Raw genomic sequence first — 124,109 nt, forward strand, 5'->3', positions numbered from 1 at the left:
AAAGACAACAAACAAATAAATAAACAACAGTAACAACAACAAACTCTATAATAACCTTATGACAGAGACAAACTCTCACATCTCAATAATTATCCTGAATGTGAATGGACTAAATGCACCCCTGGAAAGACACAAAATGGTAAATTGGATAAAATATCATGACGCAACAACATGTTGTCTCCAAGAGATTCATCTCACCAGAAAGGACACTCACAGATTCAAAGTAAGAGTATGGAAAACAAATTTTCAAGTGAACAGAACACAGAAGAAAGTAGGAGTTATAATCTTAATATCAGACAAAATACCCTTTAAGCTATCAAAAATTTAAAAAGACACAGAAGGTCACTACATAATGATAAAAGGTTCAATTTATTAACAAGAAATACTCATCATAAACATATGTGTAACCAACATAGAAGCACCAACTTTCATAAAGCAGTTTCTAGGCAAACTAAAAAAAGATATTGACTCGAACACTATCAAAGCTGAGGACTTACATACCTGACTAACAACAGATCATCAAGACAAAACAAGGAGATCCAGAACCTCAATGTGACACTTGACCAAATGGAATTAATTGACACCTACATAACCTTCCACTTAACAACCACGGAATATGCATTCTACTCATCACCACAAGAAATATTCTCTAAGATTGACCACATTCTTGGCTATAAATCAAACATAAACAAATTTCATAAGATTGAAATACTGCCATGCACCCTCTAAGACCATAGTGGAATAAAAACAAATAACAACACCAACAAAATTTCCCCCAAACCCACAAAGACATGAACACTAAGCAGTATGATTCTGAATAACTCCTGGGTCAACACAGAAATCAAAACAGAAATTAAAACATTCCTGGAACCAAATGAAAATAAAGAAATATCTTACCAAAATCTCTGGGATGCCATGAAATTTGTATTAAGAGGGGAATTCATATCTCTACAAACACACACATGAAGAAAATGGAAAGTTCACAAGTTAACAACCTAACAAATCACCTAAGGAAACTGGAAATACAAGACCACCAAAACTCTAACTTCAGCAGAAGAATCCAGATCACCAAAACAAAATACCAAATACGGGACATAAAAGACAAAAATATAATATAAAAAAAAAAATCAACAAAACAAAAAACTAGTTCTTTGAAAGGATAAACAAGATTAATGAACTAGCCCTAGCTAGACTGACCAAGAACACAATCAGAAATGCAAAAGACCAAGTCACAACAGACCCTGAAGCAATACAAAAGATTACAAGAGGTTACTATGTACACTTGTATGGAAACAAACCAGGAAACCTAAAGGAAATAGAGAATTTTCTGACATCACACAGTCTCCCCAGGTTGAAACAAAAAGAAACTGAGACTCTAAATATGATAACAACCCAAGAAATTGACTATGTCATAAGAAAACTAACCCCCCCCCCAAAAAAAACCTTACACCAGATGTCTTTCCTGTAGAATTCTACAAAACATTCAAGGAGACGCTGACACCAATCCTAAATGACCTAAATATAAATAACTATGAGTAACCAAAACAATCCTCAGCAAAAAAACTAAAGTGAGTGGTATCACATATCCAGACTTTAAACTTTATTCTAAAACTACAATAATCAAAACAGCCTGGTATTGAAAGTATTCCAGGCAATCAAGAAAGATGTAACTCTCCCCAAATCATTTTATAAAGCTAATATCACATTGATACCCAAACCAAGTAAAGACTCAATAACAACAACAAAGAACTACAGTCGAATATCCTTGATGAATATAGATACTAAAATTCTCAACAAGATTCTAGCAAACCAGACCCAACAACACATCTCAAAAATCATCCACCATGACAAAGTTGGCTTCATTCCCGGAATGCAGGACTGGGTCAACATCCACAAGACCATAGATGTAATTAAATACATTAACAGATGTAAAATAAAAACCACATGATTATATCATTAGACACAGAAAAAGTTTTCAATAAAATCCAGTACCCCTTCTTGATAAAAACCCTTGAACATCTAGGCATAGATGGAACACACCTCAAAATAGTAAGATCCATCTATGAGAAACCCACAGCCAACATACTGTGAAACTTCTGCATAGCAAAGGAAATAAAGAGACAATCTACAGAATGGAAGAAAACACCTGCAAACCTTAAAGTCTGATAAGAAGGAGATATCAAAATATATAATCAACTCAAAAAGCTCAGTTGTGAGCCGGGCTCGGTGGCTCAGCCTATAATCCCGTACCTTTAGAAGGCTGAGGTGAGTGGATTACCTGAGACCATGGGTTCAAGACCTGCCTGGGCAACTTGGTGAGATCTCAAATCAAAAATTAGCCGGGCATGGTAGTGCATGCCTGTAGTTCCAGCTACTTGGAAGGCTGAGGCGGAAGGATCACCAGAGCCCAGCAGGTTGAGGCTGCGGTGGCCGGGAGCAGCCACTGCACTCCAGTCTGGGCGACAGAGTGAGACTCCAACTCAAAAAAAAAAAAAAAAAAAGCTCAGTTGTAAGGGAACAAATAACTCTTTAAACCTATGTATAATTTTTTTTTTATCCAGTCCTCTTTTGATGGGCTGCACAGTTGGTTCCATGTTCTTGCTATTGTGAATAATGCTACAATAAACAGGCATATGCAGGTATCTTTTTCATAGAGTGATTTGAGTTCCTCTGGGTATATTCACAGTAGAGGGATTGTGGATCGTGTGAAAGGTCGATTTTTAGATCTTTTAGGAATTGCCACACTGTTTTCCACAGAGGTAGTACTAGTTTACACTCCCACCAATAGTGTAGAAGTGTTTCCTTTCCACCACATCCTCTTTAGCATTTGTTGTTTTTTGAATGATTGATGATGGCCATCCTGACTGGGCTAAGTGGTATCTCAGTGTAGTTTTAATTTGCATTTCTTTGATGACTAGTGAGCCTGAACATTTTTTCATGTATCTATTGGCTGGCTGAGCACTTTTTCATGTGTCTGTTGGCTGCCTACATGTCTTCTTTTGAGAAGTGTCGACTCATGTCTGTTGCCCACTTTTTAATGGAGCTGTTTGTTTTTTTCCATGTGGCACATTTGAGATCCTTGTAAATCCTGGATGTCAGACCTTTGTCAGATATACAGTTGGCAAATATTCCCATTCTGTGGGCTGTCTCCTTTCTCTCTTGATGGTTTCTTTTGTTTTGCAGAAGCTTTTCAGCTTAATGAGGTCCCACTTGTCTATCGTATCTTTTATGGCATGGACACCTGGGGTTTTGACCAGGAATTGGTTGCCTATTCCAATTCTCATAAGGGTGTCTCTTGTGTTTTCTAAGATTCTTATAGTTTGGGGTTCTACATTTGGGTTGTTGATCCATTTGGAGTTGATTTTTGTGTATGGTGATAGATATGGGTCCTGTTTCATTCTTCTGCATGTGGTCAGCCAGTTTTCCCAGCACCATTTACTGAATAGGTTCTCCTCTCCCCAGTGGTTGATGGCAGAGGCTTTGTTGAAGATGAGTTGGTGGAGAAATTGAGGTTTTGCTCCTGGAGTCTCTATCCTGTTCCCTTGATCTATATGTCTGTTCTTATACCAATGCCAGGCGGTTTTGATTATTGTAGTCTTATGGTAAAGTTTAAAGTCTGGGAGTGTGATATCTCCTGCTTTGTTTCTTTTCCTGAGGATTATTTTGGCTATTTGTGATCATTTATATTTCCATCTGAATTTCTGTATGGTCATTTCCAGGACTAAAAAGAATGATGTTGGTAATTTAATGGGTATTGTGTTGAATCTGAATGAGTATTGATTGCCTTTGGTAAGATGGGCATCTTAACAATGTGGATTCTTCCTGTCCATGAGCATAGAATATTTTTCCATTTGTGTGTCTTCTTTGATTTATTTGAGCAGTGTTTTGTAGTTTTTGTTGTAAAGGTCTTTAACTTCTCTGGTTAGGAAGATACCGTGGTATTTCATTTTTTTGTGTGGATATTGTGAATTGGATTGTTTTTATTTCTCTAAGCTCTCCACCCCTTTACCTATCTCTTTTGTCTTTTGAACTCCTAAAACTTTGATATTAGTTCTTTTAAAAAAAATTTTTTTTCTTTTAAAGATGTGGAGTACAATTCAGGGATGTGCATACAAATGTTCATTATGCAGATACTCTTATTGATGAGGTGTGCCTCCCTTCCCCTGGCAGTTTCCCACTCCTGCCAATCCCTTTCTTATAATATTATGATATTTGTTCAAGGTCCGATTATGAGTGAGAATGTGCATTAAAGACTCCAAGTCCATCCAGGTGCTGTGAAGTTCATGATTTCTTCTTTATGGCTACGTAATATTCCATTTCTACACTGTTGGTGGGAGTGTTTATTGCAGCACTATTCACAATAGCAAAAATGCGGAACCAACCGTGCTGCCCATTGAAACTGGATTTTTTAAAATGTGGTACATATACATGATGGAATATTATGCAGCCATAAAGATGAACAAAATTATGAACTTCGCAGCAACTTGGATGGTTTTAGAGTCTGTCACAGAAACAAAGAACTGAGTACCATACATTCTCACTCATAAGGGGACCCTGAACATAATACTATAAGAAAGGGATTGGTGAGTAGCCAGAAACTCTGGGAAGGGGGGAGGTTAGTACATAACATCAATAAGGGTACCTGATCTCAAACTAGGTGAAGTGGGAACCAGGGGAGGCCCATGCTTTACCTGTACGATGACCACTTATATACCTAATCCTGAATTGCACCCCACATCTTTAAAATTAAAAAAAAGAAAGAAAGAAAAGCAGAAAATGTCAAATTTGGAGAAAGGCATACACATCCAACCACATAAAAATCAAATTTCTCCAAATAAGATTCAATCCGAACAAGATTTCAGTAAGACAAATTATAACCAAGTGTCGAAAATCAAAGACAAAGAGAAGATCCTGAAAGCAGCAAGAGAAAAGAAGCAAATCATACATAAGGGAGGTTCTGTAAGACTAGCCGTAGATGTCTCATAGAAATCTCACAGGCCAGGAGAGGGTGGGATGATACATTCGAAGTGCTGAGGGGAAAAACTCACAGCCAAAAATATGGCAAAACCAGAAATGAAGGAGAGACAAGAACTTTCCCAAATGAACAAAAGCTGAGGGAATTCCTCCCCACCAAACATGTCTTACAAGAAATTCTAAAAGGAATTCTTCAAGCTCAATGAAAAAGACACTAGTAATAGGAAAACATATGAAAGTATAAAACTCAGCGGAAAACCAAGCATATTGTCAAATTCAGAATACTCTAATACTGTGATAATAATGTATAAATCAGTTATATCTTTAGTTTGAAGATGAAAAGAGAAAACTATTAAAAATATAGCTATGATAATTTGTTAGAGGATACACAAAATAAAAAGATGCAAATTATGACATCAAAATCATAACATTTGGAGGGAGAACTAAAAGTAGAGTTTTGTATACAAAAAACTCTACTTAATAAAAAAAAAAAGGTGTTAGCAGCTTAAGATAGCCTGCTATACCTATACAATGTTCTATGTAAACCTTGTGGTAACTAAAAAGCAAAACTCTATAGTAGATATACAAAACCTAAAAAGTAAGGAGTTAAAGCATACTACTAGAGAAAACCACCTAATCACAAAGGAAGACAGCAAGAAAGAGATAAAGGAACTACAAAGCTACCAGAAATCAATTAACAAAATAGCAGTCGTGTTTCCTTACCTATTAATAATTACCTTGGATATAAACAAGTTAAATTATCCAATCAAAAGACATAGAATGGCTGAATGAATTTAAAAAACAAAACTCAGTTCGATGCCACAACATTCCAACAACATTCCATCCAACAGCAGCAGAATACAAATTCTTTTCAAGTGCACATGGAACATTCTCCAGGATAATTCACAAAGGAAGTCTTAACAAATGCAAGAAAATTGAAATTATATCAAGTATCTTTTCTGACTACAATGGTACAAAACTCTTAGGTAACTAATGGGAGAAACTTTGGAAAACTCACAAGTATGTGGAAATTAAATAATATACTCCAAGCAACCAATGGGCCAATGGAGAAGATGAATGAAAATTAAAACATATCCTGAGACAAACAAAAATGAAAACTCAACATACCAAATTTTATGGGATGCAGCAAAAGCAATTCCAAGAGGGACATTTATAGCAATAAATACCTACATTAAAAAAGAAGACATATCAAATAAACAACCAATGTTACACCTCAAGAAACTAGAAAAAGAACAAACTAACCCCAATGTTAGTATAAGGAAGGAAATAAAGATAAGTGAAGAAAGGCTGAGGCGGAAGGATCTTCGGAGCCCAGCAGGCCGAGGCTGCGGTGGCCGGGAGCGGCCACTGCACTCCAGTCTGGGCAACAGAGTGAGACTCCGACTCAAAAAAAAAAAAAAAAAAAAAGATAAGTGAAGAAATAAATAAAACAAAGACAAGAAAAACAATAGAAAAGACCAATGAAACTAAGAGTTTTTTTCACGTATAAGCAAAATTAATAAACCTTTAGCAAGACTAATAAAAGGGAGAAGACTCAAATAAAATTAAAAATGAAAGAGGAGCCATTACCACAGAAATAGGATCATAAGAGACTACTAAGAACAATTATATAACAATTTGATAGCCAGGCTAGGTGGCTCGGCCTGTAATCCCATGCTTTGGGAGGCCGAGGTGAGTGGATTGTCTGAGCCCGCAGGTTCGAGACCCGCCTCAGCAATTGGTGAGACCTCACTCTACAATGAATAAAAAAATTAGCTGGACATGGTAGCGCATGTCTGTAGTTCCAGCTACTCAGAAGGTTGGGGCAGAAGGATCGCCGGAGCCCAGCAGGTCAAGGCTGCGGTGGGAGCGGCCACTGCACTCCAGTCTGGGCGACAGAGTAAGACTCCAACTCAAACAAACAAACAAATAAACAATTGGATAACTCAGAAGAAATGGATAAATTCCTAGAAACATAAAATTTCCCAAGACTGAATTATGAAGAAATGACATATCTAAACAGACCAATGATGTGTAAGGTGATTGAATCTGTAAGAAAAATCTCCCAAAGAAAAGCCCACAATGTGATGGCTTCACTTTAGAGTTCCATTATAAATGCTAAAATTTGTATGGAACTGCAAAAAAACCCAAATAGCCAAAGCAAATCCTGAGCAAAAAGAAAAAAGTTAGGCATCACACTATATGACTTTAAAATATTCTATAAGTATACAGTAATCAAAACAGCATAACGTTGGCATAAAAACAAGCACATAGACCAATGGAAGGAGATAGAGAGTCAAGAAATTATTCCACACATTTAGTCAATTGATTTTCAACACAGGTGCCAAGAACACATAATAGGTAAAGGACAGTGTCTTCAGTAAATGATGTTGGGAAAACTGGCTATCCACTTGTAGAAGAATAAAATTAGACTTTCATCTCACAACCTATACAAGAAAATCAACTCACAATGAATTAAAGACTTAAACATAAGACCTGAAACTTTTTTTGTAAAGTACTATAGGAAAGCATACAGGAAAAGTTTCACCACATTTGTCTAGGCATTGATTTGTTTGGATATGACTCCCAAATTACAGGCAACAAAAGCAAAAAATAGACAAATAGGATTACATCAAGCTAAAAAACTTCTGCACAGCCAAGGAAATAAAGTAAAGAGACAATCTACAGAATGGAAGAAAATATCTGCAAACCATACGTCTGATAAGGAGGAGATACCAAAATATATAATCAACTCAAAAAGCTCAGTTGTAAGGAACAAATAATTCTTTAAAAAATGGACAAAGAGTCTATGTATAAATTTCTTAATAAAAGATATACAAATGACCAGTGAGTATATGAAAAATCACTCAACATCACCATCAGAAAAATTCATATTAAAACAACAATGGAGATAGCACCTCACACCTGTTAGAATGGTTATTACTAAAAAGACAGACACATGTTGGAGAGAATATAGAGAAAAGGGAACCCTTGTACACTATTGGTGGGATTGTAAGTTAGTTCTACCATTATGTTAAACATTATGGCGGCTTCTCAAAAAATAAAAAATAGAAATACCATATGAACCAGCAATCCCATTATTGGGTATGTATCCAAAAGAAATGAAATCAGTATGCTAATGAGATATCTGCACTACCATGTTAATTGCAGACTATTCACAATAGCCAAGATATGGAAATTCACAATGCCAAGATATGGAATCAACCCAAATGTTTATTGATTAATGAAAGAATAAAGAACAGTTTGTATATATACATAATTGAATACTATTCTTCCTTTAGAATAAGAAAATCCTGTCATTTGCAACGTGGATACTCCTGAATGACATAATGTTAAGTGAAATAAGCCAGGTACACAAATACTACATGATCTCACTTATATGTGGATTCCAAAAAAGTGGAACTCAACTATGTAGTTACCAGGGGCTGGAAGAGGAGGGAAGAGTTAGGGAGATTTTGGTCAAAGGACACAAAATTTCAGTTTGATAGGAAAAATAAGTTCAAGAGCTCTAGTGTGCAACATGACTATAGTTAATAACAATGTATTGTGTACTTGGAAAAAGTAGTGAGAGTAGATTTGAAGTGTTTTTACCACAAAAAATGATAAACGTGAGGTAATGCATATAAATTAGTTCAATCGAACCATTCCATAATGTATACATATCTCCAAACCTCATGCACACGATAAATATATACAACTTTTATTTGTAAGTTTTTTTAAAAAAGAAAAAAAAATACTAATCTGGGTGCTGCTGTGAAAGTATTTTGTAGGATGTAATTAAAGTTCATAAACAGTTGAACTTAAGTAATGGAGACCATCCCAGATTATCTAGAGGGACTTAAAGGGCAGAACTAAGGCTTCAGAGGCAGGAAAACGAAAGGAGGCAGGGGAGAGGAGAACTCCAAATGAAGATAGCAGCTATGGATTTTGGACTTGTTTGGCCAGCTACCACAATTGCGTAAGCCCATTCCAGTTAATAAATCTTTTACTATCTGTATCTCCTACTGGTTCTACTTTTCTAGTTGAATGCTTACAGGTACAGTGCTATTGTTATTTGCCCATTCTACAGATGGGAACACTGAGGATGTGGAGAAATTACTATGTCCAAGGTTACACAGCTACATGATGAAGTCAGGATTCTAAGATAAGCATCCTGATTTCAAATATTGGGTCTTATCCACTTCTGCCTCTCCAGGCCACAAAGTGGCATTAATCATTTTCTTGCTCTCAGCCCAGTGATTCTTCCATTAAAAAGTGCTGTATTAGTTATATATTAGCAACTTAAGCATGGGTGCCATGATGAATCGAGCTTAGCTGCTGAGGCCAGAAGAGCAGAACAGTTCTTTGAGGGAAGAGGGAACTAAGGCCTCTGAAGCCTTAGTTCTACCCTTTAAGTCCCTCTAGATAATCTGGAATGGTCTCCATTATTTAAGTTCAACTGTTTATGAACTTTTAATACTTTCACAGCAGCACCCCTTCTGCTTTCTTTTCTTTTTTTTTTTTTTTGAGTTGGAGTCTCACTCTGTCGCCCAGACTGGAGTGCAGTGGCCGCTCCCGGCCACCGCAGCCTCGACCCGCTGGGCTCCGGCGATCCTTCTGCCTCAGCCTTCCAAGTAGCCGGAATTACAGGCATGCGCTTCCATGCCCGGCTGATTTTTTGATTTATTGTAGAAATGAGGTCTTGCTGCCCACGCGGGTCTCAAACCCGCGGACTCAGGCAATCCACTCACCTCAGCCTCCCAAAGGCGCGGGATTACAGGCTGAGCCACCGAGCTCAGCCCCCTTCTGCTTTCTACTTGGAGCTGGCCCAAGCTTGGCACTAGGAGATGCCTCAGTTTTAAATCAAGTTTATAGTTTTGATTGTTACAGGAAACTGAGCTTGTAATTTATAAGTGAACGCTGTACTGAAATTTAGAATAACTAAAAGATTTTTATTACATAACTGTGACCAGGAAATTCATTGAATGCCCAACTTCCTCACCAGGGAAATTATTAACCTTATCAAATAAATATACATGGCAAGTGGAAACAAAGTAAAATAAATTGTTTGTAAAAAAATTCAACACAATTGTATGAGAGAAGCCTATTCTGTATGTCATTTAAATTAGTTGTAACATCTCCATAAGATTTAGCACCCACAATGCCCTTGAAGTTGGAAGCTTTCTACAGAGAACAAAGCTCTGTTTTATCTTCTTTGAGGAGTCTTTGAGGTTTCAGGTGCTTGGAGTTGTAAACTCAGAGATAACTGTTTCTTTTTTTTTGAAGTTACTTACCATCATGTGAGTCACTGTATTGATTGTCAATATGAAAAGAACAAAATGGAAGCAAAGAATTTATTTTTATTTATTTCCTCCACTTCTAGAAAATCATTATTCTTCACAATTCTTAAGCTGTCATACTTTTCAGCCATTGCCACATCTTAAGTTCCTTAATTTCAGATAGTATTTTGTGATCTCCAACTCTGAAGTCAGTAATTTCTCTACCCAGGGGAACGAGCACCTCAGTGAGTCTTAGCATATATTGTTTTTACTCTGTTTCATGAAGAGGTCAGAGAATGGGAATTTAAAAACAATCAGCACATACATGTGTACCCACACATATAAAAGGTTTTCATGGATTTGTAGTTAAACATAGAAAGACTATAGTATAAGAAAGCATACAGTATATAGTATAAGAAAGAATTCTAATCCCAAAATGTACTTGTGGGTATGCATCATACGTTTGAGTTTTAGCTCTCTCAAAATTTGCTCTTTCCTTTTCTTCTTTTTTCCCTGCCTCTTTTCTTTGCTACCTCTCTCTCTTTCCCTTTCTAAAAAAAAAATTTTTAATGGTGGTTAAAAATACACATAACACAAAATTTACTATCTTAACCATTTTAAGTACACAACTCAGTAGTGTTATGTATATTCACATTGGTGCAAAACATCTCCAGAACATTTTTATCTTGCAGACGGATTTCCTCCCTGCCTCAGCACCTGGCAACCACCATTCCACTTTCTGTCTCTATGAATTTGACTACTTTAGAGATTTCATATAAATGAAATCACACATTATTTGCCTTTTGCTGAATGACCTATTTCACTTAGCATAATGCTCTAAGGATTCATTAATGTCATAGCATGTATCATAGCTTTATTCATTTGTAAGGCCAAATAATGTTCCATTGTATGTATGTATGTATGTATCATATCTTCTTTATCTATTAATCTGTCAATGGACATTGGATTGCTTCCATATCTTGGCTATTGTGAATAATGCTGCAATGAACATGGGGGAGCACATATCTCTTCCAGGCACTGGTTTCAATTCTTTTGGATATATACCCAGAAGTAGAATTGCTGGATCATACGGTAGTTAATTTTTTATATTTTAAGGAACCGTCATACTTTTCCACAGTGGTTGCACCATTTTATATTCCTACTAACAGTGCACTAGGGTTTCAGTTCCTCCACATCCTCTTCCCTCATACCTATTTAAAGCAAACCTCTGTTGTAATATGAGTTCCATGACTTTTCCTTTCCACTGTAGCAGGAACACTTCTGCCTATCTCCTGCAACAATGCACCTCTTTCACTAATGGACGTTTAGCTGAATCACTTGCTGAGAATGTGCTTTCTCTTTCTAATCTGTAGAGAGAGATAATTGTCAAATGTGTAAACACAGACAACTTGGAAAATGTGCTGCTAGACTGGTGATCTTGGGTCTTCAATGTGCATTATTTTAAATTTCTTGGCTCCCTCCTGTAATGAAAGACAGAAAGAAAAAGAGAAAGTCGAACAAACCCTAAGTCCCAAAGAAAGCAAAATAGGTTTCCATTAATTTGAGCAAAGAAAGGAACTGTATAGGGTTATATATTTGGAAAAGCCTCTTTGCATTTCAACGGTGTGCCACACACAAACATAAGCACCAAAATTGAATTTAGGTTAAATGGATAAGATGCAGCATCTAACTGAAGGATTACAATACAGGAAAAGCATGTATTTATTAGGAGATTACTGTTACACACCCTGCTTGTTTCTGGGAGATAGCACAAAGGTGTGAATGAGAAATGCAATGCCCAGGGCTGTATATGCATTTACACCCAATCATCCTTTTGGAATTCCACTAAATTCTCTCAAAATGCCGTCTTTCTGAGAAAATTGTGCTGAGAAAAGGGATTCTTTTCTCTTTTTGACATTTCCCTGTTGACAGTCTCTGCCACAGAATTTTACGTTTTCCTCCCTTGATTCACTTTCAGGTCAGAGACAGGATGGAAATGAGTGACATCCACTCAAGACCACATTTCTGGCTGTTTTCTGGCTGACAGCAACCTGAGAATCCCAGTGACCCTCTATTATTGCCCAGAGACCCCTCCTTTCTATTCATTTTCGGTTTTTCCAGGTTTTTTAAGTCTGTGACATGAACCACCAAGAGCAGGCAGAAGTCACTACAAAGAAACCAATACAAGCTCATCCTCACTGTGTGAGTGGTCAACCTGGAATCACCTTGAAAGAGTACAAGAGATAAGCACATTCCCATGAGGTCACAGAGGTGCTGGGGCTGAAGATACCGGCAATTTGGTGGGCAGAGCTGGGACTGGAACCCCGGTGGGCAGGGCTGCCTCCCCAGCGGGCTCAGCTTCACCATCAGAGCTTCAAGAACACACCTCGGCCTTAGGAGTCCCATGAGTAGTGGCCACCATCACACATCTCAGGTAAGGTGGAAAATTAGCAGGAAACGTGAAAGGGAATTGTCCTTGAGGGTCCTGGTCAGTGCTTCCCAACCACCCTGAGTAGAAGACAGGACTTTGATCTTCTCTCTCTTGGATCCCCAGGAGAAAAGAGCCCCTCTGGCATCTTTCCTCACACAGCCCCAGGCCTGTCACTGGCCGGCTCATCTTCCTCACAACTTTTATTAAAGTTTATTGAAGTGTAATTTGCATACAGAAAAAGATGCACAGATGGATAAATTCTGAAAAATGTATAAGCTGAGTAACCACAATAATTAAGACATAGAACATTTTCATCACCCCATAAAGTTCTGACCTTCCCCCATTTGCAGCTAACCTGACCCCTACACCAAGCCCCTGACAAACACCAATGTTTTCTATTTGCATCATTTGCCTTTTCAGAGAGTCACACAAATAGAGTCACACAGTATGTAGCATTTTGCGTCTGGCTTCTTTCACTTAACATAATGATTTTAAGATTCATCCCTGCTGTTGCCTCTATCTGTATTTTACTCTTATTGTTGAATGGTATTCCATGGCATAGATGTTCCACAATTTGGTTATCCACTTACAATTGGTGAACATTCTAGTGCTTCCTAGTTTGGGAAGACTATAACTAAGGTTGCACTATGGGTCTTTTTGTGACCTCTTTTTAGTAATTTCTATTGGGTATTACCTAGAAGTACAATGGTTGGACTGGATGACAGTTGGAAAGTTTATAAGAATTTGCTAATTGGTTTCACAAAATGGTGGTGCCATTTTGCATTCCCACCAGCAATGTGAATTTTGGTTGCTTCACATTCTTGCCTACATGTGATGTTGTCCATTTAACAAATGTTAGCCATATTAATGGGTAGACAGTGGTATCTTATTATTGGTTACATTTGCATTTCCTTCTTGGTAATGAAGTTGAACACATTTTCATGTGCTTATTTACCACACATATATCTTCTTTTGTGAGGTGTCTGTTGAAATCCTTTGTGCCTTTTTTTTTTAAGCTGGGTAACTAACTTTGTTATTTAGTTGCCAGTTTTCTTTTGCATCTCTTTGGAGCTCAGCCCTCAAACAGGGACTCCAGGTCTGCAGGAGGCAAGAGGCATTGTATGAAACTATTGTCTTCTTAAAGTAGCAAGTGTTACAGTTTAGCACAGAGTTCACGTTGCTTCTGTTGCTTTCTGGTCTATGAGACCCTGGGGCTGAGATCTGTCCCTTGAACTCATGTCCTCAGAGCTGTCAGAGCTCTGCCTTCAGTCTTCCTGATGGTGGTCTCCCGGGTCTCTATTCTTGGATCTAGACTTAGCCAGGCTTTGTACCCTGGGCAGATTTTTAAAGGGCCCTTACCCTCCTACCAAATACAGGCCAGGGAGTTTACTCTGGGGTTTTGACTTTTAACTCTGAATGTGTAAACTAGCTGCCCATTCTGTGTTGCATCCTGCCCCATCCAGCCTATGCTCTGACACAGTCACACCTCAGCAAGACCAAAAGATGTCAGTAGGACACTGAACATTGCCTGGAGAAGGGATTTCACTATTTCATTTGTTTTACGGTATGTCTTTTTCAGTCCTTAATCCACCACAAAAGTCAACATATTTTTTATATCTGTCTGAAACACTCACACTCCCCCCACCCCAAATGATGCTTCACTCCCTCATCTAAATCCCACTTTTCATTACCTGCCCAATATAGCTCTCCTCTCTGTGAAGTTCACGCTTACCTCCCTCCATCCCCCTACCCATTCCAAAAGGCTCTCATTTTCTAGCACTTGTGCTTACTTGCATGCTTTCTATCACTCATGTGTCCTCCGTGTCTGTCTGTCTCTCTCTTTCTCTCTCTTTGTCTCTCTCTCTCTCTCTCTCTCTCTCTCTCTCTCACACACACTCTCTCACACACACACACACACACACACACACACACACACACACACACGTGTGCATGTGTGCTCCTCTATAATCTTTACAAAGCACTGATTATTTCTTAACATCTACCACTCCACCACTACCTCCAATAGTTAGATGACTTGGGCACCTTGATAAGTTTTTGTTTGTTTGTTTTTTGCTTTTACTGTTTTTTTCCTCATCTGTTAAATGTCAAACTCCTTAAGAGAGGGATCACAATGATTTTTTACTATAGCAGTCCCGTAGGTAGTGCCTTGAGTATAGTAAGTGCTCAATAATTGTTTACATTTCTTCTGTTTAATTACATTCTCTCTGTGTGTTTAAAGGTTTTTCCCCTTCTTTGTGTTGGGGCCATGAAGAACTCACTAGCAGCTGTGTATGAAAGAGGGAGAAAGGAGGAAGAGGAGGAAGAAGAGAAAGGGCAGAGGAGGAGGAGGAAAAGGAGGAGGGAGACACCCATCCTCTTAGCCTTTTCCCATTGAGGCAGTTCTCTCGGGAATTTTTCTTCCACTCAGGACGTTGTTCCCACCCACCTGATGGCCTGTGCTGCAGACATAGTCTATTTCTGCCCACACTCTCTGACTGAGCATTTTCCTTTCCCTGCTTCAGGAGCTCATGTACCAGGTACGTGGGAAGTGCCAGTGAGTTAAGCTCATGGAAGCATCCCTCCCCCAGCCATAGACAGGACATGGAAGCATCCCTCTACCAGCCATAGACAGGAGCTGATGAATCAATATCCCTGCTTCCTTGCCAACTCCCTCCCAAGGTGGGCTAACTCTGAGGTGTGTTCTGAACTGTCTTCCAGAGATCCTTGGTAGGACTGAGCCCCAGTTCCCCACAGCAGTAACAGGCCTCTATTGGTTTCCCCCTCTCACTTCCCTACTTCCTGGCTTCCTGGAGTCAGTCTCCAAATAGACTGCACTTAAATTCTTGCCTCAGGGTCGGCTTGTGGAAGAACCCAAAACAACACAAAGTGCTCTGTATTCTTTTGGAAGTCTTTCCCCATGTGTCTAAAACACAAACCAAATCCTGAACACTTTTCTGAGAAACTCTGGTCAGCGACAACAGAGACAGAAGGGGTGGTTCTGGTGCTGGGTGTCAAGCTCTCCTGGAAGCACATTAGTGGTCCACTCAGGGCACTCTGGGCTACTCTCCCCCATTAAGCTTCCAGATCTGGTTATTTCTAAAATTCAGAACTGAATACAATAGCATCTAAGAGAATTCACTGGTTGTGGCCTGATGTGCTTCACACAAAGCCAGGCAGCTTCTGATTCTCTGACATAAGTGACTATGGTAGATTACATTCAGACAAAATTCTCAGAGACCTTCACCGTAGTGCAAATCACAGCCATCATTCACACATGCAAGATTCACTCAAGTAATTTCCTAAGCGAAATAGACAAGAATATTTCATCTAATAGACTTGTTGAATGCCTTAAGAAAATTAGATAAGATTCTTGTAGTAAGGACCAGTCTAGTATTAGATCAAACACATTCTAAAGTATCAACGTTATGAGCCCCAGCTCATTTTTAATGCAGTAAAATGTCTTCTTTACTGGCCTGTATCATGTTGAATCCGTAAAGCAACATGACCCAGCTTTGACATTGTTTGTGGATATACAAACATGGTGCACTGGAAAGAATTATAAATGCTTCGCTGAGCTTAGTGGAGAGTCTTCTCTTGAAAAATGAAAATCAATGTCCACTGTAACAATTTCTAGGGCAGCATGCTTAGAAAGAAGGCAAATTCTATACAAAGGACATTGTCTTGCCTGAAACAGCAAGCTTGAGAGCCTTTAATTTCGCCATTGTTATTACTAACAATAGCTGGAGCAGGTTCTTACCCAAAGGAGGAACCAGGAATTCTGGATCCACAGTGCAACTGAATCATATGTGACATGCCATGTAGTAGCTGTCAATAACTGTTCTCACCATTCAGCAGGAGCAAATATTAATGTCTCATACATTATCACTAAGGCATTATTGGGAACATTTGGCCCACTATGACTAGGGACTCACACCCCTTCTGGGCTGGTCCAGGAGTCTTTCGCTGTTGTTGTCAAGGTCTGCTGGTGCGCAACCACGTGTGTCAAAAGTAGTCTTGTTAACTTCTTCATTCTGAGACTTATTCACTTGCAGAAAATTCTCAACCGCTGCTTATGCGGTTGTTCAATGTTCCCTTTATTACAGAATCTTTACTTGATTGCTAAGAGTATCCTGTTTTCCCTCACTGTGCCCAGCAACTTGCCAGCCACTGGCTACTCATACCCAAAACAGCATCTCTGTTCTGTACGGTGAGGTAGATTGGCTCCATGCCTCCACAAAGCTACCCATGCTGTCATCAAGAAACTTTTTAAAACAACGATCATACTTGCATTTATAATTATAATTTTTTATTAGCATGCTTGCTTTTAGTTGTGAGGTAAGTAGCAACGCTCACAAGATTTAAAAAATATATTGGAATATGAATTCCAGAACTAATTATTGTCCCAATTTTGAATGGTTCAGAATGATTCTTTCCCATCTGCATTGTCTGTGGGATTGTCTTTAGAAATTAAGTCATTAATTTTGAGATAACTAGATAACAGTGCTGACCAGTATATATATCTCTTTGGCTTAGGTCTTTGTCAGAGCTGAGCTTTCTTGAAATCACATACAGTTCTAAGTTTGGGCCAAACTAATTTATACCTCTGCAAATGTCTTGCTTTGAGATGATGCTTGTTTTTAAAACAATTAGAAGCAGAGCTAATGTAATAAGTCTTTAGGGGAAAAAAAATTCCCAGGATAGTGAAAATCAATTGGATAATGTTAATGTGGAAATGGCTTTCAGAAATGGTTAGAGTAGTTTATCATAATAAAAGTCACAAACCTCAAAGGGCGTTATTAATGCATACATATTAGATTGTAGGGAGTCTTTTTTATAACTGTATAACTTGAGATGGAATTGCCCTGTCATTTCTCTTAGATTTGTTAAATGGCTCCAGTGTTCAGGATCTACTTAATGGTGGTGCTTAAGCTTCTTGAATGTAATGGGACAGCCAGGAACATTTCCCTGGACTTGTTTGCTGGATCTCAATATCAGGTCAAAAGGCCAGGCCAAAATCATTTATCATCTTGTATTAAAATGCTATTCCAGGGTCAGGACCTCATAGTATTGATTGTTCCATCTCTCTCCTGCACCAACCTGTTCTTTGCAAATGTTAACAATGAACATTTAAACATACTCAAGACTCTTCTATCTTAACATTTAAAAGGTCTTCCACTACTCTCCTTCTTTTCATGACTGGATTTCTTACACCTGCTGGCTTTAATTCCTTACCTCTTGTTCATTCCTCAACCCAGATGCAACCTGACATGCCACTCCATGAAAACTGCTCTTGCCCAGATCACAAATGGTCCCTTTGTCTCTGAATTCATTGCACACCCTTCAGCCAAAATTTCCCTTCACCTCATGGCAACTTTTGGTAGTGATGATCCCCCTAGGCTCCCACTAGGATGGGCCAGAAGATGGCAGGCCAAGGAGGCAGCTGCCTGTGATTTTTTTAATTTTTTTTTTTTTTTGAGTTGGAGTCTCACTCTGTCACCTCAGCCTTACAAGTAGTTGGAACTCCAGGTGTGTGCCACCATGCCTGGCTATGCCTGTGACTTTGAATAAGATTATAAGAGGTGGGAACCAGGAGGATATAAGGATTTAGAGTCATAAACACACATCATCCCTCACAATTCTGCACACACCGATGCTGGAAATTCCATCAGGGCACCCTGTGCTATTCGTTGCAGGGTGGAAGAACCATGACTAGTTTTTCAGCACCTATTTTTTTCTTGTTTCTCCTCTTCCTTAAAATTTTCCCATATGAGTAAGATGACAGGTTCCAGGTAATATGCAAAAATAAGGGCATCATCTTTCTGGCTGAATTTCTGGTAAGTTTATTGAGCATAATATGCTAAATTGTAAACAAACTTTTTAAAAAAAATTGATGGAACTAGGCAGGATTCGCCATCATTTGTATTTCCTCCTCCCTTTATCTTTACTCAATGTCCTTCCTCCACATCACACTTCTGCCATCTTCATGAGTTTCTATAAATAGAAATAACTTGTGATGTGCAGACTTTGCCTTTACCCTGCCAATCTATTTGTCTACACCATGAGACTACTGCCATGACTTGTACCAACTCACATTCTTTGGTGCTATAGAATCTCAGTCATGAATTTGCTTTCTATACACTTGGCTTTTTTCCTTCCTAGGTAGCTTCCAAAATGTTGATCTTCTTATTTTCTCCTAAGCACGTAAGTAGCCATTTTGCCTTTCTGTCCTAATGCCTACTGTCTTTCTGGCATCCAGACCACTATTACTGAACAGCGCTCTCTACTAGAAAGCCCTTCCTGTACACAGTGGGGCTTGATAAAGGTTTTGGTTGAATCCCACACCTGCCCTGCTCTAACAACTTCCATTCTCCTTTCTAAGTTTGCCTTCTAAGGTTACCAAAAAACTCATGCACTCTGTGAGAGCATGTGTATTTCAATAAATTTCATCTTTATTTAGGGCAACCACCTCAAAGTCCCTCTCCTTCCTCCTTTCTATTACAGTAAAAAGAAGATGTTTTTATTCTTATCAGAGAGAGAGAGAGTCTTACAAGGCTCTGTTTCTAAGACTCTCTTCCTGTTCATCTCTCTGTGCAAACCTCCCAGCCCTCTCCAGCCTCCAGGCTGGGGAGTCACCTGGGCCTGCCCACTGTCCTCAGACCTAGTGGACTTCTTCCCCTCTACCTGCACTGGTCTTCCTCTCCAGGTCCCTCTGGGCTTGCTCTTCACCCTCCATCAAGTCTGCTCAAACATCCCCCAGCCCCACAACCTGCACATTCTGCCCCAGAATTCCCCATACCCTCAATTCTAACTCTAGACCTTGCCCTTAGCAAATGATATGGTTTACTTATTGACTAAGTTCACTGCTCACTGTCTGTCTCCCCAATGCCTCGCTGTGAGGGTAGGGATCTGCGTCTCTCCACTGTGTACCCCAAGTGCAAAGCAAATGTCAAGTATGTGGCAGGGGCTCCATTTATCCATTACTGTCTCAATAAATGAAGGAAAGGGAATCCAAAAAGGAAAAAATTCATTAATTGTAAGTAAATTTCAACTCATTGTCTTTTTCTGATAAAATATCTCCAGCTTGATTTATTCTCTTCATGCATTTTTTTTACATTATGTAGTGAAAAACAGGCCTTTGTGAGAAGGGATCAAAAAGATTTGATGGCCATAAACCATGATTTTGGCAGAAGATCATGTGGTGGGATGGGGTGGATTTGGAAAGGAGGAATTAGTGGAAGCTCAGATGGAAAAATCAGCTGGAGGGGTGCAGATTCAGGAGAGATTGGTGGAGAGGAACACAGCAGAATTGCACACAGACCCACTGAACAGGGTGTGATCAACTCAAAATACTTGGAAGGATCACAAGCAGGGAAAGCGATTATTGCTGCTACTGCATCGAGTTTGAGTTGTGATGGGCTTTAGTTGTTCTGGTAGAGCCACGGCAAGAAGACCAGGAGACCTTGTAAATTGTCAAGGGCCACGGACCAGCTGACCTCAAGGAAGATGAGACTTTAAGGAAAATAACAGTTGTGACTGTGTTAAGGTTTTGTGGCTGATGATGCAGTGGTTCTCCTGGAGATAAGCATGTGCTGTAATATTGACAATGAACACATCCAAGAGTTGGCTGTTATCCCTAGTGTTCTCCTCACTCTCAGCTTCTCAAAATGGGATCAGGAGCAGAGAATGGAGCCAAGCTTTTCGGAGCAACTTCTGTGCCAGACCTGTGTTAGAGGATGTGAGAGAACAGTAGACATGGTGAATGTCCACAAGGAGTTTCTGATCTTGGGAGGAGACAGGTGTGTACACAGATAGCCCCATAAACTGCCAGGAAAGAGAAGAATGCAACACGTTTCAAATGGTGAGATGGATTCTATATGGAAGAATTGGGGACACTCTTATAGAGGACGTGAAGGTTAAGACAACTTAGGAGACTAGGCAGAATTTTAGAAATTCATTCCTGGCACAGGGGTGGCATAGGCAAAGACTTGAAGACATTGGGAAGGAGAAATATGGAAGATTTTCTACTTGGTAAAATACATGGCACACTTCAGGAACAGTAAAGGGACATAAGGACAGAAAGGAAAGTCACATTCAGACTGAGAGAAGCCCAAAGGTCAGTCTCAGGGATAAGCTTTATTCTGGCAGCTCTGACAAGCTATTGGATGTGTATGAGTAAGTATATAAATGGCTCAGAGTATAGTTTCCCCTTAGATGTTGAGAAGTGAGGATTAAGAAGGGCCCCTTTAGAAGGATGCTACACAGTCCAGAATGATTCTCAGATCTAGCTTCCATGACAGATATTGGACAATGGAAGGTGAAATTGAATATTATAAAAGCCTGCAGGCTGTTTCTTCTGCTCCAAGTTCTGGGTCACGTTCAGGTCTCTCTCTGAACTTCTCTAGGGCAGGTGGCCACAGACCATAGAGATAAAGACAGTATGTCCTGACCCAGGAGAAATAACAGTCTGAAATGTATGTTCCCTGAATAGATTTCCCACCTCAAACTTTTCCTGCTGGCTTCCCAATTTCTTTTTCTGACTTTATATTAGGTGAAATGGTTTTTAAAAATAATAAAAACCTTTAAAAAGAAACAGACATACAGACTGAAATATAAGCAAAAGGGGAGCCAGAAATCATAAATCTAAAAGTATTCAGGTGAAATAATTGAGAATTGTGGTCATAAATGCATTATCTAATGTCTGTTTAGATAGTCTTCTTCAAAAAATAAATATAGATGATGACAGCTTTGGTGCTCCCTGTGTATGTCCTCATAAGCTTAACTTCTTCAGAGGTTACAAGGCATGAGTAGATAAATTGCTTTAGAAATAATCCTCTATCATTTTTCAATTTCCAAATAAAATTGGTTATTTGGTTCAGAAATTACCACATGAGAAAGAAATCATTTTTAAGAAACATTGAACTGCTATTAAGTTTTTTCCTTATGTGGTAGACATTCTCACTTTAAAAATAAATATATAGTTTACAAATTCAAGTATAGCAAGAGCACTTGTTCTATCAAAGTTGACAAGAAAACATGTTTAAACGAACATGCCATCTGTTTCCCTGGCCTTAATGCTGACATCTCCCTGTTCTTTCCTATGCACCTACACGCCTCGATGTATATCATGTATTAATAACAGACAGGGTGGCAGATGCTCCCATTCCTGCTGTCTTTGGAAATATGTAGCAGATTGTACTTAGCTATTCCATTATATTGTCTCATATTGAAGAGCTACTGTTGACTAATGCTGCTCTCTAAGCAGCCAAAGCTGAGCACCAGCCCATGGCCTTTCTGTGTTCCCTGAGCAGACTGACTTGGGACTGTTTTTTTTTTTTTTTTGAGTCAGAATCTCTGTCACCCAGGCTGGAGTGCAATTGCATGATCACAGCTTACCACAGTCTCAACCTCCTGGGCTCAGGCAATCCTTCCAACTCAGCCTCCTGAGTAGCTGGGACCACAGGCACACACCACCAAACCTGGCTACTTTCTAGATTTTTTTGTAGGGATGAGGTCTCACCATGTTGCCCAGGCTGGCTTTGAACTCTTGGGCTCAAGCAGTTCTTCCACCTTGGCCACCCAAAGTGTTGAGATTACAGGCGTGAGCCACCATGCCTAGCCAGGGCTGTATTTTAAAATGATGAAGGTACAGCAACTCTGTCAGGCCTCCTCAAACTTCTTTGTCCTTTCATCTATAACAGGAACGTTTGGCCTTAACAGGCATTTGCTTTTTAAAATGTCTGTATATTTTAATTAACTGTCATGTATCTAAAAATACTTCACTATTAATTCAAAATAAAATATCGTGTGTAGACGCGCATGTATGGAAACACACCCACACACGTTGAGATTGCACTTCTTTCTTAAAGATCATTAGCTAGACTACACAGAACCATCCCAGTACTTGAGGTAAAATTCAGTTTGAATTGGACAGCAATCAATCTCAATGTTTCAGTAACTCCATTCAATTCCACTCACATATATCTTTGTCTCGTCATAGTGTCTTTTGAGTGTTTATACCTGGTTAAGATGAAATGCTAATAAACTTTATTGTTTCTATACAGTTAGCAAATAGAAGCACTGTATCCACTGGTGAGAATTTATAGACCTGTTTTGACAACTCTGCTCCTTCACAATGTATAGGATATATTTTATGTTGCGTTATTAGGTTCAGATTTGTAATACAGCATTGATGCATTGATTGGCTTACATTGAGGGTTCTCTGTTTACATGCACTCATAGTTTTAGTTTGCCTTTTAGTATAAGCACTTCTGGTGAACATAATACATCCTGCCTTTATGTGTGACATCTCTTCCACTTCTCCTTCACCTCATCCCACCTTTTACACCGATACTGAATACCTTTCTGCAGTAGGGCATCCATGACCATTCCTGTGCCATGATAAATCTAATCACATGTGTGCCTGAAGAAGGTGAAAACATTGATGTTGATATCCAAGGAGAGACAGAGTGGTTCAGGAAACTGGAGATGAGCAGGAATTAAGGGGCATGAGACATTCTCTGAGTTGTGGGTGTTACTAGAAATATTATCCAAATAGATTCTCTTATAAGTTACTCAGCAGACACAGCCCACGGCCTCCATAGAAGACCATATTTCAAATGCTCTTTACAATTTAGTCAATGTCCAGAGTGCCCAGAAATTCTGCCATACAAAGAATGAGAAAAGAGAAGCTTTCCCTCTTTCCAGGCTCCAAAAAAAAAAAAAAAAAAAAAAAAATATATATATATAGAGAGAGAGAGAGAGAGAGAGAGACAGAGACAGAGAGAGAGAGAGAGAGAGAGAGAGAGAGACAGAGAGACAGAGAGAGAGAGTGAGAGAGAGAACCAATCTGTGTTGTTCTTGGGGACAGAGTTAGGATCAAAACCAGGTAGTACCAAGGGACCAATTTTAGCATTATAATAATCAGATGCAATTTGTACCTAGAGTTGCCCACTAGTGGAATGAATGGCCTTGGGAACTCCGTGGCGCTTATGTGTCCACAGGGAATCACAGATGTTCTTCCTTGTTGAAGGATGAAATGGACCCAGAGTAGTGGTTCTTGAAGCTGGCTATACTTTAGAAGCACTTGAAGAATTTATTTGAACTAAAGATTTCTGATCCCCACATCAGACTGACTAATCAGAATATCCAAGGGGAGCTCAAATATATGTCCTTTCTAAAACTTCCCAGGTGATTCAGATGGGAAACCATTTGTTAACAGAATTCTAAGATGCCATTCCAAGTAGAACTTCTACTTCATACACCCACAGCAGTTACAGTCACAGTAACAGTAATAATACCTTCATCATCGGGTGTCTTTTTCCCTTTCTGTGCCTAAGCTTTGCTTTCCTTGGTCTTGGCTGTACCCTTAGCCCAAATCTCTCCAATGGTGGTGATCTGACAGCTAGAAGCTGCAGGCACAGGCACTTCCAAGAAATACTTGCCAAAATCTTATGTTTTCCATAATATAAATAGAGGCATGAAACTAAACAGGAAGAAATGTTTAAGGGATTGTGTACTGTTAACCTACAATTATACGAAAGTTTGTTTCCTTACAGAAGGTGAACAGCTGCTCTCAATTCCTCTTGAGAACAGCACAAAACAACATGAGTTTGGTTTAGACACAAAGTCAAGTACCTTGTCACTGAAGGTTGTTACACTTCAACTATGCTACCAAGGACAGATGCAAACATTCCTTTCCAGGAATTTCTGAAAACTATGAGGGGTTTCTACGTGCTCAAGACCACTGAATCCTGACTATAGGTCAGACTCTCTGATAGTGCTAAATTTTGTATTTACTCTCAGCCCCCAAATGTATCTGCAATTTAGGCTGCTTTCTCAGATCTGGCATCTCTAGGATAAGGTGTGGCTGTGTCTGACAGCAGGGGCTGTAGTGGTTGTGGTGGCCTAGGGCTTGGCTTTAATTTTCACAAAGCAACTTTGCTTTCACTGTTTTTCTTCGAAGCCAGGGAGTGATAAGGTGATTGGGCTTTATAGCTGTTTTGTTTTGGTCATATGTTTTTTTAAAAAATCCATCTATCTCCCCTCTCCAGAATGAGAGAGAACTAATTTGATTGGTTCAAGGATGTGTCTCCGATGCCTAACACTTTCATTGAATGATTCAGGAACAAAACGGGTTTTAAAGCTGAGAAGAAAAGGGAGCTCTGTGACCAGTCTGTGGATGCTCCCCTTCTCTGCAGAGACTCAGATTGCACAGTGAATGAATATAGCCCCTGGTCCACCTGACTGGGCATAGGGTCCCCTCCCCACCAGAGTGATAAACACTGAAAAGAGTAGGTGGTCCGCCAGCTATGCTTGCCTTGGGGAGAGGTCACTTGACTCAGGCTCGGTAAGCTAAATCTTGGGCCACAGCACATCATCCCACCAGGAAGCTGGAAAGGTGGTAGGGAAGAGTGGAGGTGAGCTAGTGTAGAGTGGGGATGGCTCTTCACTACACAGAGTAACTAGGTGCTCCGTGCGGCATCTGGGGGATCCACGCCGCCAAATCAGGGAACCGAAAATAAATGTTGACTAATCTCATGTCAGTGCAATGTGACTTCCCAGGCGAATTAATCAAAAGCTTGTTCATCCCCTTCTCCCCCTTTTTCTTTCTCATTGATCTATATTAATAATATTTTCTTCCTAGGACAGATCAATGTTGCAAATGAAAAACATGATATAGATTTCCCTATAGAAATCCAAATTCATTGACCCTTCCTTGGCCCTTTCTAAGACTGTACTTAAATACCCTGTCTTCATAGCAATCAGTTGCAAGGGTGATCAAGGTGGATACACGAGTGCCAGGAGGGGAAATGGTTTGGGGACCCATTCCACAGGTAACCTGTCCTCCCTTAGGGGCTGCCATTTGGCCCGACCATGCCTGGCAAAAAATTATTTTGATACAACCTTCTATGATTCACACACTAAAACAAGAGACAATGCAGTGATTGTCATGAATTTTTTTTAACCTAGAATTTCTTTTGCCACCCACTGTCTAAACATGACAGACCAAATCTTCTGAAGTGTTTTCAACACCCACAGCCTGGCAACCCAGAGTAGGGAAAAAAAATCTCTCATGCACAATATATATTTTTAAAAGTATTTTTAGTTTCTTCCATGAAGTGACTTTTTTTTACTCTTGTTAAAAACCTTTAACTGTCATCTGCTACATTCTGCAAGTCCTATGAACCATCTCCTTAGTTCTTCAAGACAACAAACAGCTTCATCTGAATTTGTTTGTCCCGGTCGCAGTGGGCTTACAGACATTTGGTGGGTTGTAAAAGAATGGTTCACCAAGGGAAGTGGTGGAATCTCTCCTAGAACAAATAGAAAGTCCAAGTCCTAATCTAGAATAGGATACACTTAGATCTATCTGATGTGGTATATTTGCTTAGCACGGTATATGTGAAATGTATCAGTGTTCTTGAGGGGGTGGGAAACTGCAGATCTAAACTGAGTAACTTAAGCAAGAGTTTTAAAAATGGACCCATAATGGTGTGGGCAGGGTATTAGAAACAGGTAAGAAAATTCCCAAGGGTAACACCAGCAGGGGGTCACCATCCCTAGGCCTTGGATGGGATGGAGTAGTTATACCAATTCAGGAAGAATGATTGTATAAACAGCATGTCCAAGTCTGGAAATCACTCTCTGTCCACCCTCCAATCTTCTGCCAGTGCCTCCCATTAACCAAGCCCTGTTAGAAGCCAGGAGGCAAGGGAGCCCACTGAGGTGACCTCCTGGGGTATGGAGCAGGGTAAACACAAGATTCCAGGGCACGTGGTAGATAGGCAACAAACGAAAAGGACGGAGGGAGGCAGGGATGATCCACTGAATGTTCTTAGTCATCGCTTTGAGCATCCCTTCATTCCAACACATATTTGTTAAAACCTATAAGTGAAAGTACCTTGGAAAACACAGCTGGAGCATGATAAGTGGCCTTTCTTCTCTCGAGGAGCTCTTAAGGGAATGAGGAAAATGAAGCATCACACATAGGATGTCAAAATAAAAGCTAAGCTGTGAGTCAGAGCACCACAAAGAGCATCAGTGGGACAGGAGTTCTCAGGTGGGAGCTGTGTGGGCTCTGGGGAGAGTTGAGTGTGGGTGAGACTACAAAAGAATTTTAATGAGCCCTTGGGTGAGATGGACGGGAGAAACCTGAACCCTTCAGTCCCTGCCTCAGTGCCTCTGTGGAGTGATGGACTGGCCTCATGATTTTTTAATAAATTCCAAGACTGTACAAAACTGTTAAATATGTACAGCACTTTTTCTTGAGTAAATGTGCCAGTCATCTTTTATATAATCTCTTGTTGAGGGTTCCCAGTGGCATTACTAAGATGGATGCTATTTTCCACATTTTATGGATGAAGACAAGGTCAACTGCCAGAGGCAGAGACTTATCCAAGGTCATGAACATATCTAGTGATGGGGCAGATGGGATTCAAAGTCAGTTGTTTCTGACATCAAATTCCATGCCATTAACCTTAAATAATAAGGACAATAAGGAACTTAGCAAGGGTGTCTGCCCTGGATTGAAACATTTTCCTTAGTAATATCCTCTTATGTTCTCAGATGACTGGCAACTAGAGCTGTTCCATATTTTATTTTATTTTTTGTGTCGGAGTCTCACTCTATCACCCAGGCTGAAATGCAGAGGCACACGCACAGCACCACAGCCTCTACCTGCTGGATTCAGGCAATGCTTCTGCCTCAGCCTTCCAAGTAGCAGAACTACAGGAATGCGCCACCACCCCTGGCTAACTTTTCTTGATTTATCGTAGAGACGAGGTCTCATCAAGTTGCCCAGGCTGATCTCAAACCCCTGGGCTCAAGCAATCCTCTTGCCTTGGCCTCTCAATGTGCTGGGATTACAGGCATGAGCCACTGTGCCCAGCTATTCACCATTTTTAAAAGCTGCCTGATTTGTAAAATAGATTATGTTTTCCACACAAGCAGCCTGCACTTGCAATTGCATCTGAAGGAGTCTGTATTGGGTGCTTTGTATTATTCCTGTTTAAAGTCCCCTGAAGACTCTATGTCATGCTTGGAATTTCTCCACGAACTCTATGAACAGCCCATTCGGGCCCTTCCTACCTCTCATTTGATGTTCTACTATGCATCATGTTCACACTCAGTTCCAGCTTTTTTTCTGTTCTTTGACAAGTTACACTCTTTCCACTATAAATTCCGTGCCCTGGGTGTTCCCTTTGTCTAGAATCCTCTCCCCACAGATCTTCACAGATTAGCTCCTCTTGTTAGTTATTCTCAACATAAATGTCCGAGTCCTCTCTGACCATCCCCATCACGCCCCCCCTACTCAATCTCTAAAACGTCACCTTGTCTTCTAGCCACTGTAACACTCATCATTACCTGATATTTCTCATTGGTTTACTTATTCTTTCGACATGAGGGTTGGAAACTTTCGGTATCGTATGCCGTGCTAAATAACTCTGTGCCTTAAACTGTGGCTGGCTCCTTAAGTGCTTTACAAACATATAAACAAATTCATGGAGATGGAACGTGATTCAGAAAAGTAACAGCAGTATGGTGTATTTATGATTACACAGTCACCTACCTTTCAGATATTAAATCTGCTTATATTTCAAGATGAGGAAAGTGAAGTGTAGAGATGTCCAAGGACACGCAAGCAACAGAAAAGGACTATAACACGCACTTCTCAAGTTCACTATTGCTGCTTGTATGAGTTATGGCTGTGCTTATGAGGCCCCCAAATACAGTGGCTTAAATAAGATAAACACTAGTTTTTCTCTCTCATGTGTTAGTACAGAACTCAGTGTCTGTCACTTGGAAGGTGTGGCTTCTATCTCTGGGTCCAGGCTGGCTGTTCCAATTGCTGGCATTTTCTAGCTGGTAGAAAGGGGGAAAGAGAGAGAGGAAGAACCCAATGCTTCCTTAAAAGACATAATTGAGAAGTCACACACACCACCTTCACCAGAGCTACAGGAGATGCTGGCAAAGGTAATAGCTAGCCTGTGACCAATTAAAACTTGGCAAATTCTGTTACTAAAAGGAAGAAAGTGAGACTAGATGAGGGGGACAATAAGTAGTCTCCTAGGCTCTGTCACAACCTCGATCAGATAGAGGTTATTACCATCTCCATTTTACAAAGGAGAAACTAGGACTCAAAGAAGCTCACCATTAGTCAGTCTTAATGAAATGTTTTTCAATATTAGTGAAGGAGCAGAACTCAAGATAAGATTCCGGTTTAGTTCCTCTTTTCATGTATTTGACACAGAGATGACTCTTAGTATTCTGTGTTCCGATGGGATTTACCCCATTTTCATCTTTGCAGTGTCATTCAGTCTTGACCTCTTAGAGTAGTTTTAACCAACAAAGACAAGAAAGTAAGTAGAAGTCAGTGTTCAAATGGCTGGGTACCTGTCTGACCCTCCAGCAACATAGGTTGCCTCCTGCCATGTGTACTGGGCTTCTGGGGTAGCGGCCTTCTGGGTCTCGAGTGACTGGGATTGAGCGTACACTGAGGGCTTTGTAAATGATGAGAGTCAGGGTCCCTGGTTGCTGATCAACAGCAGGTAGAGTAGCCACATGCCCTTGTTTGCTGGGATAATTCTTGTTTCTAGCTGCTATCTCAGTGTAATTATTAATATGATGTAAATAAATATGTAATTATTAAAAGTGTCCCTCTCAAAAGTAAAGTCTCAGTGAGACTTTACAATGTTCACGATTCCTTAGTTCAAATTAATGGTAACTCCATTCTGCCAGCTAAACCCAAACAATCTAATTATAAAGGTGAATTTTATAATCGGTTATTAGATGCCCAAACAGCATAAACATGTCTTTATGCTGCAGATTCATTAATGATTAAACTGTCTAGGAACAGAAGCATACATAGTCACAAATTATTCAAACAACATGAGACTTTATAAAATTCAATCTGGAAGAAGCATTCAATAAATAACCTCAAATTCATCTGTTTCATGTCTCTGCCCTTTGGTTTCAATGACACTCTCATTTTTCAAAACACTGCACACACAATTTCAGAAAAGTTATTCCTAGTTAATCAAAATTTACTCAATTTGTAACACAACAATTTTATTCCCCAGGGGTTATCATCACCACTCCATATCTAATGAACCTGGTCAGAAAATATTCTGGAGATTCGTAAAATGACAATCCATGAGGAACTTTGTGACACAGAATAAGAAAAGTGTAATTAAAGATCAACACATAAAAAAAGTATCTGCTTCTCAAAGTTAGAATGAAATATAAGACATATTCATTATCTATGAATAATAGGTAAATGAACAAAAAAACTACTTAAAATGAATCCAGTTAAAATAGGAACCAGAATTTCATAGAAAGTGATGAAAACAAATAAGGTTTGATAGTACTTCATTAAAAACTGCAGATTTTGGCCAGGTGAGGTGGCTCATGTCTGTAATCCAGCACTTTGGGAGGCCGAGGGGGGAGAATTGCTTGAGTCCAGGAGTTCACGACCAGAGTGGAGCAACATAGCAAGACTCCCTCCATCTCTACAGAAATTTTTTTTTTAAGTTGCAGGGTTTGGTGATGTGTGCCTGTAGTCCCAGCTACTCAGGAGGCTGAGGCAGAAGGATTGGTTGAGCCCAGGAGTCTGAGGCTGCAGCGAGGCATGATTGTGCCCCTGCACTCAGACTGGGTGACAGAGTGAGATCCTGACTTAAAAAGCAAACAAAAGAACTGCAGATGTTGGTATAACTTTCCAACAAAATTGAACTTCAGCATATACCATATTTTACTTAATGCTTGATTTTCACATGACAAAAAAGAGGATTATTTAACACAAATATGTGAGGGCACTATTGGTCTCCTCAAAAGATTCTCTTAAACAATTTCATATGTAAATGTTCTTCCAAGGTGCTTAGTTTGTCAGTCTCCATGTCTTTTTGTCCTTTCAGCTGTTAATCAGTCTAATGCTGGCTGTGACTCATCTATCATAGTCTCAGTTTGTGTGATTTGGGGGCAGTTCTCTAACATCACTTCCAGCAACCTCATGGAATCCTGTACTGTTCACAAAGTTCACATTTTCACTCTGCAGTCAATTGGCATTGTACTAACAGTGCATGTCCAAACAACCTATAATCCTGCAGCCTCAACAATAAAGGCATTGCTGGTGGAAATTAACACTCCACGGAGAGTATTTGAAAGGGTTACATGGATAATTTCATGACTGTTTGATCCATTAGATAGTATCTTCCCTTTAAGCCCCTTATGCCAACAAGCAACTACAGCAAGGCAATGGATCCTGAAATATCAAGGACTCCCTAATACTTCAGGCTTGAGTCCTAACTTCATCAACTTGTACCATGGTCTTGAGCAAGTCATTCAAGTCATTGGGCCTAACAAAAAACAGAATTCTTTTTCTGGGATCTAAGGGGTTTTACGTTTATGTTTTACTCTGCATGTCCCTAGAGTATGCTCCTAAGTGTCCTCAAATTCTCAAGGTTCAAACCTCCAATCTCAAGTACCTCACATGGTTTCTAAAGTTGTTCCCAGCACTCACATGCTTCGGTTTCTGATTTTGCCTGGGTCAAATTCTCCACAGGAAATGAAAGGAGAAGATTGGATTAGCCCCAGGGGGCAATGTCTATAAACTGTTACCTATAATCACTGTTGAAATATAAGGAGGTAATCTGTTAACAGACAACTACCTCCCAGAAACCTCTTGAAACTTATTTTGGAAAACTGAATGAAATACTTTTTTTGATGTTATAGTTTCAGGAGAGGAAGAATGCTATATAGAAGACTTAATGAAACCGGGCTCGGTGGCTCAGCCTGTAATCCTGCGCCTTTGGGAGGCTGAGGTGAGTGGATTGCCTGAGCCCGCGGGTTCGAGACCCGCCTGGGCAGCGAGACCTCATCTCTACAATAAATCAAAAAAATCAGCCGGGCGTGATAGCGCATGCCTGTAATTCTGTAATTAATGATACATATGCAATTGCAAATCCTTAGAGAAATACAGGACTCTCAGTTGAAACTATTTTTAAGGATTTGAAACATCTCTAAGTAACTACTATCCTATATTAGTAATTAATTATGACTAAAAATCATTGCAAATATCAGAGAGAAGACTGAAAATGACATGTATTATCTGATATGGGCCAAACAAGGTAGGCTTTCTGAAAACAATAACTTGGCCTCTTATACAGTTATTCCAAACCTTGGTGTTATCACAGCTATAACTTTATTAAATATGAAACACTAAACTCTAAAGAGACTTCAATGTGATATTCTGGTAATTGTAAATACAAGGGGAAAAAAAGGGAAAATTGTTTTGATAGATTGGCTCCACTTTCAAGACTCTTTAGAATCGCTTTTGATGGACTTTAAGGATCTAAGTTTCATTTGTTCATCAATTCAACAGAAATGAGAGGGTCTCAAGACAGGAAAATCCGGTAGGAAAGTATTGCATTAGTGTATGCCACAACCCATGAAATCTTGAGTGACAATATTTAATGGTAGACGGTATAAAGCCCAGGGTTTTAGGAAAATGTTTATACTGTTTGTTTTTTGTTTAGCACTCTTAGCCAAACAGAGTTTGTCAGTGTGGGGTTTGAGAAATTTATGGAAAAACGTGATGCAGGTAATAGACACCGAATTAATTCAAGTAGAATCAGAGGCTAGGACATGGAAACATTAAAGTAATTTAAATATACTGAGAAATAACTTAAATATACTCAGAAAACCACAGAAATTTTTGGAATTTTAAAGGGCTTCAAGAGATCAAATTTGGTGGACTCCTGAACAGCCCATAACTCTTAACAGTTATGAAAAGACATATGAACAAAATTATTGAAGCTGCATGAAAAAATAATGAGCATAGTTTGCCAATTCAAGTACATGCCAATATTTGGATTCAAATTGAATATAAACACTGAGTAACTGACAATGGGAAAGAATTATTATGAGCTTATTGAAATCACAGATTTTCACAAATTATACCACAAAGTTAACAGTCTCAGAAGAGATTTGCAGGTTCTTATGACTATGTAAGGATGGACATTTCTGTATTTGCTTTCTCAGCTTTTAGTTCCCCCTTCTTTTTCATGGTAGCCCCTGTTTTTCATCGGGACTCATCCCTTCCCCACTGTCAGTATATGGGACTCCATCCAAGGGTGGGCCCTGCACTTAAACACATGATTCCATATTTAATCACAATCACAACATGTCTCCTCTTGGTCACAGTGATTGGACGAGTCATGGGCTTGACCAAAGTGGATTGTGAGTCTCTTTTCTTTTGGAAAACTACTGACTGATTCCTTTTTTTCTAGATCCAAGCCCAAGAGGGTGTGAGGATTTATATCCTGAAGTTACTCTGTTACCTTGAAAGGAGAACAGGGGGCTGTTCTCCTCTTAGGTACCATCTCAAGGAACCTGAGAATGAAGACAAAAATTTGAAGAGACACTGAGTCCCAGAGGGGCCATTCAAACCCTGATGCCTGATGCATCATGCCTGATGCCAAATGACCACAGAGTTTTCTGCTCTGTGAGTCTATAAATTTCCTGCTTGTTGTCAACTTGGGTTCAGTTTTCATTCACTTAGAACAAAATAATCCTGGTTACTTGTACTTTTGAGTTTCTGCTGTGAATTTGGAGAATTTTAGGATAAGTATATCGAGTAGCTCTCTCTTAGTCTCTTAGTCTGACAAATTTCAAAAACTGATCTGAGGAAGATTCTTCCACTAGTACTGCTGTGTTGCATGACTCCAGGCGCACTGTTCAGGGACTACCCGACAGATAGATGCACTATCCTTGGGATCTGGTGGGAAAAGGTATGAACCTCAGTTCTCTGGGATCTAATTCTGGACAATGAGGTTCTGAGAAAGTCATCTTCCAAAGAAACTATACCACCTCACAGCTAAACCTGGAATTAGAAATATTGTAACAGTTCAAGAATATTTAAGTGAAATATCACCATTCTCACTTAGTGAAACTGATCAACCACCATGAAAACTATAGCTGTGCTTTCATAAAATTGTGAGACTTGTTTTATTATACATGGTACAAATATGAATTTTTAGATAATTGGCTAATTTAATAATATGGAGAGTTTTGCTTTACAAAATGCTGAAGAATGGAATAGCCATGCCTTACAAAATGTTGTATATAGCTTTATTATTTTGAGGAATGTTCCCTCTATGCCTATTTTGATGAGGGTTTTGATCATGAAGGGATGTTGAATTTTTATCAAATTTTTTTTATGTCTATCGAAATCATCACATGATTTTTGCTTTTAATTCTGTTTATGTAGTGGATCACATGTATCGACAGGTGTATGTTGAACCACCCTTACATCCCTTGGATAAAACTCACTTGATCATGGCGTATTTTTTTTAAATGTGCTGTTAAATTCAGTTTGCTAATATTTTGTTGAAGATTTTTACATCTATGTTCATAAGGGATATTGGCCTGTAGTTTTTGTTGTTGTTGATTATATTTTCAAAGAACCAACTTTTTGTTTAATTGATCCTTTGTATTTTTTAATTTCAATTTCATTTAGTCTTGCTCTGATCTTTATTTCTTTTCTTCTGCTAGCTTTGGATTTGGTTTGTTAGTGTTTTTCTAGTTCCTTGAAGTGTGATGTTAGGTTGTTGATATGTGATCTTTCAGTCTTATTATGGTAGGCTTTAAGTACTATAAATTTTCCTCTGAACACAGCTTTGGCTGTGTCCCAGATATTTTAATAATTTGTTTTATTATTATCATTCATTTCAATGAACTGTTTAATTTCCATCTTCATTTCATTGCTGACTGAAGGATCCTTCAGGAGCAAATTATTTAATTTCCATGTTTTTGCTTGGTTTTGAAAGTTCTTCTTGGAGTTAATTTCTAGCTTTATTCCACTGTGGTCTGAGAAGGGTGCTTGATGTGATTTCAATTTTTTAATTTATTGAGACTTGATTTGTGGTCTGTCATATGGTCTATCATGGAGAATGTTCCATGTGCTGATGAGAAAATGTATATTCTGTAGTTTTGGGATGGAACGTTCTATGATATTTGTTAGTTTTGTTTCCTCTAGAGTCCTATTTAATTCCAATGTTTCTTTGTTGACTTTCTGCCTTGATGATTTGCCTATTGCTGTCACTGGAGTGTTGTAATCTCCCACTATTATTGTATTGCTGTCTGTCCCTTTTTTTAGGTCTAGTAGAATTTGTTCTATAAAGCTGGGACTCTCGTATTAGGTGCACATATATTTAAAATTATAATGTCTTCTCATTGGATTGATTTTTTTTATCATTATATAGTAGCCATCTTTGTCTTTTTTTAAAAAACTGTTGTTAATTTAAAATCTGTCTTATCTGATATTACTGCTTATTTTTGGTTTTCACATGTGTGAAATATTTTTCCCTACCATTTTACTTGAGTCTATAGGAGTTTTTGTGAGTTAAGTTGGTCTCTTGAAGGCAGATGTTTGGATTGTGTGTGTGTGTGTGTGTGCGTGTGTGTGTGTGTGTTTTATTCATTCTTCTAGTCTATATCTTATTAGTGAAACATTGAGCTCATTTATGTTTAGAGTTAATAATGATATGCAAGGTACTATTCTATTAATTATACTGGTTATCTGGTTGTTTTATTTATTTTTTCTACTGTGCTGGTGTCCCATAATGCCTGTGAACTTTATGAGTTCTCATGTTTTGTTTTTTTTTTTTACTGTTGTATTTCTACCCTTTCCTCCCCCCAGTATTTAGAACTCCTTTGAATATTTCTTGTAAAGTCAGTCTAGTGGTGACAAATTCCCTCAGTGTGTGTTTGTCTGCAAAGGACTTAATTTCTCCTTCATATGAAAATTTTTGAAAGTATATGAAAATTTTATGGGTACAACATCTTTGCTGACAGTTATTTTGTTTGAGGAGATTAAAGATGGGGCCCCAATCCCTTCTGACTTGTAGGGTTTCTTCTGAAAAGAGTGCTGTTAGTCTAATAGGTTTACGTGTGTAAGTTATTTGATGCTTTTGTCTCACTTCTCTTAAAATTCTTTCCTTCACATTAACTTTGCATAGTTGGATGATTCTTTCCCCTCGGGATGACCTTTTTGCTATGAATCTTCTAGAGGTTATTTGGGCTTCTTTTATCTGGATATTTAGCTCTCTGGCAAGGCCAGGGATGTTTTCCCCCATTATTCCCTTAAATATGTTTTCCAAACCTGTTACTTTCCATTCTTCCTCAGGTACACCTATGATTCTTAGGTCTGAACATTTTATATAAACCCACATTTTTGGAGACTTTGTTCCATTCTCCTGATTCTTTTTTTCTTAGTTGTCTGGGTTAATTTAAAAGCTGTGTTTCAAGTTCTGAGATCCTTTCTTCAACTTATTCTAGTCTACCATTAAAACTTTCCACTGCATTTTATACTTCCCTAAATGCTTCTTTCATCTCCAGAAATTCAGCTTGGTTTTTTTTTTGTTTGTTTTTGTTTTTTGGTTTTTGGTTTTTGTTTTGTTTTGCTTTTTGGTTTTTTTTTTTTAAGGTGTCTATCTCTTTGGAGACTTTTTCATTCATGTCCTGAATAGATTTTTGAAAATTTCTTCATAATGGTTTTCAATTTCTCCTGAAGCTCATTGATCAATTTTATAATCAACCTTTTATATTCTATGTCTGGAGTTCCAAACATTTCCTTTTGGTTAAGGTTCATTGATGAAGAGTTGGGTTTGGTGTTTTTTTTCATATTGTCTGATATATGTTTCTGGTTCCTTCTCATTTGGGTAGATGATTTATTTCTTATTTGAGGTTGGCAGGAGCTGATGTCGGTATTGCAGGGTTCCCTTGGCTATATATAGTCTTGGTGTGGTGAGTTTCTCAGTTGTCAGTTGTGGCAGCCCTGTGCTGTGTACCTGCACTGGCTCATGGTATCCCAGGTAACCGAAGTTGTTTGGAAAGTGTTGTTAGCTGTCATTTGGCATGAGGCCTTCCCCAAAGTTGAGATATTGTATCCAATGCTGTGAATTGTACTGTTGACCTCCAGCCAGGAGGTGGTGTTATGGAAGAAAGCCAGCTGCAATAGTGGCTGTAGGGCTTCTCCTTGGTGAGTGTTGCTCCAAGAAAATGCTCAACCAGCCTAGGCTGAGGGCAGTGCTTTGGGAATTTCCCAAGTTCTCTGTCTGATCTGAGCCTTTGGAGGAGTGCAGGGAAAGGAACTGAAGCACCCTACAAGTGTACATTCTTAGCTACCCAGAGGGAATTAGGAGGAAGTTCCAAATCACTGTTGTAAAGCTGTTGTGCAGAGTAGGCACAGCAGAGTTTACAAGCGGAGGGAGAAGTTGCTATGGCAACTGTCCCACCCAGCTCTCACTTTGGCCTCAGGCAAGGTGAATGTCAAGGTGCAACTGGCCTCAAGACCTCAGGGATTCTCAGGCAAACCACCCAGCCAGGAACTGTCTACAGCCATGGAGTTTGCCTTTGGGACCCATTCCCTCCCAAGCCAGCTGGAAAACAGTCACTCCAACCTGCAAGGATTGAATTCCTGAGAAATGGTGACTCGTGCTGCTCAAGACTTTTTTCCTGCATCATGCCACAGCAGAGTACAGCTGTGGGAAAGACAGTTTCCTGGGAGGGACTAGGGTCCCACAAGGCTCGGGGTCCCTACAAGTTTGCCACAGGAGCACAGAATTCCTGAATTCCCCTCACTCACCGTCGCTACTGCATCCGGTGGCTGTGGTGGACTCTGGTAGTACAGGCAAGAATCTGGCTAGTTCCAGTTCAGGTCAGTGGATTTTTCTTCTTCTTTGCTTTAAGTGGTTATTATCATTCCTTTGGAAACTTGTGGGGGCATGCTGCTGTATCCATTCCTCTCTGGGTGCTGAGGAAACTCTATCATGGTTTACTCTGCAGGAGAAACTCACTCTAGCTGGCTCACAGTGGCCATCTATGTTATATCATTTGATGTAAGCCTCATCATCCCTTTGAAGTAGACATTATTAACCCTACTCTTTTATAGATACTATATCAGTTACGACTGTGTTTCATAAGAATAAAAATATGACTACATAGGCTTCCACAAGAAAGGTATTTACTTTCTCATGTAACCAGTGCCAAGGCGGGAAGGTTAGAGATAGTACCACCTGAACAAAATTAATGTTCTATTAGTAAGAAAGAATGGCAAATGGATATTGGGGGCAACTAGTAGTATTTACCCATAGCTGAAGATTAAGTTGCATACCAAACGTAGATAATCAACTAAATAAATAAAGCCAGGATTTGAACCTTGGCTTGGCCCAGAGTCAGTGTTTTTCCTACTATTTTATAATGATTCTGGATGAGATCCTGGAGCTGGAAGGTACAGATGATCTCAGGCTAAGTTATCAACATGTAGGAGCAGTAACTGAAATAACTTCGTCATCTCAATCTTCCTCCTACGGATTAGCTAAATACTACCACCATTGTTTTCAGCACCATAACTACCTTTATGTTGTGATTTTCCTCTAACTCGGTTTTGAGGTTTCTCTCTCCAGAGAGTGGCTATAAACTCTACTCTTGCTCTGATGGGGCTCCAGGGGAAGTGGTCATGGATGTTTACAGTGTGACTTGCAAGGAATACTTCTTTAAGTGGCAGACTGCCTATGCCTAAGTGTCAACCTGTGACCAGCTGGCCCTCTCACAGGAAACTTACTTACACTGGCAGAAGCTCTTGTGACTCTTATTTGACCTGGGTCCAGTTTATTCCTATCAAGATGGCCACTCTCTAGGAAAGCCCTGACCAGGAGAATTAGGTTTAAGAATGTCTGTCAGGTGAGACACAGAAGGGTAGTAAAACAAAATACATGAAATGACAGAAGTACTTTATTACTTATAGGTCCGCAAAAGCCAATGCAAAATCCTGAGACGGCAGGGTCCTCATCTAGTTGGTGGAAAGTGAGAGACAGCCTGTGGGACTATGCCTTTATTAAGGTCTATAGCCTTTTCCCTGGAGGTCATGGGTTAGCTAGTTGAAAGAAAACATGTGAAAAGAGGGAACTCACTTATATTACTTTGATGTTAACCGTTAAGTTTTATCATGGTCAGCAGCTGTGGGATGAGTTGGGCTTTGAGCTAGTGGGATGAGAAACAAGCCGGCTCTATTACAGACCACCACGCAGGGAGGGGGAGGATTTGTTTGTTTTGTTTTTGTTTTTGAGTTCAAATCTCACTCTATCACCCAGGCTGGAGTGCAATCATGGCTCACAGCCTCGTCCTTCTAGGCTCAGGTGATCTTTCCACCTCAGCCTCTGAAGTAGTTGGGAGCACAAGTATGCACCACCATGCCCAACTTATTTTTAAAACTAGGTCTTACTATGTTGCCCAGGCTAGTCTTGAACTCCTGGCCTCAAGCGATCCTCTTGGCCTTCCAAAGGACTAGGATTATAGGAATGAGCCACTATGCTTGACTGTGAGGTCTTCATAGACCAGAGGCAGCAGGGTAGGACTGGGTTTCAAATAGCTAATGTCAGGTCTAAAAATGGACACCAAGGCAGCAACTATATTAAACAAATGTATGACACCTTAGCTAATTGAATCTGAAACACAAAGTTTCTAAAGTTTCTTACTTCAAGAGAACACACTTGCTGTTGCCTTGTGCTCAATGCCAGCAGGTGTGGACATCAATTGCTCTTCATACAAAAACAGTCTTTTTATTTGCCAATACCAGGGTTTGGGAAGAACTAGAAAGAAGATCAATGGCCAGGCCCAGTATATCAAGCCTGAAATCCCAGCACTTTGGGAGGCTGAGGCAAGAGAATTGCCTAAGCTCAGGGGTTCGAGACCAGCCTGGGCAACTTGGCAAGACCTTGTCTCTATAATAAATCAAAAAATTAGCCAGGCATGGTAGCGTGCACCTGTAATTCCAGCTACCTGGAAGGCTGAGGCTGAAGGATTGCCTGAGCCCAGCAGGTTAAGGCTACTGTGGCTGTGAGCATGCTGCTGCACTCTAGCCCGGGCGATAGAGTGAGACTCTAATTCCAAAAAAAAAGAAAAAGAAAAAAAAAGAAAAGAAAAGAAAAGAAAGAAGATCAGGAAGATAGTTTGGAGAGGTATGTACACTATGGAAGAGAAGCTTACACTGAGCATTGTGATAAAAATTTATCCCTCAAATCTGTTTGAAGGGCCTTTTCTTTTTTTAATTCTTTTATTATCTGGTAGCTTTCCCCCCTTGTTTTATTTTAATCTTTTTTCTTTATTTCAATAGCTTTAGGGGGTACCAATAGTTTTTGGTCACATGGTTGCATTGTATAGTGGTGAAGAAGTCTGGTCTGTAAGTGTACCCATCATGTGCACCTGTATGTGCACACATTATATCTAATAGGTGAGTTTTCTCAGTGGCATAAATTTCATTGTATTTTAGTCAACATTCTTGGGAAAGCATGGTTACAAGAAAGGGTGGCTAAAATGTCTTTTTTCAGGATAAGTTGCCAACCTTAATTTACATTGTCAGTAATAAGAATACTCGGGCAGATCACTTCTATGAGCATGCAACATTTTCCTTCCAGTTATCAATATGGCCCAGGTTTAAATGGCTAAATGTAGGATGAGAATTAATACGATAATGTACTTTTATGCTACTTGTTTTTTCTTGAAATAATTTGTTTTTTTCCTGAAACAATCACAAGCTTACAGAAGAGCTACAAGTACATTACAAAGAATTCATTTTTTCTGGATCCATTTATAACTCACCAAGCTGATTCTCATCATTCCTAAATACTTTAGTATGTATTTCCTACAAACAAGGACATTCTCCTATGGAACCACAATACAACTATCAAACCAGGAAATTAACGGTGATATAGTGCTACCATCTAAACCTCAGCCCTCACTCCATTTTAGTCAGTTTTTCCCCACCATGTCTTTTATGGTGAAATGTCCCAGTTTTGAATGATGCATGGCTTTTGTTATGTATCTTAGGTCCCCATTAGTCTAGAATAGTTTCTGTTTTTCTTTGATGCTCCTGACCTTGAATCTTTGCAGATTACAGGCCAGTTACCTTGCAGAATGTTCCTCAATCGGGGTTTTCACATCAGAAAGGTGCGTAATCTTTAAAGGTTACGCACCTTTAGCTGGAATATCATGAATCCTGTCAGGTGACACAAGACTTCAATTTGTTTCATTATTGATGATGTTTGTTCACTTTGACCACTTGAGTCAGGTAATTTCTCCCAGACATTCCCATCGTAAAATTACTTTTTTCCCTCTGCAATTAATAAGTGTTAATGGAGAAAGACTTTGAAATTAGGTAACTATTCCATTTATTAAACTTTTTAAAATTAATTAATTATTTATATCTGAATAAATTCATAGTTTCCTATTTTGTTTGTAATAATTTTTTGTTATCATTATTTAGTTTGTTGCATAAATGGCCCCCTGTTTGGCCAGTGGAAGCCCCTTCCAGCTGGCTTCTGAGTCTTTGTGATATGTCTCCATCATTCTTTGATCACTTTCTTTTCTGGCTCAAGATCTTTTAGGCTCATTTTTACTTTTCTTGTCCCAACCCAGGAATCAGACATTTCTCTAATAAGCTCTGGTTCCTTTTAGTGGAAGATGGTTTTTAGAGATTGAAATCTGGGTATTAGGCTTATCACTACTCTAGGCATCTCAGTGGACAGTAGCAGGCACTGTATGTCTGTATGTGCACGCACTCACCGATACACACACACACACACACACACACTCACTCACAACTATATCTTTACATCTTTGTATACTGAAAACCATGAATTTCCTCAGACACATTTGATTCCAACACCACAGGGTTCAGTTGAGTTTTCTCCTCCACATTTGTAACTCCCATCACAGATTGTGAAAAAATCTTGATTCCGTGCCCTTATTATATTTTTGCAGGTGCTGCCTACAGCAGCAGCCCCACTCCGACTTCTCCCTACTACTGCGTGGGCATCCTCCGTGTGAGATCCAGTTCCCCGTGTTGGGCTCTTCTCTGCAGGAACCCTGCCCATACTTGCTCAGATTCCAACAACCCACTCCGTAGGGCTTGCACATGTCATGCTGAGCGGCCCGCTGCAGACATACCTCCTCCTCCTGCCCAAGGGTGGGCACCCCACTCTGGCCACTGTGGCTCACCTGACCCTGCTACCCCTCTTTCTTCATCCTGCCCCACCTGATGGCTTTAGTGCTCAATTCTTCAGGAGGAGAAGAGGGAAGAAAGTCTTAAAGACTTTCTAAGTAAATTTTAAAAAATATTTCTAGTACTGAAAATGAGCAATACTCTTTGAAAGAAAAAGAGAGAAGGAATTGTGAGGGTTTCCAGGTCAGAGGTCTTGACCTCTCTGACATGTCTCTGCTGAGAGCAGTGGATTAAGGGGTTCTGTATGTCTTTACAGAAGCAGATCCTTGCATAGTAGAAGTACTTTGTTCCCTTAATGGGTAAAGGAGACAATAGGTCTGGGAATGCCCACTGTTGGTATAGCCTTGGCACAAGAGGGGGTACATCTCTTGGGTGTTCAACATCAACTGCACCCTATAGTGGATAATCACACACACCCTTTGGAGAGGCCCTGTACCTCCTGGCCCACAGAGCTGGCCTCCATGGTTTCCCCCAGCAATTTAACCCTCAAAGATACTTTTCTTCTGCTGCATAGAATATAATCTCCTGGGAGGCTTCACCATTTATCTTCAAAACCTTAAAAATAAATTTGGGCAATGTGCTTAGTGCACTACTTATATGGAACCCCGCCTGTTTAAAAGAGTAAATCACTAGTGGATTTAAAGATTATTCATAAATTTTGTGAGAATCTAGATGGTTGTTTTTATTCTGGGTAAAAATTTCAAGTGATTATAAAGAAAACATGAGTTTTAAAATAACTCAGCATGTTTGTTTACATACATAGGAGGTGATGGTGGTTTGCATTAGTGTGTTAGGAGTTGTATCAAAATCTTGAGCACTGGACCTCCTGACAACACGTGACAGATTGGATTCCCAGGCTGTGTATTAAGCTCCTCCTTGAATAGCACACTGTGGCCTAAGGAGCCCTCCCAAGAAATAGCAATGAGGAGGGAATTTGTGCTATACTATAAATTCCCAGGGAAAAAAGCCTTGATTTGTTTTAGAAAACACACTCACTTGCTTTTATGTTTCTAGAAAAGATTAGGAAAATCCTTGCCCCTTAAAGTAAAAGACAACTGTGATTGGGAGAAACCTTGAATCTCTTAGTTTCTGCCTTGAGTGAAATCATAAAGGGCCAGAACACTTTCCCACCCCTAGTCCCACTGCCTCCTGTGCCCCAAGACCCATGACTGTTTGGACAACTAGAGGATCCACCCTTAGTTTGAGGGCTGGAAGCAGTGGGATCATAATTATATTTTTCTAGGTGCTGTAATAATAAGAGGATTAAGGAAAACTGAACCCCTTCAGCTAGCTTTGGGTCCCCAGGGTCCTGTGGTTTCTAATCCATTGTGATCAAAGAACCAAAGTAAAGCACATCCTGAAAGGTCAATCAGCCCTAATTATGGCAGGACTCAAAATGGAGGAAAATAAAACACAAATCCTATAACAGGACAGCTTGCTTATAAGATGGCTTTCTAAACAAAAATTATTAACAACTTAGAAGCAAAAGTTTCTAAACAAAACTCTTTGAGAATAGATAAAACTGTGTTTACTGAGTTCTTAATTTAAAACACAACATGCACATAAGGCATTATTCAGCAGATTAATTTTTCTCCAAAAAATCATATAAAACATGGAAATCCCTGTGTGGCTTTCTTAAGGACTTTGGCAGAAAATTTAAACGATCTTTCTTCAAACTTTAGTGTGCACAGTATCTCCTGGGAACCTATTTATATAATGTCCCCTTTGTCCCATCCCCAGAGATTGTTTCAAATGTCCAAGGAATACACTTTGAGAGACAACAAATTAGAGAGAAAACAGTCACGGGAGGCCAAGCCTGTTCAGTGTGATGCAGGTGCAGGGAGCCCTAGACCCTGCCTTGGGTGGAGATGGCTGGGAGAAAGGCATAGCTGTTCCTCCTTTGGAAAGAATGTACTTAGTAAATTATGGAGTAATGTAACTGTTATATTGTTTGAAAAAGGAAACAAATATTATAATCCAGTTATTCTAACATATTGACTTACCTATTATGCTTTTATTACCATCTTTTTTTTTTTTACTTTTACATGGTTATAATCACAGGACACGCATTTCCAACTTGTGTGTCTTCCTTTCCTCTCCGCTTCAGGTCCATGTAAGTCATGTTCCATGTCTCTTCCTGGTCTCTCTAAATATAATCGTAATGAGCTCTATATCGTTCTATTGCTTGGTTTCATAGACATTTGCTTGATTATTGCCTTACTGCTGAACATTTAATTTGCTTCTAATGTTGCTCTGTTGAATACCTTCATTCCTACAATGCTTTGATCTTTTGGATCACATCCTTGAGGTAGAGTTCCTTTATTGTGGCTATCTGGGCTTTCAACTGATTGGATGCTCTTCTCTTGTGATCATCCTCTCAAGACAGAGCCCAGGTGATCTACTGGCTCTGGAGCTGTGCTGCTCAGGGTTGGGAGGTGGGGGAATTTTTATTCAGTTCAACTTCTAAAGGAAGCGAAAGTTAAAAAGGAAAGAAATTTTTTAAAAAATGTTCTGTAGTAGAGATTGTCCAGGTCTCTGGAGTGATTGTAAAAAACAAACAAAAATAAACAAGAATCTCTCAGGGATCAAAAAACTTATGGAGTTAAAGGAAGGAAGCTTTTGGGAATGGAAGGAAAGGAGAAAAATGGAAAGTAAAATACAACCTGAAAGCTTGAAAAATGGTAGTAGTTAACGTGTATTGAGTGCTTACTAGGGACTTTGAGGGAATCTGAAAAAATAACATCCCTCTTTGCTGATCAGATTCTAACAAACTGAGGAATAAGACAAAAGAGAAGCAGATAGTGACCAAAATAGCATCTCTGTTACCAATGAAGGCTGAGAGGAGGGAAGCTGTTTATTTCTGAGGGCAGATGCTTTTCATCAAGGCTTCCTCTAGGATGTGCAAGGTCCTGGGTAAATATTCTTGTTGGGTTCCAATTTGACTTAAAATACATTACAAAATTCATGGGCCCATGTGAGGTACTATGATTTATCAATGCTGATTTAGAACAGATAATGAGTAAGGAAGAAATTTGTTTATGGTCCAATCAGTCATGTGAAGGTTTTTCGTACTATCCAGGCATCTTTTCTTCCTGTACAGGTCCAGGTACCATTTACTCATGTTCTTTATTGTCATATGCACTGTTCTGGGCCAGTTTGCTATTTCCCCACAGTGAGGAGCAGGTAGCAACACCGGTATTACTCATGATGCGATGGCTTTTCAGAACCTGTTTGTAATGAAATAGCATAGGCCCTCTTGCCTCTGCAGTTCCCTAATTCTATTTATTTATGCTGGTTACATTATTACTCCTGATGCGACATCACCCAAAGTGTCACCAGCTCCCAACAACTCTGTTGAAGGTGGTTATTGTGATGATGACCACATATACAAGTCTTATCCCGAGTATGCAGGAAAATGTGAAAAATAATTCCATTTCTAGACAGTTTCAGAACATGCATGGTTCTGAATTCTGTTGCATAAATAGAATACCCTGTCTTCCAACCACATCCTCTCTTGAACTCCTTAGACTATATTTACTGCATTCCTAGACGTGATCTCTTTCCACATGGGCTGTACCCCTTGCGTTCCACACACTATCCTAGCAGGGAGGAGAGTGGAAGACAGAGAAGAGTCATTCCTTTTGCATGAGAAAAGCCAATCCTTCACCAGCTTAGCTTTAAGGCCAACCTGTAAGAGTATGACACCTCCATGACTGGAAGCAAGAGGACATAGATGTAAAGGGCTGGCTGGTGTTGCAGAGCAGTGGTCCCTGTCTCACACCTGTCTAGGAGACAGACACCGCCACACTGCAGACTGCCTGCTGGGGGTGGGGTGACTGTGTAACAGTAATATAACTGTTATATTGTTTGAAAAAAGAAACAAATATTATAATCCAGTTATTCTAACATGTTGACTTATCTATTATGATTTTATTACCATCTTTTTACTTTTACATGGTTATACTCACAGGACACGCATAGGGTAAAGGAAACCTGCTGCCCCCAACTTGAGTGCCACACACCCGAGGTGGCACTTTGGTGACATGGGCCCATATGCAGCTCAAGCTGAGCTCTGAACTTGCTGTCCGATGTGAGTGAGAGTCACACCAAATCAGCATGAGTCTAGCGGCCTAGTCTTGACCAGTCTTGCAAAAGACTTGCTCACCAGGCCACCCTCTTGGAACCAAGCCTGGCCAAGGGGCCCCGGAATGACCCCACAGATAGGAGTTCTGGAATTCCTCAGGGCATCTTGTTGAGTGCATTTGCAGGCTACGGAGTGAGAGAGTGCCTGAAAGGGAGACAGGGACTGGGGTGTATACTGATCCATACAAGATGTCACTGCCTGTCCAGCCAGTCCTGGGCCCTGCAGCAGGACTCGGCATTTTGAGGAAGGGACCACAAGGCGCAGGAACCCTGTGGCAGGGCTGTGGCAGCTCAAGGGCAGTGCGGCTCTTAACTGTCAGTTGTGGAATGAGATGGCCTGACCTTATACCCTGGGGACTGCGCAGGGTAAAGAACACTTGCTACACCCAGGAAAGCAGAGGTAACTGCCCACACCTTAGAGAGAAAAAGAAGGGGTTGACACAAGCCTGCCACATTATTCCCTGCATTGCTAACCAGATTAAGAGGCCAGAAGGGTCTCAGCAGAGGTGTTCCCTCCAGGTGGAAGGAAACATCAGAAATGAGGAAGAAGTGTTCCTACCCAACACTGACTACATGCCAGATTCTAAGTACTTTACGTGTATTAACTTACTCATGCTCATAATACTCCTACAAGATAAATAAATCTGTCCCTGCTTTATAGATGATGCAGCGACTTCACAGCTAGTACATGGTAGGACTAGAATTTAAACTCAATCTGGCTGGTAAAAGAAAGGAGAGAAGGAAGGAAGGAGGGAGGGAGGGAGGGAAGGAGAGAGAAGAGGCAGGCAGGAAGGAATGACAGGCAGGAAAGTGAGAAGAAAGGGAAAAGAAAAGTGAGAAGAGTTGAGTGAAGAGAAGAGTGGAGTAACTGGTAGGGCTGAATTTAGTTCCTCCCCTTATAACTTGGAGCCTGTCAATCTTGCCTCAGCTTCCCTCTTTTTAAACTCAGAGTCTGCACAGAACAAACCCCTAAATTTGTATTTCCTTTTGAAAAAAAAAAAAAAAATTCTCCTTTGGTGCAATCAAGCTCATCTTCACTTTTGTAGAGATCATCTCTGACATTAACAGGTCACAAGAGAATGCAGTTACTCAATTTACAAGACAAAACATTCCCTTCAGTGTCTTTTTTTTTTTTAACCCAGCAGGTTTCCCACTTCAGGACCTTGAAGCAATCACCGGCTCCTAGGGACCATCAATCAGTGTTGTCTTTCTTAAAGAGCTCAAATTTCATCTTGTACTCTGTTGCCCAGGCTGGAGTGCAGTGGCACGCTCATGACCAAGGCACCCTGACCTGCTGGGCTCAGGCCATCCTTCTGCCTCAGTCTTCCCAGTAGCTTGAACTACAGGCATGCATCACCATGCCCGGCTAATTTTTTGATTTATTGTAGAGACGAAGACTCGCCATGTTGCTCAGGCTGGTCTCAAACCTGAGCTCAGGCAATCCTCTCGCCTCTACCACCCAAAGTGCTGGGATTACAGGCATGAGCCATCATGCCTGGCTGTACTTCTAGTTTCGTAAAGGGCCAGGCTGCAGAGCTAGCTGTCAGAAATGTTCCTGAGTCCCTACCCTAAGCCTCCTAACTTAAAATGGACCAAAAGCAGAAGCAGAAAAACAGGAACTCACAAACAGAAGTCTTGTTCTGCTTATTTAAAGTCATTATTCTTCCATGTCTCCTGGCAGATGAGTATCTACAGGCAAAGCAGAGTTGCAGGTACACACGACCTCTTAGATGAAGGCCTTTGCTTCTGATGCAAGCTTTGCTGCTGCCCTGACTCGCTGGAGGTTTACAACCAGTACAGGCAAAAGGGAAGCAGAAGCACAGCTTTTGGCATGGTGGAAAAACTGTATTTGTTATCAGAAGACCTGAATCAAGTCCTAGTTCCAACACTTTCTGGCTGTGAGTTCTTGGGCAAGCCGCTGTTTCTTCCTTGAGTGAGTGAATATAGTGGTAGTTTGTGTTAATTCTTCATTGAGTCTAAGTACAAAGCAGTCAATGAATGAATAGACAAGCACCATCAAGTGGCTTTGGCAATGCTCTCAGCCTCCTGTGGCAGATGCCTGTTCCTAGAGATGAAGAGGCCCTGGGTATTCTTTAACCAGAAGGATTTGCTGTCTGGGACAAAGACTGACCGGGACTGCACAAGACTATGCAGAGTGGATATAGTGTGGGACAAAGCATGGACCTGACACTTACACCTATTCAATCAACTTGCTTCCTACCCAGGCCTTAGCAGTCAGTAGAAATACAACAGGCTTCATTTGATCACACCCCTGTTCTTTCCTTATGCAGATGTGGTCACTGGCACTTTTACCACAGGAGCCGACAAAAGAAAAATGGTGGAAGCAGAGTTCTATCTGCAGTGAATTTGAAAGTAACACAAACTTCTGCATCTGTTGATATCCTTTTTTCCAGGTAGGAGAAAAAAAATCAACTTAATGTTTAGGCTCCTCTCCTTAGCCTTTTTGGGTTTATTCTGTGATTATTAACATAAATAATTACCAACATCTGAGTAACTTTTGGTCTAAATGTTTAGTGTTTTCATCAATGTTTAAAGGGTTATTGAGTTTTCAGGTTAATCTGTGAGAACTATTGGTAATGTTGCTGAAATTTATTTCACTTATACTTGATACTTGTTTTGAGTGTTAACTCACTTACCTATTCAGGAGGTATACCATAAAGCAGTTAAGAGCACTGGATTGAAGGGATTGTGACTCTCTTCCCTACTATGTGACCCTTGGCAGCTGCTAAATCTTTCGGTGTCTTTGGGAGATTTTAAGTGTTGATTTCAAGTTTTTTTAGGATTAACTAGGATTTTGCATGTAAAACTACCCCAAAAGGTTCCTGGCAGATAGTATATACTTGATAAATGTTAACGAATTTACTGTCACTGTTCCACAACATTATTTGCACCTCTTTTGTTCTTTATATCCAAGGAGCTTAACTAAAACAGAGGCTCACTCAAATTTTCTCCAATACTGGCTTGTGTGTATGAGATTATAAGGAAGCCCACGTCTGGGGTGGTGGCAGATGGAAGTGAAAAGTAAGAAGATGCTTGAGAGTAAGGAGCTATGATTACCTCATTCCAGTGTTCCACCAATACTGAGGCTCAGCTTCGGTCTCTCCCACTACGATGACTGACTTCCTCTTCAATCTGTTCTTGCATATTTTCTCCCTCTCATAGTTTCTGATTACTCTCGGTTTTTACTTCCTCATCACTTCATGTCATGACTACTTACCACTTTAATATCCCTCCTCCTGAGGCAGCTCTCTATGTCCTCTTGGGAATTCCCTATTTCCCAGCATAAATTAGTGAGAGAATTCACCTGGCTGCCTTGTCCTCAGTACAGGTCACTGATCAAACTAAATGGATGGGCCTTGAGTCAATGCCTCCCAGTCCAATCAGCTGTGGCTGGGAGCAGTGGGGTCTGGCTTATGTTGTCCCCATCCCTTTAGCAGGGGGTATGGGTGTTGGGAGAGATTTCTTCATGGGTCACTTGTGTTTCTGCACATCTTCTGAGCAAGAGGCATGGAGACTTTCGTTCTGTCCTGTCTTGTCAACAGTATCTGTAAACAAAGTCTTAGAAGACAGGTATCTTGTCCCCTTCCCTACCCCTGCCCAGGTCAGGGGACAGATGTGTTTCCTGACCGAGATAATGGTGATAATGTTTTGTTCTGGGGCAGGATATTAGCCGCCTCCTGATAAAACTGGGGCTTCCTTAGCTCAAATTTCCTCAGTTGTAACATAAACTCACTGTGTGGGCAGAATCCCTGAAGGGATACTGGGAAAAAGGGGAATTGATTGAACTATGAAACTCATGTGCCCGCTGTGCCAAGAGAAATTAAGTCTTTTGTTTCTGATCTAGGGGTCTCGTTGTATTCTGCCAGAATCTAGGAAACCTGTTAACTTGCAAGCAGAGTAAAATCTCAGACCCTTCACAGGTCTTGACTATAAGAAGGGATGTTCTCATTCAAGTACAATGGTCATGGCAGGCACTGATGAATCCATCTAATGCAGCATTCTGTTTTGCTTTCTCTCTATAGAGTTTCACTAATATATAAACTAAATAAGCTATAGGGGGTTCTCCTGGGCCTTATTTTTGAGAGAAAATGTATTACAAAGCAATGGGGGTGGGTGAAAAAGAACTCAAAGGACTGTGAAACGTTTCCACCCTCTTGAGTGATCCTCGGCATGCCCAGGTTCGGCAACTCTGTATACCATGATGCTGCTGCTGAGTCAGGCAGGGGCTGTCCAAACACAGCTGTGCATCTGCATAGCATTTAGTCCCTGTGACACCCAGTGTGCGTTCACTTGGCCCATTCAGTTGCCAGGAGAGTCACAATAGAGCAAGTTTAACAATTTGGCAGTGGTGCTTATTCCTAAGGGTTTGATACCCTTAGGTAAGACAGTTTGCAGGGTCCATTGTGCTAGCAGTGATCCATGAGCATGGTTACCAAAAATTACACAATATATAGTACCAGAGGCTACATGGCCAGCACTAAAGCAATGGTTTATAATTGCCTGCTTTATGTTCAATTTCCTGGGTAAAAACACACTGGATGCATATGTGCAAATGCCTTAGAGCACAGGGAATAAAGGGGAAAGGTAATACAAATAAAGCACAGGACATAAGGTCAAACACTGTGGAGTTTTGCTTCTATTCTACTCAGTCTCATTTCTAGAAAATAAACTGTTAAGAAACTTTCCTGGCTGTAAGACATCATGGTCTGCTGGGGGCCATAGGCCATATAACTTCCTAGACGACCCTCAACCTACAAATATATCAACATAGTTATAGACCCTTTGGGCTTGAGGGTAGCTGCCGGTAGTCACCTTGGGGGGCTCAGCACTTGTTATCCTTTCTCCTTGCTTTTGTCATTTTTAGCTTGGGCAACCACACAAAAACCTCTAAGGCCCTGTGTGTCATGCATTCCCCGGGCCAAGATGACATCCTTCCTACTGAGTGAATCCAGTTAGTGTCAGGAAATGGGGATATGTAAGTCTCCTCACTACAATGGCCTTCAGGTCAGGGATTTTATTTACCTCGTTCACAGGTTTATTGGAGTAGGCACTTGGCAAACATTATATGGACAGTAGCTTGGGTTATACAAATATTTAATTTGTTGGGTTTGGGGAAGGTGTTTTTCAGCAAATTAAGAAAGGATGCCAGTTTGACATGTCCTAATGTACCAACTCATGAGCTCACTACTTTCTTTTTAAAATTTTAAGCTTTTGCTTTCAGGGGCTATTCACTCATTTAGATGCGGATTGTAACCAAGGTGTTCACTTGTGACTAGTTTCATCATCATCCGATCGAGGCTAGAGCTTGCCTTCCAGACAAGTTGCTATTGTAAGTTCCCCATCTTCACCTCCTTTAAGTGTTAATTTAAACTCAAATAAAAAGTGTGACATTCTAGAATGGCACCAAATCTAGAATACTACAATATCAGTGTTGGGGAATCCTTGATTCTGGTCAAGATTAAAAATTAGTTGTTGAGGCTAAAGGTTGGTCAATTTAATGGTACAAAGATAAGCCCCTTAAAACAACTGTCTGTAACACTTCGGTTCTTTTAAAACAAAATGGGACTCAACAAGAAGAACTAGGGAATAGTTTAAATGACTGGAAAAAATTTAAAATGGCATTTAAGGATTGAAATAAAAAGAAAAGTTTCTGTCAAGTATCGATTTCTACTGATGTAACTTGGGGTTATGTTCTGTACTATTTGGAATATTTGCAATTGCAGGGGCGAATGTCCATGGCTTCTTCAGGAAGAAATCCAGACTTTAGAAAAGAGTAGTACAAATCGTTTGTAGACAGGTGTCTGTGGTAGTTAGCTCTTGAAGGTTGAAGAGACAACAGGATGCCACACACCTCTCAGGCCAGAGACAGTCTCTGTAGAATAGTTTGAGGATCCAAATTACCAGAAAAAGGCAGGAAGTTCTCATCAGATCTTACTAGTAACTAAGAAACTCCACTAACTGGGACATTGAAATTTTGGTCAGTAGTGCAAAAATGTCTCTTTGTAACATTTAGTAAAATAGTATGACAAGGAAAAAAAGTGTTTTTCAGAATTCTGAATAGACTCCAATTTTTCCCATTAAAAAAAAATTAGGCCAGGTTCGGTGGCTCAGCCTGTAATCCCAGCACTTTGGGAGGCTGAGTTGAGTGGACTGCCTGAGCCCGCGGGTTCAAGAGCAGCCTGGGCAACTTGGCGAGACCTCGTCTCTACAATAAAATAAAAAATAGCCAGGCGTGGTAGCACACGTCTGTAGTTCCAGCTACTCGGAAGGCTGAAGCGGAAGGATTGCTGGAGCGCAGCAGGTTGATGCTGGGGTGGCCGTGAGCATGCATGTCACTGTACTCCAGCCTGGGCGAAGAAGACTCCAATTCAAAAAAAAAAAATTAGACTGTATCTCAAAGAATGTACTTAAATAATAACACTGATTAAATAGGCTGTTCCTACCAGGAAGGCATCGTGAAGTGGAAAGAACCTTCAGCATCTTGCTTAAAAAATAAGGCTCTTTGCTCCGAGTCTTTTTAATGTGTCAAGTTGGAACAATACAACAAGCCCTAAAGATTCATTAGGAAGATCAGCTAAGACAGAGAGCCTAACACTATGCCTAATACTTAGCAAGCACTTCACAAAACAGGAATTATTATTAGAATATAAAAATACATTTTAAAAATGTAATTTTATTAATTAGAAATACTGTTATAGTCAAAGGAAAAGAAATCATAGTGACTGGCAGAATTTCTGACATTAAGAAGAAGCATCTTTCTAAAAAAGGTAAGACCTCCTCCCTGCCAAATTTCACTATAAAAACTGTATATTGATTATATTACACATAATAAGAATGTAAGGTGCAATAAATCGCCACCCATCTTTACTAGTATGTTAGCCAGGCCTGTAGCCTCTTAGTAAAATTAGTATAATAAAATTAAATTTTATTTATTTTGATTTAATAAAATTCTGTCAAATTCTCAACTTCTGAAAGATAATTAAGATATTTTAAAGATTTTTAACTAAAATGCTCATCAATCTCCAAAAAGTAGTACTAAACACAATGATGAAAAATAAACATATTTTCCCATGACTGAACACATGAATGAAAAACATTTTTTCAAACTTTTATCCATGCACAAAACAGTAGTACTGAACCTGTAATTTAGATTACTTTATAAAGAAAACAAAAATCTGTGATTAAGTAACTTGTCAAGGCCATGTTATTTCAAACACCACAATTTTGGGGAGGGTAAAAAGGAGATTCTAAAAATTATTAAAATGAGCATGACACTGATCATTTATAAAATTCAACAGATTGAACAGATGGCATGTAAGCAGTTAGAAAAGGAGATAGTATGGTTTTACTAAGAATGAGGTGTTCCCGTAATTGATTTAATATACTAGCAGATTAGGCTACTTTCAAAGACAGTACAAGTTGGATGACAAATATGACAAAATTCTTAGTGTCCTTTATAGAAACAGGGCACAAGAAGTGATTGGTCATTATTTCAACAACTGTCCCCAGAGTACTAACTAATAGATAGTCACCTGGAGGGTAGTCAATAGTGGCATCCTGAAGAGAGTCTGTGTTCCATTCTGTTCAATTCAGTATGTATCAGTAACTTAGACAAAGCTACCAAAGCATACTTTATCAAAATTGGAACTGACACAAGGCTAAGAGAAAGAACCCAAATTCAAAATAACTTTTACAAGTTAAATCTAGTAAGGATAAATGTTGTACTCAATTAAGTTACTAAAAAATTGTGTAAGATTAGGAGTGGACTTGGCTTCCCAGCAATACCTGTGAAGCTCAGTAAGAGACAACAATGTGATATGCCTGCCTTATAATGATGGCGATAATAATAATGTATAGCAGCCACAACAGCCATAGGAGAACCACTCTGAAGTTGGCAATAATGCCCCTCAATCTGTTGTAGTTAGATCACCAAGAAACTGTGGTTAGTTCTGAGTAACACATTTTAAGAGGGGACTGAAAGAGACAATCCTAGGTTGGTCTGGAATAGAGATCATGTAAGAATTCAGAAAAATGTGAAGTCTGAGAAAGGATATGAAGAGATGGCCACACAGAAGAAACAGGACTTTTTCTCATTTCACTGTGCTGTTTATAGAGAAATCTGATAATTCTTCTAACCCTTGTAAGGGTACTGAATGATTCCACCCAGCAGTGGCTGAATGAAAATTATGTTGAAATTATAAAAGCATCTATAGTAGAGGTGTGTACCATCACTGTTTCTACTTTTGAGACTGTTTCTCTAACACATGTTTATTCTACTAAAGGAGAACCAGAATTCTAAACTTTCTACAGCATCTAGACAAAATAATTAGTTTTTGTGTAATTTTTTAAAAATTATTTTTATTTTTTGGGGATGAGATCTCATTATGTTACCTAGGCTGGTCCTGAACTCCTGGGTTCAAGTGATGTTCCTGCCTCAAGCTGGCTGAGTAGTTGTGATTAAAGGTGTGCACCATAGCACCTGGCTAGTTTCTGTCTAATTTAAATAGGCATGATATATCAGCACCAACTGACCCTTCTGAAATGAGTGAAATCTTTGAACTCTTTGGAAACCATGAGGAATCTTGCTAAACAGGTGAACTTAAATAATAATCCCACGCCTGATTTGGAGAAAGCCACCGAAGTGAAGCAGCCTCCCTTCCTCCCTTCCGTTAAGTGTTTTCTGCTGTCCTGAGTCAGTGTGGAAACCAGGCTCTCCTGAAACAAACAAGATTGCTAAGAATGTTCAGCAAGAGAGGGCAAGGACTCAGAGACCCTCTAGCAGCAGGAAGTCTACCAACTACTTCTGTATGGCTCCCTGAAGCGCCTTCTTAGATCATAGTTAAGGACTTTACATAAAATCGTGCTTGGGAGTCTATTCTAGACGTCCCTAATACCTTTGTTTTCTGCCATGAACTCTAGATCCTTCAGGGGTTACACTATAAAGTGATATGATTACACAATTAAATATTAGAAATGACCACCGAGTATATTCTGTTTATTGTTTATGATTTACACGGAAAATGATGGGCTGGGGTTATAGAACAATAAACCAATCATTACATTTAGACCTGGACTTTGGAAAGACTTGCATTCCATTTTTAACAGTTCACATATATCTAACAGCTTATATATAAAATCAGATCACAAATAATCTTAAGAGTTAGTTAGTTTAGAGATATACAAGAAACAAAAGAAAACCACATAGATCTACCTTTAAATATCAGCATTCATATTAAAAGAAATAAGAAAATATTTAAAAAAATAAAACTATTAGGTAGTCACAACATAAAATAGAGAAATAAGATAAAGGATATTTTATCAATATTCATACTTATTTCTAATTTACTTTTATTTATTCTTGACTTTTTCAAAAGGACCCAAGATATGTTCAAATAGTATTTTGGTGTCAAACTTGTCGGCTTCAGTTTATACCAGCTTGTTATGACAAAAATCCAAACTTTAATATTCTTTTTTTCATTGAAGCCAACTCTTATTCAACTTTTCTCCTTCATAGCAGCTGTTTATAGATAGTAGGGAGCCAAGAATGAAGGACAGTAACAGATGGAAAGCAAAAAGTACAACAGCTATCTTAAGTTCAGCTCTCAACATTGCTGGTTGAGTTTGGAACCAAAACCTCTTAACAACTGGCAGATAATAGCTCAATCTAAATAGGCAAAGAAGAAATATTTTCTTTGGAACAGCTGCTATCTAGAAGAAAACCAAGGTCCCTTAATACCGCCTAAATATAATGTGTGGCTTATTATAGAAACATCTTTAGCAATGTAAGTTTAATCAGTAAGTGTCACAAGTGATCAACATACTTGAAAGAAAACGAACAAACAAAAAATCATACTAGCCACAGATTTCCACCATATACACATGAAAATTCATTTTAATCTGATTTGACTCCTTGACACTAACTGATTATCAATGAAATATGATATAGAAAGATCACAGAGTAGAAAACAAGCAAAGATTAGTTTATACAACAGTGACTATATACATCAGAAGGAAAACATGCTAGCTAATGCAACATTAACATTAAGGCCTGAATGTAAGCATTTCCCAAGCCACAGAAGCCCCAAAGAATCCCTAAATTACAAATTCACCACATTACGTGCATGCAATGTTCACTTTTGTTTTACCCATAAAAGGATACACAGTATTTTGCTGTAAATACCAGACACATTTACAATATATGCAAAAATTAGAATGCAAGTGTTATGTTCCTTATATTTAAGCTTCAAATGTGCCAACAGTGAAAATTCATTTATTTTTTAAGAATGGAAAAAAGAGACAAAATATAAATACTCAGAGAAATTACACAAATAAGATGTAATTCTGCATTTGGGAAGCCATATAAATATTCCTTTTATGTGTCCAAACTATATTTCAATGGACCAGTTGGATGGATGTACACTATGTGCTCTACTATTTTACTCGCTCAAATGTGACATTCTAACAGCCCTCATTCTCTAGTGTTGACATCAAGTCACATTTGTAAGTGAACCATTACGCCCATGTCTGCACATATTTGTCTACTGTATGTGATTACCTAAAGAAGAAGCTGTGCATCTTAGTTTGGGTTACATAATTACAAAGATGACCCTGTGCAAGTTTTCAGATCTTCCAAAATACTGCAGAACCAAAATAACCTTAAACTTACTATATCTACTACTTATCAAACAGATGCACCAAGAGTGTTTTGGACCTTCCAGTATAATTTTAAACAAGGAGAAACAGACTGGGTAAGAGGTTAGAAAGGGTTTCATAAGGCCATCTAATTTATCTCATTGTATCAAACACTGAGCACACTGGATTCTTCATATACTGCATTAACCTTATGTTAAGCACATCCACTGTTTTATTAACTAATTTATTTTACTCCCTAACCACTTCAGGGGAGGGGGGGTTACATCTAAGATTTTAAAATTTTGTGATGTTCTAGCCAAAATTTTAGCCCCCAACTGGCATTCTGGAAAGCCCTAATTTTAAAGAGATGGAAAAGTAGACACCTTTCTGGAAAACATCTCAGTATTATAAGCCAGGAGGTTATGAAGGAGCAAAGGCAAAGGGACCAGTGAAAAAGTATGCTTTAGAATTTGTTTTATTTCCAATTAAACCAAATTTTACTACTGTTCACATTTGTCTTCACATCTGATGCAAATAGGAGAACCTAATTATAATCACTTAGTGGTAGTATTTTAGACGCAGCCAATAATGTGTGCCACATAGATGATTATTTGTTCTGGAGAGAGTTAGCTGGATAAGCTTGACTTTACAATTAATACAAACAAATTCAACTAAAGAAAATGGATGCACTGCTTCAACATTCAGCTTGAAAATGTTTAGTACTTTCTGCAAACCTAAATTTAGTTTAGAAAGGTCAATATTCTCTTTCTAAACTATGGCATATACTATATATAGCACTTTTAAATATATTTATATATAATTATTTGCACATCAGATTTAGAAGGAATTTGCAGATTTACTCTGATAGACTGATCTCTTTTCAGTTGTTAAGGTTTAGGATGCTTCTGCAGTACTGTCATTTGAAGGTGGGGCATCAGGATCAGGCTCGGAGGAAGTGGCTGCAGAGGTTTCAATAACTGCAGGTGGGAAATGACGGCGGCACACAGGGCATGTTCCCGACTGGAAGGAAAAAACAAGTAAGACCCACCAGAAACTGCCACACAAGTAACTTAATAAAGAAAAAACAGTATCATTATCTTAACAGTAAATCAAGTAGCTGAGAACCAAAAACCAAATTAACTTCAAACCCACACAATACAGAAAGATACTATTTTAATGCTATTTCTTCTGCACTGCAATCAGACTCTAATTTTTTTGAGGGTAAACAATGTCTCTAAATCATGTTTGTACCCTTAAGGTCATTCATCTTTTATTTAGTGAGTTTTAATTAGGAGCCTCCATGCTCAACACTGATGCTATGGCAGAGTATGAGCAAAGAATTATGGTGGATGTCCTCACAGAAGTCAGAGTTTAGCTTAACAATAACCTGAATTGCATTATTATTACCTAATCTACTATGCACATATTAGAGAAACCACAGACCCTACTTAATTCACACCAAATCATTTCCTCCAGAATCCTTCTCACATACACTACAGCCTCAACTGTCAAAGCAGATGGACCTCAGATATTCTTTATAAACCATGCAATTTGTTTCTAAAAAAAGAGATGGAGCACTGGGGGCCTTATAAATGACAAATCAACCAACCACAGATCTGAGAGGGAAAGTAGGAACGGAAATAGCTATACTAGGAGTACAACATTTTAGGACCAATGGAAGATTACTGAGATATGTCATTTGATGACACATTGTACTCTTGTAAATCTTGTATTTTTTCCAAGGAGATATCCCTAATAGAAGGGATCATGCTGTTGAAGGTGACAAAGAATTGTATGTTGGGAACTTTCTCACCAGACAAAAAAAAAACCAAAAAAGGCTTTACATGAAGTTGTTTTATGTCAGGAAAGAGACTGAAGAGCTCGTTACCTTAGGCTATAGCAATGTCAAGTATCATTCAAGGCTATACAACATATATAATGTTTAGAATTTAAGGATTCAATTCAGCAAACATTGACTGTGTACCTGCCATACTGACTAGGCCCTAAACAGCAACACTTGAGAGTCAAATATATGAGTGTGGTCTTGGTCAACTACACATACTAGCTGTGTAATTTGGACAAGTAACAGTCACTGGAAAACAGGAATAAAGATACCAATATATCCTAGACTTATTTTGAGAATGAAATGAGACATCATTAAATAGGAAAGATCCAGTAGCACCTCACCCATATCACACACACAAAACACTGCTTCTTAAAAAATACAAACAGGCAAGTAACGTTTTAGAAAAGTAGAAAACAAAACTGTAAAACAAACTGAATATACACACAGACATAAACTAGAAGCTAACATCAACAACTAAAAGATGAATTGATTTGATAAAGGAACAGTGAACATTTCTACACTTGACCTTAGAAATTTTAAATAGAGTTCTGATAAGGATGAAGTGACAGTAGAAGGAGAAGAATAGCAAAGAAAGGAAAAGGGAAGAGAAGTGAGGAAGAAAGTGGGTGGGGGAGGAAAAAAGAAAGGAAGTGGTTATAGGAAAGAGAAGAAGCTGGATCCATGAGTAGATAAGCTGGGAAAGTGATTTGGGAATTCCTACTGAGCCGGCTGGTAAATAAGTAAAGCTCTTTCTTTTATTTAAGTAATTCACATATACTTTAATTTTATTGGGCAAATATTTAAAGGCAATATATAAAAACTGGAATAGAAGCTTCTTGGTAAGGTTAAGTATCTCATACACATTTTCAGAAATACCAACTTGTATCAGCATAATACCTGTATACTGTATACAGTACTTTGAGCAGTGCCAAAGGCTTCTTTCCTTGAGATACTTTTGAGATGAACAAATTTCAGGGTTATAATTACAGTTCTAAATGGTTTCATTCTAAAATGATTTTCAGATATTTATCACTTCCTAAATAATCAAAAACGTTAGTTATTGTTGTCTACTTTTTTAGACAATGTTAATAAAGTAAAATAGTTCCCTATTATTCCTCACCTATTATCATTTAAGGCAATCATTTTTTTGTTTTTTGGTTTTTTTTTGAGTTGGAGTCTCACTCTGTCACCCAGACTGGAGTGCAGTGGCCGCTCCTGGCCACCGCAGCCTAGACCTGCTGGGCTCCGGCAATCCTTCCGCCTCAGCCTTCCAAGTAGCTGGAACTACAGGCGCGCGCTACAACGCCCGGCTAATGTTTTGATTTTTATTGTAGAGATAAGGTCTCGCCAAGTTGCCCAGGCGGGTCTCGAACCCGTGGGCTCAGGCAATCCACTCACCTCGACCTCCCAAAGCATGGGATTATAGGCTGAGCCACCCAGCCTGGCCTTGCAATCAGTTTTTAACAATGAATTAAAAAGTACTACAAATAAGTAGCTAAATAAAATAGGCTTAAAAGACATTACCATTATTAACTTGTGGGAGAAACTATTAAAGTATTAATTTTTTTTTAAAGTGACTATTTTTTTCCCCCACTGCATCAGAGAGCTAGAGTAAAAAGTAATTCTAAAACTTACCTTCTGTAGCCAAATTGAGACACAAGGTTTGTGAAAGAAATGGTGACAGGGCAACTCTGTGGCTATATCATCCTTAATATATTCACTGCAACAGATTGGACAGCACTGTTCCTGACCAATAGCTGAAAACAACAAATAATTTCGATCTATCAATCACATATGGTTCAATTTTAATAAAACTGAGAATCAACATATTATACTCACAAATACCTATGAAAGACAAAAGAACCAGACTTTGATCATAGCATGCTCTGCCTAATACATGACAATTCAGAATTTAATAAATGTTGCTTTTTTAGGAAAGTTGACATGGAGACATCTGTCTCAGCCTATTGCTTGATAAATTAAAAATATTCCTATACTAGATGAATGTTTGCCAGCATCTGGTTACCACAGAAAATCAAAAGAAAGTTTCTAATAGTTAAGTATTTCATCTTCTACGTACATTTATAATATACTTAAATAAGCAATGTGTCCTCCAACATCTGAGGTCAATGTTGCTCTTACCAGTGTGATCCTCAAGAACAAGGGTCTCTGGAAGACCATCAATGCTTTCCTTACTGGCTGGTGGATTGGCCACCTCAACATCTACTGCAAGAGACTCTAAATGTGCCAGGGCAGTCTGAAAAACAAAAGTTAGGGTTCTTTGTAAGGGAGAACTTTTAAGACAGTAATAGAAAACTATTTTTTATGGTATCTTCCAAAGTTATATTACCATTATTCATTATTCTCTTCTCTTTAGTTTCTTTTGCTTTAGTCCCTTGCTTCTTTGCCCTTTCCAAAAGGAACCACCCCCACCACACCAAACCAAAACATCAAACACACAGACACACACACCCCAACTTTCCACAATTAAAACACAAATCTATCTTGTCTCAGTAATTACCTACTTTCCAGTCATAGTTATAATTTTAGAGAAGTGGCTATCTCTTCCAACTATGAGTACCTGTGTGGGATCAATAACATGAAGTAAAGTAAACACTTCAGAAAGGTTCACTTTCTGAAAGATAAAACGTGGCCGAGGTTACTAGATGCTCAAAGTATAGAAGTAAACAATGCACTCCTGAATGACTGTATCTACTACCGGCACAACCAACACACCCACATTGCCAGCTGTAAGTACTGCCAGGTTACCTGGGTTGTGAACTTCATTTAGGGGCTTAAATGTCTGTGTAAAGTTACTGTTCTACCAAGAATCAAAAGAACAGCAGATCAAATGATCATCTAGTATGAGTCACTCTCATCTTTTCTGCCTCCAATCAGACTAGAATGGTAGGAAGAACTTTTGTCTTTTTGCCTGCAAACCATACAAATACATGCTCTTAGTTCAGCACAGAGGCTGTTTCCTCTGCCTAGTGCTTTCTGTCCATCCTTTAAATTCTATAAATCCCTCAAGGATGGGGGTAATCCTGTCTCTGTCTCTTCCATGAAGCCTATGTCAGTGATCCCAGACTGTACTAGTATCTTCCTTCTGAACTGCTATTGTACCTAAGTAATTCGTATTATATAATTTAATAGTTATTTGTTAGTTGTTATATCCCAACTATAGTATCATAAGATCACAAAGCTACAAAAGACCTTAGCATTAATCTAGCTGAATATTTCTTTGTGGGGATGAAAAAGTTGAAACAAATCTGACAACCATTAAAACTGGGCCTCCCCTCCTAGAAGGAATGAAAAATAGTATAACTGCTCTGGAAAACAATATGACAATTGCTCAGAATTAAAAACTGCAGTATCACGTAATCCAGCAATTCCACTTCTGGGTATGCACCCAAAAGAACTGAAAACAGGGGCTCACACAGATTTGTATACCCATGTTCATTGCAGCATTCTTCATAAGAGCCAAAAAGTGGGAGCAAACCAAGTGTTTATGGATGGATGAATGAATAAACAAAATGTGGTATACAGATACAATGGAATATTGTTCAGTCTTGAAAAGGAAGGAAATTTTAACACATGCTACACCATGAATGAACTGAAATAAGCCAGTCGCAGAAGGATAAATACTGTATGATTCTTATAAGAGGTACTAAAGTAGTCAGATTAAAAGAGACAGAAAGTAGAATAGTGGTTGCCAGGGGCTGAGGAGAATATAAAATGGAGAGTTACAGTTTGTAACAACATGAATGTACGTAATGACACTGAACTGTACATTTAAAAAATGGATACAATAATAAATTTTATGTTATTTTACATATGCCTAAGGTTCTACCATAGATATTTCCAACAAGCATTTAAGGTGACTAACAATAGAGAATTACTATTTGGCTTTAGGCCAAGCCCAAAGCAAAATCAGAACTAAAAAAGGAATCAGCAAAAAGGGTCACCAAGAGTTAAGAAACACAGTTAATAATATTGAACACTAATTCTGACTCTGAATTTGCAGAAATGGAAACTGTGTGCCAGTAGTTGAATTACTGCCTCTTAGCTCCAAATCCACCTTTCATTTCTGCTCTGTGAAAACAGAGCAGAATGCACCCAAATTTAGGCCTTTTAAATATTCTTCCTTTGTCAGCTGACATGGTTTTAAGCTTTGTCAGCAGAGGGCGCTGGAGAGACATTGCAGAAGGAAAGGACTCTGGTTCAAGGTTCCTTGGGTCCCCTCACTGTGTTGGGGCTTCTCTGTGCATAACTGGCTTCTCCAGCGCCAGGCTCCTCCAGTATGGGTGGCTCTTCCAGTTTTTCCAGTGACTGGCAGCTGTAGGACAAGTGGCCAGCAGCTTCTGTTGGGTGGCAGAGTGCTTTCAGTTAGTCATCTCCATTAAGTTTCTCTGTCTCAGAGGGCAGATTTTTGCCAAGTTGTAGAGGGCAGATTTCCACAAGTTCTGCCAGCATAGTGTCTTAATCTTCTGCCAGCATAGTGTCTTAAACTTCTCTATGAGCCACTGCTGTCCCCTCCAATAAGGTCTGGATCTCAGCCCTAGGGGTGGGAAAATACAGTGCCCTACTGCAGCCTGCTAATCCTGCATTTTTACAGTTCACTTTACTTCCTAATAGCCAATTCCTTAATGTTGTAATGTTGTAGTTTATAATTACATTAACTTTCCCTGTTCAAATTATTGTATTTGTCTCTTTTGTGACTGAGCCCAGACTGATTAAAAAAAAAAAAATTGGTATTAGGAGTGGTCCCAGGACCCAGCACTGTGCAAGAATAGGATTTTGATATCGGTTCAGTTGGCCTCTGGGCTTGAGCTCACTGCTGAGCTCCCTGCCAATGAGAACAGGACAACCAGCCTATAGTGGCATCCCAATTAATCATGCTATCACTGAGGTTGACTGTGATGAAGGACCAACTGAAGCATGTGTCTTGGGAGCCCAGAGAGCTGTCATACTTGACCTTAGCGTAGTGATGATCTGACTATAAAAACTGTGATGTGAGATGGAGTATTCCAAGTGTCCTTGTATACTTATAAAGAAAATTACAAATTCAGGTCTATTAACTGTTACAACAGAGTGAAAGTCAGAAAGCATCCATAAAAGGCCTAAAAGAAGCTCTTCTTAAAAAAAAAAAAAAAAATCAAGCATAAACTTGTGTGGATTGCTAAAATTAAAATGAGAGTTAAAGCCGGGCTCAGTGGCTCAGCCTGTAATACCACACCTTGGGAGGCTGAGGTGAGTGGACTGCCTGGGCCAGCGGGTTCGAGACCCACCCGGGCAACTTGGTGAGACCTCATCTCTACATCAAATCAAAAAATTAGCCGGGCGTGGTAGCACGCGCCTGTAGTTCCAGCTACTTGGAAGGCTGAGGCGGAAGGATTGCTGGAGCCCAGCAGGTCGAGGCTGCGGTGACCAGGAGCGGCCACTGCACTCCAGTCTGGGCGACAGAGTGAGACTCCAACTCAGAAAAAAAGTAAAAAATAAAAAACAAAACAAAAAAAAAAATAAAATGAGAGTTAAATTCTCAGTTTCATCAAGTTTCCCAAACATTTTATCATTGATTAGTTAAAGAACAGGATTCTGAAACTTGGAATGGGGTATCTGGTTGAACTCAGATTCAACTCAACAAGTTATTCTAATCCTGCTTTTACCAGTAGAAGCAGTCTGCCCTCCACAGACTAGGCTTCCTCTGCTTGAAAACTGTGTGATGATCTCACCAGGAGTGTGTATCTCTTATACTTCCACACCCAACAGTAAAGTTACTAGAAAATGACAGTAACCAAAAAAAGAAATTGAGGATAGAAACAGTAATGTAGGTTTGAGTCACGCTACCCAGTAAAGAATCCTAACCAGCTGAGGTCCTGGCTGAGGGCAAGGAAAATACGGAATGGGTCATGGTGTTCAATTACAGTCTCATGACCAAATACAGAAACAAGGACTAGCATTGCATACTTTCTATTTGCTTGTTTTATGTATGTGCTGACTTGTACATGTTAACCATTCTCCTTCCCATAATATGACAGGTGTTGGAAGTTAAATTTGCAATTAAGTCTTTATGTAAAAGAACATTCAGTGTGACTGTGACTAACTTCGTGGAGTAATTAGTATAGCTGGTGGTAGATACAATGACTTTTGGTACTATGTAACTGCTTACTCTGGGGAGAGGGTGAAAACCTCTTTTGTAACATCAGCTGTTATCTCGTCAGGTAGAAATATAGTTGTATTCTTGGATGGAAATTTTAAAAGGTGTATAAGGAAGTCAAGTTGTCAATGAGATGGACTATTTCAGTAATGTAATTATTGCTCCTCAAATTAAAATGCACTTTTTTGTCTGTAAAAATCTGGACTATTTAAATATTTTCCCTTTTAACAGCTGGCATGATGCTAAGTTTTGGTCACAGGGCATACTGAAGAGACACTGCTGGAGGAAAAGAGCTTTGCTTCTGATCCCAGTGTGTTTGCTTGACAGGCTTCTGTGACCTCAGTGGCTTGCTCTAGTGCAAGGCTCTTGCCATATACAAGGCTTCTTCCAGCAGCCAGCGCCTGCAATGTACCCAGAAGCCAGCAGCTTCCCCCAGTTCCACAGCAAAGTGCTTCCAGTTAGCCACCTTCCTATGAATAGCTTTCCCCAGCACCCTAGAGGGTGATTTCCAGCAAGTTCTGCCAGCAAACACCAGTGACTTTTCTGCCATGCAACGAGCCACAGCTGTGCTATTTCCATCAAGGTCTGGATCTCAGTCCTGTGGTGGACTGGGGATTCTTCCTTAGGTGTTCTAGTTTTGCCCGACAGGTGGTGGCTCCTCCTTATATATACTTTTCCTATATTTCCTACTGGCCAACACCTTGTTACTCAACTTCTTTGTTATAGTTAAAAATGCTTTATATTAAACATTCCCATTTGGAGAGAGGAAATAGAAGATAGGATCCTGTTATCTCTCGCTTTCTTTTTCACATAACTATAATTATGACGTTCCTTAAATTCCCTATGTACTACTCAAGGCAGAACCTGCTTATGAGAACTCATCTGTGCTATGCATAAACAGAAAAAAGGGATATTGTTTATAGTAACTTCTATTTGGGGAGGTTTTTCTGGGTTAACTATGCTTTGATATGTGTTTGTCTCTATGGGTTCATTATATTTTCTGATAATTATCTGTGCACTGCTAGTGCTAACACCTGGAATTTCATATATAAAAAAAAATGTATTGGTACTCTCACATATTTAAGATGATCTGGGATTACTTATAAGCAACAAGACCAAGAGACCATTTTATCTGCTTATTCTAGGGTGAATAAGCCACTACTATGAAAACCTATAAAAATACAAAAATCTATCTACATCTTTAGACAATACAATATATTTTCAAAAGTTGGCCCAAGTGGTAGACAGACAACTAAATAGTCTGAATAGCCCAAACTGTAATATATCTAGGTTTAAAGGAGTATAATCCTTCATCAGCATAAAATTTCATTTCTAAAAAATAAAATATAATTTAGTTTTTAAAGAATGAAGATACCAACAATGATTTTGACTGATCATCATTGAATCCAGATGCACCATTTACTGAGAAGCTTTTACCACTACACCAGATATTTTGCTAAAGGTTCTATCACAATCTCATAATAGCCCATGATGTACATTTTATTATTTATCTTTTGTAAATGAGGAACCTTAAGTTTAGATTAAGTGAATTGTCCAAGGTCACACAGCCCATCTAACACAAAAGCCTATGCTCTTAACCTCCACATTGTTATTGCTTCTCTAGTACCTACACCTGAGTGTATAGGAGATGCTGTTGTGACCATGTAAAGACTTTCCAAGATATGCAGGGGTGTAGACAGTCTTAGAGACTCAATTTAAATTACCTTTCTTAAGTAACCTTTCCTCAAGCTTATCTGCATAAAAATGTACCTGCAGTTAAAAGTGTCATGCTGCTTCTCTGTTTTCATATACCCCCCCCCACTTTATAAGTAAAAGCATATTTCTTACCCATTCAGAGGGGCTATCTGAAGTACTAGGGTGCAACTGAACTCCAATAACTGAATAACAAATCTTTTTAGGTCACTTCCAATTCTTTGCTTTCAAAAACTGAAGGAGAATCTAAATAACTAATTAATTTATGTGATTTTTGGCAATTATCTCTAAAGAATTGATTGACAATGAATGCTATGATAAACTCCTTACATCTCCATTAATTTATGTGAACCAAGTTTCTTAACCTTACATTCATAAGATGAAAAACAGAAATAAAATTTATGCTGAAATGAGTTTCATTCTAGTAACAAATAACATTCACTCACAAAGTAACTAAGAAGGGAAAAAGCCTCCATCATCTCATTAAGATATGCATTTCCAGTAAAATTTTATGTTTACTTACCAAATTTGTAACAATTTATTTTAATCAACTAGTATACTATTAATTTTAATGCATTTAACCAATTTTTTACATTAAAAATTTTAAACATATTTGTCTTCAAAAAAAGTATGGTAAAGAATAATTATTACTTGGATTTACGCTAAAAAAAATTTTGAATGTCAACATTAACATATGCAATTACCTGTTTTTTACAAAATTTATTTTGAAAAGTAGAAATCGTCAATATCACTGTTTCAAAAAGTTAAAGATGTTTGCCACTTTACCCCATCCTCATTCAAATTTGAGGCACAAGTATATTTATGAGACAAATGTATATTGTCAATATTTTCACCAAAAGCCACTACCTAAAAAGAAAGATCAATCTAGTATTGGAAAAATAACAGAAACAAAAGTAACAACTTCAACAAAGAAATAGTGCTACTTGAGAAGCAAAATAAAAGCATGCAATGTGTTTTGGTTTTGTTTCATTTCAATAATGTTAGTGTTAAATATAAGAGAAACAATAAAATTTTGAATTATTTCAGTTTCATTATAAAAATGATTAAATAAATGCATACTACACATGAAAAACATTTTTCTGCAGAGTGCTAGGAAGACTTAACTATATCGATTCTCTAGGGGTAAAATGTTTCAATCAAATTCAAATAAAATAAAACAGAGCACTAAAATGTGAGGAAGCTGGTAAGCTGTGGAGAAAGGAGATGCTTACAGCCATTAAGCAGAGGCAGAAGAATGCATGAGTAAGAGTAACTTAAAAAGTGGTAGTGCCACTGGGTTCCCTATTGGCAGAAGCCAACAAAGTATGGAACTGGTTTTGTTTGCCTTTTGTCTTTGTTTACTGTACTACTGCCTTTACTGACCTCTCAAGACCGATCCCTATGGCTCTACAAAATGCAAATCAAATGTCACATTTCCCACTAGTAATAAGTAATAAAACATTTTATTCTCAACATTTCTTTTCTTTTTTAGATTAGAATAGATAGTTTATTCAGAAAGTAGATCGGAGAGAAAGGGTGGATCCACCTCACCCACATTGGAGAGGGAACCATTCATTTCAGCATTTCTTTTTTAAAGTATTTGTATTGTAGGAAATCATAAACCACTAGCATAAAAAAGTTAGTGACTCTTATTCTTTCTATATTATGTTTCTGTTGCAAGTAATAATGCTGCATCATTATTTCATATGTTTCAGAATTTGGCAAGGCAGTTAAATAATCTGACAAAAATCCTAAGTGCATCCTGTCTCATGATGTTCTTTCTGACTTTTTTTCCTAGTATATAATATTTCTGCCATGGTCACTTTGAGAAAAACATACACCATAAAGCATAATGGAGAGCAATGATCTCCATCGAAGATTATATGTATAAAAAAAGTGTTGTCAAAGCAGAGCTAGCGTGTGTGTGTGTGTGTGTGTGTGTGTGTGTGTGTGTGTGTGTGTGTGTGTGTGTGTAGATAAACAGGTGTTTATCTTCTATTTTATCAATCTAAACTGGACATTCAGGCCAGGCATGGTGGCTCACATTGGTAATCCCAGCGCTCTGGGAGGCCAAGGCAAAGGGGATCACTTGAGGTCAGGAGTTTAAGACCAGCCTGGGCAACATAGTGAAATCCCATCTCTATGAAAAGTTTAAAAAAAAAATTTAGCCAGACATGGTGGCACTCCCCTGCAGTCCTAACTACTCAGGATGTTGAGGCAGTGAAATCACTTGAGCCCAGGAGTCTGAAACTACAGTGAGCTATGACTGTGCCACTACTTCCCAGGAGATGGAATGAAATCCTGTCTCAGTTAATCGACATTCTAATCTCAAAAAATTTCAAGATAAAATGTATTACAATGCTCTTCAAAGTTCTCTCTTGCTAATTTTTGTTCTCTCACCTTTGGCTCATTCACCAGTTATTACTGTTTGTATATCTTAAAAATCACTTTGAAAATAATGACTTAAAAAAGACTTCTTATAATGAAACCCATTAGTGTAGTGGTAGTTTCTAAACATAAAAATACTTGGGTTCTGACCTTAGGCAAATAAATTATGAGCAAGTTTTTCTGTTTTAGTCAAATAATAAAAAGAAGGCAAGAGATACTTGAGCAGCAAATGTGCCAAACTGAAGTATGTATATGTGTGTGGGGTTGAAGGGAAGCAACTTTCCTAACTGCATTAGGCAACCAGATAGTATCTGAGGCCATGAGAACAAAAGAAGAAAAATGAGTTGTAAAGATCATTTGAGAGCTTCAATTTCATGTCACAAATATACTTGTGAGTATACACATGTATAAAATATTCACTCCATACCTGTGTAATTCAATAGAGAAAAAAAGTGTATTTCTATTCTGTAGTAAAAATTGAGAAATATTGCAATTTGAGGCAAATTGGCAGTTATCAAGTGTAATTTATATACATATACAATCATTCTTCAATAACTTACTAAACTGATGAGAAAATAATTCACCTTTTCTTAAGAGTAGTTAAAAAAAACCTTAATTTTATCATTTGTATCCCAATCAACTTATATATGAACATCAGAGTTACTAACATACCTCCATAGCTTGGGCTAAGCGTTCTTCTAGTGCCATGTAGGTGAGGAACTGAGGATCCACATAAGAAATAGCTTCGGCAACTCCTAGTCCATCTGCAAAGCCATCAAATAGGCTAAAAAACAAAACAAAACTCACAATCATGATTTGGGAAATCTTATGCTGAGGACATAATTATATTAGCATGTTAGCAAACTAATAAACATACTGTGAACAGAAAACCTTAAAACATAGTAATATCAACCTTGTGGGGTTAGAGGCAGGAAGAACCTAACAAAAGTTAAGCGCTAGACATAAGTAAAGAAACCACTACTTCACCCATTAGTCAGTCACACACATTACAGAAAGTTTATAGAAAAATTCTCTTTTGTGTTTCTAGTTCTAACTCTAGAGACTGCTTAAGGGTATGGGTTGAGCATCCCAAATTCAAAAATCTGACATCTGAAATGCTCTAATAAACATTTCCTTTAAGTGTCATGTTGATGTTCAAAAAGTTCTGGATTGTAGAGCATTGTAGATTTTGAATTTTTGAATCTGAGATGCACAACTAGAAGTATAATTTAAATATTTCAAAATCCCAAATAATTCCAAGTCCCAAATTCTCCAGTTCCTAGCACTTTAGATCAGGGATACTCAACCTGTACCCCTTGTCCAATTCTTTTCCCCACCTAATTCTTTCTTATACAGTTCTCTTCTGATTATTTTAGTTTCCAATCTTAGTGTAGGTGAAAAATACAATAAAGAAAATAACTACATTTTAATTCCATTATTATTTAAAGCCCCTTTTTCTTCTCTAATACCTTGTATTGCTTAATTACTTTGAGTTTTGTTTCCTCAAGATTTTCTCATTAATCTCTCTCTTCCTCTTCTATTTAATAGGTCACCACCATTACTATACAGCTTAAAAATACCTAGCTTCCAACTGCTCATTTTTATTCTTATTTTTTCTAAAGAACTGTAAGCTCCTTGAAGAAAAATGTCTCAGTCTAGTCCTACTCTCCTTCCTTGACCCCTAAACATACAGATTCCTCATTTTCCTCTAGTCTTAGAAATACTAAGTATTTCAAAACTTGAAAACTATAATTATGTCTTCAGTCCTCTTCTCTCGAATGTTGCTCCACTAAAAATTACAATCAAGCTCATTTCTTCAATCATCCTCTCTGCAGGTAATTCCTAATCTCTACCTAACTCCCAAATGTTCCCTGCACCTTTTCACCTACATTTCTAGTTGTTTGTGGGGCACTCTGAGTAATGTACTCCTACCACCTCATAAATCCAAGAGCTCCAAACCTGAGTTTATTTTGTCTAAAGACAAACTTCTGTTGACTTCCAAATCCTATCAGAATTTGACTATCATAGTCAGAAACATTCATAGTTACACAAGTTAGCTCAAAAATAGTTCTGATGTCAACCCATGTGCTATCATTCACATTACAAATTTATCACCAAGAAACACAGAAGTAGCTCTTACAAAGAATATATTATAGCTCAATAGTATTTGGAAATCAGCAAACATCACATGGTACAAGAAACAGACATGCTCACACAATCACAGATTTTAGAATTAGGATTAATACTAAGAATTACTGAATCCACCCAATCTTGCAATACTGGAACTCCATCTACAAGTGAGATGTAGTGCACAGAGGAAGAGCCCTGGTGTTGTCAGATAGGGACTTAACTGAATCAGAGTTAAATAATTGGAAAATACTTAACTAAGACTCTTTCTTCATCTATAAAACAATTAAATCAGTAGATGTACAATGGTGCCCAGCATAGAGATGTCACCATAGCAGACATTCCAGAGACAGAAGAAATCTGCCCTCCATGCTTTCTTAGCTGGTATGTACCAGTGTGGGATAGCTCTACTAAAAGTTTAAAACTTATATGAAATAAGTATTCTTACTTATAACTTTAACCCTGTTGCTAGAGTTCTGCCTGTTGAAGCAACATAAACGGTGTCTTCTTTCTCTTTGCAAAAAACCCGTTCAAATTATCTCCCAGTAATTATTTTCTTCTCAGGCTAAGCAAACTCAGACACCTAAAGCATACTATCTGGCTATAACTTGGTCACTGTAGAATAATCAGTTAACATTAAAAACTCTAATATCATGCACTGGCAATCACCATGATAGTAATTTTTTCAGGCAAGAATCACTTGGATGTTAAAACTAGTGGATGAAAATGTGACAGAAGAAACAGGTTATTTAGTCTCAAAGTTATCTTCTCACTAGATGCCTATTGATTACAGTTGACACCTGAACAACAGGGTCTTTAACTGGATTTTCTTCTGTCTTTGCCATCCCTGAGGACAGCAAGACCAACCTCTCCTTTTTCTCCTCCTTCTCCTCGCCCTCTCACTGTGAAGATGATGAGGATGAAGAATTTTATGATGATCTGCTTCAAACTTAATGTTGCTGAATAGTAAATATATATTTTCTTCCTCATAATTTTCTTAATAACATTTTCTCTAGCTTGCTTTATTGTAAGAAAACAGTACATAATACATGCAGCTCACACGTGTTAATCAACTGTTTATGTTACTGGTAGGCTTCTGGTCAACAGTAGGTTTATTAGTTAAGTTTTTTGATAGTTAAAAGTTATATGCAGTTTTTTTACTGCACGGGTCAGTGTCCCAATCCCTATGCTGTTTAAAGGTCAGCAATATAAAGGGAAAAATCACAACCGTAAGGAAATGTGAAAGATAACATTATAACCAAATAATCAGAATTTACATCACCAGTAACAGGATAATTTGACACAGTGTATTTTCTGATGTATATGGAGAAGAACAAAACATTACTTCTAGGGTTTTTCTGCTGAAAGTTTGTAACTCAAATCTCATGACATCAGACAAATATAACCTAAGGAACATTCTACCAAATAAATGGTTTGTATTTTTCAAAAACATCAGAGTTATGAAAAACAAAGACTGAGGAAATGCCTAGATTAAAAGACATTAAAGAAACATGCTAGCTAAATGCAATGAAAGGTCCTAGTTAGACCAGAAAAAAGTTTCTCTGAAGGCACTGGTGGAACAATGAATAAGGTATATAGATTAGATAAAATTGTATCTGTGTTAATTTTCTGACTATGACCATTTTACTTTGTTAAATAAGAAAATATTCTAGGTTTTAGAAAACACATTTTAGAACATTTACAGGTAAAGGAACATCATGCCTGCAACTTTTATTCATAAATAGGCCAGGAAAAAAACCCCAAAACTTTACCATAAATATAGAGAAAAAGGAAAGAGAAAATGATAACACAGATGTGATTTTTAAATGTTAACATTTGGGGAATCTTAGTTAAGGATATACGGGAATACTTTGTACTATTTTTGCTGCTTTTCTATAAATCTGGAATTATTACAAAAGTTTAAAAGATTCTCTTATTAAGCATAGTTATATCTGCACAGAATTAATTTCTCACAGTTTTATCAGACTAAAAAGGTTAAGGAATTATCAAAGCATAAATAATTGGTAGAGTTGGGATATGTCTAAATCTGAAAACCATCATTTCTCTGTGTTAGTTCTACCACACCAAACTATGAGTTACTCTTGAATATTGTGCTACACTTCTGCAACTCCAATTGAAACAAGTAAGCAAAACAAACTTGACAGAGAACTTTTTCCATTTTCCTTTAAGCTAAATTAAGGAACCAAAAGGCTTTACTTTTTTTCTAAGCAATGTCAAAACAAAAGACATGTCCCAAAGGTTGACTTTAGAGACAAGAATTGTCACTGTTTGCCATGGTTTTTCTTTTAGTTGTCAACATAACATGCTATCTTAACATGAAATGAAACCACATTTTTCACATTATCAACCTTTAGACACTGCTATATAAATTAATATAGTACCACACAAGCAAACAATGAGGTTCTGACATAGAGCAACTTTCAAAATTTCTGTGTTAAAAATCAATGCTAAAATGCTTTCCATATTTTAAAAAATTACTTTGAAGCTCTACAAATTTGGGGACCATCAGTAAGGTTTCTAAAACCTTAATACATCAGCCCCAGTCAGAAAGATCATCACTGAATTAGAACCTACAAGCTTTCAAATTTAAGTTAAAATTATACTCAATAAAGACTTCCACCATTCCTTCAAATATTTATGTGGAACAAGCTTTTCTGAAAGTTATTTAGAAATACATATCAAGATCCTGAAAAACACCACATATCTCAGGAATGTCACCTCCATTAATGTGTACTAAGGGAATAGTCAAAAACACAGAACAAGTTTTATGGGGGAGTGGCAGAAACAGCTCACCACACTAAAGGTAAACAATTCATTAAATCTTAGTGCACCCATAAGATGGAGCTTTTTCATAAGAGTTATGAAAAATTTTTACAGAATCTTGAAAATGTGCAACAGAAAAAAATCTCTCACACGAAACCATAACTGCCTCCCAACATGCACAGATGATGCTAAACAGATGATTCTTTCTGATTATTTTGCATAATGGACACAGAAGACTTCAGAAATTAACAAGCAGTACAGTAAGAAGGTAATGGGGAGGCATAAGAGAGGGAGGAAACAAAGAAGTATCAAAATCAGCAAGACTGGAACTAGGTGAAGATAGTGATTTTCCATAATGTGTGGGAAGCTAAAAAATGGGTTTTAGAAAACAAAATGTTTAAGGTGGAATTACAAAATACATAGCTGTGATAAAATTACAATTATAAAATGCATGGCTGATATGAAATCCCACTTCTACTTCTACAAAATGGTGATAAAAGTCTGCTCTGCATATATTTTACTCCCCCCTGGGAAGTAAGAATAGGAAAAGGTAAGGAGGATTTGAGGATGCTCAGTTCCTCATCTGGAACAATCTGGAGAAGTATGAAGAAGTAGTTAGCACAAACAGAAAAGAGTAACCAAAGACACAAAGAAGGCCTTAAAAACGTATGTTCTAGAAAACAGCACAGTTAACTAGGGGATATGAATGAGTTTTTATCTTTATTTTTCTAAATTTTCTGTAATGGAATTTTTAACTAGAAAAACAAGACAAATTTCTAAAAATATATTTGTGCAGAGAAAAAAACAAGGGTTATAACCAAACTGCCCCCCCCCCCAGAAAAAGTAACAAAAAGGAAACAGAACATTCTTTCTACAGCTCAATCATTAGCTGCTTCAATGAGCTACTACACACTTGAAAGATTTTATAAACCAAAACAAAACATTAAACTATGAATACTGCATCATAAAAAGTAACAATTCTACAATCCACTTCACTTACATGCAACTTTTATTTGAAGCTCACTATTGTCAGCATAAATTTAATGTTTTCAACATGATTGGAAAAGTACAATCATATCTTCCATATTTTACATTCAGAGAAGGAAAAGGAAAGATAGTGAAGGAAAAATTATTCTTCTGATTCTGATTTTTCAAGTACTTTTATGTACTTCAAGAACTATTCATTAAAAACTTATTTATGTTTAATGCTAAGTGCTACTGATCATACAAAGCAATATTTTAAGTCAGAAATCCAAAACTCAAAAAAAGCATATAAATACTTGGAAATCAGGTGAGCTTCAAGAGACCTAAAGGTCAAAGAAGGAAGGAGGTCACTAACTGTAGGAAACAGGAAAGAGTCCATGTAGGAAGTAACATCTGAAATGAGCTTTGAAGCAGAGGAAGACTAGCAGATGGGAAAATCAGAACACTTCTTGGCTAGGAGACGTTTAATTTTCATAATTTACAATTATATTCAAACTCTACTTAATGAGCAATTAAGCAAGCTAATAATGTCTAACCACATACCTCCAGTCCACATCTAAGTCTTCACTCACACTGGAGTCATCCTCCAAGTTATTGTTCCCATCCAACATGAAAGCTTCAGGCTGTGCAAATTCATTGGCAGGTTCATTTCCCTCATCACTGCTACTTTCATTGACTTCATTGTACTGTAACCAAGGAATTTCTCCCTCTTCCAGGGATGTCTGCTCCCTAATACAAACATTTTAAAGGAAGTAAAAACATTTTAAAACATACCACAACACTGTCTTTAAAGACTTCTATTCAGTGCAAGTGGATTCTTTGTTTTTGAATTCTAAGCTCTTGGTACTTTTATGATTTTAAAAAACTGCTTTCCTTAACTGCACAATTATTTAAAAAGGAAAGAAATTTGTTAGAGTCGCATGTACATAGAAATGGTTCCTAATTACACAGGAACATATTTACTTGACTTACATATTATCTATGCTCTTCTATTTCTTCTTTTTGCATGAGAAAAATAAGAACAATTCATTCCAGACAATTTGAATTTTTTTTTAAAAAACTCTTCTTGAGTGGTTTTCCTTCACAGTTAAAATAAAATGCAAGTTCCTCAACCTGTTCTACAAATCCCTATGAAAAACAGGATTTCTGCGTGGCCCACTTATCCAATATCATCTCTCACCACTCTATGTTCCCACTCTTCTATCTACTTTTGCAACATACGGAGATCACTTCCACCTTGAGGCCATCTTCTCTCCTTAACATGTTTTTACACTGCTACTTCCTTCTTGATATTCCCCATCAGGCTACAAGTCACCTACTCAAGGAGGCCTTTCTTGACTACTCAGTTTAAGCAGCTCTCCAGTTACTGCCTGCCATATCACTCTGCTTTATTTAAATTACAAAACTTACTTTCATTTAACATCTTCTTATTTGATTATTGTCAGTCTAATCCCACTAGAATCTAAGCTCACAGGAACAAGGACATACAAATTGATGATATATTGGCAACCCCCTCAGGTTCCCTCCTACTCTGGGAGCTTTTCTATACTCTCAATAAATCCTACTTTCTCCAAAAAAAAAAAAAATTGATGATATACATCAAGCAAATAAGGAGAAGGTATAGGAAGCATTTCAAAACAGAAGGAAAAGGACTTGTCAAATGGCATTGGGACAACGGAGTATCCACCTGGAGGGAGGGAGGTTAAATCCTTATCGTATTACTTACCCTTAAATAAATTTCTGCTTTATATTATTTGAAATGCACGTATACATGTTCCCCAGCCACCACCACTAAAAATACAAATACTACAAGAATCATAGGAGAAAAACTTACAAAAATCCGTGTCAATCTAAGCATGATATAAAATCTTAAAGCCACGGACAAAAAGACTAAGAAATTTTCAACATTTACATTAAAGAAAACACTTAAGGAAAAGTCAAAACACCAAAAATTTGGACACAATGCTCAAATTGAGAAAACTCAGAACACAAGAGAGACAAAAGGTATTTGCTTAATAAACAGAAGTTTAAAACGTAAAAGCAAACCAGTAAAAAAAGACTAACATATATTAAAATAATGGAAAGAGGCTAAGGATATAATTAGTTGGCAGAAAAGGAAATTCAAATAGCTCTTAAATTTTTTAAAACATTTTACTTCATTTGTAAAAAGCAAAATGTCAATTAAAATAACATTAAAATGTTTCAACTACATTTAAAAAATTCTACATGTAAAAAATTCTTAATACACTGCTGGTAAAGCTTCGAAGAAAGGTATTCATACAGTATTGGTACGAAAGTAATTAATATAAGTTCTTGGAGACTGGGCACGGTGGCTCATGCCTGTAATCCCAGCACTTTGGGAGGCCGAGGTGAGAGGATTGCCTGAGCTCAGGGGTTCGAGACCAGCCTGAGCAACTTGGTGAGACTGTGTCTCTACAATAAATAAAAAAATCAGCCAGGCGTGGTAGTGCACACATGTAGTTCCAGTCACTTGGAAGGCTGAGGTGGAAGGATTGTCTGAGCCCAGCAGGTTAAGGCTATAGTGGCCATGAGCAGCATGCCACTGCACTCCAGCCTGGGTGACAGTAAGACTCCTACTCAAAATAGATAGATAGATAGACAAGTTCTTGATGAAGAAACTTGGCAATAGCTATAGATTAAAGTATGTACATACTCATAGATTCAGCCCAAAAACCCCACAAAAGGCTGCTAGAGTAAGTCTAATGAAGAAAAATATGAGAATAAAACTATAATTTGGCATTACAGTAATGTAAAAGACAAATTTTGAAAAACTTAAATTATCAAGTTTCAGTACCTCTGCTCTTGCCTTTCCTTTTGTCTGTAAAGCTCTTCCTCAACCACTAATTCTCATCTTTTGTATCTTAGTTCAATAGTCAATTCCAAAGAGGTGTGCGACCATTCTAACGAATGTAGGTTCCTATCAGTTACCTTCTACCACATTACTACTTTATTTCCCTCCCAGCAATTGTTGCAGTCTATAATTTATCAGGTTTGTATCTTGGTTATTATCTGTTTTTCATACTCCAGTGCAAGCTTTATAAAGGAATGTTATTTGCCTTGTTCACTGGTATAATCCCAAGATCTGGCACAATGCCTTACACACAGTAAATGCTCAATAAATATTTGCTGAATAATTACTATCACAAATGATATATGAATCATTTAGTACTAATTAGTAAATAAAATAACAGTGATTAAAGGCAATCAAATATAAAATATTATAGAGGGAAAAAATGCCAACTCAACCTACCATTGTCAGAAACAACAACACTTGTCAATTTCTTTCTTTACAGATTTTCTATATATTTTATTCCTAGATTTTCTTATAAAATTAATCTCAGGCTGGAAATGTATACACTTTGAGAAGTACATGTTTTAATATTAGTCTAGGCTGAAACAGTTTTTTCCTAAAAATCCCTAACTTACCAAAATAGATCCCATGAAAAACTAAAAATTAGAACCACCAGTTATCATATAGAAAAGGTAAAATTATCAAAAACTTAATGCCATACAATGAAACAACAAGCCTAGATGGTTTCACAAGTGAATACTAACAGACTTTAAAGGAATAAATAGCAAGAAATATAGAGGACAGGGGAAAAAAAGAGAAGTATATACCTTATTTTAGCAAGACAAGTATCAAACTGATATTGAAATAAAAAGCTAAAGACAATTCATATTTAGCGCTCTCAATATAAAAATCCTATAAAATACTAGCAAACAGAATCCAGTAGCTCGTTAAAACAATAAACCATGACTATGTGATCATATGTGGTTTATTGCAAGGAGCAAACGAAGTTAAATATTGACAAATCTAACAACAGATCACCAGGGCAAAAGTGAAAAAACAAAATCATTTCCATTGACGTTGAAAAGACTAACAAAATTCATCAAACATTTTTCTAGAAATTAACAAAATAAACCCATCTATTATGCCCATAAAACAAACTCGTCTATTGTCTATGGCTACTTTTACACTACAAGAGGAGACTGAGCAGCAATCACAGACTGGACACAAAGTTGAAAATAATAATTATCTGATCTTTCACAGTATAAATTTGATAACCCTTGTATTAGAGCATTCCTATGAAAGTGAGGAAAAGACAAAAATGTTTACCATCAATTACCGATGTTCTGGAAATATTATTCAATGCAAGTAGACAAGAATATGAAAACTTCAACTTTTGCAACTGTCTCCATTTCTGTGAATAAATCACTAACTTCCCTCTTGAGGTTGCCTTTCCCCCTTGCCATTACCTCCACTGTATAGCAATGGCAGCTCCAATTCACTCAATCCTAACTTAACCAAGCCTTTTATGCGTCTAAGTTTTCTTCATAAAGTGGAAGCATTTATTACCAGTATTTTCCATTTAATTTTTCTTTTTAAAATACTAAAAACAAAACGAAAAAAAATCAGTAGGTTCTATTGGTCCTACATAAGGTTTATAAACGCAATTAGCAGCATATCCAACATTTGAATGTAATGTATACCATTGTTGTACAATATACATAAAAATAAAATAAATCTCCCTGCTAAACATACCCTTCTTGAAGAGATAATTCTTGGTTTTCCTCTTCAGGGCCACTGCTATCACTCCGTAGCTCTGGTTCATTCTCATCTTTTCCTGGCAGGGTCTCCCAGCTTTCATCACTTGAGGACTGATCTTTTTCTGTACCAGAAAATCGGTGCGGCAAAGAAGCAGACCATTCCCCATCACTGCATTCTGAACTACAAATCAGAACAGAAATAAAATAAACCATTATTATTTGTTTGGTTATTTTTATCATTTGGTGTGTTAACCAGGCATCACAGCAGACTGCTGGAGTCATGCCACACATGTTTCGTTAGGTGCTAATTCAACCTTTTAACTATTTAAAAAAATACATACAGAAATAAACAGATGCAGCAGAATGTAACACTTTCAAAAGACTATGATATATGGCAAATTATGGAATATATCACTTTATTTTTTCTTTCACTAAAGAATATAACTACGTATAAGCTTGTCATATTTTAGACTACATCTAAATACAATTTAGTAATCTTAAATGCTATCTGGAATAAATAATGACAGATTTATCACTCACCTAACCCAACTAAAACAACTTTCTATTTACAGATTGACAACAAATAACATATTCTCTATGAATAAGTTTCCTCTATTACCATGTAGTAAAAGTTTAACGGTCTTTTCCTTCCTTTCCCACACACAAAAGAAACTTTTAAAATTAGGGATATTCACATTCATAAAAACACTACAAAACTTTATGGAAATTCTTAGGTAGGACGGTGAACACAAAATAAACTTCAGTTCAAGAGAATAGTTAGATAATGAAACAAAAAAGTACAATAAACAGAATAAAGAACCACAGAAAGTTAATTTTTATTATACTGAACTAGTCTTAGTTTTTAAAGAGTTAATCATCTTACACTATCAAAGGCTAAAATGTTAACCTTGTTAATGTTGAAAATATTACTTATCAGTGTTGATAAGTAAAATATTACTTATCAATATTACTTATAAATGTTAAATGCCTTTTCCAACCATATCAACTACTCTTGTTAAGAATCTCCGTAAAGATTTCCATTTGTTCATCTGACTTTAGGGAAATCAAAAAATAACAAATTTTAATTTACGGTTTTTGAAAAGAAGTGATAATTGGTAGGAAATTACATTTTCTTAATGAAGATTATTATGTCATAATATCTAGTTAGTGAGTTTCTCCTGTTAGGTGAACTCAGGAAATCAATATGCTATAAACAAACAGCAGCACTAATCTGAGCTCTGAGAGATTTAATAGAAGCAAACACATAAAATCATCTGCCAATTTTCAGTAAATACTGGGCAGCAGGGCACAAACCCTTAAGAAAGAATGCAATACAGTCCAGGAACAGTAACTAAATGGTATTCTTTCAGCTAGGTATGATCCAAAGTTGCTTGTATTTTGAAGAATTATTTGTGACCCTAAGAATAATCTAAAATAAGCTGTATCTAGACCTCTATAAGTATCAAAATCTAACACAGGAGGAAATCATTTAAAAAGAGCTTATTGGGCTAAGTTTCCCCAACTAAGAAACTTCTCAAGTCTAAAACTTAATTACCAACTCCTATTTTGATATGTCTTTAACAATTAGGGAAACTTTTCATATAAATTTGTGGTCATTTTTTTAACATACTTAGATAAAAGACCTAATTTTTTTAACATTTCAGTCACAGTATGATCCTGTCCAGAGAGATAACACATGAAACTTTACTATTCCAGATTAATGAAATAACTGATGAAATATCTAAATTTTAACACAGAAGAGTGTTTGTGTTCAGTAGTCAATCTATTTTATTTTATTTTATTTTTTTGAGTTGGAGTCTCACTTGGTCGTCCAGACTGGAGTGCAGTGGCCGCTCCCGGCCACCGCAGCCTCCCCTGCTGGGCTCCGGCGATCCTTCCGCCTCAGCCTTCTGAGTAGCCGGAATTACAGGCATGCGCTACCACGCCCGGCTGATTTTTTGATTTACTGTAGAGATGAGGTCTTGCTGCCCAGGTGGGTCTCGAACCGCGGGCTCAGGCAATCCACTCACCTCAGCCTCCCAAAGGCGCAGGATTATAGGCTGAGCCACCGAGTCCGGCTCAATCTATTTTAAAAAGCCTATGTCAGGGATTGGCAAACTATAGGCTTTTGACCAAACCTGGCCCTGCTGCCTATTTTTTTAATGATCTGTAAGCTAAAAATGGTCTTTTTACATTTAATTTTGCATAGGTCAGCAAAGCCTAAAATACTTACCACCTGCCCCGTTATAAAAAAGTTTGCAGACTCCAGGCTCATATCATTATTGCTTATTATACATAAGCCTCAATGCTCAGGAGACAAATTTTAAACATATATTCCACCCTTAACCACCATATTAAGATTTCATAATCACCAACTGCCTACAGAGCATTTTTAGATTTTTCACCCTCCTTTTCAAGAGTTATGTTTTATTATAAAATTCATCAGCTAGATGAGTTCCTTTCTCAATTTTTTATCTTCTAATGGTATTACTATGCTCTCATTCTGGAAATCATTTATTTTTTGACTCTATAAATTTCCTACATTTAAGTCCTTTCTTACTTTCCATTCTTTCTCTGCACAATGGCTGCTATATCCTAGCTCCTTTTTCTCTGTTTCTCCTAAAAAACAAAACAAAACCCTGGTTTAAATGCTTTTCTTCAAACTAGACATAATTGTTAATTATATAATTAATATAAATTTAATCCGACTCCCTCAACTCACCTAAAAAAAATGCATTCTGAATATCACCATGACTTCAATTTCTATTAAGTAGTACATTACTGTATTACACCAAAAACCTTCAACAGTTCTTTTTTTGTAATGCAGCATTTCAGAAATTTAAGCCATTTGCCTATCACTCACAAAACTGTTACTATGGTTGTATATTAACTCTGTGTAGATGGTACAAAAGTTGAGAAAACAGGTCCTGAAGTCAGCATGCCTGAAGTTGAACCCACAACTTATTAGCTATGAAAACCTCTCTGCACCATGAGAGCCTCACATTTCAGGAGAATACAATAGTATTCATTGAGTCCATGTCAGGAGTAAATGAATTTGTATATATACAATATTGTAACAGTGTCTGATAAATAATAAGCCATCAACAACTGTTAGCAAATCTTTTTTAAATAACTTTTAAAAAACTAATAAATTTAGTTAGAATAAGCAGCAGCCATTAAGTCACATTTGATGTGTTAGTTATATTTTCTTAAATTCCATTAAAATACATAATGATTAAAATTAAAAACACTTGTCTATATACCACTTAATATATTTCACCCGCTTTGGAAATAAGGGCCTACAGAATAAATTAAAAGTTAAATGCATTTGAATAGCGTTTATGATTTACCACAACCTGATCCCAGCACATTCTTGCATCCAAATGTCCTTGAATGAGCGTTCTATTCCAAACACTCTTTCCAAAGTGTAAACTGCACCACAACCATTCCTCTCGCCAACAAGAATGTCTTCATAATTTAAATACTTCACCTTTTTTCCCCTTTTCAGGACCAGATAGGACTCTATTTTTTTTAAGAAATGCATAAAATTGCTTCTTTGTTTTTCAATTATTTCATGAACTAGACTTCTTGTTTACTCAGTGCAACTCACTATAGTACAGCTACTTCTTTAACCTTGCAGTTATTTTTCCTAAGTACAAAAACACAGCTTCTTTAATAACTTATCAGCAGTTTCCAAGGAGCCTAAATAGTGAGGTACTCATAAGGTCTTAGAAAGTTATACTAAAGGCTGCAATTTAAATAAAAAATGCTTAGTGATATTAGTTTATCTGGAAGGGGCCAACAGTGAATATTTTCAAGTATGTTCCACAAATTAATACACATTTGTGATATGAGTGATTAAAAGTAATATATGAACATTTTCTATTAATATTTCATTATGAATACAATCTATTGACAATCTTCACACTTAATGTCTATTACTAATTTATAGCTCTACAAGTCTACACTGGTTCAGAATACTAGTCTGAGGAGACTGTGCAACTATGACTAAGATTTTCTACTCCCAAGGAAACAGAACAAAAAAATCTACCGCCGGGCTTGGTGGCTCAGCCTGTAATCCCGTGCCTTTGGGAGGCTGAGGTGAGTGGATTGCTTGAGCCCGCGGGTTTGAGTCCCACCTGGGCAGCGAGACTTCATCTCTACAATAAATCAAAAAATCAGCCGGACGTGGTAGCGCATGCCTGTAATTCCGGCTACTCAGAAGGCTGAGGCGGAAGGATCACCAGAGCCCAGCAGGTTGAGGCTGCAGTGGCTGGGAGCGGCCACTGTACTCCAGTCTGGGCGACAGAGTGAGACTCCAACTCCAAAAAAACAAAAAACAAAAAATCTACCATGGGTGATTTATTAAAGAACCAAAGTACTTTATTTAATATCAGATGAAAGTTCCATCCACAACTGTCTTTTTCTTACCTCTGGAGGTAGAACACCATGTAAAGGCAAACTTTGAAGTAAGAAATTTGGGTTAGGATCCTGGCTCAGATATTTACTAGTAATGAAAGCTTAGGCAATGAACTTCTCTAACCACACTTTTCCTCATCCGCAAAATGAGGATATTAATATTTACTTATCAGGTCTACACTGAAGTTTAAATGAATACTGCAAATAAGATGTTTAGCACAACTTTTGGGAAACGGTGAACATTTAATGAAGGCGGTAGCCCATCAGCTTAGACATTTCAATTGGATTTCCTACGAGCACACCACTATTTTCCTCTGTATCCTCTGTTTTGTCTACATTTAGTGACAATATCAGTCTTCTGGTCAATCAATGAACTTCAGTCGTCCTTACACCAGACCAGAGGCCAGAAAATTACACGCTAGCCCATCAGCCAAATCAGACCTCCTGATCATTTTTTAATCATCTAGAAAATAAAAATGTTTTTTGCATTTTCAAATGGCTAGGTAAGTTCCAATATAATATACTCCATTTTGCTTTTGGCCCACAAACCCTAAAGTATTTACTGTGTAGCCACTTTTTAAGAAAAAGATTGCAGACCCCATGGAACCAAAGAAGAAGCAGAAAAGAAGAAACCAACATAGGTCAATACAAGAGAAACTGTGGAGAAGTAGAAGTAAACAGCCTGAATAGTAACAGAAAAGTCAAGGATAATGGGTACTGAGAAAAGACAAATGAATATGGAAATTAGGAGGCCAATGTTGACATTCAGGAATATAGAAATAATACTAGCAACTGGATTTCAAGGCAGTTAAGAAGAGCAGAAAGTGACAGAATAGAGGCAGTGGGTATGGAACATTTTTTCTTAAAATTCAGTAGTGGAAAAGAAAATAAACAGGCAAGTAAATGACAGACAAAGGGAGCAAGATCAAGTGAAGGTTTTCCTCAAGATTTAGAAAAATTCAGGGTTGAACAGAGAGGGATGCAACCTAAGAATAAGAATAATTAAAGTATCAGAAATGAATATAGACACAGAATGAGAAGAGATATCTCTCTTTGTTGAAGAATTAGAAATAGATATTAAAGTGTTCTAATATGAAGAAAAAAACAAAATTCACATTTAATTATTTCAATATCTACAGGTAAACAAGAAACAAAGTTATTCACCAAGAGTGACAAGAGTACATTGAACTAAAAAAGAGAAAAGACTTAAAAATAACTTTTTAAGGAGAAGTGAGCAACAGAATAAACAGGTCACAAATAAGACAAATCATTGAATAGTGAAGATCCATTTGTTCTTGATTTTAAAAAACAGATGAGTTAAGCATTTTTAAATGTTCAAAGTAAAAACTAAATTAAGTACCACTTTGATCTTCATATGATACTTCACTGGTATTGTCCCCTGTCAGCATTTAGAGTTATTTTCAAAAAGCAGACAACTATGTTATACTCTTTACACATTCAATTGTGAACCAAAAAAAAAAAAAAACTTCCCTCATATACAAAATGAAATTATATGTGATTTATAGACAAAATAATTTATGTACAAATCCTAGGTAGAAATAAGATATAGAAGCATAAAACCAACCAAAAGCAATCTCTCATTCCCTAACTCCTCAAGGAACTGGTTGTATGTATGTGGTTTATTTTTGTTTTTGTTTTTTTGGCATTTATCACATCCATAAGAACTTCAACTACAGAAGCCTAGAAATAGTAAAATTTTAGATAATTTTGTTATCTGACATAATCTAAGAATTTTGGGACATTTCACCACTATTAACATTGAACTGTGGTGTAATACAGTGATACAAATGGAGTATGTTCAAAATATAAGCCTATTTAATTTCATTAAGGCCCAGATTGCTGTGATTTTTGAACTATGCCTGCTTTTTACCACGTTCTGGTCCCTTTCTTTAACATTAGGATATTTTAATCACATGAACTTCATAGTAGATCTAAGGAACCAACCCATGTATCCTTCTTGAAAACAAGAAAAAAAAGGTTGTTTAAAATGTAAGAGCATGTGCTTTAAGATCTTTGCTTTGGCTGCATGTAGATGTTTTATTGTTGGGGTTGCACCAGAATGTTGAGTGTACTCTTTCTTCATGGCTCTCAGATAATCTATATAGAATAGGAAAGGAGATAATTCAGCCTCTATGTATATTTTGTATTCTTCATAAGGTTGGTGAATACTGCAAGAAAAGGGGCCATTGTTTTATTTGCCTTCACAGAGAACCTGAAACAAAGCCTGGCACTTAAGAGGCTTGCAATAAATTCTTTTTTAATATAACAAATCGAAATAAACTAAATGGCTTATAGTCACTTTATTCTCCCAACAATATATTTTTTAAAAAAAAGTCCTGAAGTAAGGCTTTTTTACCTTTTAAACAAAATTAAATATTAGGGACACAAAAACTCTGAGAGAAACCTCAAGTGCTATAATAAATGGTCAGTAGATGGCATGCCTCTCCTCAGAACAGTTAGGCCCAAGGTTAAGATGTGCTACTACTGCTGAAGGACTTCTTTAAACTCAAGATCTTGTCCTCCAACAAGTTCTCAGGGTGTATTTCAAAAGAGCAGGGTATTAACCTTAGCTCTTTGGTCTAATTCCAAGCTTGGTAATTATATGCTGCCTATTAAAATTTTCCTTGCAGTTCTAATTTAATAAGGTGGTGCTCAGTTCCCGTAAAACAGCTCAGAGCAATGCTACCAGCTGCAATGCTTATTCCATAGAATGTAATGTTTCACACGTGATTAATGATCATTTAGAAATTCCAGGGAAGAAGGTGATGATGCATTCATTAAAATATTTTTTCTACTCATAAATAATATACAATCCCTATTTTTAATAAGTAGCCAAAGATCCTTCATCTAAAAATGTCACAATAAATTTTAGGTATGTTCTTGATAAGAGTCCCATTTGTAGCTAATGTAAAAATGACAAAATATTTTTCACATCTATCACCTTTAAGTTTTTACAAAGCAAACTCAAAAATACCTCACAAACTCAAATTAAGCAGAAACTCTTTATACTCTCCATCAAAAAACTCAGACGAGTCAAGTCACCATTTCCTCATTTCTCTAATCTGCTAATATCAGAACAGAATAGGACGACAGTAAAACATGAGGTAGATGAACAAGGGCAAAAAGAAACCAAGTAGGAGTGTACAGCTACTAGATTTCAACCTTGCACTGGCACCATATTAAAACAGCACACTGACAGCTATAATACTTTGCAGGAAGTTAGGGTAGAGGAACAGGAAACAGTAGCACAGAAACAGAATTTCTCATCAAAATTGTGCAAACTACTGAAATAAGGTCTCATAATGTAGCTTCATGCTCATAGATGCTAATATAAGTATAGTCCTAGGTAGAAGCATTATCCTTTGGAACATATTCTGTGATTCTTAAAATCAAAAACAAAACCCTAATTGTTTTTAGCATTTCAATGTGTCTTAAAGAATGATCCTAAGGTAGTTTCTCATTTTGGCATACCTCAACTACAAGCTCAGTAAGTCAATATATTACTAACAAATTGAAAGGAAAAGGTTTGTATTAACTATAAGTTTTCCCAAAAACTTAAAAGAAAAACAACTATCATTGTTCAGAATATTGACATCTCACTTAAGAAAAAAATTACAAATAAAAATAACAAAAATTACCGACAACTAACACCTTATAACCATTACAAGTCCGGAGTTCTTTTAGGCAAAGAAAACTTATACCACTGGCAAAAAAAAAAAAAAATCAATTTGAAAACCAGGAGCCAAGAAAACTACCCTTTCTCTTGGATTTGGCAAATACTATAAAGAGTTCATCAACCTTATTACATGACATTAGACCCAAATATAAAAAGCAAGCAAAAAGTAAGAGGTTTGTATTTTTACTAACATGTCACCAGCAGCAAAAACATCGGCAAGTTAAATAATTTTCTTAAAAGAAGCAAAAATATAACTGGGAAAGAAATACACTACTTTATACTTTTAAAAAGATAAATTATCAAAGACTGTAAGCTTTTCTCTTCTTTTCATTTGTAGAGAAGGCATTTTGCTATGTTGCCCAGGCTGGTCTCAAACTCCTGGGCTCAAGTGATCTTCCTGCCTTAGCCTCTCCAAAGCGCTGTGATTATAGGAGTGGGCCACTGCATCTGGCCTGTTTTTTTCTTTTAATAGTAACTTAGAGGTACAATACTAGGGGTTCACAATCTAATCCAAAAATCTTAGCACTAACTATGGTTTGGAATTTAGTTATTTTCCCCCCAGATTTAATGCTGCTTAATCACCCCCAATGAGGTCCAGGCCGTACACAGTAATCAAAAATATTTATATTCCCATTTCTGCAGCAAACTGTATAAATACTTGACAAAACAGTCTCATTTTAGTTCAGATCCAGATCTGCTATCAAAGAAGTTAGCAACATGTCAGGCTTTTGTGGCTAATTTCTGTCTTTAGAACTTGGTGGATTTTGGATAAAAGATTATAAATTTACACTGAAAAAAAAAAACTTCACCCTTAGCTTGAAACAGCAGATCATACAAAAAATTATCTGCTAACCTTAAAGTTTATACATTTTAAGACAGCAGTACAAATTATATTTCAGTTGTTTTCGAAAATAAGTTATACATACTATAATAGGTTAACTCATATGCTCAGAGAAAATCAAATGTTTACTATTTTATGACATAATAAAAACAAACTGCATTCACATTCAAAATGGAAAACTTTTTCCTTTATAGTACTTTCTAGTTTTTAAAAAATTTCTATTTAGTTAATAAAATCTTACAATTGCACTGTAATCAAGCACTGTCAAAGCTGCAACTAGCTTCAAAAGACCCATGTAAGTTTAGTCTCTAGGGTAATGGAAATTCAGTAGTTGTACAAATAGGTTCTTCATTTCTTGCTTCTTTCTGTTGTCTTATGATTTGGAAAAAAAGAATCTATGTTTGTAAGAGAAATTAAAATGCTCATTACAAGAAAAGATATATGTTCTGTCGAAAACAACACAGTGAAGAACGCAGGCTCTGGAGTTAGTAGTTAAATATGTACTCAAATTCCGGTTGCTTTGTTATCTTAGGAAGTTAGTCAGCTCTCTGTGCCTCAGTTTCCTCATTTACAAATGATGGGGAAAATAGTATCTACTACACAAAGTTGTTAACTAGAACTAAATACTAAGTAAAAATAAGTAAAAAATAAACTTAGTGATGGGAAGAGCAATAGGAAGAACAGATAATGAGAAAAACAAGCGACATAAATAACCATTAGCAAAGTTAATGTGATATATTACTAATCTGTAATTTCTGTGATTTCAATCACTTTTTAAACCCAAACTGGCTTATAAAGTTTTTTTTTGCTTTTGGTAATACAACAAATGCTTACCTTGAAGTTCATTAATTGAAATACCATGAATTGCAATAACTGGCATCTCTATACTTTTATAATAATTAATAATCATTATCTGAACTTAGTATTTCTATAAATAAAATGCCTCTAAAAGTCTCTGTGAAAATCTCTAACCAATAGTATGATTAATGCTCAGTAAATAAGAATATCTGGTAAGTCAAAATATCTAATTCCCTGATCATAGGAGACAGCCCATCCATTAAACATCATGGTACTAGAAATAAACCACTTTGCTCACTACACAATCTTATAAAGTACTGCATAATACCTTACCTATCTTCATCTTTGTCATAGAGTTGGTAATAATCTCCACAGCCATTCCAAAAGGTACTATCCACAACTTTTGGCCTTCCTGCTCTGGCTCCACTTTTTGCTGCTCTTTGGTTATCTTCTCTTTCCCTTTGGGCAACTCTTGAGTAAAGTGGATCCAAGAACATACAGTCATGCTCTCCATCATATTCTTCACATTTTATTAAGGGGTCATCTGAGCCACATTCCTCAACTTCCAAAGCCTCCCTCCATCTCTGAACACTTCTTTGTTTAGCCTCATGCCTATTAAAACCTGTTTCTTGGTCCACCTGGCTTGAACTTATCAGTTTTCTAACTTTTGGCCTCACTACCTGTTCAGGAGAACTTCCACGGTTGCTGTCCCTATCACTGGCATTTTGTTCACTACAAATATGCTCTGGAACACAGGCTGCATCTTCAGTTGAATTTTCTGTCTGCGTTTCCCGGCTAATATTATTTTGTTGTTTCTTTCTAGTAACTTCATCTTGAGAAGAGCTCTGAAATTCCTGGCCGTTCTGATGGACAAACTCAGTATCACCAGTAGGACTTTTCACCAAAGGTACTGGATCTAACTCTTCAAATTCATCTCTTATTTCACAGTTAAATGATGGAACTGGTGGTGAAATACCAGTGTTTGCCTCTGCTTCTCCATTTTCCATCTCAAGTATCGTATTGCCTAATGATTCCTGATATCTACCACCTTGCACAACTTCTGCAGAAAGTTGATGATGGTCATTATCTTCTCCATGTTTGCCAGCTGGATCATAAGAGTCAGTATGAACCAACGCAATTCCATTTTGGACACTTGAAGCAATACAAGCTCCTGGAGTATACTCTCCCTCAGAGTGATTATGAAGATTCGCACTGCTTCCTAGGGTCGCCCTACCTTCCTCACTATGATGTACTGCAGCAAAGGATGGACTGCTCTCAATGGTTTGATTCAATGCTGTGCCACAAGTGAAAATTTCTGTTTCACTTTTTTCAAATACAGGCTCATTGGATAAAGAATGAACTTGATCCAATGGACTGGAACCTTCACAGAGAATAAAAGAAAACATATTTTGAGGGCTCAATTTAGATAAAATTTTATGTAATAACTAACATTTAAATGGAAATCAGACCAATTATTATCTACTTGAAAACATGGATGCATTTATTCAGCTTCTGTGTTCCCTCACTGGGAATACAGACTGGTTCCCCTATAAATTCTTTTATGTTACTCACTAGCCTCTCAATATCTTCTCCCTCATGTCTTTGGCAGACACTTTTTCACCTAAATACTAATACCTAATGCCTTCTGCAAGACAAATAAAGGAGAAACTAGTAAGAGGTTATACAATGGTAAGCCTCTTATAAGTGGAGTCATAGAGGTAACCAATCTGCCCTCCCAGTGATCTCTAAACTCACCTTCTTTATTACATGCAGGTAAGAAAACTTCAAAAGTACTTATGACAGACCTAACAACAACAGATCTAAGAGAAATGAAACCCTATTTTGTGGCAGGGCTAGGTAGCTCAGCCTGTAATCCCACGCTTTGGGAGGCTGAGGTGAGTGGATTGCCTGAGCCTGCGGGTTTGAGACCCGCCTGGGCAACTTGGCGAGACCTCATCTTTACAATAAATAAAAAAATTAGCCGGGCATGGTAGCGCACGCCTGTAATTCCGCCTACTTGGAAGGCTGAGGCGGAAGGATCGCCAGAGCCCAGCAGGTCAAGACTGTGGTGGCCAGGAGCGGCCACTGCACTCCAGTCTGGGCGACAGAGTGAGACTCCAACCCAAAAAAAAAACCCAAACAAAAAAAGAAACCCTATTGTGTTTTGATGCCAATTCAGAAGATTATATCTTAGTCTCTAGGACTATATTAGATTTCTATCCCAAAAATGGGTCGTTGTAATACTTTACTCATTTACAATGAGTAAAACACTTTAGAGGCATTATAGCTAAGACTAAAAAACAATGAACAGGCAAATATGTTGGTTTTTCTCTATCACAATTTAATTGTGAGACATGAGTAAAATTATATCTCATCTATAAATTAAGCATGACTATCTTTAGTTGCTACTAATAATTAAAAATGAAGACATAGGAGATGTTGGAACAAAAATTTATAAATTATAAAATAACTGAAGATCAGCCTTGTCATATCGCAAAAAAGGTTTTTTAATGGGATAACCATAGTTCATCATTCAGATTCATATATATATGAACATATATATACACACATATATATATAAACACACATATGACAGTAAAAGTAATCTAAACTATCAAGTTTGCTTAGGAAGAAAAGGTTTGCAGAGGAAAAAGACAAATCCAGTCCAAAAAAGGTACAATTATAATATATGGATATCTTGCTAAATACTTTTTTAAATAATTGAATTATTTTAATTGAATAGCCTTACTTGACATTTGGACTTTAGAAAATGATGAAAAAGGTAAACTAGCTAGGCTAAATTTAGAGATAATATTAAAAGAAGAAAAGTTATTTAAATGTAATATACAGGGGAAAATATCTGTACTCAGTTCACATTAAAAAAATTTTTTTATAGAAAGATGGTTTGCTCTAGATAAAGGATATGATAGAATAATCACTGTCATAACAGTGTAATTATATCTTAATAAATGGCTGCATTATATTTTCTTCTACGTTTAAATGTATATCTATTAATTTCAATAAGAATTTCAAAATAAAATTTCCTGACAGAAGATGTACTGCCTTTACACTCATAGGCAAGCATAAAACACACTCAAGTCTTAAATATTACAGTATCAATTCCTATATAACTATTAAGACTCCTTAAATAACTACATGTTACATACCTGAGGAATTTTCCTTTGGAACATCATCTAGTTCCAAAACTTCATAGTCATCACCAGCCCGACCCAAGCTTCTTTCATGTCTGGTCATACATGGCTTAAAACTGACATATGCATGTCTTCTTCCGTATCTCCTGCCTGTAATTGTCTGATATCCTCCTGCTGGTTTGGGCCAGGCAGCCTTGCCAGATTCCTGATCCATTGCTGGAAAAAAAAAAAAAAAAAAGGAAAAACAAAAAAACAAGCAAAAAACCCCCACAAAAAACCAAAAAAACAAAGGGATAGCAAAAAGCTTTATTCTGGCCACCAGTTGGGGAGAAACTACTTGATCCAGTGAGATCTCTATGTTGTTACTCAACTCACCAAATCATATGCTACTGAATATCAAGGTTATCTTACTTGTATTATAAAACATTATTCTTCTTACACATTAGAAAATTAAACATGAAATACTATGTAATGAGAGTTAGTAGCCTCTTCTCCACCAAGAAAATAGCTTATAAAATCTGGTAACTTTAAGGATTCTTTCAGAATTTAACAATGAAATCTACCAGAAAAGGTTTTTTTCATATGCCAAATTATTATACAGTCAAAGCTCTTCATGGGTTGGAGAATGACTTTCCAAATTACCTAAGTAAAATACCTTACATACAAGTGCTCTCTCTCTCTATATGTATATATATATAGACATGATACGATAATTACTTTAAGAGTGAACACATTTATGTCAATGACAATAGGCAACTTATTTATTTATTTATTTATTTATTTTTGAGTTGGAGTTTCACTCCGTCGCAGTGGAGTGCAGTGGCCACTCCCGGTCACCGCAGCCTCGACCCGCTGGGCTCCGGCGATCCTTCCACCTCAGTCCTCCGAGTACCCAGAATTACAGGCGTGGGTTACCACGCCCGGTTGATTTTTGATTTATTGTAGAGATGAGGTCTTGCCAAGTTGCCCAAACGGGTCTCGAACCCGCGGGCTCAGGCAATCCACTCACCTCAGCCTCCCAAAGTGTGGGATTACAGGCTGAGCCACCAAGCCCGGCCGGCAACTTCTTTAAATGGCATCTGTACCACAAGGAATAAACTAGACCACAATAAAATATGTCCCAAAGACTAGGGTCAGATCGAATTCTCCAGAAAACAATAGTGATGGGCTAAGTTGAGCATATGCTACTCTAACTTTCAAAACTATTGATGAATGGTCATCATTTAAACAATCTGATGTTAAGTTTTGATGACTGAGGGATATATGGTAGTAAACAGTAGCAACTTTTATTAAGTAGCACATTATTTTATATAACCATATATATTATAGGTTTGCTTAGTCAATTATATATTACATATCTACAGAGGAACAAAAAAATATTTTCTCACAGTACTTGGTACAGTCAGCAAATGGAACCATTACATATTTTTGCTTTACTGCATTAAAGTAAGAATTATAATTACCTCCAAGCACAAAAGAGAAATAAACATGTATAAATAATATACAAAATCAAGTGTTACGCTATCTTATTTAAACCTCTCAACAAACTTATGAGGTGGATACTGGTATTCTACTTTGAAAATTGAAAAATTATGGTTAAAATTAAGTATTTAAGCAATCTGTCCAATAATGCAATAGTATGACTCCAGAACCAATGCTCTTAACAACTCTTCCAAAATAATAATAGTCACCAAAGTGGAAAGCACAACAGCTTTCCAAGCTGAGGGGTTATAGAAATAAAATAGAATTTTTATTTATACTTATTTTCATATAAAAAATTAGAAATTAAGCTTTATAAAATTCAATATATATATATATATATATATGAATCAAAACCGGCCTTTAGTAAAACCAAATATCCGATGATCACATATTACATACGGTACTCAAGGTACCAGAGGAAAAAACAGGAAGTATTCAATGTAGAAGAATTGATACCTTCCTTACCTGCTGGCTCTTTTTCAGTGTATTGTGACATGTATGGCAGTTTTCAGTTTGCCCAGTTCAGTAGAATTATGAATGTAACTTAGCTTCTAGCCACACAATGGATAAGCTGCGGAAGATTCCTACAAAGAAACAATGAATTGAACAAAATATTAACAATACAAGCGTAAAAAATAGCAAAACTGATACTTCTCCTCCTAATGAGGCTGTTAGCCTTATAACTTTGAAAAATACAATCTGATTTGACAGTCAATCAAAAATCCTAGAACTACCGATTTTTTGAAATACCGATTTATATCTATTCTTGATAAACCTTGACCTAAGTATATATCATCCTTAAGATCGCCAATGACAATAACACATATATAATTTATAAATAAATAAGTAAATATATTGGGAGAAGCACTGAGTGGGGTCTGTAACCAAACCATGCTATCTCTGCTTCTCCATTAAGTACTATAGTTCCTTTAGCCCTATAAGTTAACCCTAAGAATACAAACTTCATTTTAAAAAAAATGTACAATGGCTTATGACAATTAATAATGTGTATGAATAATGATGTACTTATTCTTTGTAATAGTCAATTGGTCAGATATTTAATCCCAAATAAGAACCTATTCTAAATCAGGAAAAACAATTTACCATTTTAAGTTGTAACAAATACAAAAAGACCTTCTTCTGTTTTGAAATTAATCCATTTATAATAATAAAAAAAAATTATCTGGGTAAGGCAGTGCACAACTACTGTCCCAGCTATTGAGGAGGCTGAAGCAGAAGGATCACCTGAGCAAGGTCCACCCTGCTGTGAGTCATGATTTTGCCACGTACTCTATCCTGGAGGGTGGCAGAGCAAGATCTTGACTCAAAAAAAAAAAAAAAAAAAAAAAAAGGTGTGATTGGAGAAGGTTCACTTGCGCAAACACCTGAAGTAAGGGAGAAAAAGGAGAAAAATGCATAAATTTAGGGTAAGAACATTCCAGGCATAAAAAACAGAAGAACCTGATGTGTGAACTTCCAAAAGTGATGAAATAATAGCAAGAAGTATGGGGTGACATGAACAAGAAAGATGAAAATCAGAAAATTAATTAGGAAAGGAGGGGAGAATAAAGTAGAGTATATCACAGAGACCTTTAGAGGCTAATGTAAGATGTGAGAAATGCCAATTTTGTTCTGAGATGGAAAACCATCCAACAATTTTGATCAGAGAAGACACATTACCTGACTTGTTTTAATATGAATACTCTGGCTACTACTGTGTTGAACAGCCTGAAGGGGATGGGGTCAAAGGCAGAGGTAGCCCTGTTACAAAGCTATCAAAATAATACTGCCAAGAGATCATAGTGGTTTAGACTAGAGTAAAAATAAAGGTGGTGAGAACTGCCAAATTTCAGACATGTTGTAAAAACAGAACAAACAGAAATTACTGATATGGGATATGAAAGAAAGAAAGGAGTCAAGATTGACTCCAAGTTTTACAGCTGGGCAACTGGAAAAATGGAGCTTCCATTAACTAGCGTAGGAAAATTTGTGGAAGAAGCAGACTTGGAGAAAATATCTTGAGTTCAGTTTTAGATGAGTTAAAGTTTGAGACATCTATAAGACATTCAAATGGAAATGTTAAATAGGAGTCTGGAGTTGACTGGAGAATTATGAGCTGTTAGTATAATTTGGAAGTTGCCAGTGTATAGATAATTCTAAAAAAGGCATAAACATGATTGAGATCTCCAAGTGTACATGAAGTAAAGATGTTGAGTCCTGAGACAATCCAATATTAAGAGGCCAGGGAAAAAGCAGTACAGATTGAGTATCTATATAATCCAAAGTTCTTGGGTCAAAAGTGTTTCATATTTCAGATTATTTCAGATGTTTTTAAATTTTTGAGTATTTGCATGTACATAATAAGATATCTTGAAGATGGGACCCAAGTTTAAATACAAAATTCATTTATGTTTCATATACACCTTATACACGTATTTTTTTCCTCTGGAATATCTTTTATCAATAATTGGTATTCTGTAATTTCAAAAAGACTTATTTAAGGAAAAGCCATTTAATTTAAAGATTTTTCCTACACAGCACTGGAAGGGCTGTTTTAATTTGAAGACACTTGTCAATGTCTCAAAGAGATCTTTTTTTAAAATTTTCTCTGTATTTGGCCACATAGATTAATCATTTGTCTCTAAGGTTTTTTTTCATATTTTCACTCGATGGACTAAGACTTCACTCACTTTTACTTCTAACTTTTCATCATTAACTGTAACGATCTTTTAAATTTCTTATATTTTTCATTCTGATTCTTCATTATTTTTAGAAATAAAATTTAGATAGAATCTCTCTGTAGATACTAATTACTTCTATTTGAGGCCACTATATCCAAATGTCTATGACAGTATTATTTCTATTTCTGAAGTATAAAAAAGAAGAAGAAAAGCAAAAAAGGGAGGAGAGGAAATAAACAGGGAATAAAGACCACAGTTGCGGGTTAACATTTAAATGATTATTTCATCAGGCCCAAATCTGTATCTAAAGCAACTTAGGAATATTTAATCTTGAGTTTTCTCTAAGCAGAGATTTTTCTGCTGATTAGTCACTGACTCCTTATACTATTCATCCAATCACATATTTCAAATGATTTGGGGTTTTTACATGCCTCCTACTAGTTATAAGAAAATATTATATAAACGTGTTACTAAGAATTAAAGAAATAAATCAGAGACATATCAATTCTAGATCTTCCAGTTATTAACCTACATGTCATCACTTTATCATTTTAACTAGGATATTGTACCAGCAGCTCTAGACAGGCAATACAGACATCTTTTGAAGAATTCAAGGAAAAGCATAGGGATGAACTTAAAGACAAAGGCCTTGTTTCATTTTTATTTGAATACACTGTGTCTAGTACATTCTCTTACAGTATATTACAACAGTTAATAAATGAATTAAAAGTCATAAATGAATAATTCTGTGATCCTTTCTCTGATGGAAATGTGGCAATATGATGGTAAGAAAGGGCTAAGTATTTGGGCATACATGGATTAAACATTCAACTCTAATATTTAGGCAAGTTAATAAAACTACTCTCTTGTGACTTGTTTCTAATGAAGACAATGTGATAGATGTGATAGTGAGTGAGATACAAGATTAGAATATAAAAAGCATCATGGCCTCCTCCTTGCTCTTTCTCTGCTCATTCTTTGATGAGAGAAGCCAGCTGCCATATCATGAAATCACTAAGAACACTAAGAAATCCCATGGAAAAGTCGACATGGTGAAACAGTGACAGTACCTGTCAAAAGTCACAAGGAACTGAGGTCTTCTGGCAACAGCCACATGAAGGAGCCATGTAGAAGCAAATATTTCAGTCCTAGTCAAGTCTTCAGATGACCGCAATCCCAGGTTATGTTCTGACTGCAACCTCAACCCTGAACCAAAATCACTGGCCAGGCTGCTCCTGAATTTCTAGCCCATAGAATCTGGGAGATAACAAATGCTTGAGCTGCTACACCCATTGCAGGATAACTACTGGCCTTTTTATCCTGCAACAGGTAACAAACACAAATAATATAATCTTCTTGCTTCCACCTATTACTAGAATGAAGGTTTTCTAACACCATCTCATGAAAGTGTATTTTCTTCCTTTAAAATGTCTACTTATTATCAAGTATGAAAAGTTACATGTTGAGTTTGACAGCATCAAAATGAATTATATTGGTCTTCTGCTTGCTGGCAATATCAGAACTCCTGCCCAGTACTACAGTCCATCTAACACCTAGTACTCATTAAATAGCAACTGAATCAGTAACACTTACTTTTAATTTAAATCTTACTGATTTAAAGGAAGATTTAGACAAAGGGAGAGAAAAACCAGTTGAGTTTTCAGAAGAAAAGTGTCAACTGATAGCTTGGATCTACACTCTTAGTACCTATCTGCTGGAAGCAGAAATAGCTCACTTTTAATGTACCTTTTCTAGGAAAAAAAAGGTTAGCTAAGAAACAAGTCCAATTTGATCCATACTTGAAGGGAGATGCCTTGATTACTCTTCCAATTCCACTGAAATATTTACCTTATAGTCTTATGTATTATCTTTACATATATGCTTCCAAAATACCCTAAAAACACTTCTTAAAATTCCCCTTAAAACAGTTTTCCATAATTATCTAGGCTGCACTTCCTGTTAGTAAAGTAATTCCTTAGACACAGAGAATTTTATAAATTATACCTATTATCACAACTGAGCTATAAAATCAGAAATACAAACTTTATGACAAAATGAGCTCATGACAAACTATGATATATGTTACTAGAAAGTTGTTTCACGTATGTTGTAACCAACTACATTTTAACTTAGCTTACTAACATTACCTTGTCTTTCTATTTTCACCAGCAAAGGCAAAATAAATATTCTAAGAGATTAATAAGGTATCTATTTTGAATGATCAAAGCTTGTACTTAAATCATTTTTAGCTCTAGATTTCTCCTATCTTCTATCCACAAGCACACATAGTTGCCTATACATAAACACAACTGCAAAATCATTCAGATTTTGTCTTCTAACTAGCAGACACACAACAAATAAGGAATACCCCTAAGTAATCATTCATACATTTCACTGTAAATAATATTAAATTTTCTATTACATAAACATGAAATATTTCTCCATTTAAGTATTTTTAAATGTCTCTCGGGACTTTTCTATAATTTTCAGTAAAGAAGTTTTGTTCAAGTTTATTAGACTTATTCTTAGGCATCTTATGTATCTTAATGCTCTTCTATGTTCTTTTAAAATTTTTATTTTATACTTGTTGATTGGTAGCATATGTATTTTATACTCGTTGATTGGCAGCATATATTGGTAGCATATATATTGATTGGTAGCATATATTTTTTATATATTGGCCTTGTATCCAATCATCTTGCTAAATTCACTTACTTTAATAGTTTGCTGGTAAATGCACTTGGGTTTTACTTTTTCCTTTCTAATTTTTATATTTATTTTATTTTGTCTGCCTGAGGGTACCACTTGGAATTCCAGTGCAACATTGATTAGAGGGAGAGATACTATACACATGAATCAACCTTCACTGAGTATGATGTTACATTTATGTTTTCTGTTTGACACATATTAGCAAATTAAGACTGTTTCCTTCTATTCCTAATTTGATGAGTTTTTAAACACAAACACAAGCTGCATTTTTGTCAGATGAGTTCTTTGTATCTATAGAGATGGTTCCATGAAACTACTATATTATTCTGCCAAAGTAATAGATTATGATGACTACTTTTAAATCATTAAACCAACTTTACATTCCCAAAACAAATACACATTGGCCATAATATATTATCTTATTTATATCTTACTGGACTCTTTCTGTATCTCTCTTCATGGGAAATACTGGTCTATAATTATCACATTCTTGTGAGGTTTTCCTATCAAGATTACGCTAAATTCATAAAATGTGCTGAGAAATGTTTCTTTCTTTGGTTCTCTGGAAAAGTCTGTGTAAATCCAGTCTTAGATTTCACTAAAATGTGTGGCAGATTTACCAAAAGTACTGGGATTACAAGTGTGATCCACTGTGCTTGGCCTTTATTAACAACTAAATATGGGCAGGATTTGTAGTAATGCCTCCTTTTGTTTTTAATCCCTGATACTGGTAATTTGTGTTTTTCTCAATCTTTTTTCTTGATCCATTCATAACAGGTTTTCATTTTTTAAAAATCTTCTCAACTAACTGTAAAATTTTTCTATTTCATTAATATCTACTTTTATACTTTTTCCTTCTTTCTACTTTATTTAAGTTTGATTTGTTGCTCCCTTGAGTTAAAAGCTTATACTATTAATTTCAACCTTTCTTCCTTATTAATTTATGCACATAAAGCTATAAAGTTACCTATAAGTATTGTTTCAGTTGTATTCCAAATGTTCTGATGTGTAATATTTTTATCAATTTTCACATTTAAATGTTTCTAACTTCCATAGTAACTTTGTTTTTCATCCAGACTACTTAAAAGTGTCTTGTTTAATTTCCAAATATTTGAAAGCTTTCTACTTATTTTTCTTTTACTGAGTTATATAATAACTTTACAGTGGTAAGAAAACATGCACTGTATAATTTCAATTCTCATAAGATTAATGATAATACTTATGACTCAAAGTATCTTGGTAAATGTCCCATGTGCACTTAAAATAAGGTAAAGTCTTCAATTGTTCACCATAATGTTGCATAAATAACAGTTAGGCCAACCTGATTAATCATGCCATTCAAATTTTCTACTCCCTTACTAATACTTTTTTACTTAATTGTTCTAACAGTTACTTTAAATGTATATTTAAAACCTCCAGCTAGGAACATAGATCTATCTTTCCTTTTTGTTATATTAGCATCTGCCCTATTTGGAAACTGTGTTACTAAGTAAACACATATTTAGGATTATCATGTCTTCTCTGGCCCATGTATTATTATTTTCTTCCAATCTCTCATACTTTTTTCCTTGAGTTTATTTTGCCTGGTATTAATATAGCCACATCATCTTTCTTTTGGCATTTGTAAGAATACTTTTATTCTATCTTTTTATTTCCATCTTACTTATGCCTTTACATGTAAGGTGCTTTTCTTATAAACAGAATATAGGTGGGTCTTGCTAATTTACATACAGTGTGTGACAATCTTTGTCTTTTCACTGGAATGTTTAATCCATTTATACTTAACATAATCACCAGTACAGTTTGATTTAAATCTACCATTCTGTTACTATTCTTATCTGTCTCATCTATCTTTTATTCCTCCTTTCTTGATTTCTTTGGTACTAATCAATTTTTTTTTACTATTCCATTTTACTTCACCTACTAGCTTTTTTGATATATCCTTTAGTACCATTCTTTTAGTGATTTTTCCTAGACATTACAAACTGTATCCTTACTGTATGTTGAATGATATTTCCTAGAAGCTCTGAATAACTTACCTTCCTTTTAAGAGTATTTTTAAGTTTTCTTTTGACAGGCAATTATACCACAGAAGTCTGGTTTTAGTCAATGTTAGGGTAAGTTTATTTCAGCTTGTCCTTACATCAAAGTGTGACCTGCTTTGCTACTATCCACAAGATGTTCCTTGACTTTCAATGAGATTATGCCCTGACAAATGCACCATAAATTGAAAATATCATTAAGTTGAAAATGCATCTCATACCCTGAAAAGCCCATCCTAATTGAAAAGTCACAAATTGAACCAGTTGGGGACAGTCTGTATTTCTTTTATCATGCCCCAAACAATGCCAGTTAGTGAGGACTAACCAATATGGTTAGTGAGGACCATATATGACCAGCATAGGAATAAATTCCAGAAACAGATGTATACTAAGTACACTTGACTTATGACAATGCTACATTACAGAGTTCTTGGGACAAGATATGTTTTTTCTCCTACCACACTAGCTTAACTGGATACTGAGACACAGAAACAAACTTTGGCCTATGTTTCCCACAAAATGCAAAAGTCAATTCCAAAAGGACTGTAAATCTAATCAAAAAGGTAAAACAATAAACCTTCTAAAAGATAAGGGGAAATCTTCATAATGCTGGGGTAAGGAATTTTTAATCAGGAAACAAAAAAGAAAATTTCCTACAGAAGCAAAGGGGCAATGAACTGCACCATAATATAATTAAAAACTTCCATCCATTAAAAAAAAAAAAACATTCAGAGATTGAAATTGAAAGCCACAAATGAGAAGAAATTTGTATTACAATTAAGTAACAAAGTATTCATATCCAGATTATATAAAGAACTCCTAAACTCAGAAAAAGATAATCTAAAAGAAATATGATAATCTGAAGAGGCACACCCCAGAAAAGGATACTCAAATGGCAAAGATGTATATGAAAAGATGTTAATTTCATAAATTAGTTGAAATCATAAATTAAAACAAGTTATCACTATACACCAAACACCAAGATTAAAATGTTAATCACATCAACTGAACTGCTGGTGTGATATTAGGCAACTGGAACACTTTCATTACTGCTGTGAAGGTAAATTTGTGCATTTATCTTGGAAAGCTTTTTGGAAGTAGCTCCTAAAGCTAAATATATACATATAATATGGCCAAGAGGTCCATCCTAGAAATGTATACCAAGACATAAAGGATGTTCAGTGGTGAGTGTCTATACTCCCAGCTACTTGGGAAGCTAAAGTGGGAGGATCACTTGAGCCCAGGAGTTTGAGGATGCAGTGAGCTATCAATCATGTCACTGCACTTTAGCCTAGGCAAGAGAAAAGACCCCATTTCTAAAACATAAATAAATAAAATAAAAAAGAATATTCAGAGAAACACTGTTGACAATAAATCCAAACTATAAACAACCCAAGTGTTTACTGACAGTAGAACAGAAGAATATGACAATTTATGCATAGTCTACAATACAACAAAAATGAACTACAGCTATCCACAATAAGAATGAATCTTACAAACATGGATGGAGCTCACATAAAAGAATGAAATGAAAATGCTGAATTCAACAAGTTCATGCTGTATGTTCCATTTTTATAAAAATTCAAGAACAGGCATAATTAATCTACGGTATTAGATATTAAGAGAGAATAATCACCTATTTTGGAAATGTGAAGAACAAAATATTGAAAGGTAAAAGGGGAATGTGCTGGTAATATTCTATTTCTTGACTTGGTTGGTATTTACACTGACTTCACTCTAAACTAATTTACTGAAGACACACAATTACGGCTCACACACATTTCTGTATGCATGATACAATAAGAAGTTTTAAGTACTCACTGGAAGAAAATATATTCAACTGTTAAAAGTTGTATTTTAGTTATGGGCTATGAGTGATTTTTATGCCTTCCATTTTTTGTTCTCTAAATTTTCTTTCACACATTTGTGCTTCTTTCGCAATTGGCAGAAAAAGATGTTTTAATGCCTTTGTTAGCAACAGATTTTCAAGGGTCACTGAAAAGTAGGCTAAAGTAAGACACTTTTGAGAATGCAAGTGTTGCTGGGTGGGGTGCAATGTGATGCTCTGTGAGTTCTTTGACCCACCACAGAAAAGAAATTCAGAGTGAATTCAGATATCGTTTTAAGACAGAAATTATTATAGAGAGAGAAAAGGCATGGATGTCTTAAGAGAATTCTCATCTGCTTTCGACAAGAAGCTTAATATACCTTTACAATGATCATGATGCTAACCATGAACTAAAGGGTTTGCTGCAGGTCCTGAGTTTCGATTACCATCTCTATACCTTTGATGAGCTAAGTGGGTGGGCTTTCCTGAACTGAAATTTTGCCTCTGACAGGAAACTTGATAGACAATAGACTTTTACAATGATTACTATGCTAACCATGAGTGGAAAAATTGGACTGATTATCATTTCTCCACCTTTGATGGGCTTTCCTGAACAATGTGCATTTGCTTGTGACAGAAAACTTGATACTTTTGCAATGAGTATTACACTAACCATGAGCTAAGGGGTGGGCTGCGCTGGTAAGTCCACATTCCTGCCCATAAAGTGGTCAGGTCTGGTGTGCTGATAAAAAAATGTTTGAACACCTACCCAATTTGAACACCTACCCAATTTTAAAACTACCTACAAGAAACTTATCTATGTCTAACCTATACTAAATAACTTGCCTCACAAAGAAATACAATAAATAATTAGACAAGAATAAAAAGGAGGGAGTAGAATTATCCTTGGGCAACCTAGGAAATATAATCCTTCAATAATTAAGATAAATATTAGAGAATAAGGAACATATGCATAGAATAACATCTCATGAAAATTCAACTTCTCAATTTCCATTTCCAATAGTACAGCAGACTTAAAAAATTAAAAAACCTGACAACTCCAAGCAAATGAAAATATCTTAACTCTCATTAAGGGAGGAATGGTAGAGAAGAAGAGGAATGTCATACCTAACAATTCAAAGCCACAGAGCAATCTCATTAGACTTGCAACTGCAATTCATACTATCTGTATGAGCTACCAAACCACAAGATGAGAATATTGTTAGTCTCAGGGTTCACTGTTCCAAGTACCTGGCAGAAGCAAAGCTAATTCCGCTCCAGTGAAAGTTACCTACCTCACTTTTAACTCAGGTTAGAGTTCCCATATATAAAATTTCACAGAATATGAACTCACAAAAAAGAATAAGGAATACATGAGAAATAAAAACTGCTTGTATAAAATTAGTACCAAGCCGTGGAGTAAAACTGTAGAAGAGACAAGAGCCCTGAAAGGCTAAAGCCAGGGTTAGAATCTAACAAACCTGTTGTGTCTGTTTGCTTTCACTTCACCAAAGGGCAATTGATAACCTTCATGTCCTGACCTCACAAGGCTAATAAACGTATTTTCCCTTAAACAATAGACCAAAAACTTCATAGATCTCATTGAAAACAAAAGCAAAGGTTGAAGGACAAAAGTGACTCTAATCTCCAGGGACCTCATCTCCACATACCTTCCTCCTAAATCATCTCTATAATGGCTCACTGCCAAGGGGCTAGTAAATGATGGTCCTGGGCTTGTTTCATAAATAATACACATTCTAAAATCTAAAAATGGTATGAGGTATTTTTCAGACTCTGATGAACCCAAGGCCCCATCTGGATCCAGAACACATACCAGGAAGCTGGCTCCATCAGTCCTGTGATGCCCCCTCCCAGAAATTGGCTCTGTGACATGAAGACAGTTTCGATACTCTCTGACATCATCAACCAATCAGCAGTTCCTCCCCAATACCCACCAAATTTTCTTTAAAAACTCTAGCCTCCAAATTCTGGGGGAAGCAGATTTGAGAACTATTTCCTGCTCTCCTTGCTCAGATGCCTTGCAATATTAAACTCTTTTCCATTGTAATGGTTGCATCAGTCTTGGTTTTTCTGGGCAGTGGGCAAAAGAACTCAGTAGAGTTGTAACAAACTAAAGTTGGCAAGAATTAGCAAAATAAAAATCATCAAGAAAACTAGTAAGGAAAAGATAGAGGACAACAAATACAAAAAAACTGGAAAGGGAGAAAAAAGAAGTCAAAAAAGAAAAGCCATATTTAAAAACTGAAAAGAAATCTAAAAGAAAAAGTTGAGACATACAAGAGAATTTAGTGATATTGTCAGTGCTATGGTTTGAATATTTGTGTCATCTTCCAAATTCTTGTTGAAACTTAATACACACTGTGGTGGTAATAAGAGGAAGACCTTTTGAAAACTGATCAGCTGGACTCGGTGGCTCAGCCTGTAATCCCGCGCTTTGGGAGGTTGAGGTGAGTCGACTGCCTGAGCCCACGGGTTCGAGACCCGTTGGGCAACTTGGCAAGATCTCATCTCTACAATAAATCAAAAAATTAGCCAGGTGTGGTAGTGTGCGCCTGTAGTTCCGGCTATTTGCAAGGCTGAGGCAGAAGGATCGCTGGAGCCCAGCAGGTTGAGGCTGCAGTGGCCGGGAGCGTGCCACTGCACTCCAGTCTGGGTGACAGAGTGAGACTCTAACTCAAAAGAAAAGAAAAGAAAAGAAAATTGATAAGTCATGAAGGCTCTCTCCTCATAAATGGATTGGTGACTTATAAAAAGGCTGAAGGAGCCAGGCTCGGTGGCTCAGCCTGTAATCCCGCGCCTTTGGGACGCTGAGGTGAGTGGATTGCCTGAGCCTGCGGGTTCGGTACCCGCCTGGGCAGCAAGACCTCATCTCTACATTAAATCAAAAAATCAGCTGGGCGTGGTAGCACATGCCTGTAATTCCAGCTACTTGGAAGGCTGAGGCGGAAGGATCGCTCGGAGCCCAGCAGGTCAAGGCTGCGGTGGCCGGAAGCGGCCACTGCACTCCAGTCTGGGCGACAGAGTGAGACTCCAACTCAAAAAAAAAAAAAAAAAAAAAAGGCTGGAGAGAACTAACAGGACCCTTTTGTCCTTCCACCTTCTGCTATGTGAGGACATAGCAACAGGTGCTATCCTGGAAGCAGAGAGCAGCCCTCACCAAACACTGAACCCACTGGCACCTCTATATTGAACATCTAGGCCCCAGAATTGTGAGAAATAAATTTATTTTCTTTATAAATTACCCAGTCTTCGGTTTTTGTTTGTTTGTTTATTTTAGTCAAAGTCTCACTCTGTTGCCCAGGCTGGAGAACAGTGGCACAATTATAGTTCACCACAGCCTCTACCTGCTGGGCTCAGGCAATCCTTCCACCTCAGCCTCCCAAGTAGCAGGGACTACAGGCATGAGTCACCATGCCCGGCTTATTTTATTTTATTTTATCTAGAGATAGGGTCTCACTATGTTGCCCAGGCTGGCAATCTTAGGTATTTTATTATAGTGGCAGAAACAGACTAAGACAGACAGCTGTTATATCAAGACACAAAAGTCACTAAACGTCAGCTATAAAAAGTAATTTTTAGAAATACACCGTTTGTAGAAGTTCTACTTCCACCTAGGATGTAGAAAGTTACAGTAGTGAAAGGGAATGACTGCCAATGAGGGGAAAAAAATGAAACCCTTCCTGAACCTTTCTCACCTATAGAAAAAAAGACTTAAACCACCGAGAACAGCAATAATCACTGTACTCCACTGTGACTAGGGTATGGGTAAAAGAAAAAAGATCTTTACTCCTGGAGTAGAGTCAGGAAACAGTTTGTGGTCCAGATTCCTATACTGACGCCATTAGAGATTTCCAAACACTGGGGAAGGGGCGAGAAATCTCTACTGCACAAAACCCACTAAATACATGAGGCAGAGTAAGGAACATCATAATTTGCCCATCCCCAAAATCAAGAGACACTGGGCTTGTGTAACATTGAGCATGGAGCAGAAAGATAGAAAACTCTTGTCTTCATAACCAAGCTAGTCAGCATCAGTAACAAAAGTTTACTCCTGGAGACAATGAGAGCATGCAGAGAAACACTTCTCCACTGAGGTATGGACACACAGAGAAAGCTCAAAGCTGACAGTGGAATAGGAACACTTAGAAAAATCAAGCATTTCCGCTGCCACACTAAGCATAAGGTAACTCTAAATACAAAGTAACCACAGCAACAAAATCCAAACCCATTTCACTCACAAATTAGACTGACTCAACCTACATTAAAAGCCTAGAAGAAGCAGACTCACATTCAGACATAAGAATTATTTACCACAGTCTCTACTGTTTTACATACAAAATCTGTCATTCATTCAAAAATTACAAGACAAAAAAACTAAGGAAAAAAACAACATGGAGACAAAGCAATAAACAGGACCAGATGTTAGAACTACCAGAGAAGAAAATTAAAATAACTATGATTATTATGCTAAAGGCTCTAGCAAAAAGGCGGAAACATACATGAACGCACAAAGAATTTCAAAACAAACAGAAATGAACATGCAAGAAATAGAAAACACAGTAACAGAAATGAAGACTGTATTATATGAACCCATCAAAAGATTAACAGGTTAAGTGTAAGTAAGCAAAGTAAAAGTGAACCTTCAAGATAGGTCAAAAAATAATTATGCAAAGGTAGGTACAAAGGAACATATATTAAGTAAAAAGGAACACACATTAAGAAATAAACAATCATACAAGAACTGAGCCTCCAAGAGTTGTGGGAATTACATTAAATGAACTATCATGTGTATAACTGGTCCCATGAAGAGAGAGCAAATGCTAGAAAAGAAGACGTTGAGAAATTTCCAAATGTGATTTAAAAGATTATAATCCAAGAAGCTCTGTGACCCAACTGCAAAAGCAGGGCAAATACAAGACATGCAAAAATATATACATACTCAATATATAACATATTCAACCTGCTATTAAAAAAATGATAAACATTAACATCTTTGATGCTGACAGTAGGAAAAAAAGGAACAAAATAAGAATTACAGTCAACTTCTTGTCAGAAATTGTGCAAGTCAAAATAAATGACAATCTTAATGTAAGAAAAACACTGTGAACAAAAAAAATTCTAAATCCAGCAAAATCTTTCAAAAGAGAAATAAGGTATTTGGGCAATCTGGAGAATCTGGAGACATGAACTGCAAGAAATGGGAAATGAAGTTTTTCATACAGAAGGAATAAGCACTGGAAAAGCAGCCAGTACAACAAATAAAATGAATTTTAGTTTAGTTTATATGAACTACTTTAAATTCAAATTTAAATAGATACATAGGCTAGTGATTATCATACTAGACACACAGGACTAAAACAAACATTATGAGCTCATAGCATATGTAAAAGTAAAAGGTAAAAAAATAAAAGCACAAAAGATAGTAGGAATAGTAAACAGAAATTGAAATTAGAAATATACTGTAAGCCGGGCTCGGTGGCTCAGCCTGCAGTCCTGCGCCTTTGGGAGGCTGAGGTGAATGGATTGCCTGAGCCCGCGGGTTTGAGACCCCCCTGGGCAGCCAGACCTCATCTCTACAATAAGTCAAAAAATCAGCCAGGCGTGGTAGCACATGCCTGTAATTCCGGCTACTTGGAAGGCTGAGGTGGAAGGATCGCCGGAGCCCAGCAGGTCAAGGCTGTGGTGGCCGGAAGCGGCCACTGCACTCCAGTCTGGGCGACAGAGTGAGACTCTAACTCAAAAAAAAAAAGAAACATACTGTAGCTCTGATACTAGAAAATAGTGATATTATATTGCTTGAATATCATCTGTTATTGAAGGTGTATAATGTAAGTCACAAAGAAACCAAAACTAAGTCCCCTACATGCACACCTTCAAGTTGCAAACTTTCAAAGATAAGAACGTGTGTTTGCATGTCCAATCATGTAAGTCAGTTCACATCTGGCATACACTGTCACATGCATGCATCCTCCACAAGGGTTTGTGCTTTTGTGAACTTTACTGCACAGTACTGTATAGAGTACAGTAGTAAAATATCTTTATTTCAACCCCAGATGTCTGGAAGCAAGTGTGAAAGCAGCAATAATGTAGTCAAATTGTGCTAATTGGTTACTGAGGTTAACTCTGTTGGACTTATGAACAAATTGGACTTGCATACATACTCAGAATGGAACTCATTTATATGCAGAAGGCTTACTGTATAACTTTTAAAAAGAGATTTACAAAATAAGTGTAAGTAATGGATCATTATGAATATACAACAGACTCACAAACAGGGATCAAAGAGCAGTAAGTTATATAAAAAACAACTTCTAAGGTAACGGATTTATAATCAACTTCATCAGTAGTCACAGTAAACATAAATGTCTGAATACCTCAATTAAAAGACAGATTTTTCAGAATACATTTTAAAAGTGGGTTGTCTACAGTAAACCCACTTTAAATAAAAAGGCACAGACTAAAAGTATGGGAAAGACTATATCACGCAAACAATCAAAAGAAGGCTGGAGAGGCTATATTCATATTGCATAGAGTGAACTTCAGAAAGAGGAATACTATCAGAGACAAAGAGCAACATTATATAATGATAAAGGGGTCCATTCACCAAAAAGACATAATAATCCTAAATACATATGCACCTAACAAAAGACTCAAAGTACATAAAGCAAAAACTGATAGAACAAAAAAGGAGAAATAGACAAACCCACAATTATACTAGGAGACTTCACTCTTCTCTCAATGATCAACAAAACAAGTAAATAAAAACTCAATTAGGAAATAGAAGGCCTAACAAGCACCATCAAAAAACTTGACCTGACATTTATAGACTACTCCACCCAAAACCAGTGGACTACACAATATTTTGAAGTGTACATAGAACAGTTAATAAGAATGACTATATTCTGGGTCATAAAACAAACGTCATAGAATTCAAAAGAAATACAAAGTATGAAACTATACAAAGATATGCAGGATCACCAAACATTTTGAAATTAAACAACAAATAATCCATGAATCAAAGTAGAAGTAACACAAGAACTTAGAAAATAACAACATATCAAATATGTGTGAGCATCTTAAACAATGCTTGGAAGGAATAGGGGAAAAGTCTCAAATCAATGACCTAAGCTTACATCTTAATAAATTAACACTGAGGAATTTAAACCCAAAGCATATAGAAAGAAATAGTGAAAAGCAGAAATCAATAAAGTTGAAAACATAAGACAATAGAAAATCAAACAAATGAAATAAAGTCGACTTTGAAAAAGTCGATAAAATTGATAAACCTGGAGCCAGACTAATAAAAACAAAAGAGAGGGAAAGGAAAGACATCGCTATCCTGATTCAAAGAATCACATGCAAAAGAAAGGGAGGAATCCCAACTAAATATTAGGAAATATAATCCACCAATTTATGAAAATGATAGTAGATAGTATACTATCACCAAGGTTTAACTAGAGAATGCAAGGTGATTCAGTGTTCAAATATAAACCATGTGATCATCTCAATAGATATAACAAAAACATTCGACCAATGGACATTTGATCAATGCCCATTCATGATAAAAAAAATCTATCAGCAATCTAATAATAGAATGGGAATGTCCTTAATGTGATAAAAGGCCCCCTGCCTTAATCCATTAGGGCTAACTACCATAGACTAGGTGACTTATAAAAAACATAAATTTATTTCTCACAGTTACGAGGCTGGAAAGTCCAAAATCAAGACAACAGTATATTCAGTGTTTGGTGAGGGGTCACTTCCTGGCTTACAGACTCCAGTCTTTTCACTGTGTTCTCACATGGTGTAAGGGAGAGGAAGTTCTCTGGGACTTCTTTTACAAGGGCATTAATCCATTCGTGAGGGCCTTGCCCTCACAACCTAATTACCTCCCAGAGACCCCACCTCCAAATACTTATGATGGGGATCAGGCTTCAACATACGAATTTTGGAAAGGACGCAAACATTTAGTCTATAGCACCACTCTATTGCACTTAATAATGAAACACTGAAAGCTTTTCTCTTAAGATCAGGAACAGGACAAGAATATCTGCTTTCAACACTCCTGTTCAACATCATCCTGGAGGTCTGGAGGCATAGCCAGTACAATAAGAAAAGGGGGGGGAGGGGGAGGTTACATACAAACTGAAAAAGAATAAAACTGTTCTATATTCACAAATCACATGATTGTTCACATAGGAAAATTCCAAGTAATCTACAAAAATTTACTAGAGTAAGTGAGTTTAGCAAGGTTGCAAGATTCAAGGTCAATATGCAAAAACCAATTGTGTTTCTAGATAGCAGCAGTGAACAACTGGAAACTGAAATTTAAGAAAATTATCATTTATAATAGTATCAAAAATTATTAAATTCTTAGATACAAATCTAACAAAATGAGCAACAGCTGTATGCTGCAACTTTAAAATATTGACAGAAGAAAGACCTAAATAAATGAAGATAACTTGTGTTCATGAATTGGAAGACTGAATATTAAGATGTCAATTCTTCCTCAATTGATCTAGGCATTCAACACTGTCCAAATTAAAATACCCTTAGGATTCTTTGTAGAAACCAACAAGCTGTCTCTAAAAGTTTTATGAGAAAGCAAAGGAATTAGAATAGACAAAACATATTTTTGAAAAAGAATAAAATTCAAGGATTCTCATTGCCTAATTTCAAGATTTATTATAAAGCAAAAATAATTATGATAATATGTGAGTACTGACAAAACTGTAGGCACAAAGATCAAAGAGATAGTTCAGACACCGATTCATATAGACAGTCAACTGATTTTTGACAAAGTTAATTCAATTAACTTTGAAAGTGCTCCCAATAAATGGTGCTAGAAGAACTATATATTCATTTGAAAAGAAAATAAATCTTGACCCTTACCACACACCATATACAAAAACTAACTAAAAATGGATAAGGTGACAAAAATCCAAAACTTGTAGAAAAAAACATAAGAGGAAATCTGCACAACTTTGCACTGGGCATAAAGTTCTTAGAACACAGAAGCATAACTCATAAGAAAAAGTTGATAAACTGAATTTAATCAAAATCAAAAGCTCCTGTTTTAAAGTTAGAAAAATGAAAAAAAGTTTCAGATTGCAGTGTGTGCGTGTGTGTATTTACATCTGTGTCAAATGAGTTGTACAAAGAATGTATAAAGATTATTAAAACTCAGTAAAACAAACAATTCATTTTTTTTCAAATGGGCAAAAGACCTGAGCAGATACTTTACAAAGAAAGACATGCACGTGAGCAAATTCTTAGCATCATTAGTAATCAGGTAAATGCAAATTAAAATCACAGTATGATACCACCACACACACAAAAAAAAGGCCAAAATTAAAAATACTGAAATAACCAAATGGTGATGAGGATATGGAGCAACTGGAACTGTCATACACTGCTGGTGGATATGTAAAATAGGACAACCATTTGGAAAATAGTTTGGCAGTTTCTTATTAAACATTCATTTAACCATATAACCAGACAAACTCCACATCTAAGTATTTACTATGAGATATAAAAATACTTCACACAAAAACTTAGAATGAGTGAATGTTTGGAGTGGTTTTATTAATAACAGGCCCAAACTGGAAACAATCCAAATAACTATAAATAGGTGAAATTGCCAACAAATTGTGGTAAAACAGTACCATGGACTACTACCTAGCTATAAAAAAAGGTTAACCAGTTAAAAACACAAAAATATGAAAGATTCTCAAAAACATGCTGAGAGAAAAAAACCATAAACAAAATAGTATATATTACAAATTCCACTTATATGAAAGTCTAGAAAAAATCAAACCAATTTATAGTAAGTATAAGAGGATGAATGGTTTCCTGGTGCTGAGGATAAAAGTGTGATTGACCACAAAAGGGCAGATGGAAAAGGGGGCGATGAAAGTATTCTACATCTTCACTGTGGTATGCAAATACTCCAATCTTGACTGTGGTGATAGACATGGGTACACACATCTTTTAAAGCAAAATAAACTGCAAATTTTAAATAAGTACATTTTGTTATATCTAAGTTACCCTCAATAAAGTTTATTTTTTAAGAGAGTGCTCTCTTAGAACAGTATTAACCAGGTAACACTGACTACCTCAAAAGATGTTAAAAAAAATCTGAGAACACTTAATACCCATTGATGGTTTTTTAAAATGTCAACAAAAACAAAAACACAACAATAAAATCATCTTGGAAAGCCAAAAAGAGAAGAAAAAATTTTAACTTAATATTGGCTATGTATCAGAAAGCTTCAGCAAATATAATTAATGTTAAAACATTAGAAGCATTTCCCTGAAAGTCAGAAACACCAAGTTTTTAGCTATCAGTGCTATTATTCAACATTTTATAGGATGTATAACTGTAAAAGCAATGAGAAAAAAATACTTGAGTTATTAAAATTAAAAAGGAAACCACAAACAGTGGATATTTTGATAACTGTCAACTCAATAAAATGATTCAACACATGATAAGCAGAGAAAACTAAAAAGCCTCCCTATAACGGTTATACATAAGAGAAAGATATTACTGAAAGTTTCCATCCACCACACCAATCAAACCATAATATAGCTAGAAATACTGAGAAGAAATGTCATACACATGAGGAAAAACTATGAAACTTTCCCTAAGACTATAAAACAAGAAGCGAATAAAATGGAGAGAACACATTCCTGAGGGAAAGACTCAATACAATAAAGGTCAGTTGTCTCCAAATTAATCTAAAATTTCAATATAAACTCATTCAAAATAGTTAAGAATTTTTTGTTTAAATCACAGATTGAGTCTAAAGTTCACGTAGAAGAAATGCATAAGAAATAGTCAAGTTTTTGTTTTTAATAAGGAAAGAGAAATGCTTATCATATCCTTTATATGCATACTCTAACGCATAGTTTAACTGAGCAATTCCATTTCTAGGAATCAAGGCTCCAGACAAAAAATCACACATAGAGGAAGTTTGATGAATTATTAACAGTGGCTGGCTGACTCTTGGGATGCAGGTAGGACTAGAAGGGGAAGTGAGAGTTGCATTTTTTTACTTTACATTCTTCCGTACTGTTTGAATTTTTTAAATTAAGGATAAAAACTTGTAAACATCAATTAGAAAGTTGGTTTTATTATAGAGCATCACTTGTGCTAGCAAAAAGAAATTGCAATTAATTTAAATGTCTTTCAACAAGGGAAAAGTTATATTGTAGTCCATTCAAACTGAGGAAATAAATACTGCTTAGTCTTTTAAAAAGTGTAAGGGATACCTATATATAGCTAGGAAAGAAGCCCAACATATAACTAAGTGAAAAAGCAAGTGATATACAAACGTGTCTGGTATGGCAATCTTCAAAAAAAAATGTGCATGTATGCATATGTGTTTAAAAATACAATTGTAAAAAGATTTGGAAAGATGAACACTAAACTGTTAACCCTACACTGGAGTGGGACTGGGAGACGAAAAGAAACATTCACGTTTTACTTAATGATCTTTTATTTATACTGCTGAAGTTTACATCAAGTTTGCATGTCTGTAATTAATTTTAAAAATTGAGATTTCATATAAAAATGACATGAACCCCCAAAGACAATTACAACACTGAAAAAATAGTCTTAAATGTTTACTACTGTTATCCTTGAATTTATTTGCATACTCTTCAAATGATCTGTAGTCTTCGGCTAAGGTGACTGCCATTTTAACGAAACGTTACCAGATAGTTCATGATAAAAACAACAGAATATATTAAGCCTTAAAAAAAAAACAAAAAAAGTAAACTTCACAGAGCCAGCAGACCCAAAGCAGTGCCTCTATGCGGCTATAATTTTTTTTTCCTTAACGTCCAGAGAGTGAACTCTCTCAGATTATTCATCTTCTCTGCCAAAAAGACCATCTACCGCCTCCCCTTTTCTTCAACGTGGTCTGTGCGCCTTTAAACTCACCATTTTGAATGTGCGCAAAATGATGAACAGGCAGTGATCTCAGGGCGGCCAAACGAAAGGTGCATCCGCCAGAGGCGTGCTCCGGCCGGCCGAGGCTAACGGGGAGCAGCGCTGATGGAAGCGGGCTGAGAGCGGGGGAAGAACGACCGCTATGGTTGTACAGGGTGTCTGCGTGCCCCAGCCTCGGTGACAATCGGGGGGAAATGCAAACACATCCCGCAAGGCGACAGCACCGAAGGTTTTTCGGGGGCGGGGGGCTGCAGGCCTGTGGCGTAAGATGGATCCGAGCCACGCAGGGGGACATGGAAACCGGCAGAGGGGGCGGGTGTGAGGTGTCGCTGAGGGGCACCCTCCAGGACCGTCGCGAGTGTGGGGAGAAAGGCTCCGGGGTCCTTGGTCCTGTCACCAAGGACAGCAGAAGAGGCAGCAGGAAAACGGCCGGCGGAGGCCCCCCGTTAACAACCGGTGCCATCCGTCCCGGCGGCAACGGGCGCGGCGGCCCCGGAGACCAGCGCGGTCCCGGGTCCGGAATGGACGCGGCCGGGAGGCGAAGAAGGCCTCTCACAGCCATCAACCCCACCCACCATGGCCGGCGCAGCGGGCCTGGCACAGGCCCCGCTCCTTCCCGAGGAGAGAGTAGGGAACTGAGAAGCTGAACGCAGCAGTTTTTCCTCGTCCGACCCCCACACTCCCGACATCAGAACAAGCCAGATTAAAAAAAAAAAAAAAAAAAAAAATCCCTCACCGAAATGTGCAGCGGCTCCGGAGCGAGAACAGCGCTCGAACCTCCACCCGCCACCACCGCCTTCTTCTCCGCCTCCGACTCCTCCCCCGCCGAACGCGCAGCAGCAGGCGGCTGCGGCGGCGGCGGCGGCAGCGGCGGTGGCGGCGGCGGAAGCTGAAGCGGCGGCGGCGGCGTGTCCCGCCCCCAGCGCCGCGGCGAAGGCAGAGAAGGGGGAGCACGTAAGCCCCGCCCCCAGACAGTGCTGACCAATAGGCTTGAACAGCCTCTGCGGGGAGGAAGGCACACACCCAATCGGAATCCGAGGAGTGGGCTCACGTCAATGGTTGGGACGTGGCAGAAAAAGGGAAAAATACTTGGCAGGTCTCTACGTCCGGCTCCCCCATCGCCGTTAGGGGGGCTTCACCAATGGGCGGAAGAGCAGAAAGACCCAGCCCGACTCCGCCCCGCCCCGGCCAGGCCCGCCTCCTGTCCCTGCGGCACTGCGACGTTTGGGGCACCGCGTCGGAGCTGAGACAGCACTGCCTTTTGTGGTTTGGGCTGGGAGAAAAGGGCGGGGTCTCGGGGAAAGGGAAGGGGGTGTGGAGAACTAAAGGAAGGACTGGCGCAGTTAAGACTTTTTCAGAAATTCCAACGGCAGCAACCAAAATGGAGGCATGAAAATCGATCCTAAAACCTGATGAACAAGGTTAAGATCTCCTGGTATAAAGTTCAGTCAACTGCAGTTCAGATATCGGTGGGAGAAGAAAAAAATAACAGGAGGAAGAGCACGTTTGCCCACCCTGACTCTACACCCTATATACAGTTAGGGCTTCCTCCCCTTGCCTCCCCCCCCATCAGACCCTGGCCCCCTCATTTCTGATTCTGCTGGGGCGGGGGCGGGGTATAAGGGGTGGCCTGTCTTTCCTCTGTCTAGCCTTGTCCTGACCAGAGCCTTCCAATTTGCATCTTGAGACTGATCGGTTGTCAAGCCAGGAAGTAACAGCTCCCATCACGTGCAACCAAAATAAACACAGCAGCTGTAGTACCCGGACACCTGGCTTAATTGAAACCCGACTAACAGTTTAGTCAATTATGTCAGTGATACAAAATTGTTTTTTCGTTCCGCACATGTCTTCTTTTTTCATCCTGAAACTTGTCCGCTTCTCTTATTACAGTCCCCCTCTCCTCTCTTATCCCCCTCCCCTTATCGCCCAGTGTCTAGGATATATTTATCGCGTCCCCTCCCCTACGAATTAAGAGCCCCACTTTGTGTGCCGCTCCCGACAACTGCAAAATCTGCCAGTGAACTGAGACAGGTTTTTTTTCATTGTTGATGGAAACAAATTATCCAAAATGTATTGTGGAAACTTAGGTTATGAGAATTTGCCAGACATTTTGTGAAACTAAATCTAATTCCCAGTCCACACCTATAGTACCTATCTTACCAAGAAACCATTCCTCACTTGTTATTAATCTGACTTTAAACAGGTTGCCGTAGGACTGTGACTCTTTACTCATTCAAGTCCTTCTCTCGTTGAAAAAAATTCGTATTTTAATTACATATCCCTAATTTCTTTTTACGGTGTTGCAGATTGGTCCAATTGGTTACAACTTAACCTGTTTGGGGGGGCAGGGTTTCCCAAATTTCAATCCTTTTCATACTATATCTGTATATACAACTTACAGTATAATTTTTTTCTTTAAATATGTATTTTCCTTCAATTTCTGTAAGAGGAAGACTTTACAAAAATACTGTCAATGAAAAACTACCATCTCCTATCCTAAGTTGAATGTAACTAAGAAAAGTGAATGTAAAACAATGTTTTAAAATGCTGACTAGAACAATTACCCACCAAAATTTCTGAGCCTAAAGCTCACTTTCTTGGTTAAAAGAGTAAGTTACCAACTATTCAACACATAGTGAAGATACAGTACTGGAGTGATATTTTTATGGTGATGTAACCAAAGGATAGAAAAGTAGAACCAAAATAGCAATCACTTTTCACTATACGAGTTACTGGTTTTAGTCCTGCAGACATGTCCAAACTACAGTCATCCCAGACATCATAACTGATCTTTGAGAAACACTAGTGTGAAGACTGAAATATTGTATTCTAGACTCAAATAGACTATTTACATACTATTTCCTGCATTTGTAGCTATGTGCCTCTGGGAAATCTGTTTACCTCTCTGGCCTTGAAACTGACCCAATTTTCCCACAAACCAGATGCCCATAGAATTGAAACTTGGAAAAACTTACATTTGTACAACGAGAGGCACTACTACCTGTTGACCAACTCCTCTTCATTGTCACTTGTGTTTTCCTTCCCCACTGCATAAACCCTTAATTTTACTGCAGGAGGAGGGGACAGATTTGGGGTTTGTCTCTTGTGTCTTTGGCTGATGTCATTGATAATAAAGACTTCTCCCCTGGCAATACCTGTTATCTCAGTGATTGTGGCAAGCAGTGAGACCTAGGCTGAACCTCTGGCATTCGGTAACGGCTTCAATTTTCAATTTATATATGGGAAAGTAATAATACCTATTCATGGGTTTTCGCATAAATCAAATAACCCTAATCATTGTAAAGCTTACTATACCTAGAATGAAGTACTAAATACATATTAGCTTATGTATTGTACTATATAGAGATAGATAATATGTTTTATTAGCTTATATATATTATTATTGTTGATTCCAGGGTTGGGAAGCACTACTTAAGGCAATGTGTTGAAGGTACCTCACAATATAATGCAGTGATTTTTGAAGAGTGATCCCTAGACCAACAGCATCAGCATTTCCTGGGAACTTTTTAAAATGCAAATTCTCAGGTTCAACCTCAGACTTGCGTCAGGAACTCTAGGTGTGGTGCCCAACTATATTTTAACAAGCTTTCCAGGTAATTCTGATGTGCATACAGTTTGTGACCACTAATATAAATAAAAAGAGGCTTGGTCAAGGAGTGAGAGGATCTGTGTTCTAATCATAGATTTAGAGCAGGAATACCCAAACTTTTGGCTTCCCTAGGCCACATGGAGTAACCATTTGGCTTCCCTGGGCTGTGTAAAGAGAAATTGTCTTGGGTTATACATAAATTATATAATATAGTTAGAAGATATACATAATAAGACTTCCTTTATTTTTTATTATGAAGTTTGGAAAAAATGAGAACAACATAAAAAATGAGAAATTTGACCTTGATTTTGGTAAAACTAATCTATCATTGTCTAGTTTGATGGACGTGGTTGCAATTCTTAGTGAGTTCTCAAGGTACTTTTCAGAAATGTGTGTTCGAATTTTGCTCTTGGTGTGCTTCATAATTAAAAAAGAGCTGCTCACAAATGTATGTGCGCCAAAATGCGATGTCATAAATAAGGCATGATTGTGAACTTCAGAAATGGAATTACACATCGGTCATGTAGAAAATAAACGCTAAAAAATACATGATGTTAAAAGATTTTGTGGGACTGCATTACTTGCTGTCCTGGGCCACATGTGGCCCATGGGCCGCTGGTTGGACGTGCCTGGTTTACAGTGAGGTCAGCTAAAATGTAGGTGCAAGGACTTCTGAAAATTCTCTTCTCCATAAAAACAAGAGAATTTTGGCAAAATTGTCAGAACCTACTTTTTTTGAACTCAGAAAATTAGCCAAAGGCTTTCAGCTATCCAGGGAGCATTTATTCAAGAGAAAATAGCTGAATCTGTGAGAACAACAAGTTGTGTGGCATTTTGACTTGCCCTATTTTAATAGCCTTATCTCCAGTTCCACCATAGCTTTGAAAACCAACAGCCCACGATTGTGAAAATGAGCAGGTTAGTAGCCAGCAGGGGAAGCAGAATAGAGTTGGAGCTTTTATAGCTGCCTTCCCAGAGAACTGTCATTATATTACCTATCTGTTGTTTCCCTAGAAAATCTCACAAGGTTTTCTTATTTGCTTTCACTCAAGCCCCACCCAATGCAAAAAAGTCTTTTCTCCAGAGGACATTTGTAAAAAACAACTAGAGGCAATTGATTAACTGTGCCACTATCTTAGGCAGTGGAAATAGATGGGGCGAAAGATAAGTTTACCAAAAAAAAAAAATAAACAAAACTTAAAAGGAAAAACTGGAGAATGAGAGATCCATAGGAACTTTGAAAAGTTTCAACATATTCCTGAGGACCTAAAAGTCCACACATATGCCCATGGGTGAACTAAACTATGTATATGCTCAAGAAAGACCTGAGAAGGTAATATACATTCATCTTAGGCTGACCTTGAGGGTCTACGGAAGTAAGAAGTGAAGCCTAAGGAGGGGTTGTAAACTACTTGGCTTAGAGCTGAAGTACATACATGCAGACCCCCAACAAGCACTGAGATGTATTAGTTCCAAGCATTTAAGGACATCTATCTAATCATTAGCTGAACACTAAGCTAACCAAGCAGTGCCTGTGGCCACACAAATCAAAGAATACAGACTCTATAGAAGTGGTTCAGAAAAGTGACTAAGCAAACAACAATAACAACAACAATAAAACCTGAGGAGAAGAAAGAGTCTAATTTTCAGAGTTGCTACATTATTATTTTTAAGTTTCTGGTTTTCAACAAAACCAAAAGCTGGTTCTTCAAAAATATTTTTTTAAATGATGAGCCTTTAGCTAGACTAAACAAGAAAACAAGAGAAAAGATTCAAATTACTAAAGTCAGAAATGTAAGAGGGGACATTACTACTAACCTTAGAGAAATAAAAAGTTATTGTAATAAAATATTGAGAACATTTGTATGCTAACAGTCTAGAAAACCTAGATAAAATGACAAATTTCTAGAAAGACACGCTACCACAAGTGACTCAAGAAGAAGTAGAAAACCTAATCTTAGCTTTTTCATCTATGATCTAAATTACTTTGGTTTATTTACTATTCCTGAGTCTAAGTTTCCTGAGCTAGAAAATAGAGATAATAATATAATGTTTGTGTCATAGCATTTAAGCAAGTTAAAAAATATGGAGATCTTTTATTTGTTATATATTAGCAACTGTAATAAACACAACCCTCAAGGCTTAGTAGCACAACACAATAGTGTTTATTATTAAAAACTCATCTAGCAGTATGAGTGGGCTGCTCAGCTTTACATTCAGAAGCCTGAGCTCTGTTGTCTTTAATACATGGCTTTCATTAATAGATTGAGATCAATATCCAGCCAATAGAATGGAAGAGCATGAAGGAAGAGAGTTTTAAGGATTTCTGAGGTTTTTACTGACCTAGCATGCACTTGACCTAGCCATTGTCATTAACGATCGTAACCTGGCAGCAGGTCACCTTGAACCTGTGCAGGCTTGGTTAGGACTGCTCTATTTCAGTTTTGCTCTTATTGCTAGAATACAACCCTTATTCCCAGGATGTGGTCCTGATTCTTCCAGTTTCACTCTCTTAGGGTCTCAACTGAAAGCCTGGATTATTTACCAATGTCCCTTTCTCTTGACAGTACTTAAATGTCTATCTCTGTCTCCCAAGGCATATGACTGCTTACTTCTTTATTATAGTCTCAGTTGTTTTCTTCTGGGGTTCTTGGAGTCTTGCTCTTTGCATAAATCATTTAGAAGTTAGCTCACAACTTGAGGAAAATATGTATAAGGGTTTTGAGTTTCCCTCTTTGTGGTTCTCTCCTCTTGATGATATTCTCCCTTGAGTTCAGTCATTTTGGCAAACTTCTACTCTTACCTCAGTCTCCTCTGTGTACTAAGGGTCCTCGTTGTATGCCACTTTCTGTTGCATTCTTCTTTGATACCACAATTTCATAAATGCTCTTAGGAAAAAAGTTAGCATGAATGTGAAGCTCATCTCATATGTTTCCCTTCTCTCAAGGATCATAGGCTCTCAAATCTTACCAGTATTACTAATTCTTTATGCCTTCAAACATTTTATTTTATATATTTTTCTGGTTTTTGTAGTTGCTTTCAGTGGGAAGTTTAGTCCGTTAGAAGTTAATCACCACAAGTCCACCAGACAGTTGTTTTAAAGTTTGACTAGGGAAATGCATTTTTTTTTTTTTTTTTTTTTGCATTGAAGTCTCATTCTGTCACCCAGGCTGGAGTGCAGTGGCACGATCACGGCCATCGCAGCCTTGACCTGCTGGGTTCAGGTGATTTTTCCACTTTAGCCTTCCAAGTAGCTGGAACTACAGGCGCACACTACCATGCCCAGCTTATTTTTTTGATTTATTGTAGAGATGAGGTTTCACCAAGTTGTCCGGGCTAGTCTCAAACCCCTGAGCTCAGGCAATCCTCTCACCTTGGCCTTTCAAAGTGCTGGGATTACAGGCTTGAGCCACTGCGCCGGGCCAAGAAATGCATTTTTAAAGTCTAGATTCATGGTTCTTTAGCAGTAAAATTCCTTCTAAATCTTAATAAATTTCTGATGTTTTTCTTTTCAGACAGTCTTGTGAGTCATTAGCCATGTTCAAAGTTCTTTCCTAGATTTAATTCTCGAGTCTGCTTTAATTCTGTGCCTCCTCAACTCCGTGACTCTCTCTTTCAATTTAATGATGACTACCTTGAGGCTATCAGACTTGGGTGGGAAAGCGATGCTCTGAAACTGAATTTTTTTCATAAAGGTTAGTCTTAATTGCTCTTTGTTGATCAAAACCTTTCTTGGTCTTTTATCTCACAGTTTAAGTTTTAGTGGTGGAAGTTCACTTTTTAAGTCATTTGTAGCCCTAAACTGCTGGAATTTTTCTGTTTCATTTCTATTCACGAACAGGCATTTCTTACCTGAGATTATCTCCATCTTATACTATGCCAAACAGTCAGTAGCAATAATACACACCTCTAACGTTCTGTTTTCAAACTTTTCCCCTAGAGTTACATGCTCTGCAGGCACTGTATCTGACTCCCAAATTATCACAGGGATAAACACTCCTCCATTTGAATTATTTTCTAAAAATTTTTTGAAATGTCATGTGCTGATATCCTCCTTCCAGTTATCTTTATCATTTAGGATTTATACTTTTAAATTTCTTTAATATTATTTTCATGTAGATTCAGGAGAGGAAATAACATGTTGTTTTGAACATACTCTTTGACAAATAGATTACTTAAGCCTAGAGGACATTCTCTGGATTATATGCCCAAGTATGTCTTCAGTACTGCCTAACACAGCACTATGAGAACAGTAGAGATTCTAATGAATCTCATCTTGTATGAGAAGGAGATTGTACTGTCAAACTGACAGAGATGAATTCTATTTCCTTATGATGGGAACATAATCTGTTAGGGTTGTAATTAACCAAAACCAGCTGATTAAAAAAGAAAAGGAAATTATTGAGAAAATATTGGGCAGCTTCCAGAAGACTGAAAAAGCAGACTTGGGAAACTTGCAAGAACAAAGGGAGGCCGGGTATGTGGAATCATAGCTTCAGGCATGCCCCTAACCAGGCTGAGAGGACACTGCTGCCACTCCACTGAGCACTGCTGACAGACTGCACCAACATAGGGTGGTGCTTCTGGCAACTCTGCCACTCAAAACTGACTGTTGCTGCTGCTGCCAAAAGAAATTCTTCCCTGATCATGCTTCCTTACATCACTAGCTCCTGAGTCAAAGATTCTGGAGGGGTATCTGATTACTAGAACCTAAGTCATGTGCCAGTAGGAGGGTAAGATAGCAGGTAGCTTACATTTTATGCTACTCTGCAGTCATGGGAAACTCCCTCCTTAAGATTTGTATGGTAGGGAATTCCTCAAACAGGAAAGATTCCAGGAAGGCAAAAGAAATGACAAATGTCCATGGCAGGGCATCTAGCCAATATCAGAACAAACATTCCACATAACTGAAAAATGTGAATGTTTAGTACCTTTAAGATACATGTTCTAATTGCACTAACTGCAAAATGCTGAGACAAATTGGCTATGAGATCCATAGAACTACAGCAGCTGATTAGTGAAAAGATAAAAATTCAGAAGAATCTGAAGGAAGAATTGATATTGATTGGCCCAGTTTTATAATCAATGCAGAAATCCTTCCCCAGCAGCCATTCAACATTTGACGGTATCTGGGAAGCTCATTGAGTTAAGATTTTATTTCAACTACAGATTGTTAAAGGTGGATATTAGAAATTTCCTCCTTAGATAAAATGAAAAATCCTTCTTTATGACATCCACCATGAGTCCTAGATCTGATGACTCTAATTATTCTGAATAGAACATAGTAGTTAAAAGTTTTATCTGGAGTCCATTTTTGTTTCTTACTAACTAGGTGACCTAATTTTTGTTTTTCACATCTGGACAAGGAGGATTAGAGTAGCACCTACCCCAAAGAGTTATTGTATATGAGATAATTGGTGGTTAGATCAAGAATCAGCACATAGTGAGCATTCAACAATTAATCACCATGATCACTAATTGGATGATGACAATGATGATGATGATGATAGCATTTCCAAAACAAAATCTCAACTGCCATGGAAATGCAGAAAGATAATGGAAAAAGAACACTGTACTGAGATTTCATTTGTAAAATGATTCTACCATTGACTAACTCCAAACTCTAGAAAAAGTTACTACTTATTTTGCAAAATGAAATATTTGGACTTCATTATTTTTATATGACCCTTTTCAGCTCTAAAAATGTTAAGCATCTATTGACACTTATGTCATCTGTTTTTCTTTCTTTTTTTTTTTTTCAGTTGGAGT

At 37.4% G+C, this 124,109-nt stretch overlaps 1 protein-coding gene across 1 annotated transcript; it reads right to left on the reverse strand.

Annotated features, from left to right (window-relative positions):
* Positions 1–54,881: 54,881 nt before the first annotated feature.
* On the reverse strand, positions 54,882–115,650 carry PJA2 (praja ring finger ubiquitin ligase 2). Its single transcript, XM_008056757.2, has 10 exons — positions 115,467–115,650; positions 93,962–94,080; positions 92,030–92,230; positions 89,196–90,243; positions 79,103–79,288; positions 75,082–75,267; positions 69,316–69,427; positions 60,528–60,642; positions 60,021–60,142; positions 54,882–57,559 (listed from the first exon to the last, which is right to left on the reverse strand). The coding sequence occupies exons 2-10, from the start codon at positions 93,990–93,992 to the stop codon at positions 57,434–57,436; spliced, it is 2,127 nt and encodes a 708-aa protein (XP_008054948.1). The 5' UTR covers positions 93,993–94,080; positions 115,467–115,650; the 3' UTR covers positions 54,882–57,433.
* Between the last annotated feature and the right edge of the window lie 8,459 nt (positions 115,651–124,109).

The sequence above is a fragment of the Carlito syrichta genome, unplaced genomic scaffold (assembly GCF_000164805.1).
Source record: "Carlito syrichta isolate Samal-C Ts95f unplaced genomic scaffold, Tarsius_syrichta-2.0.1 Scaffold302457, whole genome shotgun sequence".
Taxonomy (NCBI): domain Eukaryota; kingdom Metazoa; phylum Chordata; class Mammalia; order Primates; family Tarsiidae; genus Carlito; species Carlito syrichta.

Bases quoted from the DNA above. Each gene is read 5' to 3' on its own strand.
- PJA2 (XM_008056757.2), bottom strand. From the start codon at position 93,992: ATGTCACAATACACTGAAAAAGAGCCAGCAG. The intron at 75,268-79,102 runs GTATGTTTAGCA...TGTTTGTATTAG, and splicing joins GAATTATCTCTTCAAGAAGG to GGAGCAGACATCCCTGGAAG. The intron at 60,643-69,315 runs GTATGTTAGTAA...TTTGTTTTTCAG, and splicing joins GCTTAGCCCAAGCTATGGAG to ACTGCCCTGGCACATTTAGA.